This window comes from Akebia trifoliata, chromosome 10 (genome assembly GCF_017979445.1).
Source record: "Akebia trifoliata isolate Shusen 1 chromosome 10, ASM1797944v1, whole genome shotgun sequence".
Lineage (NCBI taxonomy): Eukaryota > Viridiplantae > Streptophyta > Magnoliopsida > Ranunculales > Lardizabalaceae > Akebia > Akebia trifoliata.
This window is the reverse complement of record NC_141384.1, coordinates 27946652-28062899: the sequence shown is the minus strand read 5'-3', so window position 1 is coordinate 28062899 and position 116248 is coordinate 27946652. Positions and strand designations below refer to the sequence as shown.

The 116248-nt window shown below is 33.5% G+C and overlaps 2 protein-coding genes across 2 annotated transcripts; one reads left to right on the top strand and one right to left on the bottom strand.

The window, feature by feature from the left end:
* The first annotated feature begins 27395 nt into the window (after positions 1-27395).
* Positions 27396-87675, top strand: LOC147393578 (MADS-box protein SOC1-like). The gene is made up of 8 exons (XM_086455232.1): positions 27396-27564; positions 27651-27852; positions 74094-74175; positions 85920-85981; positions 86084-86183; positions 86283-86324; positions 86468-86509; positions 87019-87675. The coding sequence occupies exons 2-8, from the start codon at positions 27665-27667 to the stop codon at positions 87202-87204; spliced, it is 702 nt and encodes a 233-aa protein (XP_086311358.1). The 5' UTR covers positions 27396-27564; positions 27651-27664; the 3' UTR covers positions 87205-87675.
* A 1491-nt stretch (positions 87676-89166) lies between these two features.
* On the bottom strand, positions 89167-102685 carry AGL6 (AGAMOUS-like 6). Its single transcript, XM_086456150.1, has 8 exons — positions 102467-102685; positions 94252-94330; positions 94040-94101; positions 93807-93906; positions 91691-91732; positions 90622-90663; positions 90373-90509; positions 89167-89402 (listed from the first exon to the last, which is right to left on the bottom strand). The coding sequence occupies exons 1-8, from the start codon at positions 102646-102648 to the stop codon at positions 89315-89317; spliced, it is 732 nt and encodes a 243-aa protein (XP_086312276.1). The 5' UTR covers positions 102649-102685; the 3' UTR covers positions 89167-89314.
* Positions 102686-116248: the final 13563 nt, after the last annotated feature.

Below are 116248 nucleotides of genomic sequence, written 5' to 3'. Positions count from 1 at the left end.
CAAAAGAACCCACAATACTCTTTCAATTAGAGAAAGGTTGTTGACCTATACCACATGGAGGGTCTACCCACTTAGCTATTCAGTCGGATCAGGTTATGATGGCAGCAGAACTAGGGGTAATGTAGTTAATGGATCTGTCTTTGGTCCGATCCACATTGGACTTGAGTTGGATAGTATTACTAGGCCTATTTAGCTATTCAGTCGGATCAGGTTAGACCTGATTCATGTTTAGTATTGGGCTCGTGCTAGGGAGTCCTGGCCCAATAATTTCTATTATAATTAAATTTGAATTTGGGCTATCCGGTATGTCAACAGGCCCGAAAACTTGAGGATTGGGCCAAGACTTGATAGGTATTTTCATTGGTCCATCGTCATAAATACAATCGACTCTGCTTCAATGTGGGGTTTTCACTCTTTAGTTTATTAAGATCAGTGTTTTAAAAATCCAACCAGAGACTAGATCCAAAAATTATCAAATCGATTGGACCGCAAAATTGGGGCAAATTTGGTCGAATCACTTGTCTGATCCAAAATTTCAAACATTAATTAAGATTATCAGTCCAATGAATGTGCCAATTTGTGAAAGATTTGGTAGACAAAAAGTGGCTTAAATTATTCTAACCATTCCATCACTTATATTGCTAGGACGGCCTAATATATATATATTAAATAGTTAATATCATTTGATTGGTGAGGTTTGGATTAGGTAATGTGCTATATATGGCCCAATAATTGGGCAATTTGTAGATCATAGAGCAAATTACTGATGAAATATAAAAAAGATAAAAGAGAAGAATATAAATAGAGATTCTACATCCATGGGAGGAGATGAGAGTGATTCACTATGTTTGATATACGAACCACCCGAGCTCTAGAAAAGCTGAAAAACTCTAGGGCGACCGATCATTGTTAATGACCTAATCGGCCAATCACACACACACACATATAAGAAGAGGGATTCTATTGCAACACCAACTTTTGCTAATGCTACCCCAATTCATGTGTAACTCACCAAAGATTAGCTCATATCTAGGGGTGGCATTAGAAAAAGTTAGTGTAGCAATAGCAGCTATAATTCCTAACCTTGTTACTCATTTCATATTTTCCTTCACTTCCACAAAAAATCGTTTTATGATAGATATAATTTTAGTTATATTATCAATTTAAATATTTTCATGTTGAATTTATATTGATACATAGAAAACATGTATTTCTCTTCCACATCTTAGGGCTTGTTTGTTACATATTCCAGCTTTTCCTTTAAGATTTTGTGCCTAAGAGAAGTAGAAACTCAAAGTCTAGGAAGCTGCATCCAGGGAACTACCTGAAAACTGAAAAATTCTACAGTAAAATTTGATGGGTCAAGGCCCACAAATTTTAGAAACTGAATTTTGACAGTCTAGAACCGTCAAAAAATTTTATGTTCCCAGATTTGATGGCTTAGAGCTGTCGAGTTTCTCCTATCCTTCATTAATTTGACAATGTCGACCTCTTGGAAAAAAAAATTGACAATAAAAAATTCGACGTTTTGATCCATCAAATTTGGGCTTTTTTCACATTGTGGGAGAATCTCGTTTGTTACAGAGAGGTCGAATTGTTTCAGTTGTTTCGATGTTGGCTTCTCATAGTGGCTCTCTCGCAAAAGCAACCCCAGTAAAGCTTCTCAAAAATGTAATTTTATACTATTTGAAAAAAGTTGTTGAAACAGAAGTCGTTATCAACAAATGCGCCTTTCTAGTTTAAAGTCCAAAAAACTGTAACAAACAGACGTTATGGGTCATTCTTGGACCATTTCTTGTTAAGCATCATTCGACTGGAGAATCTAACCCAAATAACTATCGATGATAGAAAAAATATGTATAAAAAAAAACGTTAATTAGTATACTTACTACATACAGCCTAGATATTTTGTCTAGTCCTCATGAAAAGTATGTTGGGTTGTCATATACAAAAAATTATTTTTCTTTTAAATTTCTTTGTAAAACAACAATATTTTGTTTTCACTAGTATGGATTGCAGATAAAATATTATTTTATGCAGTTTTTCATATACATAATAATGTTAGGAAGGATTTATCTTTTTATGGTGATGATTAAGGACAGTGACTTTTATTTTATCATGAGTTATTTCTATAATTTAATCAACTAGCCATTATTGAAAGTAAGACCCATCTATATGAAAAATAGAATGTTTATCGAAGAATAATGATTTTCTGACGCCTTGCTCTGACCTATGCCCCATCATAGAATCGTAGATCATTTGCCTTGGGATACACAAAATCATAAATATTTTCTTGTGTATCCTGAGGCAAATGATCTAGGGTTCTATGATGGGGGGTGTATGTTTGAGGGGAGGGTTAGATTATCACGACTCTCTATCAAATGTTTGAGATCATTTGATAAAGTGAGTTTAGGCTCAGACTATACACAGAATGATAAATTTTTTGAGAGAAAAGTTGGTATGAGTCGTGATAATCTGACTACTCCATGTGGCAAACTCAATCAACTACCTAACGTGACTAGTTCGGGAACAGTAAATATGTGCTCCTCATGATACATGGTTCCCTCGAGATACATTTGTTATGGGGAAGTGCAGCCGTGTATCCTAAGGAGCATAGATCTACGGTTCTAGATGTATTTCATCACATTCGTGCCACATTGCATCCCTTACCTGTATACTCTAGAAAGGGAAGTAGATGGAATACTAACATTTGGTACTAGGAGTCCTATTTGATCTCCCAATATTGTCAAGCAAGAAAGGAATAATGAGTCCAATTCCAGAAAACGTGATCAACTTTTGATGAAATTCCAATTCCGGATTACTACATTTTAATTCCCAAAATGTGAACAACAAGATCGCAGATTCTTCAAGTGACGATCTCACAATTTAAAGTGACAATCTCGCAGGTTCACTACTTTTAGTAAGCTCATCACTGTATAAACTAGTGAAATTGTCACTTTGGAAGAAAAAAAAAATCAGTGAGATTGTTACTTTAAACATGCAAAGATCGTCAATTGAAAAACATACGATCTCATTGTTCACGTTTTGGGAACTAAAAAGAATAGTTATCTAGAATTGGAATTTCGTCATATTCAACTCACGAAATGGTAATTACCCTTGAAAAAAGAAAAAGAAAATGAAAATTGTGATGATACGATGGAAGCACTTTACTTTAATGAAGATATCGGATAACTAAATAGTCTTTATTTGAGGTACATGCCATTTTTTATTTAACTCCAGTAAGAATTTTTTCACTAATAAAATGACAATCAACCTCAAGATGTTTTGTCCTTCGTGAAAAATAAGACCCCCAAAGAACCGAACATCAATGCATGTAGACATATTAGCTCTTCAAAAACATAACTTGTTTAATGGTACACACATTCCGTACTGGAGCAAACAATGATTGGTGTCTTCTACTCTTCCAAAAGAGTGTCTCAAGAAAATACAAGACGATGATCATTGGTATCACTTGCCCAGCTAGCATCACCATACAAGGCGATGGTCGTTGGGGCCTTTTTGGTCCTGTCTTCTTGTGTTTCTCTTGTTTTTTTTTTCTTTTTCTTTCTTTCTTTCTCTAGTTGTGATGTCCATCTCCGCTCTTTTTCTGATTTAATAAAATTTATAATCAACAAAAAAAAAAATTAAGAATAGGAGCAACCAAGTAATAATTAAATGCAATTAAGGAGGTTGTTTGAGAAACTAACTTACAGCACAAATCGCATGAGAGATGTCCAGTTGGGTATGGGTCAAGTAAATAATATTTCCCACTAGTTTGTGCTTAAAAAAAAAAAAATTATTTATTCCTTTGTTGAAGTATTCTACTTTTCGAAAATTTGGGGGGAAAAAAAATATATAATTTGTTGCAAAAACATTATTTGACAGTGTTGTAGAGAGTTACTATTGCCACACCAACTTTAACTAAAGCCACACTAACTGTGAGCAATTCTTCAATGATTTACATAGGGATTGGTGTGGCAATAGCAGCTCTGTTTATTTATTGCAAGAATAACATATAAAAACAAACTTATTCTCTTCGAATCATCCAGAAAAATTTCTTGGATCACACATTTAAATTTTGATAATCATACATAATGATTTTTTAAGGAATAAATCTATAATCTTGGTAAATAGTTTTTCTGGTAGCCAACAAACATGGTTTTCAAATTCGGTGTCTCCTCTCCACTATGCACTTACCAAATATTAGTTGGTTTGTCCATGCTATCTCATTTTTGATGAGTCAAACTGTTTTAAATCAGCTTAATTTTATTATATATTTTCTCGAATCTAGATTAGTAACAATTGAAAATGAATTGTTTACATTAAATAAACTAAACTAGTTTTCATAATCAAAAGTAGCCAGTCTAGGGTTAATTGGGGTAGTGTTTCGAGATGCATTGGGCAGCTTTAGTGCTGCAGATGCGTTCTTTTAGTTAATTGCCCATCGAAAACACTCTCTTGGATCAAAAAACATGTTTGATGCTCATCTTCTAGATTTTCATAAAATTCAGAAGTTGATGTTGCTTAAACTCATTTGGTATCTCACTCTTGCGAGAAGTCAGATATGAAAGAAATTATAGGAGTTTTCTACAAAAATGTCTCATTATTTTAGTTAATGACCTCTTGTATTGTCTTCATTTTTCAAACGCAATATAGGCCATGTTTGGATGGAAAATAATTGTGGAAGAAAGTAAATTTAAGAGTTTTCCTTTCGCTTTTTGAAAAGTTAAGATTAAGGAGTTTCAAGAATATATATATATATACCCAAACGGGCTTTTAGGATGAAGATTTTACCAAATACTTGACAACTCCTGAAAGAACTTCTAACCCCCTGGAGGTGCTTCTTGTACACTACCACTCAACTGTTGATGTTGCAATCTCATATATATATATATATATATATATATATATATATATGGGGGTAGTTCAAGGGCCATATGTAAAAACATATGAAAAAACAATGGTTTTTCAAAATATGGGTTAGAGGTTTTGGATTGAGCTGATTTTTTGCGAGGATGGTCACTATGATGAGCAGATCATCCTCACGAAAAATCAGCTCAATCAAAAACTTCTACATTCATCAAAAGTGATTTACAAATTATTGAAAAAAGTTGGCAAAAAATCGACAGTCTACATTTTAAATCACTTTTAATGGGGTTAGAAGTTTCAGATTGGACTGATTTTTTTTTTTCGGATGATCTTCCCATCATAGAGATCATCTTCACAAAAAATCAGCTCAGTCCGAAACTTCTAACTAATATTTTAAAATTTTATTAATGTTACATTATTTTTACATATGTTTTTTCATATGGCCCTTGAACCTGACCCGCTATATATATATATATATATATATATATATATATATATATATATATATATATATATATATATATATATTCAGGTTCAAGGGCCATATGAGAAAACATATGTAAAAACAATGTAACATTAATAAATTTTCAAAATATAGGTTAGAAGTTTCAAATTGAACTGATTTTTTGTGAGGATGATCTCTATGATGGAAAGATCATTCGAAAAAAAAATTAGTCAAATCTGAAACTTCTAACCCCATTAAAAGTGATTTAGAAGTTTATGATTGAGCTGATTTTTTGTGAGGATGATCTTTGCATCATAGTGGCCATCATCGCAAAAAATCAGCTCAATCCAAAACCTCTAACCCATATCTTGAAAAACCATTGTTTTTTCATATGTTTTTACATATGGCCCTTGAACCGCCCCATATATATATATATATATATATGGGACATACGTAAAAACATATGAAAAAACAATGGTTTTTCAAGATATGGGTTAGAGGTTTTAGATTGAGCTGATTTTTTGCGAGGATGGCCACAATGATGCGAAGATCATCCTCACAAAAAATCAGCTCAATCAGAAACTTCTAAATCCATCAAAAGTGATTTACAAATTATTGACAAAAATTGTTAAAAAATCAACGGTCCACATTTTAAATCACTTTTAATGGGGTTAGAAGTTTCAGATTGAACTTTTTTTTTTTTCGGATGATCTTCCCATCATAGAGATCATCCTCACAAAAATCAGCTCAATCCGAAATTTCTAACCCATATTTTGAAAATTTATTAATGTTACATAGTTTTTACATATGTTTTCTCATATGTCCCTTGAACCTGACACACACACATATATATATAATGTTCAGCAACAAACATTTTGGCAAAGCATTTTTCAAAACATGGGTTAGAGATTTTGGAATGGGTTGATTTTTAGTGAGGATGATCTCTACGGTGAGGAGATCATCATCACCACAAAAAATCAGCCCATTTCAAAATTTCTAACCCCATAAAAAATGGTTTACAAAAAATGGACGGTCCATTTTTGTGAAAGATTAGGTAGACAAAAAGTGGCTTAAATTATTCTAACCATTCCATCACTTATATTGCTAGGACGGCCTAATATATATATATTAAATAGTTAATATCATTTGATTGGTGAGGTTTGGATTAGGTAATGTGCTATATATGGCCCAATAATTGGGCAATTTGTAGATCATAGAGCAAATTACTGATGAAATATAAAAAAGATAAAAGAGAAGAATATAAATAGAGATTCTACATCCATGGGAGGAGATGAGAGTGATTCACTATGTTTGATATACGAACCACCCGAGCTCTAGAAAAGCTGAAAAACTCTAGGGCGACCGATCATTGTTAATGACCTAATCGGCCAATCACACACACACACATATAAGAAGAGGGATTCTATTGCAACACCAACTTTTGCTAATGCTACCCCAATTCATGTGTAACTCACCAAAGATTAGCTCATATCTAGGGGTGGCATTAGAAAAAGTTAGTGTAGCAATAGCAGCTATAATTCCTAACCTTGTTACTCATTTCATATTTTCCTTCACTTCCACAAAAAATCGTTTTATGATAGATATAATTTTAGTTATATTATCAATTTAAATATTTTCATGTTGAATTTATATTGATACATAGAAAACATGTATTTCTCTTCCACATCTTAGGGCTTGTTTGTTACATATTCCAGCTTTTCCTTTAAGATTTTGTGCCTAAGAGAAGTAGAAACTCAAAGTCTAGGAAGCTGCATCCAGGGAACTACCTGAAAACTGAAAAATTCTACAGTAAAATTTGATGGGTCAAGGCCCACAAATTTTAGAAACTGAATTTTGACAGTCTAGAACCGTCAAAAAATTTTATGTTCCCAGATTTGATGGCTTAGAGCTGTCGAGTTTCTCCTATCCTTCATTAATTTGACAATGTCGACCTCTTGGAAAAAAAAATTGACAATAAAAAATTCGACGTTTTGATCCATCAAATTTGGGCTTTTTTCACATTGTGGGAGAATCTCGTTTGTTACAGAGAGGTCGAATTGTTTCAGTTGTTTCGATGTTGGCTTCTCATAGTGGCTCTCTCGCAAAAGCAACCCCAGTAAAGCTTCTCAAAAATGTAATTTTATACTATTTGAAAAAAGTTGTTGAAACAGAAGTCGTTATCAACAAATGCGCCTTTCTAGTTTAAAGTCCAAAAAACTGTAACAAACAGACGTTATGGGTCATTCTTGGACCATTTCTTGTTAAGCATCATTCGACTGGAGAATCTAACCCAAATAACTATCGATGATAGAAAAAATATGTATAAAAAAAAACGTTAATTAGTATACTTACTACATACAGCCTAGATATTTTGTCTAGTCCTCATGAAAAGTATGTTGGGTTGTCATATACAAAAAATTATTTTTCTTTTAAATTTCTTTGTAAAACAACAATATTTTGTTTTCACTAGTATGGATTGCAGATAAAATATTATTTTATGCAGTTTTTCATATACATAATAATGTTAGGAAGGATTTATCTTTTTATGGTGATGATTAAGGACAGTGACTTTTATTTTATCATGAGTTATTTCTATAATTTAATCAACTAGCCATTATTGAAAGTAAGACCCATCTATATGAAAAATAGAATGTTTATCGAAGAATAATGATTTTCTGACGCCTTGCTCTGACCTATGCCCCATCATAGAATCGTAGATCATTTGCCTTGGGATACACAAAATCATAAATATTTTCTTGTGTATCCTGAGGCAAATGATCTAGGGTTCTATGATGGGGGGTGTATGTTTGAGGGGAGGGTTAGATTATCACGACTCTCTATCAAATGTTTGAGATCATTTGATAAAGTGAGTTTAGGCTCAGACTATACACAGAATGATAAATTTTTTGAGAGAAAAGTTGGTATGAGTCGTGATAATCTGACTACTCCATGTGGCAAACTCAATCAACTACCTAACGTGACTAGTTCGGGAACAGTAAATATGTGCTCCTCATGATACATGGTTCCCTCGAGATACATTTGTTATGGGGAAGTGCAGCCGTGTATCCTAAGGAGCATAGATCTACGGTTCTAGATGTATTTCATCACATTCGTGCCACATTGCATCCCTTACCTGTATACTCTAGAAAGGGAAGTAGATGGAATACTAACATTTGGTACTAGGAGTCCTATTTGATCTCCCAATATTGTCAAGCAAGAAAGGAATAATGAGTCCAATTCCAGAAAACGTGATCAACTTTTGATGAAATTCCAATTCCGGATTACTACATTTTAATTCCCAAAATGTGAACAACAAGATCGCAGATTCTTCAAGTGACGATCTCACAATTTAAAGTGACAATCTCGCAGGTTCACTACTTTTAGTAAGCTCATCACTGTATAAACTAGTGAAATTGTCACTTTGGAAGAAAAAAAAAATCAGTGAGATTGTTACTTTAAACATGCAAAGATCGTCAATTGAAAAACATACGATCTCATTGTTCACGTTTTGGGAACTAAAAAGAATAGTTATCTAGAATTGGAATTTCGTCATATTCAACTCACGAAATGGTAATTACCCTTGAAAAAAGAAAAAGAAAATGAAAATTGTGATGATACGATGGAAGCACTTTACTTTAATGAAGATATCGGATAACTAAATAGTCTTTATTTGAGGTACATGCCATTTTTTATTTAACTCCAGTAAGAATTTTTTCACTAATAAAATGACAATCAACCTCAAGATGTTTTGTCCTTCGTGAAAAATAAGACCCCCAAAGAACCGAACATCAATGCATGTAGACATATTAGCTCTTCAAAAACATAACTTGTTTAATGGTACACACATTCCGTACTGGAGCAAACAATGATTGGTGTCTTCTACTCTTCCAAAAGAGTGTCTCAAGAAAATACAAGACGATGATCATTGGTATCACTTGCCCAGCTAGCATCACCATACAAGGCGATGGTCGTTGGGGCCTTTTTGGTCCTGTCTTTTTGTGTTTCTCTTGTTTTTTTTTCTTTTTCTTTCTTTCTTTCTCTAGTTGTGATGTCCATCTCCGCTCTTTTTCTGATTTAATAAAATTTATAATCAACAAAAAAAAAATTAAGAATAGGAGCAACCAAGCAATAATTAAATGCAATTAAGGAGGTTGTTTGAGAAACTAACTTACAGCACAAATCGCATGAGAGATATCCAGTTGGGTATGGGTCAAGTAAATAATATTTCCCACTAGTTTGTGCTTAAAAAAATATATATATATATATTTATTCCTTTGTTGAAGTATTCTACTTTTCGAAAATTTGGGGGGAAAAAAAAAAGATATAATTTGTTGCAAAAACATTATTTGACAGTGTTGTAGAGAGTTACTATTGCCACACCAACTTTAACTAAAGCCACACTAACTGTGAGCAATTCTTCAATGATTTACATAGGGATTGGTGTGGCAATAGCAGCTCTGTTTATTTATTGCAAGAATAACATATAAAAACAAACTTATTCTCTTCGAATCATCCAGAAAAATTTCTTGGATCACACATTTAAATTTTGATAATCATACATAATGATTTTTTAAGGAATAAATCTATAATCTTGGTAAATAGTTTTTCTGGTAGCCAACAAACATGGTTTTCAAATTCGGTGTCTCCTCTCCACTATGCACTTACCAAATATTAGTTGGTTTGTCCATGCTATCTCATTTTTGATGAGTCAAACTGTTTTAAATCAGCTTAATTTTATTATATATTTTCTCGAATCTAGATTAGTAACAATTGAAAATGAATTGTTTACATTAAATAAACTAAACTAGTTTTCATAATCAAAAGTAGCCAGTCTAGGGTTAATTGGGGTAGTGTTTCGAGATGCATTGGGCAGCTTTAGTGCTGCAGATGCGTTCTTTTAGTTAATTGCCCATCGAAAACACTCTCTTGGATCAAAAAACATGTTTGATGCTCATCTTCTAGATTTTCATAAAATTCAGAAGTTGATGTTGCTTAAACTCATTTGGTATCTCACTCTTGCGAGAAGTCAGATATGAAAGAAATTATAGGAGTTTTCTACAAAAATGTCTCATTATTTTAGTTAATGACCTCTTGTATTGTCTTCATTTTTCAAACGCAATATAGGCCATGTTTGGATGGAAAATAATTGTGGAAGAAAGTAAATTTAAGAGTTTTCCTTTCGCTTTTTGAAAAGTTAAGATTAAGGAGTTTCAAGAATATATATATATATACCCAAACGGGCTTTTAGGATGAAGATTTTACCAAATACTTGACAACTCCTGAAAGAACTTCTAACCCCCTGGAGGTGCTTCTTGTACACTACCACTCAACTGTTGATGTTGCAATCTCATATATATATATATATATATATATATATATATATATGGGGGTAGTTCAAGGGCCATATGTAAAAACATATGAAAAAACAATGGTTTTTCAAAATATGGGTTAGAGGTTTTGGATTGAGCTGATTTTTTGCGAGGATGGTCACTATGATGAGCAGATCATCCTCACGAAAAATCAGCTCAATCAAAAACTTCTACATTCATCAAAAGTGATTTACAAATTATTGAAAAAAGTTGGCAAAAAATCGACAGTCTACATTTTAAATCACTTTTAATGGGGTTAGAAGTTTCAGATTGGACTGATTTTTTTTTTTCGGATGATCTTCCCATCATAGAGATCATCTTCACAAAAAATCAGCTCAGTCCGAAACTTCTAACTAATATTTTAAAATTTTATTAATGTTACATTATTTTTACATATGTTTTTTCATATGGCCCTTGAACCTGACCCGCTATATATATATATATATATATATATATATATTCAGGTTCAAGGGCCATATGAGAAAACATATGTAAAAACAATGTAACATTAATAAATTTTCAAAATATAGGTTAGAAGTTTCAAATTGAACTGATTTTTTGTGAGGATGATCTCTATGATGGAAAGATCATTCGAAAAAAAAATTAGTCAAATCTGAAACTTCTAACCCCATTAAAAGTGATTTAGAAGTTTATGATTGAGCTGATTTTTTGTGAGGATGATCTTTGCATCATAGTGGCCATCATCGCAAAAAATCAGCTCAATCCAAAACCTCTAACCCATATCTTGAAAAACCATTGTTTTTTCATATGTTTTTACATATGGCCCTTGAACCGCCCCATATATATATATATATATATATGGGACATACGTAAAAACATATGAAAAAACAATGGTTTTTCAAGATATGGGTTAGAGGTTTTAGATTGAGCTGATTTTTTGCGAGGATGGCCACAATGATGCGAAGATCATCCTCACAAAAAATCAGCTCAATCAGAAACTTCTAAATCCATCAAAAGTGATTTACAAATTATTGACAAAAATTGTTAAAAAATCAACGGTCCACATTTTAAATCACTTTTAATGGGGTTAGAAGTTTCAGATTGAACTTTTTTTTTTTTTCGGATGATCTTCCCATCATAGAGATCATCCTCACAAAAATCAGCTCAATCCGAAATTTCTAACCCATATTTTGAAAATTTATTAATGTTACATAGTTTTTACATATGTTTTCTCATATGTCCCTTGAACCTGACACACACACATATATATATAATGTTCAGCAACAAACATTTTGGCAAAGCATTTTTCAAAACATGGGTTAGAGATTTTGGAATGGGTTGATTTTTAGTGAGGATGATCTCTACGGTGAGGAGATCATCATCACCACAAAAAATCAGCCCATTTCAAAATTTCTAACCCCATAAAAAATGGTTTACAAAAAATGGACGGTCCATTTTTGTGAAAGATTAGGTAGACAAAAAGTGGCTTAAATTATTCTAACCATTCCATCACTTATATTGCTAGGACGGCCTAATATATATATATTAAATAGTTAATATCATTTGATTGGTGAGGTTTGGATTAGGTAATGTGCTATATATGGCCCAATAATTGGGCAATTTGTAGATCATAGAGCAAATTACTGATGAAATATAAAAAAGATAAAAGAGAAGAATATAAATAGAGATTCTACATCCATGGGAGGAGATGAGAGTGATTCACTATGTTTGATATACGAACCACCCGAGCTCTAGAAAAGCTGAAAAACTCTAGGGCGACCGATCATTGTTAATGACCTAATCGGCCAATCACACACACACACATATAAGAAGAGGGATTCTATTGCAACACCAACTTTTGCTAATGCTACCCCAATTCATGTGTAACTCACCAAAGATTAGCTCATATCTAGGGGTGGCATTAGAAAAAGTTAGTGTAGCAATAGCAGCTATAATTCCTAACCTTGTTACTCATTTCATATTTTCCTTCACTTCCACAAAAAATCGTTTTATGATAGATATAATTTTAGTTATATTATCAATTTAAATATTTTCATGTTGAATTTATATTGATACATAGAAAACATGTATTTCTCTTCCACATCTTAGGGCTTGTTTGTTACATATTCCAGCTTTTCCTTTAAGATTTTGTGCCTAAGAGAAGTAGAAACTCAAAGTCTAGGAAGCTGCATCCAGGGAACTACCTGAAAACTGAAAAATTCTACAGTAAAATTTGATGGGTCAAGGCCCACAAATTTTAGAAACTGAATTTTGACAGTCTAGAACCGTCAAAAAATTTTATGTTCCCAGATTTGATGGCTTAGAGCTGTCGAGTTTCTCCTATCCTTCATTAATTTGACAATGTCGACCTCTTGGAAAAAAAAATTGACAATAAAAAATTCGACGTTTTGATCCATCAAATTTGGGCTTTTTTCACATTGTGGGAGAATCTCGTTTGTTACAGAGAGGTCGAATTGTTTCAGTTGTTTCGATGTTGGCTTCTCATAGTGGCTCTCTCGCAAAAGCAACCCCAGTAAAGCTTCTCAAAAATGTAATTTTATACTATTTGAAAAAAGTTGTTGAAACAGAAGTCGTTATCAACAAATGCGCCTTTCTAGTTTAAAGTCCAAAAAACTGTAACAAACAGACGTTATGGGTCATTCTTGGACCATTTCTTGTTAAGCATCATTCGACTGGAGAATCTAACCCAAATAACTATCGATGATAGAAAAAATATGTATAAAAAAAAACGTTAATTAGTATACTTACTACATACAGCCTAGATATTTTGTCTAGTCCTCATGAAAAGTATGTTGGGTTGTCATATACAAAAAATTATTTTTCTTTTAAATTTCTTTGTAAAACAACAATATTTTGTTTTCACTAGTATGGATTGCAGATAAAATATTATTTTATGCAGTTTTTCATATACATAATAATGTTAGGAAGGATTTATCTTTTTATGGTGATGATTAAGGACAGTGACTTTTATTTTATCATGAGTTATTTCTATAATTTAATCAACTAGCCATTATTGAAAGTAAGACCCATCTATATGAAAAATAGAATGTTTATCGAAGAATAATGATTTTCTGACGCCTTGCTCTGACCTATGCCCCATCATAGAATCGTAGATCATTTGCCTTGGGATACACAAAATCATAAATATTTTCTTGTGTATCCTGAGGCAAATGATCTAGGGTTCTATGATGGGGGGTGTATGTTTGAGGGGAGGGTTAGATTATCACGACTCTCTATCAAATGTTTGAGATCATTTGATAAAGTGAGTTTAGGCTCAGACTATACACAGAATGATAAATTTTTTGAGAGAAAAGTTGGTATGAGTCGTGATAATCTGACTACTCCATGTGGCAAACTCAATCAACTACCTAACGTGACTAGTTCAGGAACAGTAAATATGTGCTCCTCATGATACATGGTTCCCTCGAGATACATTTGTTATGGGGAAGTGCAGCCGTGTATCCTAAGGAGCATAGATCTACGGTTCTAGATGTATTTCATCACATTCGTGCCACATTGCATCCCTTACCTGTATACTCTAGAAAGGGAAGTAGATGGAATACTAACATTTGGTACTAGGAGTCCTATTTGATCTCCCAATATTGTCAAGCAAGAAAGGAATAATGAGTCCAATTCCAGAAAACGTGATCAACTTTTGATGAAATTCCAATTCCGGATTACTACATTTTAATTCCCAAAATGTGAACAACAAGATCGCAGATTCTTCAAGTGACGATCTCACAATTTAAAGTGACAATCTCGCAGGTTCACTACTTTTAGTAAGCTCATCACTGTATAAACTAGTGAAATTGTCACTTTGGAAGAAAAAAAAAATCAGTGAGATTGTTACTTTAAACATGCAAAGATCGTCAATTGAAAAACATACGATCTCATTGTTCACGTTTTGGGAACTAAAAAGAATAGTTATCTAGAATTGGAATTTCGTCATATTCAACTCACGAAATGGTAATTACCCTTGAAAAAAGAAAAAGAAAATGAAAATTGTGATGATACGATGGAAGCACTTTACTTTAATGAAGATATCGGATAACTAAATAGTCTTTATTTGAGGTACATGCCATTTTTTATTTAACTCCAGTAAGAATTTTTTCACTAATAAAATGACAATCAACCTCAAGATGTTTTGTCCTTCGTGAAAAATAAGACCCCCAAAGAACCGAACATCAATGCATGTAGACATATTAGCTCTTCAAAAACATAACTTGTTTAATGGTACACACATTCCGTACTGGAGCAAACAATGATTGGTGTCTTCTACTCTTCCAAAAGAGTGTCTCAAGAAAATACAAGACGATGATCATTGGTATCACTTGCCCAGCTAGCATCACCATACAAGGCGATGGTCGTTGGGGCCTTTTTGGTCCTGTCTTCTTGTGTTTCTCTTGTTTTTTTTTTCTTTTTCTTTCTTTCTTTCTCTAGTTGTGATGTCCATCTCCGCTCTTTTTCTGATTTAATAAAATTTATAATCAACAAAAAAAAAAATTAAGAATAGGAGCAACCAAGTAATAATTAAATGCAATTAAGGAGGTTGTTTGAGAAACTAACTTACAGCACAAATCGCATGAGAGATGTCCAGTTGGGTATGGGTCAAGTAAATAATATTTCCCACTAGTTTGTGCTTAAAAAAAAAAAAATTATTTATTCCTTTGTTGAAGTATTCTACTTTTCGAAAATTTGGGGGGAAAAAAAAATATATAATTTGTTGCAAAAACATTATTTGACAGTGTTGTAGAGAGTTACTATTGCCACACCAACTTTAACTAAAGCCACACTAACTGTGAGCAATTCTTCAATGATTTACATAGGGATTGGTGTGGCAATAGCAGCTCTGTTTATTTATTGCAAGAATAACATATAAAAACAAACTTATTCTCTTCGAATCATCCAGAAAAATTTCTTGGATCACACATTTAAATTTTGATAATCATACATAATGATTTTTTAAGGAATAAATCTATAATCTTGGTAAATAGTTTTTCTGGTAGCCAACAAACATGGTTTTCAAATTCGGTGTCTCCTCTCCACTATGCACTTACCAAATATTAGTTGGTTTGTCCATGCTATCTCATTTTTGATGAGTCAAACTGTTTTAAATCAGCTTAATTTTATTATATATTTTCTCGAATCTAGATTAGTAACAATTGAAAATGAATTGTTTACATTAAATAAACTAAACTAGTTTTCATAATCAAAAGTAGCCAGTCTAGGGTTAATTGGGGTAGTGTTTCGAGATGCATTGGGCAGCTTTAGTGCTGCAGATGCGTTCTTTTAGTTAATTGCCCATCGAAAACACTCTCTTGGATCAAAAAACATGTTTGATGCTCATCTTCTAGATTTTCATAAAATTCAGAAGTTGATGTTGCTTAAACTCATTTGGTATCTCACTCTTGCGAGAAGTCAGATATGAAAGAAATTATAGGAGTTTTCTACAAAAATGTCTCATTATTTTAGTTAATGACCTCTTGTATTGTCTTCATTTTTCAAACGCAATATAGGCCATGTTTGGATGGAAAATAATTGTGGAAGAAAGTAAATTTAAGAGTTTTCCTTTCGCTTTTTGAAAAGTTAAGATTAAGGAGTTTCAAGAATATATATATATATACCCAAACGGGCTTTTAGGATGAAGATTTTACCAAATACTTGACAACTCCTGAAAGAACTTCTAACCCCCTGGAGGTGCTTCTTGTACACTACCACTCAACTGTTGATGTTGCAATCTCATATATATATATATATATATATATATATATATATATATATATATGGGGGTAGTTCAAGGGCCATATGTAAAAACATATGAAAAAACAATGGTTTTTCAAAATATGGGTTAGAGGTTTTGGATTGAGCTGATTTTTTGCGAGGATGGTCACTATGATGAGCAGATCATCCTCACGAAAAATCAGCTCAATCAAAAACTTCTACATTCATCAAAAGTGATTTACAAATTATTGAAAAAAGTTGGCAAAAAATCGACAGTCTACATTTTAAATCACTTTTAATGGGGTTAGAAGTTTCAGATTGGACTGATTTTTTTTTTTCGGATGATCTTCCCATCATAGAGATCATCTTCACAAAAAATCAGCTCAGTCCGAAACTTCTAACTAATATTTTAAAATTTTATTAATGTTACATTATTTTTACATATGTTTTTTCATATGGCCCTTGAACCTGACCCGCTATATATATATATATATATATATATATATATTCAGGTTCAAGGGCCATATGAGAAAACATATGTAAAAACAATGTAACATTAATAAATTTTCAAAATATAGGTTAGAAGTTTCAAATTGAACTGATTTTTTGTGAGGATGATCTCTATGATGGAAAGATCATTCGAAAAAAAAATTAGTCAAATCTGAAACTTCTAACCCCATTAAAAGTGATTTAGAAGTTTATGATTGAGCTGATTTTTTGTGAGGATGATCTTTGCATCATAGTGGCCATCATCGCAAAAAATCAGCTCAATCCAAAACCTCTAACCCATATCTTGAAAAACCATTGTTTTTTCATATGTTTTTACATATGGCCCTTGAACCGCCCCATATATATATATATATATATATATATATATATATATATATATATATATATATGGGACATACGTAAAAACATATGAAAAAACAATGGTTTTTCAAGATATGGGTTAGAGGTTTTAGATTGAGCTGATTTTTTGCGAGGATGGCCACAATGATGCGAAGATCATCCTCACAAAAAATCAGCTCAATCAGAAACTTCTAAATCCATCAAAAGTGATTTACAAATTATTGACAAAAATTGTTAAAAAATCAACGGTCCACATTTTAAATCACTTTTAATGGGGTTAGAAGTTTCAGATTGAACTTTTTTTTTTTTCGGATGATCTTCCCATCATAGAGATCATCCTCACAAAAATCAGCTCAATCCGAAATTTCTAACCCATATTTTGAAAATTTATTAATGTTACATAGTTTTTACATATGTTTTCTCATATGTCCCTTGAACCTGACACACACACATATATATATAATGTTCAGCAACAAACATTTTGGCAAAGCATTTTTCAAAACATGGGTTAGAGATTTTGGAATGGGTTGATTTTTAGTGAGGATGATCTCTACGGTGAGGAGATCATCATCACCACAAAAAATCAGCCCATTTCAAAATTTCTAACCCCATCAAAAATGGTTTACAAAAAATGGACGGTCCATTTTTGTGAAAGATTAGGTAGACAAAAAGTGGCTTAAATTATTCTAACCATTCCATCACTTATATTGCTAGGACGGCCTAATATATATATATATATATATATATATATATATATTAAATAGTTAATATCATTTGATTTGGTGAGGTTTGGATTAGGTAATGTGCTATATATGGCCCAATAATTGGGCAATTTGTAGATCGTAGAGCAAATTACTGATGAAATATAAAAAAGATAAAAGAGAAGAATATAAATAGAGATTCTACATCCATGGGAGGAGATGAGAGTGATTCACTATGTTTGATATACTAACCACCCGAGCTCTAGAAAAGCTGAAAAACTCTTGGGCGACCAATCATTGTTAATGACCTAATCAGCCAATCACACACACACATATAAGAAGAGGGATTCTATTGCAACACCAACTTTTGCTAATGCTACCCAATTCATGTGTAACTCACCAAAGATTAGCTCATATCTTGGGGTGGCATTAGAAAAAGTTGGTGTAGCAATAGCAGCTATAATTCCTAACCTTGTTACTCATTTCATATTTTCCATTACTTCCACAAAAAATCGTTTTATGATAGATATAATTTTAGTTATATTCTCGATATAAATTTATTCATGTTGAATTTATATCGATACGTAGAAAACATGTATTTCTCTTCCACATCTTAGGGCTTGTTTGTTACATATTCCAGCTTTTCCTTTAAGATTTTGTGCCTAAGAGAAGTAGAAACTCAAAGTCTAGGAAACTGCATCCAGGGATCTACCTGAAAACTGAAAAATTCTACAGTAAAATTTGATGGGTCAAGGCCCACAAATTTTAGAAACTGAATTTTGACAGAACCGCCAAAATTTTTTATGTTCTCAGATTTGATGGCTTAGAGCTGTCGAGTTTCTCCTATCCTTCATTAATTTGACAATGTCGACCTGATGAAAAAAAAAATTGACAATAAAAAATTCGATGTTTTTGTCCATCAAATTTGGGCTTTTTTCACATTGTGGGAGAATCTCGTTTGTTACATAGAGGTCGAATTGTTTCAGTTGTTTCGATGTTGGCTTCTCATAGTGGCTCTCTCGCAAAAGCAACCCCAGTAAGGCTTCTCAAAAATGTAATTTTATACTATTTGAAAAAAGTTGTTGAAACAGAAGTCGTTATCAACAAATGCGCCTTTCTAGTTTAAAGTCCAAAAAACTGTAACAAACAGACGTTATGGGTCATTCTTGGACCATTTCTTGTTAAGCATCATTCGACTGGAGAATCTAACCCAAATAACTATCGATGACAGAAAAAATATGTATAAAAAAAACGTTAGTTAGTATACTTACTACATACAGCCTAGATATTTTGTCAAGTCCTCATGAAAAGTATGTTGGGTTGTCATATACAAAAAATCATTTTTCTTTTAAATTTCCCTAGAAAGGAACATTTGTTGAAAATGAATTGTTTACATTAAATAAACTAAACTAGTTTTCATAATCAAATTAAAGTAGCCAGTCTAGGGTTAATTGGGGTAGTGTTTCGAGATGCATTGGGCAACTTTAGTGCTGCAGATGCGTTCTTTTAGTTAATTGCCCATCGAAAACACTCTCTTGAATCAAAAAACAAGTTTGATGCTCATCTTCTAAATTTTCATAAAATTCAGAAGTTGATGTTGGTTAAACTCATTTGGTATCTCACTCTTGCGAGAAGTCAAATATGAAAGAAATTATTGGAGTTTTCTACAAAAATGTCTCCTTCTTTTAGTTAATGATCTCTTGTATTGTCTTCATTTTTCAAATGCAATATAGGCCATGTTTGGATGGAAAATAATTGCGGAAGAAAGTAAGTTTAGGAGTTTTCCTTTCGCTTTTTGAAAAGTTAAGATTAAGAATTTTTATTTTTTAATTAATCCAAACAAACCTTTTTTTAACTTTTCAACTTCTAATAGTTATAAAATATATATATATACATATATATATATATATATATGGGGCCCATTCAATGGCTAACTTTTTGGCAAAACATTTTTCAAAACATGAGTTAGAAGTTTTTGAATGGGCTGATTTTGGGTGAGGATGATCTCTACGGTGAGGAGATCATCATCACCAAAAATAAGCCCATTCCAAAACTTCTAACCCTATCAAAAAATAGTTTACAAAAAATGGACGGTCCACGATATTTCAACTTGTAAACATATATATATATATATATGGGGCCCATTCAATGGCTAACTTTTTGGCAAAACATGAGTTAGAAGTTTTTGAATGGGCTGATTTTGGGTGAGGATGATCTCTACGGTGAGGAGATCATCATCACCAAAAATAAGCCCATTCCAAAACTTCTAACCCTATCAAAAAATAGTTTACAAAAAATGGACGGTCCACGATATTTCAACTTGTAAACATGGGTTAGAAGTTTTGGAATGGGCTGATTTTTGGTGAGGATGATCTCCTCACCGCAGAGATCATCCTCATTAAAAATCAGCCCATTCCAAAACTTCTAACTCATGTTTTGAAAAATGTTTTACCAAAAAGTTTGCCCTTGAATGCTACCCTATATATATATATAGGGTAGCGTTCAAGGGCAAACTTTTTAGCAAACTTTTTGGCAAAACATTTTTCAAAACATGGGTTAGAGGTTTTGGAATGGGCTGATTTTTGGTGAGGATGATCTCTACGGTGAGTAGATCATCCTCACCAAAAATCAGCCAATTCTAAAACTTCTAACCCATGTTTACCAGCTGAAAAATCATGGACCGTCCATTTTTTGTAAACTGTTTTTGATGTGGTTAGAAGTTTTGGAATGGGCTGATTTTTGGTGATGATGATCTCCTCACCGTAGAGATCATCCTCACCAAAAATCAGCCCATTCCAAAACCTCTAACTCATGTTTTGAAAAATGTTTTGCCAAAAAGTTTGCTAAAAAGTTGGCCATTGAACGCTCCCCATATATATATATATATATATATATACACCCAAATGGGCTTTTAGAATAAAGATTTTACCAAATACTTGACAACTCATGAAAGAACTTCTAAACTTGGAAGTGCTTCTAGTACACTACCACTCAACTGTTGATGTTGCAATCTCATATATATATATATATATAAGGTGACGTACAACAACCAACTTTAGAGAGTCAACATTGTCCTACATGACTTAAAAGTTTTAGATTAAACTACTTTTTTATGAGGATGATTTCTATGGTAAGAAGCTAAAGAATAAATAAAATAAAGTAAATTTTAAGAAACTATAACTTGGAGGAAGGGGTATTATTAAAAAATAATTGAGATTGAAAGAATAAGAGATGAAAAAGAATTAAAGGGGTAAAAAAAAAAATATAATAAAGTAAAAGGATATTCTCTTTCAAGTTATGAGGGTAAAAAAAAAAAATAGAGTTAGAGAAGTATTATTTTAAAAAGTGATATTAGATATTAAAGGGGTAAAAGATGAAAAATAATAAAGTGTATTAAAGGGGTATAATAGAAAATATAGTAAAATTAAAGGAGGTAAATAATAAAGGGAAGGGGAAACTATAAAAAAAATTATTATAAAAAAAGTAATACATTTTTTATAATTATCAAAAGAAATCCAAATCGGCACTTGAAGTGCTGATTTTATTTTTTAATAATAATAAAAAAAAATCGGCACTTCAAGAATTGAATTTTTTTTATTATATAAAAAAATATGTACTTAAAGTGCCGAATTTTTCTTTTTAAATGGTACACGCCCTTTGACTCACAACCCAACAAACGTTCGACATATGACGCAATGACATCAGCAATAGAAAAAGTTTCTCTCTTGTCCGTTGCTCACAAATTTATTTTTTAGATTTCAAATCTTAAAAAAGGTCGTTGGGCCCACATTGATTATCACATTGACAATCCAACAATACAACATTTTAGATTTCATAAAAATATTCATATTCAAAAAAATATAAATATTATTTTTCAAGCTTGATCTAAGGTATTGAAAATGGACGGCCACCTAACACCCAAATTTAAAAATAAAATTCAATGGTGAAAAATAATTATTAAATTTTTTTTTTGAAGTTCATATAATTTTGTCCTTTACAACTCCATTGGATCAAATCATGTTTTTGAATGTTACTTTTTTTTCGCTATAGGCAAGAGAGAGAAAAGGGCATTGGCCAAAAATATTATTCATTAAACATCACCCAAATCGGTAGGAGAGAGAAAATTACTTTTATTTTAGTGATGGATGTTGTTTTTGGCCAATGCCCCTTTCTCTTTCCTACCCATAGTGAAAAAAAAGTAAACTCATGAGCATATATATATAGGGAAATGTTCAGCACCCTAAGTTTTACCACACACTTTAACAAACGTTTTTTGTCCTACATGGGTTAGAAGTTTTGGAATGAGCTGATTTTTGGTGAGGATGATCTCTATGGTTAGAACATCATCCTCCCCAAAAATCAGTCCATTCCGAAATGTTTAGCCCCATGTTTACACGTTGAAAAATCGTGGACCGTCCATTTTTTGTAAATCAATTTTGATGGGGTTAGAAGTTTTGGAATGAGCTGATTTTTGGTGAGGATGATCTCCTCACCATAGAGATCATCCTCACCAAAAATCAGCTCATTCCGAAACTTCTAACCCATGTAAGACAAAACGCGTTTGTTAAAGTGTGTGGTAAAACTAAGGGTGGCGAACGGGACCCATATATATATATATATATATATATATATATATGCTTCAAAGAGAAGTGAGTCCATTAAAGAATTGTAGTTAGAAGTCACTTGTGCCTAATAGGGGCCGTGATGATAAAGTTCTTCGCTTTCTAATATGTTTTTGTCGGTAATTTTATGGGGAAAATTCTCTAAATTTTTATCCTAGTAATTGAATGTCACATCGAAGGAAAAGGGGGATTTTTTGTTTTTACTAAGACCTCTTTTGGTGCACTGATGCTTTCAATAGAATGGCTTATATGTAAACACTTATTTTGATTTAAAAGCGTATAATAACTCTCATTGTGACATTGACTGCCTAGCTCTAGTGGGGAAAGTGCTTTTTAGGGCATAAAAAATGTTTCCAAAAGATATGGGGCGTTAGTTGAAAAACTTTTGTAGAAATTATGATAAATAATTTAAAATCCCAAGAACATTGAGGGGCATTGATCATTGACATAAATAAGACACTTTTATCTGAAAATAAATAAATAAATCATTTTTATACTCTGTCCAAAATATGTAGGAACCATAACCCAAAAGTTGGTATAGGAAGCTTCGGTTTCTGACCTGCTTTTGGATTTTAACAACTTGCGGAATCTAGAAGTGGAGTATGTTTATCTTATTGCACCTTATAATCTTCTTAATTGGATGAGATGATTTCTTATATATCCACTTAGGAGAGGAGATGTATGATGTGAGTCATTTTGATGATTCGATCCATTCTCTTCTATCATTCCTCCTTGTAATGATAACAACACTTCCTCTTGAGCTCACTATGATTCGATAAATAAGGTTGCAACTTGGGCTAGTTGGAGGGTATACCTAGGTGCAATTCAAGTGGTAGAGCCCCCAACCCAAGCTCAATTGAATCCGAGCAATGAGGTTGAGCTCATTAACCCTAGTTCAATTCATGTGAGTTTGAGCTTCTAAACTCTGGTTAGCCTGAGTGAGTTAGTTTTGGATGGGTTGAGTGGGTTGGGCTCATTGATCAAGCCTAGTTTTGATATGATTACCAAATAAATTTTACGTCTTAAACAATAAATAAAATTAATAAAAAAAATATTTTTTATATATTAAATAAAATAAAATAAAAATATATAATTAATAGAAAAATATTTATACATTATTATATAGCCTCGGGTTTGGGTTGCCCTAATCCTCAACCCAAATTGAGGTTGGGTTTAGTTCTTCTTACCTAGGCATAACTCATGCTCTGCATTACTCAACCTAGGTTCGCCCATCAATTCCCTTGAGCTAGAATTGAACTCTGGCCAACTTGCCCAAGTTGTAGCCCTATTTGTAAATAATAGAAAGTCAATAATTAAGGAATCACAATTGAGCTAAAAAATTTGAAAGATCCTAATAAAAGTTTTAAAAGGAAATCATGATGGATTATAATTTTACTAAAAGAGGTAATCTAGACCATCGCTTCTCATCTATTTGAGTGAGAAGACTCCAAATATTATAGATATCCAAAATTGTGGAAGGGTTTATGCTAGAGACGAGATAATTTTCATCAATCATGGTAAACCCTAGTTGTTCCAAGCATATAGAAAGTGAGTAGAAGGCAAGTCTAGAACTTACAGAAGGTGAATCAATTCAGTTCACACACACAACGGGTATTGGAGTTTATGGGTTTTCCCTTGCTAAAATCAATTAATCTAAATGGCACAAGGTACTCTTCCTAACAGCTTGATTGTAGGATTATCATGTTTAAAAATTTCTTGAGAAATGTGTGAATTCATTGATTATGTAAGCATTGTAAAGTTCAATGTTCACTTGGAATTGATTTTATAATAGTGTAAAATCTCACAACTATTTGTCTTGTACTCTCTATTTGGGTCTTCTTTTTTTTTTTTCTTATGTGGGCATAATACAATATCTAAGCAAAGTTGTAAGATTATCGTAGAGATTCAAGGACCACTAAGCAAAGAAGAATTTGAAGCAATCCCGAGTAGTATTCTCTGGATAATTATAAAGGCATGGTATGGTAGGAAGTGATGCTCAGGGAAAAGTTAGATGGAGAGCCAATGTGCAAATCCCAAACCAATGTTGTGACCTTGAGCAACAGACCTAAGTAAGAGGAAGTTACCACCCAAATCATAGAAAACTTGCCAATTAAGCTCAGATCCTTATAATCATGAAGAAGATCTAGGAATTGAGTGTGATCTTATCAAATTATAAGGAAGATGAATTATAAATCATCACGAAAGTGGTGAGATATTAAAAGAAAAAGGGAAATCTTACATGTATAAATATGAAGTAAACTTGTTTATTTGGGGATGAATTAATTCTAGTTGAATAATTATTATGACTCAAACTTAAGTAATTGAGGCTCTTTGGCAGACACCACACAAATTCTTCTTGTAGGTTTGATCTAATGGTACTATGAATCTCAAGGTGGTGGTAGAGAAGTTCCTCACAAAACTTATTTTTAAATTTTAAAAGAGCATCTTATCTTATTCATGAATGGTACCGTCTCATTATCTCAAACAAGATAAGAATCTTTTTGCATATTTGTGAATTGGATAGGAAAGGAGGTGGATGAAAGGGATAACTTGATCTTTCCATCACATCTTGGTAGGCATGTACATTCAGGTAGAATCAAACCAAATCAAAATTTTAGATTTTCATCAACATAATACCCAAAATCGATCCGAACCGAAAATTTTGGGTATTTCACGATTTCGATTCAGTTCTTGTAGAACCGAAATCCACTTAAATATTTTAAAACAACAGTATTTTGAAGTGGGTTCTAAGGAATTTGAACCTAAGATGCGGTAAAGACAATACGTCTTATAAACTCGCTAAGTTCATACTGTGCTAAATCTAATAAAAATATACATATTATTGCTTATTCGACTTTTAGTTCAATTTTTAGATCCTTTTTTGGTTTGGTTTGATTTGGTTCGGGCTCGATCTGATTTTCAAAGTGGAGACCGAACCTAGACCGAAATTAAACTTTTTAGTTCGATCCAATTTGATTTCCCTCCGAGTTCGATTCCATTTTTCAATTCGGTTCTGATCAGATTTTGAGTAATGGGTAATTTGTACATCCCTCCATCTCGTTATCTCGTTGAAGATAACGAGATGACTCGGAGAATGATGTCGGCCTTAGAATTTTTTTAAAGCCATGATAGTGATAAGTGAAGAAAAACCTCAAAATAAAATAACCAAATTAAGTAAGGAGAGACAACGCACGCTCTGGTCCCCTATCTCGTGTTCTCAACCTGGTACAACGACGAATCACTAGAAATCCCTCGTCAACCACATAAATGGTAAGTGGGAGACCTCATACCACAAACCATAAAGAAGGAAAACTAATGATCCCTCCAGAACAAACCACTTTTGGGCTAAAAGATAGAAAAGTCCAACTAAAGGAATATGTTTATCTCTATCCGTATTCCAAAAAGTGGGAAAAATTACTTAATGAATTCTGATAAGAGATTTTTTCCCAAATACCCCCTCAAACTGTTTTTACCTTTTTAACCCACTCACCCCCTTTTCAATTGGTGAGATTGATCATTCAAATTGTCAAGATCCACAATTTTAATTATTGAGATTAAAATTTTTTTCTCAATTGTTGAGATTTACCTTTTATAATCATTGTGATCAATGATTGTAAATTGTCGAAACCAATCTGGTTAATTACTATAGTCAATGTCAAATTTTTTTTTTTTTTGATAATTTAGACATCCAAACAAATTGTATCAATACCTAATAAGTTGGCACTAATCTCTATGAAATTTATGTTTTTCCGCTCATCTTAATTGTCTATTTGCTTGATAGCTTCAACTGTGGATTGAGGTTAGAAAATTCCTCGAGATATACCTCCATGTTTTAAAATTGATGATACACCTCCCTTGACCAAGGTTTTTCTTAATACACTAATGAAAAATTACCTAAATGTCATCAACTTTAACCTTTAACCAAAACACTTGATAAATTTTTTTCCCCAAACCATTTATCTTCAATCTATTGGACTAAACTTGTTACCTTCAAATTTTTTAATTTTAATATTCTATTTTCTTCAACTTTCAAGCCTCAAGACACAAGATGGTATTTTTAAAGAAGTAGAAGGTTTGATTTAATTTCGAGTAGAAAAATCAAGGGATTCCTACAAGTGGCTAAAGTGAGTTTAAAAATGTTGGATTGAAGAGGAGTTTGAATAGATTAAAAATAATTTACAATTGAGGTTGTCGATGACTAGTTTTGGAAAGAAAAATCCAACAATTTCGGGTAATATTGAATATGAGGGCATTTAGGTAACTTTTTAATTAGTCTATTAAAGAAGACTGAAGTCAAGGGGCTTACATCAATTTGAAAACATCTCTAATATTCCAAAAAAAAGAAAAAAAAGAAAAACAAGAAAAAAAAAAAAAAAACGTGGAGGGTATGTGTCTAAATCACCTTTTTGTTAGCTTCTCCAGAAAATATGAAAACTTAATGAAAAATAAAAAAATAAAAGAAAAGTTAATATGAAGACCACACAAAAGGACGAACCACGTGATCCGGTCCATCCGGTCGGGCCTTCCTACTTGGCGAGCCAGACATGAGTTACACGTGTCATTACATCATTAGTCATTTCGTACGTAATCGTACGGAAGATATTGACGTCATTTCAATCCCTCGTACGGACATACAATTTAACAATTGCCCATAAATGCCATGGAGCTCAGAACGATGAATTCCTTGTCCACGTTTCATCTCTTAATTGGTAAAAAAAAAACAGATAACAATTAATAATAATAAATTTACAGCTTACACGGAGCTCGAGATCTGAATCATCCAATAAAAAGATAACTTAAAGAGGGATCACGAAATAAATTCATATTCTCAATACATGGAATCATCTCTCTCCTCTTGAAATTTTCTCTTCCCCTTTCGCGATTCTCTTCTGTTTATTCTGGTTTCAGATTTTTTTACCAAAAAAAGTTAAAAAAAGGATACTTAGGTTAGAAACTTAGGAAAAGAAGTCGATTTGGAAAGTTAGGGTTCAATCTTCTACTCCAAAGTGAGATCTTCTGTTCTTGAATCTTGGAGAGATTTAATCGATTTAAAATACAGTTATTCTGATCGTTAAAAACCGTTACTTTGCAGTTTTCTGTAGAGAAATGGTGAGGGGGAAGACTCAGGTGAGGCGAATAGAGAACGCTGCGAGCAGGCAAGTTACCTTCTCGAAGCGTAGAAATGGATTGCTTAAGAAGGCTTTTGAGCTATCTGTTCTTTGTGATGCTGAAGTCGCTTTGATCGTTTTCTCCGCGAATGGGAAACTCTATGAGTTTGCAAGCTCAAGCTTCGGGTATGTCTTTCAGAATCATGAATCTCCCGATTTTTTTCATTAATTAGTACTTTATTTTTTGAAAATTGATGTAAATTTTTAATCAAATCTCCATCAATGATTTTATTTTGTGATTTTTGTTGTTTATTTATGATTCTACAATCGATCTTAATGATCTGGATTGTTTTCGGAGTCTTCGTTCTTTGTGGATTTTTAGTTTTTTCGTTTAGATCTGGTTTTGGAGTCTTTGAAGAATGCTTAGTGCAATCGTCAAAAGTGATCTTCAAATATACTGATAGATTGAGTTTTAGATGATCAAAAAATATATTTTTAATGTTTTTAAGATCAGTTCTTCGCGGATTTTTAGGTTTTTTCCTTCGTTTCTTCTCATAATAAGAAGAAAGAAAGGAAGAATACTATCAGATCTGGTTTCTGAGTCTTTCAACAACACGTGATGCCATCCATCAAAGCGATCTTCAAATACTTGGATAGCTTGGATGAGTTGCAGATGATCTAAAAGGATGCTTTTAAATTTTACGACCTGTTTTCAGTTCTCATGAAAACTGGGTTTTTTTTTTTCCTTCCTTTAGGGCAAAAAAACCAAAAAAACAACAACAAAGAAATCTTTGCTTGAGTTCTTCATTCTTCTTGAGTCCAGTCAAAATAGAAACTTTTATTCTATCTTAGCGTTTCGTAGCTCAGAAAAATTTCTCTCATATCGCATTCTTCTCAGACGAATTAAAAGGGTCGGAAAATTGTTATTATATTTCTTAACTACTACCATCACCAAAGCCCCATCACAAAGCTTTGGGGGGATCAAATCTTGCTCCTCCATTCAATTCTGAAAAAGATATAATTTCTTGTACTAAATCTATATTCAGCATCATTTCCCTTGTACCTTGCAAGAACTTTTCAGAGTATATGGAAGTATTTTAAATGGTTATGATGATTGTTAAGAGTTTAGTTTAGTTTTTTTTTCCTTAATGTTATAATGATTATTAGGATGCAAACTCCAAAAACTACAAGTTAGATTTTGTTATATTTCTGCTTTTTTGAAACAATCTCAAGAGGAAAAATTAGTAATTATTTTGTCGCCTAATGTAAGAGTTCATGTCAAAGAAGATCACTGAAAAAAAGATATAACAGGTTGATTAGCAATTGAACTTGTTTGCTTTTATAACATCTTTATGGTGATGGTTAATGCTATACTTAATGAGTTTCATAACTAGTATTTCATGTTTATATATTATCCTCGATTTCGTTTGGGCAAAAGCTGAGATTCTATAAATACATACCGACCTTCTGGTAATCCACACATATATTAGTTATGTACCATTGATATTCTTGGCAACATTGAGTTCATCAACTCAAGAATAACAGCCTGGTACACCATGGAAGGCATAGATTTACATAAATTTGTTTACAGATAAATTTCCGCCTTCAAGAATGTTAGAAACTTTTCTTGGTATTAACCATAGATGATAAAATCTAAGAGCCATCTTATTCTGTCTAAGGTTGTGGTCTCTGATGCATACTGTTGGGTCTCCTCTCTTATTGAAAGAAAACGAACTAGATTAGGGCACATGAGTAGATTAGTTTGAACAAAGGTTCGAATACAACATTCTTAATCTTGTATTCTAGTGATTTACATAAATTTGTTTCCAGATAAATTTCCACCTTCAAGTATGTTGAACACTTATTTAGATTTCTAGGTATTTACATGGATGATAAAATCTAAGGGAAATCTTATTCTTTCTAAAGTTGTAGTCTCTGATGCACCCTTTAGTGTTTCCTCCTTTCCTTATTGAAAGACAACTGACTAGATGAGGTACAAGAATATCTTAGTTTGAATATAAGGTTCAACATTAGTAATGTTGTATTCTAGTAATTTAAATAAATTTGTTTCCAGATAAATCATTCCTTATGTCAAAACTTATTGAAGAAAAATATAGTAAATCCTAGACGAAATCCATGGCAAACACTATATAGTGCCACATGGAGGATGCTAGTCCAACTTTTGAATCATCTATTGCTTCAGTAATTAGCCTTAAGCTTTTGGGAATATTTACAAGGGAAATATTTAAAACCAATTTCTATCATATATAGTTGGTTGATAATTGTAATCCATCGTCCATAAACCAATAAATGTTCTAGTAATCAGGTAAATGTGCCCGAAGATTTTGTAATTCCAATCCTATAAAGAGCATTGCCCAGCTCAAGCATAGCAGTCTGTTGACCATCGCCTTCATCCAATCAGTATTGCACGGTCTTCAGTTAGTTTCTTTGTTTAGAGGATAATAGGAAAGTTTTAGCTTACCTGTTTTGAACTTGGCAATGCACCTAAGTTCCTTTCTCATTTTCTTCCTAGAGATCAAGCTTGATTGAACTCCAACCTCATTACAGTAGTTCAGTGTTTAAATCAATTAAGCTGCTGCCTCTAACCCAAGAAATACCCAACATGGAATATCTAACCTTGTAACTTCTACTCAAGTTCACCACATTTGTTAATTGACGAACATTTCAAAACTGCATTATTTTGTGAAGACATAAACGGCTTCTTTGACTTTACAGCTCAAGCTTCATTACTCTCAAGTCATCAAATAATAATGGGCTTGGACTCATAGCTCAGTTGGTTCGACACATTGCAAAGCAACTTTGAAGTCATTGGTTCAAGTCCAATTTTGATGAGATCAGATATGAGATTTCTCAGATTTGGTTGAAACAATTAGAAAATTTCAGAAGTTAGGAAAAGAAAGAGAGACTCTACCGATTTCAATTCATTACAAATGTAAAACTCCCTTACAACTAATTACAATAACCTATTTTTAGACAAAACAAAATATATGAAAAGTCAATACCCTTTTAACTAACTAACAAAAAACTCTAACTGACTAACTAACCAAAATGGAAAGTCAATAATGCGCTTATAATTAACTAACGGGAAAGGAGTAGTTTGTGGAGGAGAGTGATAAAGGCTAAGTATGGGGAGAAAAGATTTGGGTGGTATAGCGGGGAGGCCAAAGGCATGTTTGGTTGTAGTGTGTGAAAAGGGATTCTCAAGGTTGTAGATCAGTTTTATAAAGGGATCGTTTATAGAATTGGCTTAGGGGACAAGATTAGGTTTTGAGAAGATAAATTGTGTGGAAATTCGACTTTATCAATTCAATATCCTTATTTGTGAAAAGAATTATTTGGTTCAGCAATGTCTAATTCGCAATTGAAGTATCACTTCTTGGGACCTGGGATTTAAAGGGAATTTCAATGGTTGGGAGGTAACATCTTTTCTAGATCTTTTGAATTCGGTCCAATTCAGGGTGGATGTGCAATATGGGAGGCAATGGATATTAGTTAATGAAAAGATATTCTCAGTTCGCTCTGTCTACAAATTCCTTCTCCTTTCATTCAATAATTTTATTTCAGAAACCATCTTTTGGTTGGCTTTAGTCCCTTTCAAGGTTTTCTTCTTTGTTTGGCTTGCTTCTTTAGGGAACATTCTTACCTTGGATAATTTGATAAAGAGTAGTTGGATCACTCCAAATTTCTGTCCCTTATGTTTGATGGATGGGGAATCTATTAATTACATCTTAATCCATTCTTCTTTTTTCTGACATACTTGGTCAGACTTTCTCTCCCTTTGTCATATGGTTTGGGTTCTCCTTCAAACATTCTCCTAGCTTTTGGAAGGGTGGACTTTAAATATTTTCTCTCATAGAAAACGATACCTTTGGATTATTCTTCGTTCTGCTATTGCTTGGGATATTTAGAGGGAGATAAATATGAGGGTGTTTTAGGGCAAGGAAAATACGTCTCACGCCGTGTTATGGAGTTTTTGGGACTGCTCTACCTTTGGTCGAAGTTGATCAACGAATTCTTAGGGTCTTTTTTTGTTGATTTTGTGTTCAGATGGGACTGTTTATGTGATTCTTATGTTGTTTTACGAATTGTGGCTCGTTTAGCCTTTTTAGGTTTCTTGCTTATTGTTCTTGCTTGGGGGCTACCTTAACCTCCTTTTGTATCTTCTCCCCCTTTCTCTATAAAATTTACACTTACCAAAACAAAAACATAAAAAAAAAAAAAAAAAAACTAGCTAATAGGATTGATCATCAGTGCATCATTTCCCTCCTCCTTGAAAATAAAACTCGACCTCGAGTTTAAATAGTCAAAAGGAAGAATTACTAGGGAACACAGTTTGAACTGCTTCATTGGCATAATATGGAAGCACATATTGTACATTAAACACATTAGAAGTCTTTAAATGCCCGGGTAGGTCCACCTTGTAGGCATTGTCATTGATACATTCAAAATTTTAGCAAGGGCCCACTTTGCGATCTCTATTTGGTGTATACCTATTGGTAAAAATCACACCAAGTCACCATTGTCAACCACAACTCTCATCTAATTAAGTTAGCAACTGCTTTATATTTAGCATTAGATTTTTCAATTTAGCACTATATTTACCATGAAACAACCCCTGAACCCAACATAAAGACATACCCCGGAGTACTTTTCTTATCATCTTGATCTCCAACATAATCACTGTCTATAACCAGTCAAATATGACTTTCCTCCTTTCGTGTAGAGTAGCCCAAAATCAGCAATACCTTGTAAATAACGAAAAATTCTCTTGATAGCTAGAAGATGCATCTTTGTTGGATTCTCCATATACATGCTAATAAAACTTACAACATACACTATAGCAGGTCTTGTTGTAGTCAAATACATCAAACTTCCCACAATTTGCTTGTAAAGAGTGTTGATCACCTTCTTTCTTTCAGGATCCTTGACAAGCTTCAAACCACACTCAGTAGGTGTAGTGACAGCAGTGCAATTCTTCATTCGGAACCTACCGAAGATCTCTTGCACATGCTTCTTTTGTGAGATAAAAATTCCAGCATTAAATTGTTTGACTTCTATACCCATAAAATAGTGCATTAATCCAAGATCAGTCATTTCAAACTCAACCGTCATAGACTATTGAAATTTCTTAATCATGGTACTATCATTACTTGTGTAAATTAAATCATCTACATATAAACAAACCATGAGCATTTTCCCTCCATCTCCCATCTTTGTAAAAAGTGTATGCTCATATGGATATTTCTTAAATCCTTCCTTAGAGAAATAAGCATCTATAGGACTATACCAAACTCTCGGAGCTTGTTTGAGTCCATATGGTACCTTTTTTAATTTATACTCCTTATGCTCATCTCCAATCTTAACATAGCCAGGAGGTTGATCGATAAATATCCGTTCTTCTAAATCTCCATGTAAGATGCCGATTTCATGTTCAATTGGAACATAGGCTAGGAGTTTTGAGTTGCTAGTGCAATCACTAATCTGATCATGTCATGTTGTGTGACTGGTGCAAAAACATCTTGTAGTCGATGCCAAATTTTTGCTTGTAACCCTTAGCCACCAAACGCGTCTTGTATTTCCCAACTTCATTGTTCTCTTTCAATTTTATCTTGTACACCCACTTCACCCCAATGGTCTTTTGCCCTTTTGGAAGCTCTGTCAATTCCCAAGTGTTATTGCTTTCGATGGCCACAATTTTAACATCCATAGCCTTCCGCCACTTTGATTCTTTGACAGCCACTTCAAAATTAGTAGGATCACAATCTGAAAATAAAGCAAAATGTGTATGTGGGTCCTCCGATTGGTCAATTCTGATCACTTCATAGTCTAACATCCATGCTAGCCTCTTTTGAACATAATGAGAACGTGAATCAGTTGATGCTTCAACCTATTCGTCAAAGTGTGGTGTTGCTGGTCTAATTTTAGAGGCTGTAGACTCTTCATTTTGATGATTCCCAAGAGTATTAACTGTTGAAACCTGCGTTGTTGGGACTGCTTTGCTTCCTCAACATTTTTTTCATCAAAGCTTGTTGGAATTTGTTCTCGAACATTATTTTTGTTCCACGACTAGCTTTGATCTTCATAAAAAATAATGTCTCGACTGATAACAATTTTCTTAGTGTTAGGATTGTAAAGCTTATAAGCTTTTGATTGATCATTAACACCAAGAAAAATGCATTTCTTTCCCTTGTCATCAAGTTTTTTCTCCTTTGGTCTGGAATGTGTGCATATGCAATGCACCCAAAAACTTTGAAATGATCAACATATGGCATTCATCCACTCCAAGATTCTTCTGGATTCATATTTTGAACAGAAAAAATAGGACTCCGATTCAAAATATGAGTATTCCAATTTATTGCTTCTGGTCAAAAAGTCTTTGGAACTTTACCAATTGCCAACATACTCTCACCATGTTTAGGATTGTTCGATTCTTCCTCTCTGATACACCATTTTGCTGAGGTGTATAGGTTGCTGTCAATTACCTTCTAATTCCATACTTATTACAAAAATTTACAAATTCTTGTGACATATATTCTCCACCATGATCCGTTCGCAGAATTTTAATTGCTTTCTCAATTTTGTTTTTCACGAGAGCTTTGAAAATTTTAAAACCTATGAAAGCTTTAGATTTTTCCTGCACAAAATAGATCCATGTTTTTCAACAATAATCATTAGTAAAAGAAATAAAACATTTCTTTTTTCCATTTGATATTGGGTTTATTGGACCACATATATCAAAATGGATCAACTCCAATGGTCTATCTGCTCTCCCTACCTTGTCTTCTGGGAATTACTGCCTTTTGGGAATTACTCATGATGTTGTTTGCCAACAACAAACTCTTCACATATTTTTGAGAAAGGAAAGATAATTTGAGGAAGACCGGTTACCTTGTGTTTCTTAGAAAGGGTCTTTAAACCATTGAAATTCAAATGGTCATAACGCAAGTGCCAAAGCCACGTTGAATCATCCACATTAGCTTTAAAACAAGACTGGATGCTGTTAATTCTCAGTGGAAACAATCTGTTTGGAGTCATCTTAACATGAGCAATTATACCTCTTTTAGGATCATAGATGTCACAAGCGCTTCATTTGATTGTAGTCACATAACTCTTATCTTGCAACTGTCCTACACTTAACAAATTGCTTTTCAAATCAGGAATATAAAAGACATTTGATATAGTTTCAATATTGTCTTCTTTAGTCCTAATTTGAACATCACCATTTCCCATAACATCTACTTTTAAATGATCACCAAAAATCACAATAGTACGAAAATCTTTATTTAAATGAGAAAGGAATGATTTATTACCACACATGATTGTTGTAGCCCATGTCTAAATACCATATGTTTGGTTCAAGCTTTTCTTTCTTGACTTGGAATACCATCAAGAGTGCTGTAAAGTTGGATTGCTCTCTTTTGTTGGAATGAAAGTTTGCAGTGCATTCAAACTTGTAGTGCCTAAACTTATGACAACGGTAGCACTCAATGTTTGACTTGTCGAACTTTGGTTCATTGGTGAATGAGTGCTGGTGGTGATCATGTCCTTTGCCTCTGGCTCTAGAAGCTGGTGTGTAAGAACTTCTGTCTCTTCCTTGTCTACGACCTCGACCACAACCTCTACTTGATCATCTCCATGTTGAAGTGTCACCATGAGTAGAAGCCTTCAAAGCTTGTTCCTCAGTTGCACCTATTGTCATTCTTTGTTCATGTACCAACAAGGAACTTTACAGTTCATCAATAGAAAACTCATCTATATCTTTTGATTCCTCAATAGAACAAACAACAAAGTTAAATTTTGGTGTCATGGATCGAAGAATCTTTTCAATGATGGTAACATCCTCCATCTTGTCACCATGGATTCTTATTTTGGTGACGATTACCATCGTTCGAGAAAATTAATTTGTAACCGTTTATCTTGACTTCATTCGAAGCAATTCAAACTTCGAACGAAGTGCTTGAAGTTGCAGTCTTTTTGCTCTTTCTAATCCTTGGTACTTCTTCATCGCATCCCAAATCTACTTGGTGGTGTCCTTTCCGAGAATGGTTTCCAAGATCGAACAATCGATGGCTTGGAAAAGATAATTCTTTGCTTTGAGATCTTTCAACACCTGCCCTTCAATCTCTGATTTCTGCTGGTCTGTTGGTGTTGTGCCTACTACTCTAGCTTCAACAATATGCCAATACTCTTTAGACCTCAAGATGTTCTCCATTAGCATATGGTCATAGTGACCATCAAAACGTGGAATTGTTGGTTGCCCAAAATTTTCAGACGCCATCGCTCTCCTTTATTGCTGATTTGTAAAAAAGAAAATAGGTGAAATAGAAAATAAAGTTGTTACTGCTATATAACTCTTTATTTCAGGTTTTGTTTGGCACTCTCAAGTCTCAACTTTTCTTTTTTCACTTTCTCTATCCCACTCATTTTTGGCTCAGATACCACTGTTACAGATTGAAGGTTAGCATAAAAACTGAAGTGGAGAAAGAACTTTCGTAGTGCTATATTTATTTGATTAATTAAATGGCCTTTTAAATAGGCAATACATCTTTGATTTGTGTACAAAGATTTTTCATAAATACTGCCATATCTTGCACGTAGATTTCATGCATATTCTTCACCATTTCTTCCACATCTTTGCTTGCTCTCCCCAAGTTCGGTAAAGGTACCAAATCCCATTGAGTTATAGAAAGTCCTAATGCAAAGTCCATGCCAACATCGACCCATGAAGGCTCAGGAATCAATAATGGCTTGTAAAGTCTAGTGTTTTGCGTTTAATCCTTTGAAGCTTGATAAATTTTACGTCTCTCAACGTACCTTGTTATATCCCACCGCAATTCTGGTCAAAAGTATTTTTTTGCCACTAAGGCCATTGTTTTGTCTTGTCCAAAGTACCTACAAAGTCTTCCATTGTAAGGCTCTTCAAGAATATCTTCTCGAAGTGAGCAATCTAAAATGTATAATTGATTTCTTTTGAAAAATAATCCATCATTCAATACATTGTCATCAAATACCCCAATTTTGTAAAATTTCACAATTGAGCCAAAGTAGGCATTGTCCTCGTACACATCATTGAGGCAAGCAAACCCAATAACTTCTGAAGTCAAGGAGTGTAAACACAATGTACATGTGGTGAAAATGTGTGCAATGTCATCATAGATAGTGGGAGTAGCCATGTGCACATGTGCCGAATTTTTTTAAACTTGCACCCGATCCGAACGGATTAACAAATATGTGAACCGAATTCATTTCATTTCATTTCATCCTGAATTTGAAACTGATTCGAACACATGCCTTATTTTCAAATGATCAATATTCCAAAAAAATTTAAAATTTAAAATATAAAATCATATAAATTTTAAACAATCTACTTTCCAACTACAAATATAGAGGAAAACCAAAAAGATTAAAACATTTTATCTATATGTATTTATTTGAAATTAAGAATAGTAATAAAAGTATTAAAATATGTTCAAATCGGATTTTTTTTTTTCGGAATGGATTTGGGGTGGATCCAAAATTATTTTGGATCTAAGAGTCCAATCTGAATCCAATCCGAAATTATGATTTTTCATGTTTTTTTGGATTGGATCGGATCGGTTGAAACATCGGGTATATTTCGGATCATTGTGATTTAGAAATATTATCGAAGTGCAATCCATCCAACTTTGGTCTAACATCTTATGTTTCAAAATATAAATTAATTTAGAAATCGGCCACCCCTTTTCTAACCTCCTATCCTTCAACCCAACATCCCTCGATTTTAATCTTAGAAATGTTATTAGACCTCCTCTGAGCAATAACTAAGCGGTGGAAAAACTTGGTGTTACCACCCCCTTCCTTAAGCCAACGTATTCTCGATTTCTGTTTCCACCAAACTTGTTTCATATTCAACTTATTATTGTACTCCTCTTGAACTGTTCCCCTCCTAGCTCTAGTCACCATGGATAACGGGCCCATTTCCTCTCATCCAACTCTTCCATCTCCATCGAAAGTTCCTTTTTTTTTTTTTACTTCTACTCTTCTGAATACCTATCTATTCCACTCCTTGAGCTTTTTTTAATGAATTTGAGTTTCAAATGAAATACTACCCCCGGCCTTCCTACAAATTTTTTTGCACGACCACCAATTCTTGATTAACTCGTTGAAGTTATCTTGCATAAGCCACATGTGTACAAATCTAAATGGTGATGCTTGCCTAACCCCTATGAAAACCCATTTGCAATCGCTATCAGTTAACTTTCATAAAATGGAAGCAGAGAAGGCTCCTAACAAAGATTCCTTTACCACCATATTGCTACTATCCCTCATTAAAATAATGTCCCTATAGTCCTGATTGCTAGAACGAAACTCCAACCCACATTTCTGCTGCCTCACATATCCATAATCACCATCTAGTCCACAACCTCTAATTTCGGTTCCTAAAGAACAACAATCTGACGTTTTGTTATACTTACTATGGATTTTATCACCACTCTCTTCCTCGAAGCATTCAAGCCCCTTGACATTCCACGATAATAATTTAAACGATACTAATAATTGATGATTTGCTCTCCTATCCCTTACCTGAGACAACATTATCTTTTGTATGCCCTTTTTTCCTCCCGAAAACCTCCAAGTCCTCAATTATTTTCTACTTTTTCTTCGTTATAGCCTCTAAACTCAAGCCCACTCCTCCAACTCATCTTGCTCATGTGCAGACCAAGTATAGCTTAGGGGTGGGGAACATTCAATCCAGTCTTCTGAAAAATCCAATTGAATTGGAGCTTCTGCCCCTTTTGGACTTAACTCATAAATCCTATCTTCGATAATTGAGTCTTTGGAAGATGCCACTGCTAACAAAACTCCTAATTTCGTGGTGGAGCTATCCTTACTTATCCCCACAAAAAGCCTAGATCCAATATCCTTTTTGAATTCCATTTTTATTCTTCTTTAGTTGTCATGCTTGCCTCCGGTTCCCCAAGTATAGTCATAAAAGCTTTTTTATTTGCTCCCTGAATTTTATCCAAGAAAGGGCTAAAATTGTTGAGATCAGATCCTATCATAAGCATAAACAACCTTAAGGTCATCAAGAAGTTGTTTGCCAAAGATCCTGCTCTCCAAACCAAATAAAATAGGGCATTCCTTCATGAGAAAAAACTAGAACTCGATCGCAGAACATGATCTCGATCGTTGATTTACACCTACTTAGAGAGTTTCTATGAGAGCTTTTGAAAGATAAAACTCCCCCAATGAAAACATCTCCTTAGTGAAATAATTCAGCCCAACTCCTGTCAAAACCGTGTCCCTATCCTCACACTTGATGGGTCAAAACCGTGTCTCAACTATTCTCACTTCGTTGTCCTTCTTAATCCAAAAGAGCCTGTAAGGTTTAGGATGTTGGTCTTCAGGTGCAACTTGTTGACTACTTCAAGGAAAATCACATTCTCATAACTTCCACCATCTACGATCATATCGTAAACTTGTAATCACTATTACAAGTGGTATAAAATATATTTGTTTTTTGTAAGTATAAAAAATTTATTAATAAAAATGGACGAGGTGGCCAATGGTACAAGAAAATAAAAAGAAGAACAAAAGGCACAATAACACTATAAACTCAACTCGTGCTAAACATGGTACAAACCATCCCACTTAAATACAAAATCCTCAAAGAAAACCCCTTCAAAATCCTTACTTGGTTTGCTCCAATGAAAAAGCCAACCCAAAATATCCAAAATGACCACTTGTATGGTCTTCTTCTCTCCAAGAAATACCTTAAAAGGAAGAGTAATCCCTAAGTATCCTTTTCTGGTAGAGAAAATGTTATGAGTCCACCCAATGAACAAAGATAGAACATTTAACATAAAAGTCCAATCCAAATGAAGAGAGAAAGAAAATGGGATAAAACAATAAAATATCAAACAGATGTCGCACACAACAAAAGCTTTAGGGTTTGGCCTTTCCTCTTTATTTATTAAAAATCACTAGTAAAAAGTATGTGGGGTCCACATATATAACATAAGGTGGGGCCCATTACATAAATAGCCCACCATGAGTCAACTAAAGCCCTATGGATGTCGAACAAACACACACGAACAATCTACTTGTTCACGTATAACATAAAAAAATATTTGTTATACAGAATTCTAACACCCCCCCTCAAGCTGGAGCATACATATCAAAGATGCCCATATTGGTACATAAAGAAGAAAAATTACATGAGATAAGGGTAGAGTGAGAAAATAAGCCAACTGATTACTCGACTTTACATAAGGTATAACAATCTATTTATGCATGATTAAATCCTAAACAAAGCGATAGTCAACTTTGATACGCTTGATATGCTCATGAAAGAGATATGGTTGTTGTTAATAAAAATGGCAGTTTGCTCGTCATGATACATCTACATGGGCAATAGAGCGTCAACAACTATGTCGCGAAGAAAAGAATGAACCCACAACATGTCAGAAGCAATGTGGGCCATTGCACAATATTAAACTTCAACACTAGAGTGAGCCACAACGTTTTGCTCTTACTATGCGAAGTACCAGGATTTCCACCAACAAATGTGCAATAATCAGAGGTAGAGCGATGATCGACCCATTCGATATCGGAGTATCCATAAAGTAAAGGAAAATGAAGGATGGTACAAGAGACCTTTTCTAAGATCACCTTCTAGATAATGTAGTATAGACATAACTTCCTAATGAGGTTGTCAAGGAACATGCATAAACTCACTGATCACTCCCACAACATAAGTAATGTCAAGATGAGTAATTATGAGATATATGAGCTTGCTAACCAACTGTCTCTACCTTCCAATGTCCTGAAAAATGTTCCTCTGTTCAACATCAAACTTGACAGAAAGTTCCATGAGAGTATCAACTAGATGAGATCCTAGAATGCCCGTCTTAGATAATAAGTCAAACACAAACTTACATAGGCACAGAGTGAGTCCATCCTTGGAACGTGCAACCTCAATCCCAAGAAAATAACGAAAGAGGCCTAAGTCTTTTGTATGGAACTAAGTACCCAAATGAACCTTCAATCAGGCAGTACCAACATAGTTACTTCCAGTGATAATAATGTCATCCACATACACAATGAGAACCAAAATGCCTTAGGTGGAATGCTGAGTAAATACAAAATGATAAGAGGTGGAATGCTAAAACTTATACCAAAGCACCACAAAGCTAAATTAGTCAAACCAAGCACGTGGAGATTGTTTCAGTCCATACAACGCCTTCTTCAACTTACACACAAGATGTTTTTTTCCTTCAATTACATAATCTGGGGGTGATCCATATACACTTCCTCCTATAAATCTCCATGAAGAAATGCATTTTTGATGTCTAGTTGGTAAAGCGGCTAATTAGAACTTATTGCAACCATAGTAACAAAAATTGATAATTTTTTGAAAATAAATGTGTTTAAAACCCGACTTGCACCCTTTACTATTAAAACAATAAAAAAACGCGACTTTTTCATTTGTAACAAAAGTTGCCATTTCCCCCCCGATATTTTCCCAATTTTTTTCACAGGGCCAAAACTTTAAACATATATATATTTTAAATGTGGGATTTGATACATAATAGAATTTGATAATTTATAAATGTAAAAATATGGGATTTGATGATAATAACTTGATTCTATGAATTTTCATTAGATATATATTTTTTATAACTTTTAATATATATATTTTTTTTCTCATTTTTAGCATTTATTCCAAAGTTTTCCCTTGCCATTTTAAACCCGTACTCTAATTTCTTGACTATGACTGTGATAGATAAAAGAATTCTAATAGAGTTGTTGTGAGCAATGAGTGAAAAGATTTCACAATTATTCACACCGTAGTTTTGTTTATACACTTTAGCCACCAATCAAACCTTAGGTGATCAATTGAGATATCATGTTGATATTTTACCGTGTACATCCAATGACAACCAACAATGGTCTTCTTAGAAGGAAGAGTAGTGAGGTGATCTTATGTTTGATTCTCATAAAGGGTATCCATCTAATCATCCATAGCAAGTTTCCATCTAGAAAAAGACAAAGTTTGATGATAAGTACTAGGAATAGAAACAGTGGACAATAAAAATGCGAATGAGCGAAAAAAAAATGAAAGATAATTAAAAATACAAAATTAGAAATATGATGGTTAGTGCAAGAACGAATACATTTCTACAATACAATACGTAGTGTGTAAGATGAAGGTGCTATAAAAGGAAGTGGAAGGCCCTCAGAAGAAACAAGAGGTGATTTGACTACGGCTAGACTGTGAGATACAATTGCGCGATACTAAGAGCATTGATAAACTTGCATACAGAAGAGCTTGGCAGATATTTATAATAATAAAAAAGGTGAATGGACATAAATGCCCTTACATAAAAATAATAGAATTAGACTCCTACTAAATAGAAATAGACTACTACTATGTACTATTTTTTAATACTCCCCCTCAAGCTGGAGTAAATATATCAACCAAACCTAGCTTGATAAGATGAGAGTTAGAGATAGAAGGAACAACAGACTTTATAAACATGTCGGCGAACTGATCTAAAGAGGATACAAATACTGCTTGAAGGGTACTAGATTGAACTATCTCCTTGAGAAAGTGAACATCAACCTCTATATATATTTAGTTCGTTCATGAAGAATTGAGTTAGAAGCAAGCATGATTGTAGACTTGTTGTCGTAGAATAACGAGAAAGAACAAGGAGGAAATCCCATCTCTATTAGTAAAGATCGAAGCTAGAGAAACTCACATGTGCCAAGAGCCATGGCACGATACTCAACTTCAACAGAAGAACTAAAGACCACACTATATTTCTTACTTTTTCACGAGATAAGATTACCTTTATAGAATGTATGGAAACCAGTGGTAGATCTCCTATTTGTAAGAGAACCCGCATAGTCAACATCAATGAAACACGACAAATGTGATTTAATAGTGGATGAGTAGAAAAGCTCGATGTCAAGACGTGACTTCAATTAGTGAAGAATACGGTGAACAACATCAAGATGAGACGTACACAAAACATGCATAAACTAACTGACTACACTAATCGCAAAGGTCAAATCTGGTTTGGTGTTAGTCAAATAAATCAGACGACCTACAAGTCTCTAATAAGAAGAATGGTCAAATAATAGATCACCAAATTTGATATGAAATCGATGATTTTGATCCATAGGAGAAGAGGCAGGACGACAACAAAGCATATCAGTGTCCTGAAGGTCCAATGTGTATTTGTGTTAAGATAGCGAAATACCACGTCAAGAACAAGCTACTTCTATCCCAAGAAATACTTGAGAAGATCTAAGTCCTTAACCTCAAAGGCACAATTCAATATCATCTTTACCTTGTCAATCTACTGTGCATCATCTCCTGTCAAGATAATATCATCTAAATACACTATAATAATGGCACAACGACCATCCAATCTTCAATGAACAAAGCAAGTATAATCTGAATGACATCTGATAAACTTCATGAACAAAATAACTTCTGAAAAACATTGAAACCAAGTTCACGAGGACTATTTCAGGCCATACACAGATTGAGAAGGTGACATTCCTTCCTACAATACTTCCCTTGAAGACGAAACCCAAGAGGGGGGTCCATATATATAATTTTAGTCAAATCACCGTTTATAAAAATATTCTTTACATCGAGTTGATGAAGGGGCCATGTGTGACAAGCAGTTAAAGAGATAAGAAGACGAAGAGTAGGAAGTTTGGCGACAGAAGCAAAGGTGGCACCAAAATCTTTTCCTGGAGTTGTGTAAATCCCTTAGCAACTAGTCGTGCCTTATACTGATCAACAGTGCCATCCGCGAGGTATTTCATAGTAAAGACCCATTTACAACCCACGGTCCTCTCCCCAGATGAAAGGATAACAAGTTCAGGTACTATTTTTCTGTAAAGCATCCATCTCGACAGTTATAATTCTAGTCCATTGAAGTTCTTGTAAAGCCTTTGATACAGACTGAGGAACTCGAATAGAATCAATGAGAGTAAGGTGGGCATGATAAGAAAGAAAGAGACCCTAATAAGAAACAAACTGGGCAATAGGATGATCAGTAACACACCATTGCTTACTTTTGCAAAGAGTAATAAACAAGTGAGAGTCAGAAAAAAAAAAAGGAATAAGAACAAGTATAGGTGTAAGTGTAGGAGATGATATATCTAAGTCTAAGGAGAAGGTTGGAGATGATATACCTGAACTATGGGTGATGTGTCTTGAGAAGAAATAGGTTCCTGTAAAATAGTAGTACGAAATTATGAAATATTTTTAAAAAATGTAACATCAAGAGAATGTATGGCACAGTGAGAAATCAGATCATAACACCGATATCCCTTGGACACAGAGGAATAACCTAAGAAGATATACCAAATGACTTTATCATCTAATTTAGTATGAGTGGGAGTTCCATCTTGAACAAAACACGTGCACCCAAAGATTCTAAGAGTAATGGGGAAGGGAGTGCGGTCAGATTGAAGAACATGAAGGGGAACTTGTCCCCCTAAGGTGCGACTTAGAATGCGATTAATAAGAAAAGTTGTTGTAAGAACTGTCATATTCCAATATACTTTAGGAACATGTATGCCTTAAAGAAGACGCCAGACTATATTCATGAGTTGGTGATTCTTACGTTCTGCCACCCTATTCTGCTTAAGAGTGTATGGACATGTCAACTAATAGAATATACCATTCTCATAGAGATGGGAACGAATTCCATCTGGAATATATTCCCCCCTCCCATTATTTGACCTGAGAGATTTAACAGTGATGTTGTACAGAGTTAGAATCATCTTAAGAAAATTAACAAAAATAGGGAGCACCTCAGAACAAGAATGTATCAAATAAACCCAAGTGCAATGAGAATAATCATATATAAATGTAACATAGTATCTATGACCATTAAACACAGTGACAGGGGAAGGCCCCCAAACATTAGAATGAACTAAATCAAATATTGCATTAAATTGATGCATACGAGAAAAAAAAAGAGGTACGAGTGTGTTTAGTAAGCTCACACATAGAACATTAAAATTTATTCCCACTATAAGAAGTTTTTAAAGAAGAAAATAAAGAACATAAGTGTTGAAAATTAGCATATCTTAAGTGAGCATGTTATAAATCTAAAGATTGAGATGAAAAAATGTGACTCAAAGAAGATAGAATCGTAGTCAATTAAGATCCAAACATGTACAATCCATCATTCTCATACCCCTTGCCAAAAATCCTCCTCGAAGCTAGGTCCTAAAAGTACAGTGAGTATGAAAAAATGTTACAGAATAATTTAAAGATTTAGTAATGCTACTCACAAATAAAAGATTAAGAAATAAGTGAGGAACATGAAGCACATAGTCAAGAGAAAAATTAGGAGATAATGAGATAGTACCCTTGTTGTGGTAGGTGTAAGACCCATCAACAAGACGAACCTCCCTATGACAGTAGAGAAAATAGAGGATGTAAAATGGCTAGACTCATCAATTATGTGATCGAAGGCACCATAATTAATTACCCATGTCAGAGGAGCAGAGCCAGGCTGAGTAGCATGAAATGTAAAGAATGTACTTGGAGGTGTAATAATTGATGCAACAGTTGAGGATAAAGGAGTTAAACTTGGATCTGATCATGTATAATGGCGACAATCTAAGTCTAGAGGTGTTGCAAATCGATAATGCCAAGATAAGCTTGAGAAATTGATGCAGACTTCACAGTAGTAGCACGAGGAGAAGGCTGTCCCACAGAATATCTCAAAAGGTGGGGATAGAGTTGAAAGCAACGGGTCTTCTCATGTCCAACCTTCCCACAATGGTTGCAAGTAAAGTCATTTCCTTTATCACGTTCACGGCCTCCACAGGCTTGACTTCCATGTCCTTGAGTACGAGAGTCAGAAAAACTTGAATTGACTGCAAGAGCCATCTGATTTATAGCTGGGGTAGAGATAATCCTAGGGGCTTGAGTCTGAGAAGAAACTACACAGTGACGACGTTCATCACTATCAATTCGCAAATGTCTCAAATAAAGATGGTAAATGAGTGATGTTAAGGATCTATGTCCGAAGTACTTCAAACTCAAGACGTAGACCTACAGGAACTGGTATGTTTGATGTCAACCAATCTGCTTAACCACATACCTAACTTTTTTTGCAGACAACTCAGTCATAAACTTATAATGCGAGAGCTCTTCTCAAGGAGACTACTATAGGAAACCAAAGTAATCCGTCACACTCTAAGTGCCTTGGGTAGCTTGAGTAATATCCCGATAAAGCTCATAAATTATTAAGTCATTCATAACATGTACATATGTCTGGATGATGACTGACCACAAAGAAAATATAGTCTCATGGTATAGAATATGGTATAGATACATTGCTCCATAGAGTTAAATAATCATTCGAGAATGGTACAGTTATCGATTTTCCATTGTTCAAATTTGGGATCAGTGAAGGGTGGCTTCGGGATGGTGCCCAATGACCAATTGAATTTACCTCTACTATCCAAATAAAGTTGCACAGACTGAGACTATGACTGAAAGTTACAACTATCTAACGGAACAGTAGTAATCCGTTGTGTAGAAGAATTTCCCTCAAGAATAGTGTGGGAGTCATTTATCTCTTGAGTAAATGTCATGGCTTACTCTGAACGAAGAAGTAACGGTACTTGTGGATTAAAGGGAGATCTCTTATAGTCGAAATTAAGGAAGGTCACCTAAGTAACAGGCTTTACTTTCAAAACTCAAAGCAACCACACAAAAATGATGTTGTCAAGGTGTTGTAACAGGGCTGTGAAGATAGCAAGTTGCTGTTGCAGGGGTTTTGTGGCTGTCTAAAGCCCTTGCTGCGATCGCAGGCTACCAAATAGCACCCAAGAAGTCATAGTTGTTGTCACAGATTCCACAAAACACTATAGCTTCTGTCGCAAGTGTTGTAATTCCCAAAGAGGCTTCCTTGTTATTATGGGTTTCTAAACAGCCACAAAGAAGTTGTAGTGGTTGTCATAAATCCCAGACAACCCTATAGTTGTTGTCGTAGGCCTCCCAAAGAGGCTTCCTAGCTGTCGTAGGTTGCTAAACAACACCCAAATAGTTGCTGTTGTCGTTGTCGTCGCAAATCATAGATAGCCCTACGATTTCTGTTGCAAGGTCTGTAGACCTAAAAAAAATTTCTCTTGTTGTCACAGGTTGCTAAATAGCACGACAATGGCAACTGCTGATGTCGCAAGCTATTATACGATCATGTTGCTATTGCAGATCACTAACAAGCTTTGCAGCCACTGTCATAGGTCTCTAAAGGCACCCTAGATGTTGTTGCACGCCTCCACAAGCTGCAGTGTTGTTATCGCAGATAAAAAAGGGACCCAACAGTCCAACCAATAGGCTAACGATGAAAAAAATTTGGCATTAAACACAGCGCAGAGAATTATTGCAACATATGATTAAAATCCTAGTAAAAAGAGGGGAAAAAAAGAACTACTGAAGGGGAGACTACTTAACAATGTTATTTTAGATTAGTTGATTTTTCTATAGAATGAAAGAGATAAGAAGAAAAAATGAGGAAGGAGATTGAAGGGGAACCAAGAGAGGGATTCTAATGGCTCGATACTAAGAAGAATTGTAGAATTGTCAAGTCTCTAATTAAGAGCTTGACAGATATTTATAATAATAAAAAAGGTGAATGGACATAAATGCCCTTACATAAGTGAATGGACATAAATGCCCTTACACAGAAATAATAGAATTAGACTCCTAAATAGAAATAGACTACTACTATCTACTATTTTCCAATACATACAAGGTGAAAAAGGAACTTGAAGGCAAACATTAGGCAAAACTAACTCCCCTTAACGAGAATGAATCGGATCATAATCGAACTGGCGACCCAAAATAGAGAAAAAAAAATGTCTACTCAAAATAGGGGACATCAACACCAGTATAATTCCGACGCCATACAAGATCATAACAACGATAGCCCTTTTTAGTTGTATAATAACCATAGAAGATACTTAATAGCACGAGAAATCAACTTATCACGACCAATCCCAAGAATATGGATGTATGACACATACCCAAAGATATGTGGAACTAAAGGAAAGGATATAACAAAGAAAATGGTATTTAGCTACCCAAAATAGGTATAAGAACTTGATTAATGAGGTAAGCAGTAAAAATAGCATTGACCCAATAAGATTTAGGAACAAACGTGTTAAACAATAAGATGAGAGTCACATCTAAAAGATGACGAAGTTTACATTCAACGATACCATTTTGTTGGGAGGTATGTGGACAGGTAGTATGATGGATAATACCGCAGTCTCTACAAAAATCAGATATACAATTTTGGGTATATTCAAGGGCATTGTCAGAACGAAATTTTTTAACACATCGTTCAAACTAAATAAATATCTCATTATAAAAGGCTAAGGATTTGTTCTTTACAATTTCCAGCTCCAATTTTAAGATTTGTCTTTTGGGATTAGTAGAAGCCTTGAGCTTGGTGAGCTACTTCTAGTAGAAGTTTGTTTGTTACAGAAGTTGAAATAGTACTGGGTTTTGCACAATAACTTAAAATTGATGTTTATTTTATAGTTTCTAATAGTTAGATTCTAACAAATTGACCAAATTGCCCTTATATATACAAAAACTGTCAAATTACATTTTTTAAGATATGAGGCTCACAATATTCAAATAATATTAATTAAAAATTTAGACAAACCTCTAAATATCATATTACCATCTACATTAATATTCAAACAAACACATAATTCGTACATCAGTCTGTTATATTTTTCCTTCATCTTTGAAGGAAAAATGTTACTACTAACACAGTAATCAAAACTAAAATAAATACTATAAGTAAGATATTACATCCTATCAATGCATATTTAATATTCTTCTCATTCTCCAAGTCATGTATAAGTTCTTTATCCACTGCATTATCCAAGTCATGTTCATTACTTCATTTGCCCATAAAAATGCACCATCGTGTTTTTGAAAACAAATAATAGTCAACATATTAATGAATTTTTGTGTACTAGGTAAGAAAACTTGTTTTAAACTAGATCCAACTAATTTATCTGCCATGATGGGCATTTATAAAATACTATCCCATTATTTTTCTTCATATGAGCAGTAAATTATTTCATCATTAGGCCACAAGTACAATGTGGAGGAAAATAATGTGTCATGAATACTACAAACACACCACGTTTTATCAAATAAAAAATGTTACAATGTCATAAAGAAAAAGAAATATAATTTTTCATCTAAAATGAAAATTAAAAGTATTACAATGTACTTTCATTAAAAATTAAAAAAAAAAACAAAGCTCCTAAGCTCTATCTTAATCATCATATAGTGCATCAGCTATTGCATTCCTTATTCTCTCCATAATAACTCGAGCTCGACTATGTTCATGGTGATCATTATTTATATCCTTAAGTGCACCCCCATCATCTTTTACAATTTATTCTTCCTCAAAATGCTTGAATTCTTAATTTACAATTGCATATTTTGTTATGAAGTTATGGAGTGTCATGCAAGCCAATATGATATCTCATTGTGCTTGGAATTTGTAACAAGACATTTAGCTCAAAGTAGTCTATTTTGCCTTTAAGACTTCAAAACATCGCTCAATGACGTTTTTCAGTGAAAGAGTATGTAGTTAAACAATTATTTGTTTGTCCTTGTTGTATCCCGATAAGGTGTGACGCAGCCATCCATCAATGGATATCCAAAGTTAACCAAATAATATTTTCTTATAAAAAAAGTAAGACAATCTATTAATATATATTTTTAATCTTGCATCTTATCTTAATTTAAAAAATTAACCTAGAGGAGGTTGTCGAAATTGTAATGATGACTTCTTAATAGTGTTGAGGAACAAGAAAATCATTAGTCAATCCCTCTCATCTAACTACAATGTGTGTAAATGTCATATCAAAAGCACACGTGACCATAACATTTAGTGTTATGTCTTTGTGTCCTCAAAATCTATTTGATGCATATATGAAATATGCGAACTGATGTATCCCATCGATCGAGCTAATACAATTCTTATATTTACATATTTTTAATATAAATAATTATATTTGGCGTTATTAGAAAAAATGTTAAATGAAGGAAGTCGTTGAGAAAATACCTTGAAATATGGGCAATATCTTGGATTGGTTCGTATATGTATTGAGACTTCATTGAGATTAGGATGAATAATCAAAGATTTTGAAAGTTCAATTGAACCTTTCAAAACCATATGAAAGTATTTGTTAATGGTATCTAACGAGTGCTTAAAACTTGTCCTAAAAAATCTATGCTTTTCATTGTGACCCACAGTATAAACAAATATTACAACATGTTCTTGAATCAATATCTTCTTTTCGTCTTTTACTAGTCCCCTTTCTTCCAATATGTCACACAAATTTAGGAAAATATGACGTTCCATCTGAAATAAATCATTGCATGTATTACCCTATTCATCAATGATGTCACACACATAATCTGCTTCATAATAAACAAAATTCCTATGTGACCCCCTATAGATAAAGGTGTCGTAATATTGTTGTATTGCAACAGCGGTACCTAATACCATAATATCAAATGATAATCATCATCTACGGTATTCGTGTCAAGAACTTCATCTTAAGTAGACATATCATCGTTAGTGGAAGTATCATCATGGGCATCATGAGTGGAAATGTCATCATCAAAATCCATAAGTTTGTCATTAAGTACATAAATTACAAATTATATAAATCAGAATCATAGTATCTCCACAACATACAACATATATAATAAAATCAAAATCATACCATTCACCACTTAACCTAATATGTCCCAATCCATGCAAAGCAAATTAATAAAATGCACATTGTCAATACCACCATAGTCATGGCATATAGTCATGATCATTTATGAATAATGGCAATAAACACATAGAATAAACACACATATACTACATTGAATGACGAACAACGAACGACAAACTTGAGCATCCTCCATCTTGTCATCCAATCACCAATATGAAGTTCATATGTTCGTAATATGTAAAAAATTTGCCTATACTCTTTTGTATTGAATGATTTTAGTGCAAACCGATAACGATCACTATCAACGAAATTACAGGTAGTGGTGGAGGTGGTACACTACCAACAATCATTATCAACGAAATTACTTCCACCAAGTGATCAATCTGTCGTCCTAACATAAATGCATTCGTCATTTTTTGTCATCTAGAATGAAGTAGGAAATCAAAGATACCTCCAGATCTCCTACACGATGGTGCAATAAATATAGGGATATCATCATCATCAACATTAGGAGAAATATCGACAGATGGCTGGAAACCTAATGGTTGTGATTCTGATAGTTGTTTTTCTTGAACAAACTCAGGATCATCATCTTGAAGCTTATCCTCAACTTCTCTAGATGGCCCTATAGATGGACGCGTACCAGGCGTACTTAAGCTAGCAATACATTCTCCAGTAGCATAGATCCCACCAAATAATATGTCCAACTCATCAACATGGTCCAGTCCCTCATAACGTCATTGCGAGCCAATTTTATTTTTTTACAAAATAAATAAACTTATTTTATAAGTTTGAATAGGTAAACGTGACATTCTTATCCAGTCATTGCTTGCCAAGACCTTATTGTTAACAACATCTTAACCCACACCACTATTTGCTTACAGCTCAATCCATCGAGCCCAAATACCTTTAGTTTTATCCTAGTGATTCTTATGTTGCTTCTTAGTGTAACAAGGCAAGTCTTTGTCTAGAATTACATTATTAGAGATGAATACCTCAGCATATTAAATGAAGTATCAGGTCTTTTTTTTCCTTTCTTAACCAATTCCACGCAGATAAACAAACAATATGATCTTTATATGAATACTGTTAATTAACCAATCTTTTGCCAATTCTATTTCTGAAAATTGAATACCATAATAGGTGCATCTAACATACATTTCTCTACGCCTTAATGGTAGTGTAGTAGAGTAGAGTAGTCGATCTGATCTCGCGCGCGGGCGGATAGAAATGACGGACGAGGGTAGCTTGCCGGCAAAGGACGTGTATGGTAGTCTTTTGTTTGATGAGAACGGGAAGGGCAATTGACTTCAACGTTTTTCACTGAGCAACTGGAGGGAGACAGCACGGGGCAAAGCAAAGGGCAGAGCTTCGAGTGACTTGATTCTTTGCTCTTCGACAGCCCTAACAAGTCACTCGAAGCTCCTCTGGCGCGCCCTAGCCGAGCGGTCCTCGCCTGCACAAGCAAGCTCAATTACATCGACCCTCATTCTCTTATTGTGCCGGCAGACCTGGGCGAGCGAGGTAGGGTTAGATTAGAGGGAGGGGGACTGCGAACGTCCGTCCCATGAAGCGCCAGGGAACCATTCATTCCTTTCCAATTGGGCTCTTGCTTGTCCGAGATCATTTATTGAAAAAATCCAATTCATTGGCTCATTCTTCAAAGAACCCTACAGATCTATCTAGCAATGATGGAATGTTTATTCTATTTTAAATCAAATGAAATTTTACCCTACTCCTTCATAGACAAAATCTAGCCATCTACTGCTCCTATTTCTTTGACATTCTTAACCATCATGTTCTAATAACCTAACAAATTTTAGTGATTTGCATTACAAAAATAAGATCACATTGTATACCAAAAATTCAAAATTGTGAATCAAACATATTAAAAACTAAGATCCTATTTAGCCGCATATATTTCGTACAAACATATTTCAAGTAAATAAATAAAAAAATAACATAAATCAAAATCATGATGAATCAAACATATTTCTATAATTAATAATAATAAAAAAAATTAAAGCAAGAATAACCCACAAATGGGTTAAACAATACACAAAAATCTGAAATTTGGAAGGTATATATAGGGTCAAGGTTGCTCTTCTAGTCGACTAGATATACATCCAAAATTAAAATATGGTTAAATTTAATGGTTAAAACTCACTAATCAAGCTTGCTCATCTTGTCCACTGGAGATCAAAGTCATAATGCCCTAACCTATAAAGAGGTTTAAAAATACAAGATCTTGAGAGGTTTAACCCACAAAGAGGTTAAAAAAATAAGTCATGGTTTTAATTTGGTGAGTTCATGAAGAAATAGATAGAAACCTCATATTTTTTGTAGGTTTTAGATCACAAAAGAACAAGATGACAATAAATTGATACATAGACGAGCGAAAGGGGAAAAAAAATAAAAATCCTTTATAGATAGCTTGAACCTTGAAGAAATTAAACTGAATGCATGAATCCACCATTAAAAGAACATCAAAAACCAATAGCACAACTTGATCTTCTTAGACCACATATTAAGCAAGAACAAAGAAAAATCTCATATGATACAACACTTTTCAAAAAAAAGTAAGGCAAGATTAAGAAGAACAAAATTCAACAATCACATTCTTGACTCAAATCTCCATTAAAACTACAAAACTAGTGAAATAATTCATAAAAATAATGAGAAGATGAAGAAAAAAGAGAATAGATCAATTACCAGAATAACAGACTAATTTTTAATCTTTTCCAATGTCGTGATGCCTTAACCTTCCAAAGTTTCTGTGGAAGAGTGGAGTCAAGCTACAACAAAGAACAAATTTTTTTTGGCTTTTCTTTATTCACCTTAACTTTGGTGGAATATTTTTTAAAGATGAAGGGTGGTTTGATCATTTCCAATGTTGTTAAATAGCATAGGCAATTTCACACATCACATGTTGTAAGAAAAAAAAAATGTAAAAAAATATGTCATCGCAAAAATCGCATACGCCACCACACAAATCGCATATGCCATCGCACACAAAAATATGTTATCGCTAATTGGCATACAACATAATTTGGGGTATGCGACTATAACTTATGTGATTTTCACTTTGAAAATAACATATGCTCATATTCGAATATGCGACCACATTTGGCAAGATTGGTAATTTTAGTCAGAGTCATTTTCGATTTTTGGCTTTACGCAAAAGGTCCTTCGCGGAACACTACAAAATTGACTTCAAAAAAGAGTTATTTCGGGCTTCAATTTGAATTTCCATAGGCCTATAAAGCCCAAATGGACATCAGCCACCATGACTTTTTCACTTAAAAATACTAAAAGCCGAAGAAGCCCAAACTAACAAGTCCTAAGAAAATTTTTGGTATTTCAGAATGGTCTTTTATTAAAAAAAGCCAAGTCATTATAGAGTAATCAACCACAAAAATGACAAAATAAGAAAAATGATAAGTACTTTTTATTCTTACAGGACCTTAAATATTCGAATGGATTGCATCAAAAGGACTCAACCGACGACTCTCTAGACTATGAGGAAAACTTCTATGGTGATGCTTGCCTGATTGACAAATCTTACATTCTAATACTCAAAACAAAACTCAGTATAGGAACAACTTGACACAACTTCTGCAATGACAGGTGACCAAAACGAAAATGCCACTGTAGAGAAGAGAAGACAATACTAAAAGCAGGAATCAGATCATCATAGTCCAGAAAATACAGCCCATTCCATTCATGCCCGAACCAATCACTTTCTTTGTCCTGAGGTCTTCAAAAACACTAGAGGTAGGAGAACAAGATACAGAAAAGTTTAGTCGTTTTGTTAGTTGACTTACAAATAGAATATTAAAAGAAAATTTAGGAACAAATATGCCAGAAGTGAGTGTCATGGAATTGGTAAGGTGAAGATCACCAATGCCAAGGACAGGGCGAGAAGAACCATCAGTTGAAACAATATGAGATCTAGATGAGTAAAAATTAGAAAAGATGGAGGAGATACTAGACATGTGAGCTCTAGCACCAAAGTTAATAACCTAGGAAGATGAAGGAAATCAAGCAACTGCACAAGCAGAATTACATGCATTTACCATAGTTGTTGTGGGAGAAAATAAAGGAAATGATAGACCTAAGAACTTCTGATGGATCTGACTAAGTTAAGCAGTAAGATTGTCCTAAGACTCAAAAATATTAATCAAGGGTCTGAAAGCAGATGGTTGAGTGGCAGATGCGGAGTACTTATTAACAGATGCATTGTGGGCATAGTCAAGACATCCTCATTTGTCCCAACAATAATCCTTAGTATGTCTCGTCTTTCTAGAATAGTTGCATTTCCAATTTGACTTATCAATACCATGACTACAAATAGTATCACCATCACGACCCTCACGAGTGTTAGAGAATTTTAAATTCAAATGGTTGGAGTCGATTTTGGTCCAACTGTTGTATTCATGTAGTTAATTTTTTTTTTAAAGCAATACTTTTTAAAAGGAAATTTATTTTATTAAAAGTTGCAACCCTTGTTTCTTTTACAAATTAATTTCAAATCCAATGGTTTCTTTGGCAACCATTGATCCTTTGGTTTCTTTGAAAGGGTGTCTAACACACCCTTTGGTAATCTATTTAAAGATTTTTCATTCATTTGGACTTTAAATTTCAACACACAAATTCATTAAAATTTGTGTTTTAAACTCATCCCCACAAGTTCCCTCATTTGATCAAAGTATTCTTTAGATTTTGGTGTTCAGAGGAGCGTGATTAGACTCGACAAGTCAATCACAAGCATTGAAATTCAATCCGTTGTATCATAGAATCGACTTTGCCAACCACCCATTGTTGATCACGTTTCACGTGGTAGGGGCGAATATTGCTTTAAAGACAACAATATTACTTGTGCCTCAAATCGGTTTTTGAATTTTCTAATCTCTTTTCTATTTGATTTCCAAATTTCTCCAACAAATTTAAGCCAATATCATGGCCTATTTTCCACCTTCACCAATGTTCAACCAATACTCCAAGTTGGACAGTTTTGATGGCATGAATTTCAAGCGATGGCAACAAAAACTTCATTTTCTATTGACCACTTTAAGAGTGGTGCATGTTCTCACTTCAACAAGTCCAATTGTTGATGATTCATCTACCATTGACGAAGTTAGGAAAAAGCAAAAATGAGAAGTAGATGATTATGCATATAGAGGACACATGCTCAATGTTTTATCAAATTCGTTGTTCGATGTCTACCCATCAATCAAATTGACGAAAGAACTTTGGGATGCACTTGAAAAGAAGTATAAAAACTAAGAATGCCAATTATCACTCCTACATAGAGAGTCAATTTTTTAATTTCAAAATGGTTGATAATAACTTCCGTTTTTACTGACCACGTTAAAACTAGTGCATGTTCTCACTTCAAATCCAATTGTTGATGATTCATCTAACATTGACGAAGTTTGGAGAAAGCAAAAATGCGAAGTGGGTGATTATGCATATAGGGGATACATTCTCAATGCTTTATCGGATTCGTTGTTCGATGTCTACTAATCAACAAAATTGACAAAAGAACTCTAGGATGCACTTGAAAAGAAGTACAAAACTGAGGATGTCAGATATCACTCCTACATAGTGAGTCAATTTTTTAATTTCAAAATGGTTAATAATAAACCTATTCTTGGCCAAGTTCATGAGTTTCAAGCAATTATAAATTATATGATTGTTGAAAGATCTCATTTTGATGAAGATTTTCTAGTTAATTTGATAATCGCCAAGTTGCCTCCTTCTTGGAATGATTACCGTAAGTCTCAATCATAGTAAAGAGAGGAAAATCATGGAAGAACTTCTTCAATATCTTAGAATTGAAGAAAAGTCTCGATTAAGAGATAAACAAGAAAATTAAGTCAAAATATCATCCAAAGTTAATCTAATTGAATCAAAAGCTGAGATGCAACTAACAAAGAAAAGAAAGTTTATGAATTTCCAAATCATTGAGCACAAAAAGAATACAAGAAAAATCAAAGAAAGGTGCATGTTATCACAATGGGAAACTGGTCATTTCAAAAGGGATTGTTGTCATTTCATGAAATTGAAAAAGCAAGTAAACACAGTGGAAGAAAAATTTGAAGCCATAATCTTCTAAATCAACATGACTGACGATGACAAAGAGTGGTGGGTTGATACCGAAGCCAATAGACATGTTTGTAATGATCAAAACATGTTTACGTCTTAAGAGAAAGTTAATGATGATCCAATTCATTGCATGGAAAATTCATCAATGGAAAATAGCATTGGCCAATAGAAGATCTACTTACAATTGACTTCTAGAAAAATCGTCACATTAGTTGATGTTCTTTATGTACCGAAAATTTGAAAAAAAATTGTATCGGCCAGCTTACTTGTTAAGCATGATTTTAAACTAGTGTTTGAATTGGATAAATTTATTTTATTCAAGAATGGTGTATTTATTGGAAAAGACTATGCCTTGGAAGGGATGTTCAAATGGAATGTAATTAATGAAAATTCTTCTTCTTACTCAGTTTGTGTAACTATTTGTGGCATGATAAATTAGGTCATGTTAATTATAAATTTATGAAGTACATGACTTATTTAAGACTAATTCTTGATCATAGATTTTTAAATGACCATAAATGTGTTGTTTATGCTAAATCTGAAATAACTAGAAAATATTTTCTTAACGTAATAATAAATTCTTGTTTATTAGATTTAATTCATAGTGATGTTTGTGATTTTTATAATATGCTAGCTAGATGAGGAAAAAACTATTTTGTAATTTTTATAAATGATCATTCTAGTTATGCATAAGTATATTTTTTAAGAATAAAAGATGAAGTTTTTGAAAAATTTAAAATTTATAAGGCATTAATAGAAAATCAATTAAATTGAAAGATTTTAAAGCTTTAAGAATTAAAAGAGATGGAGAATATCATTTAAATGAATTATCAGAATTTTGTGAAATTCATGAAATTAGACATAAAAAAACGGCCCTTTATAGTCCACAACAAAATGGAGTGGCGAAAAGAAAGAATAGAATATTAAAGGATATATGATAAATGCTATGTTAGTAAATTCAAATTCAAATATTGATATATGGAGTGAAGCTTTATTAAAAGCAACACACATACTAAATAGAATACCTTATAAGAATTCAAGTATTACACCGTATGAATATTGGAAAGGTAGAAAACTTAATTTAAATTATTTTAAAGTGTGGGGGTGTAGAGCATTAGTTAGATTAACTGATCTTAAAATATCTAAGTTAGGATTAAAAGTTGTTGAATGTGCATTTATTGGCTATGCTATAAATAGTAAAGTTTATAGATTTCTAGTAATGGAACATAATAATGCCATTGATAAATGTGTAATTATTGAACCTAAAGATGTTATATTTTTTTAAACTTCTTTTAATACATTGCCTAATCATTTGACAAATGAAAAAGATAATGAACCTAATCAAGATAATATTATTCCTAAATTTAATGAAGTTGATATATCATCTAATGATAATGAAATTGATATAGAACCTAGGAGGAGTAATCGTTAAAAAAGAAAAACTAATCTTAACAAATATTATTACCTTTATTTTTAAGGAGATAGAATGAATGAAACCATAAAATATTATGTTTGTCTAAATATTGAAAATGATCCTACAACTTAGGATGATGCAATAAGATCCAGAGATATTGTTTTTTGGAAAAAAAAACCATTGATGATGAAATGGGATCCATTATGATAAATGACACTTGGAAACTTGTGGATCTACTAAAAGGATCTAAGACTATAAGTTTTAGAAGGATATTTAAAAGGAAAGTAAGAATAAATGGTTTATTTGAAAAGTTTAAAGCATGTTTAGTTGCTAAAGGCTAGAGACAAAAATAAGTTTTAGATAGATATATATGCCACCGTTATTAGACTAAGTACAATCAAAATTTTAATTACTTTAACTTCTATGCTTAAATTAGAAATTCATCAAATGGATGTTAAAACTGTGCTTTTAAATGATGAATTAAACAAATAAATTTATATGGATCCACTGGAAGATTTTATTTTACCAAGATATGAAAATAAAGTATGTAAACTTATTAAATCTTTATATGGTTTAAAATAAACACCTAAACAGTGGCACGAAAAGTTTGATGACACTAGTATTAAATTTGGATTTAATACTAAATGAATAAGATAAATGTGTATACTATAAAGTTAATGATAAAAGATAAGTAATTATTTGTCTTTATGTTGATGATTTATTGATTTTTGGAACTGATTTAGAAATTATTAAAGAAACTAAAATTTTCTTTAGTTCCTCTTTTAGCATGAAAGATATGAGACAAGCTGATGTAATTTTAGGCATTAAAATTATGAGGAAAGATAATAATTTGATATTATCTTAGTCTCATTATGGTTAAAAGATTTTAAAGAAATTTGGTCATTTTGATGTAAAATCAGCTAATACACCTTTGCCTATTAATATTATTAAATTAACTAAAAATGATGGAAGAAATGTATCCCAATTGGAATATTCAAGAGTTATTGATAGCTTAATGTATGATATGCATTATACTAGACCTAATATTGCATTTGCGAATGATATGCTAGTAATCCAAATTTTGATTGTTAGAATGTATTAACTCATTTTTAAATATTTAAAAGGTAATATGAATTATGGTTTGTATTGTACAAGATATGCCAATGTTTTGGAAGGATATAGTGATGTGAATTGGATAACCGATTCACAAGAATAAAAGTCCACTAGTGGATGGATATTAACTTTTGGAGGTGTTGCGATCTCATGAGGATCAAAGAAGCAAATCTTCATCACACATTCGATTATGGAGTCCGAATTCATTGCCTTAGCGGCATGTGGAAAAGAAGCTAAGTGACTACATAATTTACTTTTGGAAATTCTATTATTAGTTAAACTATTACCACTCATATCTATACACTGTGACAGTGAAGTAACGCTATCGAAGACTTATAGTAAAATGTATAACGAGAAAAATAAACACATTGGTCTAAGACATAGTCATGTAAGACAATTATTAAGAGATAGAATAATATTTGTAATTGGAGTCAGATCTACTCAAAATTTGGTTGATTCGTTTACTAAAAGTCTTAGAAAAGATGGTGTATAAGATGTCTAAGTTGATGGGTTTAAAACTAATTACCTAAACAATCACTTAAAGCGGGAACCCAACCTAATATTTGATTGTCCAATGTTTAGGTTCAATGGAAAAAACAAGTTGTAAATACGTGATAGATAAAGGGATACTACAAATTGAAAAATAAATTTCTCATTTCCATCCAAGGTGTAGTAGTGTTTTACCTGTAATGGACCAAGGTAAGATGAATAATTGATCTATAACATTTTATGTTAAGATGTTACAGTTATGGAGACATCTTTGATAGACCTACCTATATAAGTGTGAAAGTGCAACCACTTTCAATAATAAAGTGTTTTATCTCACAAACATTTATGAAAACCAGGTTAGTAGCATAGGTCCTAAAATGTGCTAATATTTTATTGAATGCCATTATTATTTTGAGGGATGTGTGTGGGATGATTCTGATTTTTTATATAAAACTATTAATTCAAAACTTAGTTCACTAAGAATCATGACAAGCTTTGAATCATTTCCACTAAATGAAGGTTCAAGTCTTTTAAACACCATCTATGCATATATTTCTTTTTATTCTTTTAGTGAAATTTCAAAATTATGGGGGATTGTTAGAGAATTTTAAATTCAAACGGTTGGAATCAGTTATGGTCCAACTGTTGGATTCATGTAGTTATATATATATTTTTTAAAACAATTACTTTTTAAAAGAAAATTTATTTTATTAAAAGTTGCACCCCTTGGTTCTTTAACAAATTAATTTCAAATCCAATGGTTTCTTTGGCAACCATTGATCCTTTCTTTGAAAGGGTGTCTAACACACCCCTTAGTAATCTATGAAAATATTGCTATTTTCATTCATTTGGACTAGAAATTCCAACACATAAATTCCTTAAAATTTGTGTTTTAAACTCTTCCACACAAGTTCTCTCATTTGATCAAAGTATTCTTTAGATTTTGGTATTCAAAGGACCGTGATTAGATTCAATAAGTCAATCACAAGGATTCATATTCGATACGTTGTATCCTAGAATCGACTTTGTTGGCAACCTATTGTCCATCACATTTCACGTGGTGGGGGAAAATATTGGTTTAAAGACAACAATATTACTTATGCCTCAGATCGATTTTCTGAATTTTCTCATCTCTTTTCTCTTTGATTTTCCAAATTTCTCCAACAACGGGTTCTACCACGACCACCATCGCGAGTATTATTGTGTCCATTACGATGAGTCCCACGAGTACCATCACTAGTGATTAAGTCAGATGACTTTTTAAGCGAAGGAGCTAAGTGTGTAAGAGAGTCCCTCTGAAGGCTAGAATAGGCATTCGATGCAGTAAGAACCGTTCATCAGCCAGTATCTGATCCTTGAAGACACTGTATTTTGAGTTAAGACTCGATAGCAGCAACACAACTTGAAACTCTTCCCATTGGTCTCGCTGAACTTCCAAATCAGTGCTTAGAGGTTGTTAGAGTAGTAGTTCTTCCCACATACCGTTTAGATTACTATAATGTTCATTCAAGGGTTTATCACCCTGTTTGATAGTAAATATGTGTTCAAACAACTCAAACACCCTAGTCACATTACTTTCTTGGGATTACATCTTTGCAAGAGAGCTCTAGATCTTCTTTGCAACACCAAGAAGTTGGACATTGGAAGCCACATACGATTATGCTTAATCGAAGTCAATTCATAACTAATTAATTTTCACTCCACCAATCTTCATAGTTCTTTGAATCATCAGAAGAAGGATCTTCAACAAGATACTTCATTTTTTCCTTGGCTCGTATGAATGCCTTTATAGCGTGAGACCAAAAATGGTAGTTATTTCCATTCAACCTTATCGAAGTAATTTATTTGGCTGAATCATCACTTAAAGAGTTACGTTCGTCCACTAGAACAACCACTAAGAGGAGCAAACACACGAGGGAGACAACAACCAACGTAAAATACACCTAAGGGATGTGCGACAAAGGTAGGAGGTGCAAAAACTCCAGCAATTTTCAATAAATCAAAAATCCAGTTTCAGCCAAAAAAATGACCTAGACACCACCCACCATGATTAAACTTTCTTAAATGTCTGAAAAACAACACCACGCCACCCCTAAACTCAATCACAACAAACCACGTCCTAGATACACATCTAGAGTTTATCTTGAAACATAAGAACGAACCAAAGTTTTTTTCACCATGAAAGCAAAACATTAATAATAGAGCAATTATTTAGCTAATAAAAATAATCACACATTAGTTTTGATATATAGATATTAAAAAACAACATATTGAAATATGAATTGAGTGAGAAAGAAACCAAGATAAGAATTATTTTTAAATTATAACCATATTAAATTCGGGTTTGGACAAATTGGATTGATCGATACATGCCCGCGCTCTACCCGATTTGAGTCTAGCATATTTTTTTGTTGCCCAAATCCGAGGCTGAACCCATGCTAACTATGCCCAGGCTTGACCCAAAGATAAATAAAATGACATTAATATCCTTGTAACTAACTAATTGGAAAGAAAAATAGTTATAACTTATTAACTAGATAATAGTACTGATCATAACCACATCATTAACTGCATCAAAGTTACCCATCAAAAATCAAAATAGTTGTTCAAACAAACTTGGTTCGACTTGGAAAGAAAATAGTGTTATCCGCCCCCTCTCTCGGGTGTCACGTGCTCACATATTGTGCCTTGGTTCGACTTGTGACCCTCTTATATTCATAGTTGCACATTCCCGATCAGATTGGTATTTTGGGGTAAATGGTTTGTCAACATGGTATCAAAGCGCTAGGTTCGTATAGGTTAAGGGTTCAAGTTTCCTTTTCCACTCTTATGGGTGAGGGGGAGTCTTGAGTGTTGTGCTATTTGCTTCCGCTTGTAGGTCTCACGTGCTCACGTATATTACCCTAGTGTGACCTGTGACCTTCAGATCGGTCTTTTGGGGTAAATGGTTTGTCAATATATATGTCATCTAGTAAATTGGTTCCTATACTCTCCCTCAAGTAGGGCATATATTTTAATCATGTTCAACTTGTTTAGAATATCAATTAGTTTCTTCTTGGTAACTCATTTAGTCAAGATATAGCTAATTGGTTCTCTGCCTTCACATATTGGTAATCACATGACTTGAGATTTCACCTTCTGTTTAATGAAGTAACTATGTATCTTTATGAGCTTAGTCCTGTCACGTTGAATAGTCACGGTATAGTTTCATAGACTCCTTTATTATGTCACGGTATAGTTTCATAGACTCCTTTATTATGTCACCAAGTTCACACCACAACCAGAGGATATATGTGGTCCATTGCTCGATACTTTACTTCTAGACTAGATGAAGTAACAACTTTTTTATTGCCCTTTCATGTAACAAGGTTGCCCCCAACAAATGTGCAACAAACAATTGTGGACCTACTATAAACCTTACCCTAGCCCAATCTGCATTAGTAAAGGCATTTATTTTCAAATGATAATGATTGAAAAATAGAATTCCCTTCCCAGGAGTTTCCTTCAGGTACCACAAAACTCGATCCACATCTTCATGATGAGGAATTCTACGATAATGCATATATTGGTTTATGACACTTATAACCTAAGCAATATCAAGTCGAGTTAAGGACAAATAGAAGAGTGGAAGGTATATAAATTCTAGACAGAGTTCTGATTGCATACAAGTGCATAGATTCAAGGTTGAGAAGGAATGAGACCAGGTTGGTGTGCACGATAGATCTTCATAAGGCCATGACCATGTCAACTGCATTTCTTTGAGGGACTTGTTACATCGTATGGGCTTAGGGGAAAGATAGATCGAGTGGATGATGAAACATGTATCTTTTGGTACGACATCAATCTTGATAACTGGAAGTTCAACAGATTAGTTTAAGAGTTCTAGGGGTTTTAGGCAAAGGGACCCATTTTCTCCACTTCAATTTGTTTTGGTAATGGAATTGTTGGGTAGATTAATCAAGGGAGTCTAAAATATTGGAGAACTATGGGTCTTTTGGTCAAGGAATGGGGCCTTACTGTGTGGCACCTACAATTTGCAGATGATACCTTAGTTTTCTTGGATGTTTCGATAAATTAGGTGAGATTTTTGAGGGTTTATTATGTTGTTTTGAGGTAACATCTGGTTTACGTGTCAATCTAGAAGAGAGTAAGTTATTTGGTGTAAGAGATGTGCCTGATTTACATAGGTGGGGCATTGCTGTTTGGGTGCTAGAAAGGACCATTTCCATCAAAGTTGTGGCACCCCACCAAACGTTAAAATAAAATCCCATGTCAGATCTCAAGACACTAGGTGGTGCCTCGAAATTTCGGCATGGTCTCCTTTGTTTATGTTAGCATTCCAAGGCGTTCAACCTGTACTTAATAGACGACATACAAAATATAATACTAACAGAAGTCTATATATACCTAATAATATACGATAGATCAGAGTGTGGAAGAAGAAGTTTATATACATGATTATACAAAAATTCATAACGCTCAAAATCAAAATCTTTATTATCACCTGGACAATCTGACGCTGCTAGGTATAGCAAGTGCTTACTATGAAAAGGACTCTGGTTGTCTATCTGACCCATCAAATGATCCTCACTCGTGCTCTATATTTGTCTCGCCAAGCTCTGAATCTAAAACTAAAAAAAATATAGAAGGGTGAGTAACAATGGTTACCAGTAGGAAAGCAAACAATTTTTACCAATAACCCTTCCTAACATGAACGAATAAACATACTGAATCATTTTAAAATATGTAAAATTTTACAGAAGAAACTATGATTAACTGGTATATATAGTCAGGGATGAGCAACTAAACATTTTAAAACTCACATTACATCGATCAATAATACTCACTATAACATTTCTTTTTTTATACAAATCTAATTGATCAAATTGAACCATTAAACATGTATTTCATTTTATATATCAAAATGAAGCAACAGATACATCATATATAATGGTGGAGTAGTGGAATTAGAGAGTTGAGATTCATGATTGGATCGCTTTTAGTCGGAACATGATGTTTCATAATAAAGTATTAGTTCCTGATTTTGTGGTCGGTCGCTGTTTACCACATTTGGGAGATCATTTATCCGTCTCAAGCTGGCCGTTTGACGTGACCGTAAGTAATGGGTCTTTTTTCGATGTGTCAGAACGTTCGACTACTATAGATTGTTAGTGATCACTGACTAATCATCTTCATCTATGCCTATCAGGCGTGCATGTGATTCTCAAATATACAAACCATTCATATATGATTACTTTTACATTACAAATTCACTAGTAAAGATAGAGAGGAATAAACCCGGACTCCAATTGTGACTCTACTCTCATACGAGACCCATACCACGTATGAGCTTGGTGGTCCCTACCGTACATCACAAGATAGTACACCACTCCGGATGATATGATGCACTATCCTTTTAAGCATTCATAGACTCTTTAACAGCTCACAAATAGCTATATATATTATTTTCATTTGAAAATACAAGATAAATTAACAATACAAGGTTAAGAATGGATATCCACTTTCCTACCATGCAACTATGGCCACCTGGCCTAAAATAAATAACGGAACGGAAAAGTATACAGCGGGTCGCGCTAACCGAAAGTAAATAAATATGCAATCAGTAACATTATCACTGATATCTATTCACCAACCTACACACAACACAACAATATAAAATGCAGACATCACCCCTTAGGTGTGACTTTGACATTTTTCAGTTTCATACCCTTTTTCTTTCTTTTTTATTTTTACAATTTTCAATCTCTCAAATAAAATATTCACTTTTTGATATTCATTAACTTAATATGAGTTCATTGAATATTAAATCATTTTTTCAAATAGGAATTTATTTTTTTCAATAACATTAAAAAAATACACAACTTATATCAAAACGGGGTCCGAACGATACATAGGACCCAATTAACAAAAATAACCCAGTGAAATATCCTACCCTCGTATAGTTTGTTATAAAATACAATTAAACATAACAAATATGCAAGTTCTTGCGTGAATTTGAAATAACCAATTGAATTCTATATTTTTGAAATACATCACAAATTTTTAATAAAATTCTAAATGCAATTTTCACAATCTACGATTACAAATAGAAATTTAGAGTTTCCTTATAATCTTTGTGCGAAGGAATTGAAGTGCGTGTGAAAAAATCGAGACAGAACGAACTTCGAGGTGGTTGATTTTCTAATTTGACCTGGTGGTTTCGAAGATCTCGACGTCGTCGTTCTTTTTCCCTTCTGCAACGGATGATAATTTGACCCCGAAATAGGCAAAATCTGAGGTCGAAGTTACTTATATACGACTGATTTTGATAATACGAGGTGAAAGAGAAGATGAAACGAAGAGATCTTAGGTGGATTTTGTAATGTCGAGGTTGTGGATCTTTTTCCCTTATATGGCGGAAGTCAACGACTGCCCGTTCGCGACAGATCTAAGTTTGAAAATTAAAAAAAAAAAAAATTTTAAAAAAAATTCGTTGGCTGGTTTTAGGTTATTTAAAATGAAGATGAATAGTAAAAAATATTTTAAAATTTTATTTATATAAAATTTTGGGACAATTTCGATATTTTACCTATTATTTCATTCGACGATAACTTGATCGTTCGGTCTCTAAAAGTAATGAGTGAACACTTTATTTCATCTAATTTTTCATTCTGGATCTAATGGTATGGTCAATTTCTATAAGTTCTATATCTAAAAAAATTTTACATTTTTTATCTGATGTGTCCCTAAAATTGACATCGTTTTTATTTTTAATGATAATTCGACTTTTTGATCTCCAAAAATGAATAGTAAATAGTCCATGTTCAATAATTTTTTGTTATGAACCCAATAGTATAATCGAATCTTAACAATTTTTTCTTTAGCAAAAAGTTATTATTTTAGCCCGATCCGACTCGGTAATCGAGGATTTTGTAACTTTTCTGTTCGGACTCGCATTTGAGCGTGCTTACAAGTTAAAGTATGTTTTTCGATCATTTTGAATCTAATGATATGGTCAGATTCCATTAAAAATGATAAAAAAATATCCTAAAGTTTTACCCCTAAGTCCCACTTTCAAGATTTTTCTCAAACTTTCACTATGTATTTCCTCGAGATACAAATCAAAAACTCGGGTTTTATAGAAGTACTTGAGTTCAACCCTTGTTGCTGCTAATAAGAACAAGGTCAATTGTTAGCCAATTGTCGAGATGATGGAAAAGAGCTTAAGCTCTTTGACATAAAAATATCTTTTGAAGGGAGGAAATGTTACTTTAATCAAGAGTACTTTGACAACTATCACGGTTTACCAATTGTCTTTGTTTTTTATCCCTTAAAGCGTTCGGGAAAATTGGAAAAGTTGATAAGATTTTTGAAGAATTTTAGGGGAAGAAAAATATTTTGCTTATCTTGAACAAATAGTAGATTACAAAATAAATAGAGAGCTCTGCCTAGAAAGTCTCAACAACCTAACAAATTAGAGCAATAGAATCTAAACCAACATAACAACCTATCCATAAATACCTGATCACTAACTTCATATTTTATTATTATAACAAACAAAATAGAAAGACCTATTTTTCAACACTTCCCCTCAAGTTGGAGCATAAATATCTATCATACCCAACTTGCTGATTAGATGCTCAAAATTAAGTCAAGGAAGTCCCTTTGTCAAAATATCAACAGTTTGCTGAGTTGTAGGAACAAATGGCAAACAAATGATGGTAGCTTCAAGCTTCTCTTTTATGAAGTGTCAGTCAATCTCCACGTGCTTAGTTCGATCATGCTGAATAGTATTATGGGCAATGCTAATTGCAGCCTTATTATCACAGTACAGTTTCATTGAAAACTTTGCCTCATTATGTAGCTCTTCTTGGACCCACCTTAACCACAATAGTTCACACATTCCGTGTGTCATTGCTCTAAACTCAACTTCAGCACTGCTTCAAGCCACTACATTATGCTTTTTGTTTTCCAAGTCACTAAATGTCCTCATAGGAACGTGCAATATCCAGAAGTTGATCTTCTATCTGTGACAAATCCAGCCCAATCCGCATCTATAAAAACTTATATATTCTTCTACTCACTTTTACCAAAGAAAAGTCCTTTCTTAGGTGTATTCTTTAAGTACCTAAGAATTCTGTAGACTGCTTCAAGATTTTCCTCATAAGGGGCATGCATAAACTGACTTACCACGCTAACTGTAAAAATAATGTTAGAACGTGTATGAGATAAGTAAACCAGTTTACCTACCAATTTTTGGTATTGAGTAGTATCCACTAGAGTTCCTTCACCCTTTTCCCACAATTTTACGTTTGGATCCATAGGTATGTTAGTAGGTCGACAACCACTCATCCCTATCTCTTCTAAAAGGTCTAAAATGTACTTTTGTTGTGACAAAACAATTCCCCTTTTTGAATGAGCCACCTCCATAAGTATCTTAGTGGGCCTAAGTCTTTTATTTCAAATTCTGATGTCAAGCAAGTCTTCAATCTATTCATCTCTGTTAAGTCATCTCTTGTAAGAATGATATCATCGACGTACACTATCAATACTGTTATCTTCCCTTCGGTTGAAAACTTCATGAACATGGTATGATCAATTTGACCATGTGAGTATCCTTGCTTCTTCACAGAATGAGTGAACTTCTCAAAGCAGGTTCTTGGAGACTGTTTGAGCCCGTATAAGGACTTCTTCAATCTGCACACTTTCGAACTAAATTTGTCTTCAAAACTTAGAGGACAATCCATATATATACCTCTTCTTTTAAGTTACCACTGAGAAAAGCATTTTTAACGTCCAGCTGTTGTAACAGCCAATCTAGATTTGCAACAATTAAAAGAAGTACTCTTACTGTATTCAACTTTGCCATAAGTGCAAAAGTTTCAGAGTAGTCTATGTCATAAATCTGAGTGAAACCTTTGGCAACAAGTCGAGCTTTGTATCTCTATAGCGAGCCATCAGAGTTGTACTTGACTGTAAACACCCATTTGCATCTAATAGTTGTCTTCCCCTTTGGTAAGGTTATTACTCAAGGAAGTATTTTTACCTGACTTACAAGTCTTCAAATGATCTGTTCACAGATTTGAGTCCTAGCCTTGTGGAAAAGTTGAGTCATCCTTTCTTCGCATCCAGGTTTTCCTTGAGTAAATCATCACCTCTTTACCTGTATTCTTATCAGTGTTCATTTCTCTAGTGTTTTGATCATTATTTGGCATATTAGTAGATTGTCTCTCACTTTCAAATCCTGAAATGCCTAGTTCCAGACTCAGTTGTACTAGACTTGGTTGTGGTTGTCCAGTATTTCCTAGACTTGGAATATCACCCTCTAAGGTTGGCCATGGGTCATTAGAGGTCTGCACCATCTTTTCTCCATCACTTGTGCCCTGATCCAAACCTACATTCTCCTTACTACCCATGCACTGGTTTAACCTATCATTGCCTAATTCCTCATCTTCTAACACCCCTACACTGTCCTTGTCTAATTGCTCTCCGTCTAGCATCTCCAAAAAATTCATGGGATACGAATCTTCACATGATTTCTCCCCCTAAAGATGAGCATTATGAAAAAATGATTTTATTTCAAAAAAGGTCACATCCATGGTAACCTGCATTTCTTTTTTGAAAATAGTTTAAAGCACTTATATCCCTTTTATGTAGGAGAATATCCAACAAAGACGCACTTCCTAGCCGTTAGATCAAAATTTTCACAATTATGCTTATGAATGTGGACAAATGCAGTGCAACCGAAAACTTTCAAAGGTAAATTAGAGGAAATCCGTGATGTGGGAAATAATTTTTTGAAAACATCAAATGGAGTTTAAAATTTTAGAAGTCTTGTGGGCATCCTTTTAATTAAGTTGCTGTCAAAATTACCTCTCCCCACAAGTATTTAAGGACATTGGTTGAAAATAGAAAAGATCTAGCAACCTCTAAAAAATGTTTGTTTTTTCTTGCAGCTACTCCATTCTGTTGTGGTATATCATTGTAGGAGCTTTGATGCACAATACCATTTTCAAGAAAATATTTTCCTAGGACTAGACTAAAAAATTCCCTCCTATTATCACTTCTAAAAACCTTAATTTTTCCCTAAAATTGTGTTTAAATCATCTTGTGAAAATCTTTGAAAACCTGTCCTACTTCGGATTTGTTCTTTAATAAATATACCCAACAAACCATCTCTTTCCAGAAATTGTACTAACCCTAGATGGCCCCCAAATGTCATTATGAATAACATAAAAGGGTTCAATAGTTGTAGGGTTGAAATGGAAATGATACACGATGATGTTTTGATAATTCACAAATTTCACATTGATATAAAAATGGGTTTTTATTCTTAAACAGGCTTAAAAACAAGTATTTAAAATACTAAAAATTAGGATGACCTAATCTAAAATGCCATACTATCATTTTATTGTTAAGACAAATAGACACTGATTCCAAACAAGTACGTTGATATTGGTTTCTCAATTATGTCCCATATTCGAAGAAATAGAGTCCTCCACTTTGCCTAGCATTGCCAATCGTTCTCCCTGATTTCAAATCTTGAAATTCACAATGAGATGGAAGAAAGTAAGTACGACAATTTTGATTTTGTGTTATTTTACTGACAAACAAAAGATTTCATGATAAGTTAGGAACATGAAGAACATTGTGAAGAGTTGGTGAGGGAGAAATGATTATTGGCCCTTTTCCTGCTATAGTTGAAAGAGATCCATCGGCTATTTTGATTTTTTGATTTCTTGCACAAGGATTATAGGATGAAAACAATTTCGATGAACCTGTCATGTGATTTGTTGCACTAGAATCTATGATCCATGTGCAGCCAAAATTGACACTAGCAAGTGCAGTGGAATAAAAATTACCTTTTTGAGCCAATGAATAAGAAGGAAGCTTTTTTTAAGACTAGAGAAGTTGACACAGTTGCTCTTTTGTTCCTTAGTAAAAGGAAGTGTTTCCGAAGAGATTTTTGACCCTTGATCATCATTGTTGACCTAAAACGTGCATCCTTCATTGCTAGATTTTTTCTTTCAATTATGTGAGTTGCTGTGTATCTTCCAACAAGTCTCCCTAGTGTGCTAGGGTTGCTTGCAATGATCACACCACAGTTTTGCTGACAATCTATTATTCCTTTTATCGCCATCATGTTCAAAGCCTTTAGAGGCCAGGGCAGAACCTTGAAGCTCGGTTGTGACTTTCGGATCAGCATCCCTAAGCATCACCTTCCGTCGAGCTTCTTCTCGCCTAACTTCTAATAACAGTTCTTAGATATTTGGCAGAAGTTTTCTCCCAAGAATCCGCCCCTCGACTTCGTCCAATTCCTTGTTGAGCCCAGCAAGAAAGATATATACTCTATCATTCTTCTTTCTCTTCATGTGTCTTGTACTGTCATTAGGGCAATCCCAATTGTTATCATAACACAAGTCCAATTCTTGCCAAAGCATCATCATCCCATTGTAATACGCTGTCACATCTCGATCTCCTTGCTTTGATTGTCCCAACTTGGTCTTCAATTCAAAAATCTTAGACGAATTTTCCAAATTCGAGTATGTTTCTCGAATCGCATCCCAGACATCTTTGGCTGTTGGGAGGAACATAAATGGCTTTCCAAGGGCAGACTCCGTAGAGTTGATTAATCAGGCCATAATCATAGACTTTTCGGACCTCCATGTCTTGAATTTGAGATTTTGTTCTGCTGGTTTCGTCAGTTCGCTAGTGAGATAGCTAATTTTGCCTTTGCCATCAATCATCAGTTTCACCTATTTAGCCCATTCTAAATAATTATTGCCATTGAATCTATGAATAGTTATCTGAAGTTAGCTTCAATTTTCAAATTTGTTGAATGAGATAGCAAAGCTAATTTGCGTTTCATCCGTCGTTTCTTTGGTGGAGTTACTAGATTTAGTGGCACCGGTCATCGCTGTTTTGACCATCAAGAAACCCTAGCTAAGAGCCATAGCTCTAATACCATGAAGAATTTTAGGGGAAAAAAAATATTCTACTTATCTTGAATAAATAGCAATTACCAAATAAATAGAGAGCTTTGCCTAAAAAGTCTCAACAACCTAACAAATTAGAGCAATAGAATCTAAACCAACATAACAACTTATCCCTAAATATCTAATTACTAACTTAACCAACATAACAACCTATCCCTAAATATCTGATCACTAATTTTAGATTTTATTATCATAACAAACAAAATAGAAATGCCTATTTTTCAAAAAAAAATTTGTAGAATGAGAAAGTGGGAGACGAAAATATTATCTTGTGAAATTGAAGATTATTTGTACCCCAAAGGAGAATGAGGGACGGTGGGAATCTTTTGAGTCTTCATCTCCAAGGGGTTTTTTTTACATTTCTCCTTCTCAATGGTGCTGAGAATCATGCCCTGAACCAGGGGCTCCATCTTTGCCATAATTTTGTTGGTGATTTTTTCTTCAAACTTCTTGAATTGGGTTGCATATTTGACTTTAAATTGAGCTTCTAGATAAGATATTGTGACAAAATCATCTTCACCAATCATCTTTTATAGATTGTAGCAAGAGCTCTGATACCACTTGACATAGCGAAAACATGGATTTGATAGGAATTAAGATATTGTGTCCTATAGAACACACAAAATCAGTTTGAATCAATAGATTCAAGCTTGGAAAAGAAAAGAAAACTAGAAAATTAAATTGAAACAAAGAAAAAACTAAATTTGAAATTTATTGAATGAATAATAATTCAAAATTCGTATGTAAAGTTCCTTATATAGATAATTTCATCATAATAACTTAGAATCCTTCTAAAATACTAAAAATTAACATTTCTAACCTATTTATAATATAATTCTAGCTTTCCAATCATATTAGAACTCAAATTGGATACTTCTAAGTACTTTTAATTATAACCTAAATAATAAAAACGAATTTACAATGAATTAGAAACTAATAAGGAATTGTATTCCTAAAATATAATGAAATAGAAATCCTACTAGAACTAGAAAATATAAGTCCTACTAAAACTAGCAAATAGAAACAAATCCTATTAGAATTAGAAAACTACCTAATATTCTAACTAGAACTATAGATGTCCTACATCAATAGTCTATAGTGGCCCTCCTTCATTAGGGTTTATTATGACCTATATAACCCTTCATCAAGGTATACTTTCTACTTTGACCGACCTCCAATCTCAAAGGGTCTACTATGACCAGCCTCCATTAAGATCTATTATGACCACCTCCAACAAGGTCTACTATAACTCTTCATCTCCATCAAGGTCTACTATGACTCGCCACCACCGTCAGGTCTACTATGACCTCCCAATGTCATAACTTACTTTCCAATGGTTTACTATGACCCCCCTCCCTCAAGGTTTACTACAACCATTCGTTCCCTTCATCCTACATTCTTCCTTGCATCCCCTTGAATGGACTATTTGACTTCAAACATAGGTGGCCGATACTAGATCCATCCACAGAAACAACTAATTGCCAAACATGAAGCCTTTACTTGCTCCGCTCCTAGACAAACAAATGAGTTCATCCAAGCAACCTCCCTTGATAATAGCAATGGTCTTCAGTCAATTGCATGACAAGATCAACTTCTTGCTTAATGCCTTCAAGGTATTGATGATGAGCTCAAGTCTTGCCCATCCTCAACAGAATAATGAGGCCACTAGCTCTCAACAAACTCTAGAATCATAGTTTCTACAAAACCCCACTCCTCAACTCTTTATTATTCCTCTGCCAGAAGAGGAAGAAGAATGAAGGAAGAGGAAAGAGAAATGATAATTGAAGAGAAGAAAAAAAATCATCTAGAGACCATCTAAAAAGGAAATGGGTCAGCTCAGGATATGATTCATATGGTGGCATGGATATCGAGGGTTTCTGCTTACCTTGATGTCAATCTTCTAGCTTAATTCAAATGTCTTCATTTTGGAAAAACTATATGGCATAGGATGCTTGATGCCCTATCTCAAGCCATATTGTGGGGGTAATGGGCTAGATAGAGCTGAGAAGATTCCGATACACCTATTCTATAGAAGTCTGATCGTACCTGCCCTCAAGTTGTTTTTCATGTTAGACCACTCTCACATCTAAGGTTGGAAAGATCTGGCCAATTCGATCTTGGCCCATTATCGCTTTAATTCAGACTTGATGCCTGATCAGTATGGTCTATTGAAGTATATATATATATATTTTTTCCTACATATGTAACATAACATCTAGAAAAATTGAATAGTCTGTTCTCTTAAAAAGAAAGCAATGCCATTACGTATGAAATATGTTTGTTTCCCTGTGTATATAATTTCATTAGCAGTAATGTTAGCTGCCAAATAATCAAAATTTTGACACGAATTTAAAATGTTGTGGCTGTGATATTGAATTATGTTTACGACTTGCATGTCAATAATTTTTTGGTTTTATGCCATATTTTAATGTGCTGGCTTTGTGCTTAAAAATTTTTGTGTTGATCATTTCTTGTTGTATTTTGCAATGCTTCAGCATGCAAAACACGATAGAACGCTACCTAAGATCCACAAAAGACATACAGATCAGCAATGAAGCAATAGAAGAAAATGAGCAGGTCAGGCCTCCTTGGGTTATAAGAATTTTCCCTCTAAATATCTGTTTGATATTTGTTAAAATCTATTGTTTGTTTTTATGACTGCTATATACATTACTTAAAAAATCAATGTTTAACATCAACGTTCAAGTTGGTTTTCTTAAACTTGTTATATAAAACTGCGTAGCACTCTTTTTTTTAATCCTTGTTTTTGTTGTGTTATTGTTGGACTTGAACCCATGACCTCAACAACCACCAAGATTTATCTACAATTACATAACCATGTCCTCCCCCCGCCCAAAAAAAAAAACCATGAATAAGCTTTCAATGGATTATTTATTGCATCCGTTGAAAAATCTATTTGATGGGTTAGCTGGATTATGGCACACTACCTCATAGTTACACTGCAATATGTCAACTGAGCTATGGGTCCAAGCCTTAAATAGTATTCTATGTAGGGGCTTGGAATGTTAGTCTACGTAGCATCACATACAGACCTGTTTCATTCAAGCATGCACAATCTTCAGTTTTATCAAAAAAAAAATCTTCAGTTTTGAAAGCATAATTCTCGTTCTTTCAGTAGTTAATGCAACCCTTTGATGTCTCTCAGTAGTGACATCTTTTTAAAATAAATCTTATCGTCTCTCTTGTTAAGCTTTCCCACTGGCCTTCTTTCGTCTTGCTCATCTTACAAGTACAATTCTTTAGGTTGAATGTGTCTTTGTTACCATTATTGGTGATTGTATTGAGTGGAAGGATTAAACCTAATTTAAGGGTATTTTAGGCTTGTGGAGATTCTTGGAAGCATCTGATGTGTAGGTTGTCATGTAGGAAATGTGTTACTCAATTTATCTTGAGTTCTAATGTTGACAATCAAATTCGTATGATTTTTGGATGATTAGTCAAAGTGTTAGAGAAATGTCTAGAATGGTTTTCAAATGGCCTAGAAAAGTCTCCACGTCAATTCATATATAGGGCATCATTTGTCGGTATAGGGAAATGAAAAAAGAATAAAATTTTGAGGTATTTAAGTACATCAAAGTGGCTCAAAGAAAAAGCTTGTTCATGTATTTGAGCCCATCAAATTGGTATGAGAACTTGTAAACCTTCTCCATTGCTTTCTCAAATTTTTTTTAGTCCCAAAATCCTCGAATCACAAAGGCGAACTATGAAAATTTGTATATTAAAATGAAGGCTTTGCTTGGCTCTCAAGATGCTTGGGAGCTTGTAGAAAAAGTATACTTATAACCATGAACTCCACAATAAGTCATTTTTATCTCAAAATCAAAAGGATTTTCTCATAGAAGAAAGACAAGAAGGATCCCTTCCTCATACATCAAGGTGTCGATGAAGCAACATTTGAAATAATTGTGTTGGCAACAACCTCCAAACAACCATGGGAGTCACTTCAAAATGCATTCAAAAGAATAGAGAACGTAAAGAAGATACATCTCTTAACCTTAGGAGCAGATTTTGAAGCATCATAAATGAAAGATATTTCTTAAGAGTGATGATAGTAGCAAAACAAATAAAATTAGGGGAGAACTGAGAAGGCTGAAGTGATATTTCGCATGATACAAAGATGCTACATTCTTGGGGTCAAAAATATTATTATTATTGTAATCAGTGAAGAATCAAAAGATTTGGCGGTTATGACTCTTAATCAACTTATGGGTTCTATACAAGCCCATGAAGGAAGATTGTGAAGACTGAAAAAGGAGACAAGTACTTTGGGTCATGCATTCCAAAGTAAACTCACATTGCAATAAAAGAAAGAGGAATTAGATGATACAAGAAGGCAAATATGACTTGGTTGTGGACAAGTGGAAGAGTATCGAGAAATGCTTTCAATGAAAGCAAAAGAGGAAAAATCCCTCTCACAAAGGTGAAGAGGACGAGAACAAGTACAATGAAGAGGAAGGTTTTTACGGCCTGACGACTGATCAAGGGTATGCAAAATCTCATATATACAATTTTATAATTACAAGAATATTCAATACAATTCGGAATGTGGATGTTAGCAAGGTTTAAGATATCATTTTGGACGAATTTTGGTCAAGGAAAAAATTGAAACATTCAGAATTTTTTTGATATATTCCAAAATATTTATAAAATCAATATTTTAATGATAAAAAATATTAGAGAATATGTTTTAGGTTATCAAATGACTCTTACAATTACATTTTAATTATAACGCATTTTTCTAGTTTATACGCACTCTACTAGACACTAATATGATGTGAATATACTAAGTCAAATTGCATTAAGGTATGCTTAATATTTCAACTTTCAATAAGCTATCAAATACTCTTAGCCTAATGGATAATGCATGTTATATTAATTTGAAGATCATAGATTTTTTCCTTCTGAATTTCATTTGAAATGATTCCTTAAATTATAACTCTTTGTCTGTCAAAAAACAAATATTTGAAAGGATAGAAATATTTGTTCTGAGATTGCATTGCTTTTTTGCAAAGATTCTTGATATCATTTGAATCTCTCTCTCTCTCTCTCTCTGGAGTTAAATTATCGATTACTGCAGATTAGTGTTGGAATGTTTTGGTTTGTATCAGAATGCTGAAAAAAAAAAAAAAAAACCCAAAATCATATATACTAAAAAAAAAAAGCAACGGAATCTCTATAAGAGAGAGAGACCAACCTATACATTTTGATACAATGTGATACTTTGAAACATAGATATTGGTCCACTAACAATGTTGACGAGCAAGTTGAATTTTGCTAAGAAAACGAAGAAGTGGATTTATCTATTTGGAAAAAGGAAGAAGGCAGAAATAGAGAAAGCATGTGGTATCTTTGATCCTGGTGAAATAATGACATGAGTGAAAGAAAAAAGAATAGATAGAAGTGGTGAGTTATACACTTCATATGCTTTTAAATTTTGTGTAAAGAGCATGGAATTTGGCACCAACTGATGATAGCATATACACCCCAACAAAATGGTGTAGCCACAAGAAAGAATAGGACAATTCTTAGTTTGGTGGGATGCCTGCTTAATATAAAAACAAAAACAAAAATTAAAATATACTTGAGCCCTTATCTTTTGCAATTAATTTAATAAATTGACTCTCTACTTGTTTTATAGCATGTTCATAAAGTCTCATAAATCGATTTCAAATTTAAAAATATTTGGGTGTATGGCTTACGTAGAAGTGTCGATTGAGAGATGGAAAAGACTTGATGGAGGAGAAGAATGCATTTTTATTGGACACAAAACATATGGTGAGCAATCTTTGGGCTATACTAATAAAGGGCAAGAAAAAATTGATAAATTACACAAAGCCTTTTATTATTTGAAACAAGCTCCATTGGCTAGCAGTACCAGAATTGATATAATCTTCCAAGAAAGGGGTTTCGTTAAATGATCTTGTGGGCTTTTTACATAAAGACAAATGAAATGAGAGATATCTTTTGTAGGCATGTAATTAGCCATAGTGACATGGACCAATAGTTAGAGGTAAAATTATACACAAAATGATTATGGATAACTTTAGGAAGTTTCCTATTGAGAGAAAACTACAAGATTATGAGAAAGATTTCCGTGAATATGGGAAGGAAGAAGCCAAGAAAGAAAGGTAAGTTGAGAAGATATAAAGGGCGGTAGTAGCAACAAGGTAAAGGGCTTTTGACTCATTTCCAATCATGTTCTCTCTTATTTTACAAACTTGATTGTCAGGTCTTGAACTGGGAAATCCATCCCAATTCTGCGACTTTTTGCATGATTTAGAGGGAAGATTGGCATCAAGATACAAGTTTGGGAGCCATGTAAGATTTTTTACATACATCTTTTGGTGCCAATCATGGGGCACGAAAGGAAGAGAAGGCAAGAAAGTTTCCAAAAGGTACCATTGCAGATGAATCAATCAAAATAATTTGTAGTGTTTTTGGAATTTATTATGTTGTCCTGGTTTTTAGGCATTTTGTTAATTTCTTTTGTTTTCTTTCTCTACTTTAGTTTTTATACTAACCTTCAATCTGTAACAGTTATATTAGAGCCAAAAAGGAATGGGATAGAGAGAGTGAGAAAAAGAAAAGTTGAGACTTGAAAGTGCCAAACAAAAACTGAAATAAAGAGTGATATAACAACAACTTTATTTTCTATTTCACCTATTTTCTTTTTTGTACATCAACAATAAAGTAGAACGATGGCCTCTGAAAATTTTGTATAACCAGCAATTCCACGTTTTGATGATCACTATGACCATTGGAGCATGCTAATGGAGAACTTCTTGAGGTCTAAGGAGTATAGGTATATTGTTGAAACTGGAATAGTTGAACTAGTAGTAGGTACAACACGAACAGACTAGTAGAAGTTGAAGGATCTCAAAGTAAAGAGTTATCTTTTCCAAGCAATCGATCGTTCGATCTTGGAAATCATTCTTTGCAAGGCACATCCAAACTAATTTGGGATTCGATGAAGAAGAAATACCAAAGATCAGAAAGAGCAAAGAGGCTGTAGCTTCAGGCACTTTGTTCGGAGTTTGAATTGCTTCGAATGAAATCAAGAGAAACGGTTACAAATTATTTTTCCCGAACAATGGCAATAGTCAACAAAATGCAAATCCATGGTGACAAGATGGAGGATGTTACCATCATTGAAAAGATTCTTCAATCCATGACACCAAAATTTAATTTTGTTGTTTGTTTTATCGAGGATCAAAAGATATAGATACACTTTCTATTGATGAATTGCAAAGTTCCTTGTTGTTATATGAACAAAGAATGACAACAGGTGCAACTGAGGAACAAGCTTTGAAGACTCATGGTGACATTTCAACATGGAAAGTATCAAAATAGAGGTTGTGGTAGAAGCCCTGGACGAGGAAGAGGAAGAGGCAAAAGTTCTTACACAGCAGATTCTAAAGGCAGAGGCAAAGGACATGATTACCACCAACACTCATTCACCAATGAACCAAAGTTCGACAAGTCAAACATTGAGTGCTACCGTATTCATAAGTTTGGGCACTACAAATCTGAATGCATTGCAAACTTTCATTCCGACAGAGGAAAGCAATCCAATTTTGCAGAGAAAAAGAAACAAGAAACACTCTTGATGGCATTCCAAGTCAAAAAAAGAAAAGCTTGAACCAAACATATGGTATCTAGACACGAGTTGCAACAATCATGTGTGGTAATAAATCATTTTATTCTCATTTAAATTAATATTTTCGTACTACTGTGATTTATGGTGATCATTCTAAAGTAGTTGTTATGGGAAATGGTGATGTTCAAATTAGGACTAAAGAAGACAATATTGAAACTATATCAAATGTCTTTTATATTCCTAATTTGAAAAGTAATTTGTTGAGTGTGGGATAGTTGCAAGAAAAGGATTATGTGGCTACAATCAAAGGAGGCACTTGTGAAATCTCTGATCCTAAAAGAGGTATAATTGTCTTGTTAAGATGACTCCAAATAGGTTATTTCCACTACGAATTAACGGCGTCCAGTCTTGTTTTAAATCTAATATGGATTATTCAATGTGGCTTTGGCACTTGCGTTATGGCCATTTGAATTTTAGTGGTTTGAAGACCGTTTCTAAGAAACATATTATCCCTCCTTCCTCGAAAATATGTGAAGAGTGTATTGTTGGCAAACAACATCGTGAGCAATTCCCAAAAGACAAGGCATGGATAGCAGATACGCCATTGGAGTTTATCCATTCTGATATATGTGGTCCAATAAACCCAATATCAAATGGAAAAAAGAAATATTTTATTTCTTTTACTGATGATTATTGTTTGAAAACATGGATCTATTTTTTGCAAGAAAAATCTAAAGCTTTCACAGCTTTTAAATGTTTAAAAGCTCTCGTGGATAATGAAATTGGGAAAGCAATTAAAATTCTACAGACAGATCATGATGGAGAATATGTCACAGGAATTTGCAAATTTTTGTGATAAGCATAAAATTAGAAGGCAATTGACAACATCCTATACACCTCAGTAAAATGGTGTATTAGAGAGGAAGAATCGAACAATCCTAAACATGGTGAGAAGTATGTTAGCAACCGATAAAGTTCTGAAGACTTTTTTGCTAGAAGCAATAAATTGTAGTACTCATATTTTGAATCGGAGTCCTACTTTTTCAGTTCAAAATATGACTCTAGAAGAATCTTGGAGTGGACGAATGCCATCTCTTGATCATTTAAATTTTTTTGGTACATTGCATATACACACATTCTAGACTAGAGAGAAAAAAAACTTGATGACAAGGGAGAGAAATGCATTTTTCTTGGTGTTAGTAATCAATCAAAAGCTTATAACCTTTACAATCCTAACACTAAGAAAATTGTTATTAGTCGAGACATTTTTAATGAAAATCAAAGTTGGTCGTAGAACAAAAATGATGTTGGAGAACAAATTCCAGCAAGCTTTGATGAAAAAAATGTTGAGAAAACAAAGCAGCCCTAGCAAACGTAGGTTTCAGTAGCTAATACTCTTCGGAATCATCAAAATGAAGATTATATAGCCTTTGAAATCACACTAGCAACACTAGAATTTGACGAACAAGTTGAAGCATCAATTGATTCACGTTTTCATCGTGTTTTAAAGAGGCCAACATGGAAGTCGGACTATGAAGTGATCGGAATTGACCAATCGAAGGATCCACTTACACATTTTGCTTTGTTTTCAGATTGTAATCCTACTACCTTTGAAGTGGTTGTTAAAGAATCAACGTGGCGGAAGGCTATGGATGCTAAAATTGTGGCCATCGAAATCAACAACACTTGGGAATTGACGGAACTTCCAAAAGGGCAAAAGACCATTGGGGTGAAGTGGGTGTACAAAACAAAATTGAAGGAGAACGGTGAAGTTGAGAAATACAAGGCGCGTTTGGTGGCTAAGGGTTACAAGAAAAAATTTGGCATTGACTACAAAGAGGTTTTTGCACCAGTCGCATGACATGACACGATCAAATTAGTGATTGCACTAGCAGCTCAAAACTCATGGCCTATCTTCCAATTGGACCTGAAATCTGCATTCTTACATGGATATTTGGAAGAACAATCAATCTCCTGGATATGTTATGATTGGAGATGAGCATAAGTTGTATAAATTAAAAAATGCACTATATGGACTCAAACAAGCTCCGAGAGCTTGGTATAGTCGTATAGATGTCTATTTCTCTAAGGGGGCTTTAAGAAATGTCCATATGAACGTACACTTTTTACAAAGATGGGAGATGGAGGAAAAATGCTCATAGTTTGTTTATATGTAGATGATTTAATCTACACAGGTAATGATAGTGCCATGATCAAGAAATTTAAACAATCTATGTTGGTTGAGTTTGAAATGACTGATCTTGGATTAATGCATTATTTTATGGGTATAGAAGTTAAAGAATCTGATGCTGGAATTTTTATTTCACAAAAGAAGTATGTGCAAGAGTTCTTCGACAGGTTTTGAATCAAGAATTGCAATGCTATCACTACACCTACTGAGTGTGGTTTGAAGCTTTTGAAGGATCCTGAAAGAAAGAAGGTGGACAACACTCTTTACAAGCAAATTGTGGGAAGCTTGATGTATTTGTCTACAACAAGACCTAATATAATATATGGAGAACCCAACAGAGATGCATCTTCTAGCTGCCAAGAGAATTTTTCATTATTTGCAAGGTACTGCTGATTTTGGGCTGCTCTACAAGAAAAGAAGAAAGTCAGATTTAATGGGTTTTACAGACAGTGATTATGCTGGTGATCGAGATGACAGGAAAAGCACTTCGAGGTATGTCTTTATCTTGGGTTCAAGGGTTGTTTCATGGTCATCAAAGAAGCAGTCCATTGTCACTTTATCAACCACGGAAGCTGAATTTGTTGCTACAACTTCATGTGCCTAACAAGCTATTTGGTTGAAGAAATTACTTGAAGAGCTGCACTTCAAACAATAGGGAGCAACGACAGTTTACTGTGACAACAATTCAGCGATTAAACTTTCCAAGAGTCTAGTTCTACACGGTAGAAGCAAGCATATTGATGTGAAGGTTCATTTCTTAAGAGATCTCACAAATAATGGAGTAATTGATCTCATCTATTGCAGGAGTGAAGATCAGGTTGCTCATATATTCACTAAATCCCTCAAGATTGTGTCGTTTGTGAAGCTCAGAAAACTACTTGGTGTTTGCACTTCAGACGATTCAGTTTGAAGAGGTGTCTCATTGCTGGTATAGAGTAAACTGAGTGTTTGAAAATATCAGTTTAAGGGAGGGATTGTTGAATCTGCCAAAATAATTTGTAGCGTTTTTAGAAGTTATTGGGTTGTCCTGGTTTTTAGGTATTTTGTTAATTTATTTTGTTTATGCAGATCGTGTGTTAGTGGTCAAAAGTCAGTTCCTATTTTTCAGATTATTAGTTTTTATGTATTGCCTATTTGAAAGGCCATTTAGTTATCGAATAAATATAGCACTATGGAAGTTCTTTCTCCACTTTAGTTTTTATACTAACCTTCAATCTGTAACAATTGCCTCAAAACCAAATAGCAACTTCAAGCAAAAGAGATAAATCCCAATACCAAGGAGATCTTCCAAACATAGATGTAGGAAGAATAAACGAATGTAATATTAATGGTGGAGAAGAAAATATTGAAAAAAGAGCTCATGCCCCTCAAGGAAAATAAGAGTTAGATATTCAAGACATCCTGGGCTATATGCAATATCGTATAGACAGACAAGAAAAGCACTACGGACAAAGAATGAAAGTTTGGTTTGCAGAATGGATCAAGGGCACTAGAGTTTCAAGTTCATGCCCCTCAAGATAAAATGATAGTTCTAGGAAAGGAAGCTCAGGCAGAATCTTAGAAGAGAGGAGCCATACTGCATGATTCTTTGGCCCTACTGAGGATGACTAGGGAGTGACCTCTCCATACCATCAGTTCGTCACTATCTGTTGCAAAGACGATGAAGTAGTGATAGGCCCGATGAAAAAGTAAATAAGAAAAGCAAAATACAAGGAGCGTTGCTAATGCTGTCTTGAGGAGGTTTAAGACTTCTTTCTCAAAGCAGATTACAGGGTGTGAAATCCCCAAGAGCACTTGGATCCCCAAGAACTTCCATCATCCCAAAGTTTAACATGTTTGATGGGACTTCTGACCTCATGGAGCACGTGATGCACTTCAAGCAGCAAAGTTCTTTATGGTTCAGTCCTGGATTTGATAGCCTAATGTGAAAATTGTCGAGTCCCCCTAGCCTTAGTAAGAATTTCACCCTTAGTAAGGGTCCTTGGGCTCACTTCTTGGCATCCAAAAACATGATCCAATGCTTCAAGGTTGTAGAAGATGAAATTCTACGAATTTTGAAAATAAAAATAAAAAGTTATTCGTCCAAAATTGGTTATTTTAGGTTGGAGGCAGTAACAATTTAAGTCCCTGCTCAACATGCGTCAGAAAGAAGGGGGGAGCCCAAAAAGGACTATCCATCCTAATTTAAAGTAGAAGCACTCGAAGTGGAGGAGTTAGAGGGAAAGACGGTTGTGACAGTGTTCCAAAGTGTAGTTCTCTCTGGGATGCCGGTGCACATTTCTTTAGTGAAGAATCCTCATGTGAAATTCAATGATCCCTACATTAGAGTGGAGAAATATATAAAGCTAGAGGAAGTGATGAGAGCTGACTTGGTCAATGGAGTGCAAGTTATCAACTTAGTAAACAACCAGCAGAGATCAGGGAGCAAGTAGGGAGCCTTCGAGAAGTAGGAAACGGCTCAAGGAAAGAAGTATGGGAAGGATACTAAGCATGGTCAAGAGGAAGAGGGCTCTCAGCAGCAAGGTGGTACTCGACCCAAAGGAGTTGGTAAAGGGAGAGGGGCAGGGTCTTCACACCTCTCACAGTAACACTGGAGGAGGTGCCATTGAAGATCGAAGGTGAGCCATTCTTCAGAGGACCAATGGTATCCTATAAAGATAGAGATACAGAACCTTATTGTGCCTACCATGAAATCAAATGCTACCCCACCAATGGATGTTCTGCTATGAAGCATTTTATCCAATATCTAATGGATGAAGGGGGGTTGAGGCAATTTGTGGTAGTGGCGCAATAAGAGGTCTTAGCATAAAGAAGAGGATTAGCGGCAGGGGTGCAACTTGGTCCTGTTCAAAGTGAGAATCAAACCAAATCGATAGCTTTAGATTGGTTTGGTTCAGTTTAGAACAAGTTGCAGTTCAGTTCTGGGCTGAGAAAATGGAGAACCAATCAATTCAATTCAGTTTTCGGTTCAAGGCTTGTATAGAAGCGTTCCAACCCAAGAACCAAACCCTTGTATAAGAAATAAATATATATATATATATATATATATATATATATATATATATATATATATATTAATTTTTTATGAATTATTTTAGGAGTTAAGACATAGATTAATGATTATCCACTAATCTAGTTAGGACATAAATTTCATGACTATTATTTATTTTTCATTAATAATTGTTGTTTCCAAGCACGTTTATGGGATATTGGCAACATATAGAACCGAACCAACCTTAGTTCGGTTTGGTTTTATTGGTATTTCGGTTCTGGTTCTTGTTTAGTGGAACTGACCTATGTCAGTTCAGTTCCAATTTGACCCCAAACTGAAACAAGTTACACCCCTAGTTAGTAGCTCCTGTTTCCCCTCCTGCACACCAACACACACACTAGCTTATGTGATCAATGTTATAGATGGGAGCGAGAGGGAGTCTATGGCCAAGAAGAGCAACAAAAGACATAAGTCTATCATGCCAGAGAAGTCGTTGAGGTGTCTACAGAACCAAGGCCTGTTTACACAGCGGAGTATGCGACAGTTGATCCAAAGACCACCATTGTCTTCTCAAAGAAATATCAACAGATGTTGGTATTCCTACATGAAGAGGCACCTGTCCTAACTCTCATTTAGAAATCATTGAGTTATTATTTCTATTGCAACACAAATGAATGGAAGATTTATCAAATGGATGTGAAATTGACATTCTTGAATGGACATGTTGAAGAGGAAACATATGGTGAACAACCTTTGGGCTATGTTAATAAAGGACAAGATAAAAAAAGGTTGATAAATTAAACATGGTCTTTTATTGTTTGAAACAAGCTCCATGGGTTTGCAATAATAGAATTGATAAATTCTTCCTAGAAAATGGTTTGGCTAAAAGCTCTTATGGGCATACTTTTTACATTAAGACAAATAAAATGGGAGATATCTTGCTTGTTTGCTTGTCTGTGGATGATATGAAACAATAATTCCATTACATCAGGGAATTCCATTATTCCAGTTAAATAATAAGAAACTCCATATGTCAGAAAATTTCCTTTTCTTATGTATATTTAGACTTTCTAAATGAGTAACTCTTAGGATCAACAGGTTGTAGCGGGAACAATATGATTTTGTTTCTTTACAGTTCATTCTATTCATTTTCAAGAACTTCCCATTGAAATAGAAAGTAGTATAAATGTAATAAAATATACATAGATGCACCAGATCATGTTCTCATGAAGATTAAGATAAATATTAGATTATCTTCCATTATATATTTATGTATCAATAGTTTCCAAGTTAGGAGCTGAGATTTAAACTCGCATTCATATCACCTTTTTTTGCAATTTTACATCAATCAATAGGCTTCATTTGGTTTCATTCTTTCTAAATTTTACATCAAATTGATTATATCATCCAATGGTACAATTTCATCAATAACCATGCATGAACCTCTCTCTCTGACTCACTCACACACACACACACACACGTGATCCTGATTTTCTCAAACGATATGCTTCCGTGTGCAGCACCTGAGGTACCAAGCTGGGAACATGGCTAAGAAGATTGAGGTTCTTGAAGCGTCAAAACAGTAAAGACTAGTTTGATACCATTGCACTGATGCTGCTATTTATTATTTTTGTTCTCAATGCCACAGGGTTTTCATTTAATCTTTGAAATTGGGTTCTATTAGGAAGCTTCTTGGAGAAGATTTGGGGTCATGTTCTAGAGATGAATTAACACAGATGGAGTGCCAATTAGAAAAAAGCCTAAGAAACATCAGGGTTAAAAAGGTATGTCGTAAACCTCACATTCTTGAGATTGCAAAAAGTACTCTTAAAAGATACATTAACAGATATTTTTTACTTACTTTGATGCTTCCTTTACCTTAGGCTCAGTTATTTAATGAGAAGATTGAGCAACTAAAACAAAAGGTAAACAGTTTCATATTAAACTAATTATGCCCTAATATTACTTTTGGTAGAGCATTTAGTTTAGAGATTTACTCATGTGATGCTTTGCCCTTATTAGGTTGCCTAACAAATTTTATTTTATTTTTTATTTTGGTTAATTTCAGGAGAAAATCCTTTTGCAGGAAAATGCAGTGTTATGTGAGAAGGTAAAATTCCTCACTTTTTGTCTATCATTTCTGTTACGTCTTCTTATGTTGAGAATTTTTAAGCAGAATTGAACAGAGTCATCATTTTTTTTTTTTTTTTTTGAAAATTACATAAAATGATATTTATACCAAGAAAGAAAATCGATGGACAAGTTGGCCATCAATTGGAATGAACATAAGATTAGCCATCCGACTTACAAACAGAATTCCATCTGATGGAACAAAATTCGTTTATCCAACTTTAATGTTTGTTAAAAGAAAATGTATATAATTTTACAAAAGATGGTATATGAGTTGTGCTAAATATTCAATCATTTTAGTAAAACGCCCAATATTATTTCCATGCATTTATGGATCTATCCAAGGTTATTTTTATAATTGAAAATATTAATTAATATGGATTTCCATAACAAATACTTACCCTCTCTCATTATAATCGTAAAGGCATGTCAAGTTTTTGCAATCTTAGTTTTTAAAGAGATTATGCATTAATGTTGGATGTATTTCAGTGTGGGGTGAGACCTGGAGATAAAACAATGCTACAGCAGATAGAAAGTGTGCCACGCAGACAGAATGCTGACATGGAAATCGAATTTGCGCTGAACAGTGAAGATGGTCAAATTCGGGAGGTGGAGACTGAATTGTTCATCGGATGGCCTGAAAGACATACTTGTTTTCCATCACAGCAAGGTTAATGATCAGCGGTAATCGAGTTTACTCTCAAAAAATTAAAAATTAAAAAAATAACTCCTATTTTAAAAATAAAAATAATTGTATTACATTATGCCATGCAAATATATAAACATTAAATAATGTAATAGTAGCATTGGATGTACAAAGTATGTTTCTTCACTCTACTTTGTAAGCTTGGATGAAGTAAGGTGAGTGGTTGACGAATTGTATCCGATAGAATTGGTGTAGATCTGGAACGGGTCCAAAATAATCAAATTTCGAGAGGTTATTGGATTGGATCCTTGTCAAATGATGGCCGATTACAATACCAATTAGAAGAAATATTGAAGCGGAAGCCCGTAAAAGAGTGGGAGGAAGACCCAAAGGAACGTAGATGGAGACTTGGCTTTGGACAAAGTGGAATGGAGGAACATTTTCGTTTAGGTGACCTCAAATCTTAGGGGAAATGTTGTTGTTATTATAGTAGAATATATATATATATATATATATATATATGGGTAGTGTGTTCAATGGCCAACTTTTTGGCAAAACATTTTTTAAAACATGAGTTAGAAGTTTTGGAATGGGCTGATTTTTGGTGATGATGATCTCCTCACTGTAGAGATCATCTTCACCAAAAATCAGCCCATTCCAAAACTTCTAACTCATGTTTTGAAAAATGTTTTGCCAAAAAGTTTGCCATTGAACGTGAACCTATATATGTATATTATCTGGAACAGATTTCAAAAGAGATGGAATCTCAAATACTCAATCCAGACTGTTCATTGTCATCTTGAATCAGAATTTATTTTGCAACTAATCCGATCAAAACTATTATTGATCCTTAGGTATTCTATATTTCTCTTTTCATCTCAGTCTTGGTTGGATATCACTGAACCTAGAATCCATTGTTGAAGGAATTGATGACTGCTAAGCTTGCTGTCTATTACAAACTAATAATAAAGATAGTTAATGTTGCTTTCTCTCTCTCTCTCTGAGATTTATGCAAGCTTCCTGATTTAAAGTTCAAGTAATAAATTTAAATCAATTTTTATATAGTTTGTAATGTTAGAATGAACTATTTCTTATGGAAAATATTTGGCTTGAGTGGTATGTTAAGGATTCCCAAGAGAGATGTATCCTTAGGAGGTACTGAGCTCAAGGAAATCTGCTTTTTCACTCAAATTCCAACTGTCATGCTGATGGTAGAAAAGTCCATTTTTTTTTAATTTTATAACATTGCCTTAAAAAAAAAAAAAAAAAAAAAAAAACCTGATAATAAAAATTATTATCCATATGAATAAGAAAGTAAAGATGGTTTAAGCTATTGATTGGGCTTGAGTTGGCCCAAACTCTATTTTGTCAATAAGAAGGTGTGATTACTGAACCTTTTATGGACATTATCTCATATTATTATTAAGCTATTGATTGGGCTTGCGTTGGGCCCAAATTTGGAAAGTTACATAGCCAAAGCCTGTGACTCAGAGTTTGCTAATTCTTCCTTCTTTAGATACAAAAATAGAGATTGATGGTAGAAGAAATGATTCGGTAATCGCGCCATTATGATTCTTCGAACCCTACTTCTTGGTTCAAACTTTTTGATAAAATGGTCATCTAGATTGTTTCAACTTTTAATGGAGTCATGTTCCAGTGACCTCAAGATTGTACCTCATATCTCTCTTTCCTCCCGTGGAAGTGTGTTAGAACCATAGATGCTTTTTCACTTGTATCTCGATGAAAAGCATCTATGGTCCCTACACACTTCCACAGGAAAATACCATATGAGGTTCAATCTTACGGTCACTTCACCGTTATTATTCTTTGTACTATAATAATTTTCTGACGCCCTCCCTCCTCTAACACACCTCTCATCACAGAACCATAGATCATTTGCCTAGGGATGCACATAATTAATATGAATCTTTTTCTTGTGTATCCCAAGGCAAATGATCACGGTTCTGCTGAACAATTTTACGAGCAAGACATAAACAGAAATATGTACACTCAAAAGGCCAAATAATACAATAAAACCATGCAAATATTTAAAATCATAAATAAGTACGATAAATTAAGCATAAAGGATTGTATCTAGACCACACGTTCGATAATAAGTCTGTTTTTTTCATAGTTGAATCAAAGGACCCATCCATGAATGAAGTTATTCTCACCAGCTACGCTCCTCGGAACAGAATTTCCATCCTGTGGAACAAATTGGTGATACCTGTTTCAACACCCATATATTGTATCAGAATTAACAAAAATATATCAAATCAGTCGGACCCTGATTCAACGGGGTTGGTCCAATTTACATTAATTACAGTTATTAATCCTTTTTCCACCATAGTGACCAAGTGTATAACTTGTACAAATCTTTTCATTTTCAAATTCGATCTGATTAATTCATTGGTAAAGCTATTTACTCTATCCCAGACATTTCTAGAATACCACCAATATAGGAACAAATAGACAATTTTAAAATAACTTATTGTCAACCTCTTCTACTAGATATGAATCTATCTAATTTAGCAGGGAAGTTTTTTTTTAGAATAATGCTTAAGTGACCCAAGCTGGAACCTCATATGCAACTTCTTGATGTGAAAGTGATAGGAACTCGTTTTATTATTATAAATACGTATGATCTTTACCTAGATTATCTCTTAGAACTTTACCAACCTCTAACTCTCAGATGAGAGGAAAACACATATTTCGTATAGATCAGCACTGATCTCCTCTTAAGGATTAGTATAAATTTTGTTGAGTTTAGTCCTAAATCAGCACTCATTGCGTTGTATCTCTCCTTATAAGCTCTTGGGCGTCTCCACTCATTGCCAATTGGTTCTGGGTTGGACCCCCAAACTTTATCACGGTATTAGAGTGGGCCATTCTCTCCTTCACATCAGCCCACACGTGAGGAGGCCGTGTTTAGTTTAGTCCCACGTCGGACACTCATTACTTGACTCTCTCCTTATAAGCTCCTAGGACTCTCCTCTCATTGTCAATTGGTTTTGAGTTGGACTCCCAAATTTATCAAATTTCAATGACATCCATTTAGTAGGAACCCCTAAGAGTTTATTTCCATCTCATCGGTCCATTTGGTGCCAAATCCTCAAACCTAGTTTGGGTCTAGAGTTTTCAACAAAAAAAAAAAAAAGGCAAATAAATAAAGAGAAAAGGAAGCTAATATATAGTACCCTATTTGTAAAGTGGGTTCGCAATCCATGGTATTGGATTGAGAAGGATGCATATTGAAGGCGTTGTTTGCAACTAATGCGGTAGATTCCCATGATCCTTGAATGGCTATGTATGAACCTTGTCCTTCTGCCTCAAGCTGAAACATTTCAAATTATGGAAAATTGGAAAAAACAAATATTTATAACCACACAAAGCAGCTGAGATATAAATATTGAAGGAACACACACTGGCCATAATTCAAGATTGACCTTATTTTTGAGCTGCTTGTTTATATCCCCAAGATGGCGTTCCTGCAAATGGACAACAAAAAAACTGTAAGATTGATAAATTTTCATGAAAAATGGACTAGGGTTAAAATAAAATAAAAAAGGAGCGCATAGTATAAGTCCAAATGTTGAGAATGTTACGAAACTAAGTTTTAACCATTTTCCAAATCGAATTGAAAGCAAGGACTTTCTAAAAGAAAACTTGGCTTCATTTCATATAATATCTTGAGTCCATTCAATACCAGAAGAAAGACTTAGACATCACTTTTTCAAAAATAGACATCAAATTTTAAATCTAATGTGCATTTTCGGCTGGTGGAGGGATCATGCAAAAAAGTGTGGAACTTCCGACATCAGTTTATGTTTGATCTTTAAACATCGTTTTTTTAATCGGTGTCTAAAAACTGTCTTTTACAAACCAAAAAAATAGACATCACTTTTTTTTATAACCATCATTAAAAAAGTGACGTCTAAAGTCTTTTTTCTAATAATTATTAGTCACGCCTTATCCCAAATATTGAGGTCAATAAATGAAATCATATTTCTAAGTTTGTACTAGAGAAGTCAAATTTTTTTTATGGGCAAGTTGGACTTGAACCCCTCTTGAGATGACAACTTGTGCTCTTGAAAAGATAACATTTGCATCGTCAGATACAATTGTAGTAATGTAATGATCATGAGTTTTTAAAAGATAACATTTGCATCGTAAAATACCATAACAGCTAACACTTGGAGGTGCAACATGCTTGGCGAGAAAGAAACGCTACAGCTAACGCTTTAGCTAACTTTGCTCTTGAAAGTTTAGCTTTTTCAGATTTCTCGAGAGGTCAATAGTCTACCTATAATTGTAAAGAAGTGTTATTGGGGAGATCTGTTGGGTCTTCCCTATGTTTGTAATCTAAGGTTTTTTCCTTGTAATTTTCTGTTATTAATACATTTTTTTTTTTTTTTGAAAGGTAATGTTATTAATACATTGTTTGCTCATTTAGCAAAAAATAAACTAATAATAATGATGATGATGTCCAAGTAGAAACCAATGATGAACGCATACCTTTCTGCGGAGTTCTTCCATTTGTTCTATCATTATCTGTGTCTGCATTTAAGAATGGTGAACAAATATTTAAAACATTAGCTTCCAAATTTTATAAGAATTTCATAATAGCAATATAATTGAAAGGATTTTTTTTTTTTTTTTTGTGCATAAATTAAGTGGCCGTTACCATACTGATAAAAAAAAATATTTCTTCATTGTAAATATAATCTTTCGTGATTTGGGTGTACTTTTGCTTTTGCTAGAAATATAAAAGTTGCTATGTGAAAATTATTTGGTCGTTTGATGTAATTAAAGACTATTTTGAGAAGTTGTTCAGAATTGATATTTGATTCTACGAAGATCATTGCCATGGATTGTTTTAGGGAGATCTAGATACTTCCTATTCAATCCGATTTAATGAGACATCATATGGTATCTAGGACTTGATGAGGAAGATAACCAAGTAGCTTGTGGAGCTGGCTTCTATTGAAATTCTATGAGGTCGACATATTAAATACACTATCAATACCAATTACGATAATTAGATGTCAACTCATAAAATTTTATAGGAAACATCCTGGGAGGGTTGGATTAAACTAAATATTGATGTGGTTGTTTGGGTTAAACAGAAGAAAAGTGATGGGGACGAACTAGTAAGGGATGGGGCTGAGACCCATAGCTCAGTTAGTAGACATATTGCAACCTCGTGCAATCTTCTAATGTATGAATTAAACTTATGTTGTGAGCATGAAGTCATAGATCAAATCACAAAAATCGATGAAGAAATAAAGAACACATGAAGAATAACAAGATTTATGGTTATTTGGCAGTGGCCACGTCGTAGAGGTGAGAGATATTCATAATGCTGAGAAAGAGATTACAGCATGGATTTCCCCTGATACCTCTCAAAACTCCAAAGTCTTCAAACCTTAGTTTTCGTTTTCGTTTTCATTTGATTTCACTCTCCTCGAGCCCAAAATTTCAAAACTGGCCCTATGACCTCCAATTTTGGATATAAGTATATAATATTTTATATGTAATTAATCAACAACCGGATTTAACGCATATATCATTCCATATGTTCCTTCGTTTTCATTTGATTTCACTCTCCTCAAACCCTAAATTTCAAAACTGGCCCTATGACCTCCAATTTTTGGTATGAGCATACAATCTTTTATTTGTAATTAATCAACAACTGGATTTAATGCATATATCATTCCATATGAGCTCCATCTACCAATTTACATAAAGGACATAATAAATAAAAGAATTTTACATAATTAAAATGAAAAAAAAGGAATAATTTACTTTAGTTTCTTTACAACTTGAAACAACAAGTTACTTTTGGTCTATTTACAACTCCAAACTCTAATTTATCTCTAAGTACTCAAAACTAAAAATAAATTACTATATTAATTTTTTCAGAAAAATTTCAAACTGACCATCTCGACCTAATTTCTATTTTTAGTAGAAAGGTAATAAATATGGGTCCCGTTCAGCAACAAACATTTTGACAAACATTTTGGCAAAACATTTTTCAAAACATGTGTCTGAGGTTTTGGAATGGGCTGATTTTTGGTGATGATGATCTTCTCACCATAGAGATCATCCTCACCAAAAATCAGCCCATTCCAAAACCTATAACCCATGTTTTGAAAAATGTTTTGCCAAAATGTTTGTTGCTGAACATTTCCCAATAAATATATATATATATATATGGGGTTGATTTTATAATCATAAAACACATGGCTGATTCAATAATTCTGGCAAAATATAGCTGTTTTAGTAATTTTACCAGAATAGCTTATTTGACAAAAATGGCCTAAATATTTTTGCAAAAATAATGGAGCCTGCTATTTTTTTAATTTATGAAAATCGTCATACATTCTAATTCATAGTTATTTATTCTTACCGAAATTAATATATGATCACATTTGATATTTGCTAATTTACACTTTTTGTGAAGCTACATTCAACTCAAAGACCTAGGGTTAATTAATCAAATTTCTCCATAGAATTCGTCAAATTATAAAAGTGGATATATCACCATTTCCGTAAATAATTAAAAAAAAAAAAAAAAAAAGACTGATTGAGTAGTTTTGGCAAAAAAAAATATTCTTTGTAGCGCAAGTACCTTCCGCTGCCTCGTTTGTGCCAGAGCTCCTTCAAGCTGCTTCTCAAGATTCTGCAATTCTTTCACGCTAAGCGGTCCAAGATCTTCTCCAAGCAAATGCCTTCACATTAAACATCGATTATAAGATTGGTAATTTGGGGGACCCAAACAAGTAGTATAAAAGTGGGGGACTTATAGTAATTTGGGGACTAAAGGAAGTCAATTTCATATCTAGTAATTCAGATTGGCATAACCTTTGCATGCGCTGTAGATTGTCAAATTTCGCCTTTAGTTTTGAGACCTCTTGGTGCCAGCTCTGCATTGGCAAAGGGAAAAAAAAGATATGAAAGAGAGAAACAAATTATCTATTAGAATACATCCATTAAACTGTACAAATTTGATAGGAAAAAAGACCATTACATAGAGCATAACAGACATTAAATAGAGAAATGTCTTAAACATAAACCTGTGTTTCACGATCAGCCGCATTGCTATCTTGAGGAGTGCAACAGCATCGTTGGTATCGTTCAAGAGTTTTATTCATACTGAAAGGAAAAAAAATCATTTTATTAGTACATGAAACAAATATCAGAAATCTTTTACTGAGAAATTTGACCAGACTCAATAAACATTAGCTTAAACAAAAGTACGCAATTATTTCTACCGAAGGTCCATCACATAAGTTCTTTCCTTAGTTTTTTTGTGAAGAATATCGTCACAGATGATAAATACATTGAGAGAGAGAAACCATTAAAAACATCATAACACGACACCAAGGGGTGGCCTTCCAGATATTTCGAATCTTTCCTTATGTTAAATCATGATTATGAGGCATTGTTTTTCAGAGAACTTATATGTTATGTTCTATATCTTTTTTGTTCTTGCAGTCCCCATTTCTTCCATCAAACATATCCTTATTATGTCACATATAGCAAAATGTACTAATTTTCTTTTTCCTAATTGGTAAGTCGAGGTGTTAGTGGGGCTCACCCTTCATTAACACCGAAACACAATTACCCACACATAAAATTATAGGTTACATCGTCATACGTACAATACTTGTATAGACCATTGTCGATGTGGATGAGTGATGCTACTGAAGTTGGTATAGTGGGACCTATGGTTCGTTGGTGGCCCATTAAGCCTATATATAAAGTTTCTTTCGGGTTTTAGTCAATAACAAATTGGAGATTCTAACAAGAGTTAAGAGTGTATTTGAGAAACCTCTATTTCAGAAGAATTAGAATGCTTGGATGGGTTTGATTCTAATCTTAGATGGGCTAGACCCTGTACTCCTATCTATAAAAGAATGGATGGGTCTCCACAATTAAACAATTGCTTTTCTTATAGAAAATCAGAGTATTCCAAAGAACTAAAAGATATAATTAATTTTTCTCTAGAAATTGGCTTAGAGAGGAGGTTATTCAAAATCTGGAATTCCATCACCAAAGGTAATATTGATCCATAAAGAGTAGATTGAGGAGGAGAAAGTGAGTGTGGAATTAAGGAGCATTCAACAAAGAGGGTCGTTCTATTTGTTCTGGATTGGATCAGACCCAATATCTAATCCATTTTGATTACTTCGGGTCTGGATCAATATTTTTGGATTCCAATAAGTACCCAAACCGATAAGGTTTCGATCCGTTGTCTTGTTGGATTGGATTGGATCAATCATGTCCTGGTCCAATAAGGACATTATCCGATAATATGCTAGAGCATCTCCAACAATGCTCTTTAAAATAAAAAGATTTTGTCAAAATCTAACAAATATTATTTTAGTTAGCCTAAAATTTGTTTAGTGCGCCAACAAACTCAACAAATCATTCATCTGTTGGGAAATTGACTCAAATCTCAATAAGTATCATGACCTTGCATTTCAGAATCCAAAACACATGATCCAATGTCACAAGATTTAAGAAAACGAAATTCTAAGAACTTTGAAAATAATTATTTTTCATTGTTGGATTTTAATTTTAAGGTTTGGGAGTTCGGTGGTCATTCATTTTCAACACTTTTGATCAAGCTCATATATATATATATATATATATGGGTCCCGTTCGCCACCCTTAGTTTTACCACACACTTTAACAAACGCGTTTTGTCTTATATGGGTTAGAAGTTTCGGAATGAGCTGATTTTTGGTGAGGATGATCTCTATGGTGAGAAGATCATCCTCACCAAAAATCAGCTCATTCCAAAACTTCTGACCCCATCAAAATTGATTTACAAAAAATGGACGGTCCACGATTTTTCAATGTGTAAACATGGGGCTAAACATTTCGGAATGGGCTGATTTTTGGGGAGGATGATCTTCTAATCATAGAGATCATCCTCACCAAAAATCAGCTCATTCCAAAACTTCTAACCCATGTAGGACAAAAAACGTTTGTTAAAGTGTGTGGTAAAACTTAGGGTGCTGAACATTTCCCTATATATATATATATATGAGTTTTTCCATAAAATTAGAAAGGTGTTGTGTTCAATTGTCAATGTGATAATACATGTGGGCCAATGACCCTTTTTAAGATTTGAAATCATACTAAATAGTAATGAAAGTATTTTTATTAATAACAAGCGAAAGCAACCTTGTTATAAGGTGGCGAGTCTTGTTCTCAATTTTGTGTTCACTATTTTAACTTGGTAGTAGAGAGTCTGTTGGACTCTTGTTTTGTCATTTGACTCTTTATAATAAAAAGCATCCGACATTTAAAGAGTATGTTGGAGTTGCTCTTAGAAAGTATATAAATTATATTATATTTTTATTGAGATGTTTTAAGTTTATTTAGATTTTGTACACAATTTGAGTTTAGCCCGTTTCTCTGACCCAATCTGATTGATAATTGATCGGATCTGAATCTTAATATTGAGTTCTAATAAAACCCAGCCCAATAAGGGTCTGATCTGACACTTATCAAATCAGTCTCGGATCCGATCCAATCTTTACTCAATAGGGGTACCAAATCAACCCCAATCCAATCCAGACCAGATCCGTTGATAGCCCTAAATCCAGGTATATAACAATTAATTATATATAGTGACTTACGTTTCTATGTTTGTTAATGGTAATCAATACTAATTAGATCCTGGATTTATTCATGCATAGATTAGTGATTTATTCCACATAAAGTTTATGAAAATCGTTGTCAAGAAAGTTTATGGATGGATAACCAAAATAATGCTTACAAGAATCATCTATGCCACTAAGATATATTAATTAATTAGGTATTTAGAATCTTTCTAATTAAGTATGCTGTCAAAAAATTTGGGTAATTCTGTATAAAACTCCTATTAGAGGTATACATACCTATCCAAGCTCTGAATGATTTTGATTTGCAAAATAGACAGATCATTATAAGGTCGAACTCAGTACTCTTAGTAAAGTCCTGTCAGGATCATCCATTCCATGGCACATGTATCCTTGGATGCAAGTCATTAGAAGTAAACTTGCTCTTCCTAATTTTCTCTTTGTAAATTTAGCGTTTTCCCTTATGCACATTTTCAATCATTAATATATTCTATGCTCACTTAGCAAAAAACAAAAATGTATACCTCTATAATCTTATACCCTTCATCAAACTTATTGGGATCCAGGATCTCAATGAGGTTGAAAATTTTATACTCTCGAATGTCATGTTTCCTCTATCTTGAAAGAAAAGATGTTATTGATGAATTGTGGAAAAGGGTCCAATCGAGTTGGTTTGTGGTCATCCATCACTAATGTATCCCTCTCTTTTTTGAGCTTGTAGAAGTCGTTGGTAGAAAATCTGTTACCATGTTTCTCTCTCTATAGACATGGGAAGTTACCAAATTATTCTTTTCTTCGAACTATTATCCCATGGTTGCATTATCAATGGTGATTTATAAAGAACAAATGCCTCGATCCAACAACTTCATGGGCTTATATTTCTTGTCATGTCATTTCGATGAAACGATATTTTCTTTTGAAGGGTCTTTCTCCATTCCACTGCCGTCAACTTCTCATAAGGTGGATGGATGACATGTTTAGACATTAACATTTCTATCTTCTACTCCCATCCTTCTCGATCTGACTAATGTACCCACTAGTGTTTCACTGTCTTCTTTTGGATTCATCCACGCACCATCTACACATTCATCTTCGTCCTCGTCTATTAGGACATTGGCTTATGTTTAGGGGAAGCTCCTTTTAATTTAGCATCTTTGACCCCTTTTATAACCCCGATGCAATCAACACATGATAAGGTTAACCATTCTAAAGATGGTTTCAGACATTCTAAGACATATATGGCATCTCATTATCCTATTCCAAGAGCTTCCGTGGCTCTATTGCCAAAAGTAGATGCAAAGGTCAAGTCTACCCATTACTTTCAAGCTCGCAACAGTTGTTATTGGTGGAGAGCTTTGCAGGATAAATTTAATTCCCTTCTTCACAATCACAAATGGTCTTTAATTAGTTCCTCATTCACCAAACCTGAATCTTGTTGGAAGCATAAGGTGTACAAAATTAAAAACAAAAAAAATGTTTTGATGGCACTATAGAGTGATACAAGGCATGACTTACTGCAAAAGGATTTACATAATTCTGTTGACTGTGATTTCTATGAATCTTTGGGATTTGTTGACTGCTTTCATCCTAACTGTTTTGAAAGCTACATAAGTTGATTTAACAGGGTTCTCCATTCAGAATTAATGTTTTTTTTTTAATTTAATGTGTCGACAACTTCTATAGCTAGAATCACATGTCATGGAGAACTAGAGATTACTATAAGGAATATATATATATCAACCATAAGATTGGCCAATGTAGTCATAATGATCATGAATTGGGCTAAAGTGGAAGAAATTTATATTTTAGAAATGGTTAACCCTTGTTATTGTTGTTGTGGTTTGTGGAGCCTGATGGTACTAGTCAACAAGGAGGTACTGTAAATCAAGCCATAATTTCACACTAGTCGAAAGGGTGTTTTCGTAACAAAACCCTTGAAAGAAATTTTCCCAAGTGTATTTTCATAATTTTACTATTATTATGTAAAACCGTAGTTAGATTTCCTGGGGTATTTATATTTATCGTTTTTGGTAAAAAAGTGTAATCTGTAACTACGAGTTTTCTCTTCATATTGGAATCGGTGTGATCTATGGATACATCAATCTTGAGGGAATCACATAAAATTATGTGTTTCTGTATGTGATTTGTGTTTTGTTTTGTTTCGTTTTGTTTCTTGGTTTGATTGTTCGTCTTTTTTCTCAATAAGTGTATCCTATATAGTCCTCAACCATTATTTAGAAATGTCAACATTCTAAGGTTTCATTTGAACAATGGTGTTTTTGACGAAGTGCACCCAAACCCACAAGCACGATAAACATGAAATGTTAGGAATCTTTAAAACCATATTTTCCCAAATATACTTGAAAAACACAACCTTATTTTTTTCTTCAAATTACAAATAAAGAGTTCTAGCGGGATGCAACAATATTTTTGCAAATGACTTTTCAAGGCTTTATAAGAGCAACTCCAACAGACTCATTACATGTTAGATGCTCTTTATTATAAAGAGTCAAATGACAAAACAAGAATCCAACAAACTATCTACTACCTTAAGTTAAAGTAGCGAACAAAAAATCGAGACCAAGACTTGCCATAGTAGCGAGATTGCTTTGGTTCGTTATTAATAAAAATATAATATAACAATCTTACTAAGAGTCATTGGGCCCACATGGATAATCACATTGACCATCAAACACAACATCCTTCTAGATTTTATCGAAAAAATCAAATTCACAAACAATAAAACTGAAAATATTATTTCTTGATCCAAGGTGTTGAAAATGGATAGCTACCGAAATCCCAAAACTTAAAATTGAAATTCAATGATGCTTTATTTTGATTTTTTTGTTTTTGTTTTTCAAATTTCTTAAATTTCATTCTCTAGAAGCTTGTGGCATCGGATCTTCTGTTTTTTATTCCAAAATGTAATGATACTATTCTTATTAAGATTTGAGTTAATTTCCAACAAATGAAAATTTTGTTGAGTCTATTAGAACACTCAACAAATTTTAGACTAGCTAAAGTAACACTTATCAAATTTTGACAAAGTATGCTCTTTATTTTAGAGGGCATTACTGTAGATGCTCTAATGTTTTAAATTAAAAATGGCATTTTTGTTTCTTAGTTTTGAAGGTCATGATTCTTATTGAAATTTGAGTCAATTTCCAACAAATGGAAGATTTGTTGAGGCTGTTAGAGCACTCAACATATTTTAAGCTAGCTAAAATAACATTTGTCAGATTTTAACAAAATATGCTCTTTATTTTAAAAAGTATTATTAGAGATGCTTTAATGTTTTAAATTAAAAATGAAATTGCAATTTCTTAGGGTATGTTTGGTCATACTTCTGAAGTCTGAAGTATAATTTCTGTTTTCTGAAATTTGGAATCTGAAGTCTTGTTCTAGAAAAGTGTTTGTTTATCATTTTTAAAAGTTTTTGGTTACAAATAGAATTTTAAAACATAATTGTCATTTTGACAATATTACTCGTTTGTAATTCTAATAATTGTTTACCGAAAAATATAACATGTTATGCATAATGAAACTATCCACATATTTAATTTCGATTTCTAATAAATCAAAAACCCCAAAAGTATTGTTTTCAAATTGATTTCATATTTGAAAATTATATTCTAATAAGATAATACTCAAACAATAAACAATCATGCATTTTCTAGTTCAATTGTAAAGTGATGTGAACTACCTCCAAATTTAACAAACAAAATCAAAAAGAAATGTGGATTGAGATGTGAACTACCTAACCAAAAGGAAACGTGGAGAGACATTGACAGCACAGTTGTAGAGGAAGAAGTAGAAGAAAAAGAAAAAAAAAACTAGAAAAGTTAAAAATAAGGATTTTAGGATTTGTATAAAGAAAAGATAAGTGATAGAAATCAGTGTTTGGAGGAGAGTATTTTAGAAAAATAATAATAATTTAGAAAAATAATAATAATTCAGAATTCGGAAGTTTCATCTAGCATCCCCCCATTACTTAATTGAAAGTTCTGAATTTTGGTTCTTAAGGCTGAAATTTGTAACGAAACAAATGAGAATAAAACTTCTGAAGTCTGAATTTTAAAGGTGGACCACCTCTATTCAAACTTCAGAAGTGTTTCCAAACACACACTTAGTTTTGAAGATGCCACCTGCTAAGTTGGTTAATGTCTATGAGGGTCGAAATGGCATTTACCTACAAATTACTAACCACTAATCTTGCTTGGCTAGCAAAAATAGGAAGTTAAGTTAGAAGAAACAAATTTAGGACCTAAATGTGACTGAGGTTAAATAAACTATAAAGTAGCCAAGGTTCAAAGAATTTCACATCTTTTGCTAGGGTTTCATTGTATGACATTTTTCATTACTAAATACCAATTGATTTAGTTATTAATGTATTGGTAAACTATATAATTAACAAAACCATAAAAAGTCTAGGATATAAATTTTTGTTCTTGTAATTTAACAGAGATGGAAACAAAACACGTTTCTTCTAAAATAAATACTGTGAACTCAAATCTTAAAATATTTTTTACCCTCAATTTCCTTCAGTGTTGAGTTATCAACGTTTGGATCAGAGGCTTCTATGACCATGGACTTAAACCAATTAAACTTTCTATAATCAGCAAAGGAGATAGGATGCCTCAGATTGTACTAGATTACCTTTTTTTTCTTTCTTACGTCAGATTTATCTGAGCAGAAGCGATGATAACGTTCATCTTCTTCTTCTGGAGAAATTATTTCTTTTATTTCTTTCTCTTTATTGGTAAATTAATAGATCGTGCTTACGCTTATATATTTTCAAGTTTTGTTCTACACGTTTGATATTAATTTTCCATTTTAATCAACTTGGAAAAACAAGTTTCCGAGATTCTGTCCTTAGAAATTCTTCATATCCTCATTGATTGCAACGAAGGAGAGAGAGAGAGAGAGAGACGAACACAGAGCTTTAAGGATGTTGTCAAATTTCGATCTCTGAGACATGAAAAGGACCGTTGGACTGTCGTGAGTTGCAGCTTTGTAACCAGAAGTTTTGTTGTTTTTTTTTTTGAAAAGAAACATTAGATAGAGAAGATGAAGAAGGAAGAAGAAGAAACCCTAGATCTGGTGAATCGCGATCCATTGAGAGTTCCTAGCATAGTTTTCGCAAGTTTTCCCAACAAAATGAGACAAATTTAAGGCGGGAAAAAGCAGATCTCTACGTTCTCTCTCTCTCTCTCTCTCGTACGATCCGTCATTTCTTAACGAGAAAAAAACGAAAAAACCAGAAGAGAGAGAGAGATCGAACATGAAACGTGTCTCCATGATATTAGCTAATCGTCTACACTCCTAGATATGTGGAAAACCTTACTTTACCTCGAAAAAAGTACCAAATTACACCATAAAATCGACTGAATCTTCTACGTCTGTAAACAAGAACTTACTATACAAACGAACCGCAAGAGATTGAGATAGAAATAAAGATAAGAGATTCAAATTTGTAAATCTGAACTCTTTAAATAGAAAATTATCAGATCGATCAGTGAAGATAAGCTCATAAAATCACAGATCCAGCTTTCAAACAAAGAGATCTACAACTTTAAAACCTAAACCAACTCATTTTCATTAAAAAAAATATATGAAAAAAAAAAAATTAAAGAGAGATAAGTTTGAGATTTAATACCCGGCACTTCCGAACTCATAAAGCTTTCCTCGACTAGAAAAGATTATGAGCCCAACTTCAGCATCACATAATATAGAAAGCTCGTAAGCTTTCTTCAACAAACCATTTCTCCTCTTTGAGAACGTAACCTGTCTGTTGATCTTGTTTTCGATCCTCTTCAGCTCTACTCTTCCTCTCCCCATCTTTCTCTCTCTTCTCTCTCTCTCTCTCTCTCTCTCTCTCTCTCTCTCTCTCTCTCTCTAACAAGAACAAGTGTTGGATAGATCTCTCTTTCTTTTTATGTCAAAATTTTTCATTTATAGAGAAGAGATGGTGTGGTTGTGGTGATAGTAGTAATGTGGTAAATTTGAATTATTGAAAGGGTGAATTTGGTAGATTAATAAATATATTTATGCAATAAGAGGAAAAAAGCTAAGAAAAGCTACTGATAATTCTTTCTACTAAAATTGGGAGATTTCACTAATAAAGGTTATGTAAGTCTTGAAGCTCCTTCTTTCGACTTACACCCAAAATTATGCTACACCGACTTACTTCGATTGGATCCTCTCTTGCAAAAATTTGGAAATCTTTAATTCCTTATTTTTAATTTTATTCTTTTTAATTTCTAATTTTATTTCTCTCTCTCTCTCTCTCTCTCTCTCTCCTGCGAGCTGATGAATAGTACAGAGAACCACTGTAGAATAAATGTGTGGTGGAGACTGACGGGCCACGTGTTAGGCGTTGGACGTAGTGTTTCATTGTCAAACGATCCATCCATCCATCCTATCGCACTCTTTGTCGTCCCTTTCTGTTCCCGCCCTAATGTTCACGCCGTCAGTGAAATTTTGTGCTTTTGGGCTTTGGCCGTTTGGTTTTGGTATCTTTTTCTTGCTGTTTGTTGTAATCCTCAGGAGTACGTACTCTGTTCGATTTAGAACCGTTGGATGATTTCTAATTGACGTAAGCAGATGGTTTTTAAGTAAGGATGATAGTACTACTGTTTGTTGAATTGATGGCTTTGTCGTTAGGACATTCCCGTGCTTTCAAATCTCCCATTAACGTGTCGTCTACATACTGAGTTGGGCAATGGAACAGTGGATATCTCCTTGTGCCTATTTTTATCTCTTTCTTTTTAGTTAAGGATTGGGATGTGCAGACTTATGAATGTAAATTCATATCTTCACACATAATCTCATGTATGTATATGTATACGTGAGATCCATCGATTGAGATTTATCTTAGAGATTTGTAAAATATTCTCGAGATAAATTTTTTATCCTAACCATTGGATCTCATATGTACACAATCAAGATGGTGTGTGAACGTATGAATTCACTTTTCATGAGCCTAAGGATCCTGACCTTTTAATTAATTAGAATTAAATTAGAAAATTTTAACTATATTAATTCAAAAGAATGTGAACAAATGAGAAAATATTTGAATTTTTATTTCTTAGATTGTTAAAAATTGAAATTAATAAAATTGAATAAAATAGTGTTAGAATCATTGCACCCACCCTAGAACTAGTCCTTGGACAAGACCATGGTCTATGGACTGGGCAAAAGCCTAGATACGGACTTACTCGTTCTCTATAAGGATACCCGATTATTAAAAAAAAAAGTGTTCAAATTGTATTTTGATATAATCTCTTTTAAGGATTACATGGAAATTTAGTTCATATAAGATAGACTAATGTTTCATAATTGATATGGAGTAAATTTCTATGCGGCAATTTAAAGAGATTATATAAATAGAATAATTAAAGGTCTAAATAACACTTCTTAATTTTATCTTATTAAGTTTAATTTTTAATAGTTTCTAGCGAGATTCTCCATCAAGAAAGACGATTGGGATGAGAAGGGGAAAAAAATAAAATTTTCAAAGATCTTCATTATCCTTTTTAGAGATTAGTGTGATTTTCGAGACCCACGGAAACCCCACAATTCTATTTGACGATGTTACATCCTCTTTCTCTCTCTTTCCTTCCCTCACACGTTTGTTTTTTATTTTCAAAAATACCCTTTCATATTCGAATCTCAAAAATAATCTTTCCAAAGATTTTTCCTTACACAATATTTTATGTGTGCCATCATTTGATTACAATCTTTTGTTTGTACCCAAGATTACTAGTTTTCTTCAATGTATGGTGACTTTCTCTTCCGATCTTTGTATCTTTCAGGACCCATTAAAGCATAGGACGATTGGAGTGGGTAAAAGCATGGTGGACTCTATTTTCTCCAAGTTCCTATGAATCAAGCTGCTTCCAATTCTATTCATGGGGATTCTACTATTAATCTTTGGCATTGTCATCTTGGACACCCATCCATAGCCCGACAAAATGCTATAATTTTTGGTAGTATTAGTACTTCTAGCACTTGTTATTGTGATGATTGTCATAGAGCTACACAATCTCATCTTCCTTTTCCATCTAGTATTATCTCTACTACTATTTCTTTTGCACTTATTCATTATGACATTTGAGGTGGTTATCAAATTGCTTCTTTGTGTGGTTCCCATTATTTTTAAACTGTGGTAGATGATTTTATGCGTTGTACTCGGACATTCTTAATGAAACACAAACTTGAAACTATTCATCATCTCAAATGTTTTTTAGCTTTTGTCAAAACATAATTTCATTGTTCAATTCAAAGCATTCGAATTGACAATGGGACTGAGTTTTTCTCATATCCATTTCAAGACTATCTCCGTGCAAATGACCTTGTCCATCAACATTCATGTGCGGCCACTCCGCAACAAAATGGAATTGTCGAGCGCAAACATCGCCACTTGCTAGAAGTTGTAAGAGCCTTACGTTTTCAAGCAAACTTACCCTTAAAATTCTAGGGTGATTGTGTTCTCATTGCTACCTTTTTAATCAACTCCATACCCACACTAGTCTTGCATGGTAAACCCCACATGAAGCTCTATTCCATGTAAAATCCAATTACAAAATTTTAAAAGTATTTGGTTGCTCGGCTTATGCTCACAACATTCTTTATAAACATAAGTTTGATACTCATGCTCATCGTTGTATTTTCATCGGGTCAAAAGGCTTATCGTCTCTATGACTTAGACGCTCCAACCAATTTTAGTAGCCGGGATGTCATTTTTTATGAGACTACATTCCAACATCACATTAATTCCCCAATAGTGTTGTCTTTGTCAATTCCTACCATTGCCCCCATTGAACATGTCCCATCCTTATCTGTTTCCATACGACCTATGATTCTGGCCCTACAAATGACCATCTTAACCCAACTATTTTTCATAAGCTGGAGATCCCTGCTATCACTCACTACTCATCTCGAGTTTCCCATCCACCCTCATATTTACAAGACTACCATTGGCCTTCCAATAAATCTTCTACATCTACTTCAATGCCCTCTAGTGTTGCGGCCCTCAAAGGTATTCTTTATTCCTTGAGAAATTACATTTCTTATGATAAACTGTCGCCCTCTCACAAATCATTAGTTGCAGCCATATCTTCCATTATCCCCACCAATTTTACACAGGCTGTGAAAGATCCAAACTGAAAAGATGATATGTCTAAAGAGATCTCTGCTCTAGAACAAAATCACACATGAACTTTCATGGAATTTCCTTGTGGTAAAACACCCATCAGTTGCAAATGGGTTTACAAGATTAAGTACAACTCAGATGGCTCCCTTGAAAGATATAAAGCTCGTCTTATCGCCAAAAGCTTCATCCAACAAAAAGGTCTTGATTACCATGAAACATTTGTGCCTATCGCTAAATTGGTCTATGTTCATTGCCTTCTTCACTACGTGAAAACTGGAAAATTCCATAGAAGAAATTGACGGACCAAGGCCCCCAAATTTTAGAAACTAAATTTTGACGATCTAGGATCGTCGAAATTCTTGATGTTCCCAGTTTTGACAGCTTAGAGCTGTCGAATTTCTTTCATCCTTCATTAATTTGAAAGTTTTGGTCCGTTGAAAAAAAAAATGACAATGAAAATTTTGACGCCAATTTGAACCTTTTGGTCCGTCAATTTAGGCTTTTTTCACATTGTGCTTGCTCTAGCTTCCATTGAAGGTTGGTCGTTACACCAACTTGACGTCCATAATGTTTTTCTCCATGGGGACCTTAAAGAGGAAGTTTACATGAAAATCCCACCCGAATTCTCATGAAAAGGGGATAATCGAGTATGTCAATTGAACAAGCCTCTATATGGGCTCAAGCAAGCTTCACAAAAGTGGTTTGCAAAAAAATTTACCTCCTTGCTAGACGCAGGATTCAAACAATCTTGTGTCGATTATTCTCTTTTTACAAATATTCAAGGTCCTTCACACACTTTTGTTCTCGTCTATGTTGATGATATAGTAATTACGGGAAATGATGCAAATGTCATTACTTCCATGAAACATTTTCTCCATCAAAAATTTCACATCAAAGATTTAGGACCTTTGAAATATTTTTAGGCATCAAGATTGCCCGATCTAAACAAGGAATTTTTATTTCAATGCAAGTACACCATTGAAATCTTAAAATACATGGGTTTGATTAGCACTCATACAAATGTTTTTCCAAATGGAGAAAAATCTCAAGCTCAATGTTATCGATGGCTCCCTACTAGAAGATCCAACTGTTTATCGTCGACTAGTTGGCCAGCTAATTTACTTAACTATCACTAGACCTGACATTACTTATTATGTCCATATTTTAAGTCAATTCATGAGCCAACCTCGAAAACCACATTTGGACGTTGCTCTACAAGTTCTTCGTTGGTCAAGGGTTATTGTTATCTTCCTCTACTAGTCTTCTATTGTCAGCATATTGTGACTCTAATTGAGGTAGTTGCACTATGACAAGGCATTCGATCATTGGTTATTGTACTTTCTTGGGTGATAGTCCCATTTCATGGAAAATAAGAAACAAACAAATGTTTTTAGATCTTCAGTAAAATTAGAGTATCGCTCCATGGTTGTGGCTACTTGCGAGCTTATTTGGCTACGTTACCTTTTAGAAGAAATTGGCCTTCGACATTCTAAACCAATGACACTTTATTGTGATAACCAAGCAGGCATCCACATTGCTGCAAATCCCATTTTTCATTAAAGGACTAAACATATCAAAATTGATTGTCACATTGTACGGGACCTCATTCAACAAGGCATTCTTAGAATGGCTTATGTTCCTACCAATCATCAACGAGCTGACATTTTTACCAAAACTTTAGACAAAGAACAATTTTTATTTTTGTCTAGCAAGTTGGTCATTCACGACATTCATACTCCAACTTGAGGGGGAGTATTAGAATGTTCTGTTTCTGTTTTGATTCATTCAAAATCATCCAGCCATTATTTTTTTTTTCTTTAGATGTGTATATTTGATTTTATTCTCATCCCTTCAATCAAGGGATTGTAATTCCATTGTACATCTATTTAAGTTCACTCTCATGGAATAAAATACCAAAATAGAAAATTCCTCTTTAGTTCTGTTTTTATATAATGATAAAATCAGCTCGAATTGGTAGTCCAATCAAATTTTGTAACAAAATTTGTTTAGTTATTTACTTCCCGATTATGTAATCTTTTTATATAAATCTATGAACGTGATCCAAATAATTATAAAAATGTTCAATTTTTTAATAAATTTAAATTTGTCCAAATTGAATAGGTATGACTGTAGTTGGAATGCGATTAAACTAATTGAGAGAAACACACTATTGGAACCATGAGTTTTTAATTTATAATAGCATAAAATGTATGATTGATGGAAATTGGAATTTATTGTTACCAAAAGTTTATCCATTCTGCATCAACTCGAGTGGGACATCAGACATGTTTTTAGAGGCAAATAGCTCAGTTGATGCTTGTAGCTGTTTATGCATCACAAACTTGTACTTCTGAGACCTTTTCTATTTTAACTTACCTATGTTTGCCTTGAAGGCCTATGTGGGAGATCAAATGGGTCTCCATAACCCAAGGCATTTGTAATTTTTTCCTCTTTGAATCCAAATCCTTGCTTGATTAGCAAAGAAAGAGAGAGAGAGAGACTCAATCTAGGCCATTAGCCTCATTATATTTGAACCATTTTTTTACTAAGCAAGGGAATTTCATTAATGAGCGTTTGTTGGAGATCAAATGGGTCCCAAACCCTAGGCATATATAAATTTGGATCTCTTTATTAATACAAATTCTTGCTTGGTTAACATTTATATACATTTATAGAGAAGAGAGAGAGAGAGAGAGAGAGAGAGAGAGATGACTAATGGCATAAAACATTTGATTTTAGTAAAAAGAAAAATTGATTAAATCAATGAATAGTAATCCATTATGAAAAATTATCTAAATCTAATAACTATAAATAATTAATCAAACAATTTTGTATGTATTGGTCCACCAAAAGATCCACCTATGTGATTGTTACATGGGTCCAAAAACTATTCCAAAAGACATTACAGAGGGTGAGATCAAGCTATTTGTGTTTAGAAAAACAACAAACTAGTGCCTTGAAGGGCATTTCCTTCTCTCAGCAAACTCCACATATCATATATAGGTCTTACACACATCATATGGTTATAGGCATCCAAGGAGCTCACATTAAGATAAGACTCCAAATATCACCTGATTGGTAGTTTATAGCTATTTGATTCCAACATTTATATAGTAATTGAATTTACGAATACTCTCTCTGCAGTGAATAATTGTTTATTTTTCTTTATCTATTTTGAAAACATATAATAAAGGTGACTTTTACTAACGTCACTACAACTGTGTAGATTAAAGATTTTTTTTTTTTAGAGTTACTATTGCCACACCAACTTTTACTAACGTCACACCAACTGGGTGTAAATTTGCATAAGAAGTGGTGTGGCATTGGTAAAAGTTGGTGTAGCAAGAGCAGCTATCTTTTTATTTTTAACTTAAAAACAATATTAGATATTCTTGGAAATTGAAGTTCTTTTGAGCGCACTTATGCTATTGCAGAACTCCAAGTGTCTTTTCAATCCCATTTCACTTAATCGACACTTGTGGTGTTCTGTGAGAAGTAAAATCTGGTCTGCAAAACACTCATTAAATCCCAAAGGATCCTTGTAATACATTTTGGGGGAAAAGATGCTTCTTTCTTTTCATGAGATATAATACCTTAGTCCCCTTTTTTATCCATCTTTTCATATTTTTTAGGGTACAATTCCCATTGTTGAATCTAACAAAATAAGTACAAGTTCACAGAGAATGGCAGAATCTCTCTGGAGCTATCTATATAAAATTAGAGAATTGCTATTGCCACACCAATTTTTGCTAACCCACACCAAATTTTGTGCAATTCTTAACCTAAGAATTGACGTGGCATTAGTAAAAGTTGATGTGGTAATAGTAACTCTCTAAAATTAATAATTAATAAATAAAATAAAATAAAAAATTAATTATTAGTGTAAACATACGTTATATGCATTAATCATTGGAATGTTATTTTCATATTTTAAAATCATATGTCCATTTCAGTAATTTTACATAGAAGGATCTTTGTCCGTCTATCATTTTTATTCCTAACGAAATATTGATGGCGTCAATTTCGTCACTAACAGCGTTTGATAACATCAACTTCGACGATAACCCACAACTTCCATCGCTTTCTTGTCGACACCCTCAAAAGCGAAAAAAGAGAAATTGCTAGCTCTTTTCTTTCGTAGGCATTTTTGTACGAATAACATTAGCCTCAATTTATTTGTTACTGCCCATCAAACTAATAGCAGATATTACAAGATATTACCTAGAGATGCTCTATAATGAATCTCTACCACCTAAATATTGATCCCTATGAAATATGTGTTTGATGTTGTTCACCAAACGGGATTGACCTTAAAGGCTCGAAGTGCATTTAATTTTGTAGTTATAAATCAAGATTGTCGTAACCCTTGAATTTAGGATCAATTGGTGAGAACCTAAGGATTGTAATAGAGATCTATATTAAAGTAAGATTATGAGTTCATAACATGATTTTAAATCTCGATTGAGACGACTCGTCCGATACGTTTCGATATCATTCACCAACAAGACAGATAAGTCAAATGTATCGGACGAGATTTAAAATCACAATTCATTTTTCTCATTGTTGAACGAAACGACTCAAATGTATTGAAAATTCGTCCAAGACGATTCGATCTTGTTCATGAACGAGACAAGATGTCAAAACAAGTTTTAAAACCATGACTCATAACATCTTTACTATTATAATGAAAGAAGGTGAAGTAGAAGTGGTTCGACACCCAAATTTTAATGGTTATAAATGCCTCCACTTTTATATCTAAATTTAATATAATTAGAGTCATTTTAATAAAAACCCAAAAAATTGATACATGTGCATTTGCACATGCGACCTTCTAATTATCATTTACTCATGTATCAAAAATTGAAAATCTCTAAACTATGTTAGTCAGGCTCGAAACCTTACTAAGGCTTTTGGGTGCACCATGTACAGAGAAATTCGACCATGATACTATACCCCACACCTAGGAACTGGTTATAATCGACCTCTCTGTGATACACCCATAAGTCGTAATCAAGTAGGGAGCACAAAATTTGGTTTGATCATATTTAAAAGCAACTATTGCTATTGAGTGACCACATAACATATCACTTATCATGGACCCCTTATATCTCCATCTTTCCCTAGTGGGTGTTCCCCAACATTTCACAAATGTTATGTCACCATTAAAAAAATTCTTAGAAATCATCATCATCAAGTTAGTGACCACATAACATCACATATTATGAACCCCTACATCATCTTTGCCTTGTGGGTGTTGCCCCACATCTCACACATGTTACATTATCATTAACAAAATTCTTAGATCATCATCGTCATTATCATCCATGCTTTATATTAAGTAATTTAATTTATAGGGACAGTGAATACAAAGACCAATTCTTTTTAAAAATATGTACCAAAAAGTCCCTTCTAAAAAGTTATGAACTCTTTAGTACTCACTTTATCAAATATTAGTCTAAAAAGAATTTTTTAAGCAAAAATACCATAATGACCCTTTCAACTATTTTTGAGGTTCAAATAAATATTTGAGGTACTTCTATATGTTAAAATTAATGGCATACTCCTTGACGATGATTATCTCTTATAGATCAATGAAAAATAAATCTAAACAGGGAGGAGGGGGGAAATTCCTTGTTTTCTCTTCTCAAAATTAGTAATCTTTAACTCACAGAGATGATGATGATCTCCATCACTAGCAAATTGATTTGGTCTACGTATATTAGATTTATTAAAATATAAAAATAATTTTAAATAGTTACTACATAAATTTAAAATTCAACTTGAATGTCCATTGAATTGATTAAACTCAAAAATTACTAGGTCGAGTCAAATAAGATTATATTGAATATATGAATAATTTTTAATAAATAAATTGATCAAGTTTTTTATTTGACTCAACACAGTTTTAGATGAAATCACTATGTAAAGTCGTTAAAAGGGTATTTCAGATATTTTTCTTGAAAAAATCTTCAAAAGATCCTTAATAGATTAATATTTTATTAAGTAGGACTTAAACAGTATTATTATTTATTATAGGACTATTTAGTATATATTCTTAATAAAGAGTCCATAGTCATTGTCCCTAATTTATAATGTAAATTAATAATGATGTACTTTAAGATTGGGGGCTTGTATCAACTCTTATTAAGAAAGAAGGTTATATCATATTGATAATTGATGTCACAAGGGGAAAAAGAAGGAGAAAAGAATATATGCATAAAACACTAATTTAGAAGAACTGCACCATCACGTGCATGCATGCATCATCTTTCTTTTTTATTGTGATGGTACTATGTTGAGCAGACCACAATGCGCGTACAATGGGACCATATTTCTCATCAATAATGAAGCCTTATCCTAAAAACTTAGGATGGATAGAAAAAAATTCTCATTCTTCCTTTCAAATTTGTGCATAATCATGAGGATTACCTCAGGAGGTGACGAAATTTTATATTGATTGCTAACTTACCTCCACATCCAACTCAAGATTTGCAATGTAGTGTAAAAAAGAAACACTACACTAATAGAGTTATGGAGAGTTGAGACCATTTTCAAATCAAGATAATTAGTGGAATTAGAGGTGGAGCCAAGATTTTGCCCATGTGGGGGGTAATAGTAGCGAACTTTTTTCTATTTGTCATTGACATCTGTCACAATAACTCATTGTTCCATAGAATTGGAAAATTCTTGTAAATCCGCACCTAAGTGGAATTTGAGAGCCTATGTGGATTGACTTTTTTAAGTGCTTCTGACTCTTGCAGGGGGTGAGAAGCACTTTAAGAGTGTTTGATAAATAGCTCCTAAAGAGAACTACTTTACTTTGCAATCATTTTGATACTTTTTCACAAAGTACCGATGGTGCTACTTCTCTAAACTACTCTTGCGCGGAATCACAAAACACTAAATTTTAAAAGAACGAGATTGGGACAAGTATGCCATTCATAAATTTTAAAAATTACTCTAAAAAATGCAATTGGAATAATATTATATTATTAGTGTAGCATTTAGGACAAGTATGTCCCTTATAAATTTTGAAAATTACAATCATACCATCAACAATGTAATTGCAATAATATTATATAGTCCATTGATGTGGTGGTAGCCTTTTGGTCTAGCATTTGGGACAAGTATGCTCCTTATAAATTTTGAAAATTATAAGTATACCCTCAAAAATGTAATTGAGTAATATTATATTACTATCCATTGATGTGGTGGTAGCCTTTTAGTGTAGCATTTGAATTTGGATTTCTAGCTCCCCCAAGTATTCATTCAATGATTTATCCATGAAGGTTACAACCATGGTTGAAATTTTCTTTTTGCAAAATTGATGTGAATAATTACATACAAATTTTATTATCTATTGATGTGGTAAAAGTTTTCATATTTTTAGTAGTTGTATATATTTGCTCACAATATCTTTCATTTATTTATAATTGTTGGGTGTTTATATTAAGTTTTTATTGATAAAAACATTAACTGCTTTTATTTCTTTTGGAGCATAATTTGTTGAGTTATAATGTTAAAAATAGTAACTAATACTTAAATGGCATTCTGATCCATTTTAATAAAATTCAGAATAGTTCTCAAATACTATATCAAAAGTACTTATGACAATACTTTTCAGAACCTACATCTAAACACACAACAGTTATTCACTTACTTCAGACAATACTTCAAAAAGTACTTCTAGAAGTACTTATGTTCTAAGTACTTTTGACTTTTGTATCCACACGGGCCCTTTGAGTTTGATTCTAGAAATACTTGCATAAAAAAATAGTATAGAACCGACAAAACCAATGCCTTTAGTCCAAATTAAAATTAGTTTCTAAATTTTGAGAGTGAACAAGAATATTATATGCAATATGGTAGAGTAAGAACTTTTTTCTTCTAACAAAGTCACAAACGAAACATGTCTTGAAGAAAAGGAGTAGTTTACGTGTGAGTGGCCTCAATTTTTAATTGGTCTCTTTCATTCTCTTCCACATTTTTTTTCCTCTATTTTCTCGCTCACATTCTCTCTCCTACCTATCCCCTTCTACTTTCTCTCTTACTTTTTTTTTTTTTTTAGTTTCTTCCTCCAATTTTTATTATTATTTTTTTAATTTCCACGACTCTGGCTCTTCTCTCATGTTTCCACTATATTAGGATTTGAACAAGCATCTCCTAATACTTCTTCTTTTTCTTTTTTCTTTTTTCTTTTTTCTTTTTTTTTTTCTTTTTTCTTTCTCTTCTACTCTAAGTTATCACTCTATCAAGCTTATTTTTTAATAGGGTTTTAGATGGTTGTTTTTTTGAATCATTTCGCATGAAGATTGTTAGCTAAACCCATAATTAGGGCTAGTGGTGAGAATCGATGATTTATTTTCTTTTAATCTCTTTAATCAATAAATATTGAGTTTTAATGTTTCACATTGATTATTTTATGTTTTGACATATTTTGATTAATTTTACATAGTTAGAAAGATAAACAAATTACCAAGAAAGATCGCATTCACACAGGGAATGTTAAGTTTAGTCCCACATCGAACACCTATTACCTAGTCTCTCTCCTTCTAAGTTCTTGGGCCTCTCCACTCATTGCCAATTAGTTTTGAGATGGACTCCCAAATTTATCAGTTAGACCCTAGACGAGGATAATTCCAACACACAAAAAAAGAATCATTGATGACAAGAAAAGCCTTATAAAAAGGGATCTTGACAAATCTCAAGAACCACAAAAATTCAAGTGATGATGACGGATCAAATCCAAGCTTAGAAGGCATATAGTTACAAGTGATTGGGAGTATGGCAATCAGGGCATGGGTCCTAGAAAATATATATGTATATATTGATAGGACCCATATACCCAAAGCTATAAACTTATCTACCAAACAAAATCAACTTGAAAAAGAGGGGAAATAAACACTTAAAAGACAACCTTAATTATATGACTTGAGTCTAACTCTAACAAATATATTGAAAATTATTTTGGACGTTAAAAGTGAAATTTAAGACTAATTTTTCTTTACGAGGAAAACTCAATCCAAACAATTTCGGGGTTAGAGGTTGAAGGTCCTATACTTCTTTAAAGGAAGCACTTTAGATTATACTGTACTATTGTTGGGCTGAAGTGATAATGGTTGTTTTATTTCTCTCAATGTGGACAAGAGGTTTATAATTTTTATTCTATAAAGAAAAATAATAATAACCGTTTTGGTGAAACCTTGAGGATACAATTTTAATTTTATTATGGAATTCTTGCTTTTGTGGATAAACTCCATTAGAGGGTAGACATTTCGATCCTACGTGGCTCTGAAAGCGTCAGATTTAATATGATTTGGTTTTGCTTTATGGATAGTGTGAGAAGCTTTTGACTTATTAAAGTACGATGAGTTGTGGATTGGACTGTTTTAGAAAACAAAACTAAGACACGACAGACTTTTAAGTGGGCCCCCACATCTTATTCCATCCCATCCCATCTCATCAACTTCTGATTGGCAGATCACAGATGCATCTAATCGAAGTGATAACGCCGCCTGATTCACTGTTTGAGCATATATCAGCTGACTATGACGTGTACGTGAACGTGACCATCAATTCCGTCCTATTCTTCTTTATCACTTATAACCCAACTTCTATTGGCACCCCAACTTTTACTTATTACACCTAACTTAGAATTTAAAATTAAATTGAAGTAAAGAATGAGAATAAGTGAAAGTTGGGTGCCAATAGAAACTTTCTTTATTATATATATATATTTAGATTTAGAATTTTATATGGGCTTAATCCTAATAATAATGCTTTGTAATATTAAAGTAATAACTTGAACCAAACTTCCGTAATGTATGAATGAAATTGTGTTTTAATATTTAATTAGGGTATGATAAATAATATAAGAAATTGGAGTGTAATATGTAAAAGTTGGGTTGCCAATAAAGATACTCTAATAAAAATCATCTTCAAGTGTGAACTATAAAAAAAAAAAAAATTTAAATAAAGTGTCCAACAAAAAAAAAATCCAACCTAGTTTTTGTTATTAGTAATGTTTTTAGCACTTACTACTTAATTACAAAGTTATTTAGACTGGTGTTTTGTTAATGTATACCCTAAGGGCACCATTAAGATGCATTTAAAACACCTTAGAAATAATTCTTCAAGGGTTTTTTTTTGTTAGGTAAAAGATATTTTGGGTAGTAAACTAAATTTTGGAGGTATATTTAATGCATATTAAGGCGTGTCCTTAGGGCACATATATATTAACAGCCTCATTTAAGAATTAATAGAGTTTCAATGAAGTTGCCAACT

Bases quoted from the DNA above. Each gene is read 5' to 3' on its own strand.
- LOC147393578 (XM_086455232.1), top strand. From the start codon at position 27,665: ATGGTGAGGGGGAAGACTCAGGTGAGGCGAATAGAGAACGCTGCGAGC. The intron at 27,853-74,093 runs GTATGTCTTTCA...GCAATGCTTCAG, and splicing joins TTTGCAAGCTCAAGCTTCGG to CATGCAAAACACGATAGAAC. The intron at 74,176-85,919 runs GTCAGGCCTCCT...TTCCGTGTGCAG, and splicing joins CAATAGAAGAAAATGAGCAG to CACCTGAGGTACCAAGCTGG.
- AGL6 (XM_086456150.1), bottom strand. From the start codon at position 102,648: ATGGGGAGAGGAAGAGTAGAGCTGAAGAGGATCGAAAACAAGATCAAC. The intron at 91,733-93,806 runs GTACTTGCGCTA...TCTTAAATGCAG, and splicing joins CACAAACGAGGCAGCGGAAG to ACACAGATAATGATAGAACA. The intron at 89,403-90,372 runs GTACTATATATT...GTGTTGAAACAG, and splicing joins GAACCCACTTTACAAATAGG to GTATCACCAATTTGTTCCAC.